This window comes from Scomber japonicus, chromosome 13, assembly GCF_027409825.1.
Source record: "Scomber japonicus isolate fScoJap1 chromosome 13, fScoJap1.pri, whole genome shotgun sequence".
NCBI lineage: Eukaryota > Metazoa > Chordata > Actinopteri > Scombriformes > Scombridae > Scomber > Scomber japonicus.
The window spans coordinates 11,661,505-11,805,683 of record NC_070590.1 but is presented as its reverse complement, the minus strand read 5'-3'; the positions used below and the strand labels follow the sequence as shown (position 1 = coordinate 11,805,683).

The window sequence follows — 144,179 nt, the reverse complement described above, 5'->3', positions numbered from 1 at the left end:
GTACAGTAGGCCGATGAAATATATAGCAGCCTTGTGCATTTTGTTGAATTTTATAAAGCATCGTTTTATGAATAATAATCATACTGCTAACAAAGAAAGTCAGAATTTGCAAAAAAAATAAATAAATTCAAAATGAGAGAAGAGAGGAAAGCAATGCATGACAATCATTAAACATCTGTCCCGATTACTGTGCACATTCTGCATTTCAGATAGCCTTGAGGGTGAAAAACATGTAAACAAGGAAGTGAAAAGCAGCTTGGTGTTGACATGCTCCGTCACCTCAGATACGGCATGCTGAGTGAGGGCACACAGGAATATAACAATGGCAATACCAGTGTGGATGAACTGTCTTTCCTTCTCTCCCTCTGCTCCCTCCACGGGGCTGTGCCTTTGAAGACAGACATGAAAACCGAGCCAGGCCACAATGGGGCCCCTGAAGGAGGTCCCCTAGCAGATGCAGCCACCCGCCCTCCCCCACCGTCTGCTCCCACTGGCCCCAGGCCCTGAAGACAGCCCCGAGGCTAATCGACCAGGAACAAAATAAAGAAGCAGCAGAGGCAGCCAGAGCTGAGTGTGTATGTCTGTGTGTGTACAGATCAAGGGGGAAGAGAGCATAACAAAACGATATTTATCAAGCCACTCTAAATATGTGTAATAATCTAGGCTCAGCTTGGCCATTTACACACCTGATGAGATGTGTGATAACATAATGCTATATATTGGGCAAAGATTTAAACTGTTGTTGAGAGACTTTTGACACAGTGAGTATTTTTTGGTTGAAAGCATGATACCTGCTGTATCCCATCAGATCAGGAAGAAGAACAAAGCTGGCATGATATGGTTTAATAACAGGTCAGGTTATATTGCCTTAGGGTGATTCAAGCTCATTTGCATACTCGTGAGCATTACCACATGGGATTTGGTAGCTGATGATGTTCTCTATAACTACAACTAAAATGAAATATGCTTAAAACTAATCTTATTCCATCCTTGATGCGCATGACAGCTTTATATTACTGTTGAATTTTTGGGGTTGAAACTGATAATCATATTTGTGTCAAAGGTTCCTGTGGACTACTACATTGAGGTTTTCTGAATCAGAAGAAGAAGAACTTATTGAGATTTTACAGAAAAAAATATCATCCTAACTCTACTAGGTTTACCAGTACTATCGCTATGTACACATGCATCTGGTACTGTGTGTAGGCAGCAGGTGTCAGAGAGGGCACCGAACAGCATCTGGGTAAAGTTGTAAATGTATTCATAGATTTGAACTATGTGGATCAATAACTCATAAGAAAAACATTGTTAAAAGACTAATGGCCCTCAACAAGATGACAAGCTACAGTCTAATTTTCACCCAAGAGAGCTTTCCCCTGAGCTAGACAAATAACATTTGTCTCCATGTACAGCTGACTGTGACAAAAGTGTTCAGGGACCGTCTAAAAAGTGCAACACTGAAAAGAGACACAACAAAAATATTCAGTAAGTTTAAACTCACACCATTTCCTAACAGCAAGCAAGCATCCGACTATCACGTTGCATTGCACATGCTCTCTGTCTTCACTGAATATGTTAAATATACACTTCTGTTACGTCATGTAAACAAATCATGTACCTATCAGTTGTGCATTCAAGATCAGACTGGAGACGTGACCAGTGGGTAAGTACTTCTTATTCCACGGTTGTACTTTAACATTATTTAGGTTTTTCAAGTGAAATGGGAAGGTATCTCAGAGATAACTTCTCATTTCAACTAAATCAATGTTTATGTATGTTTTTCTTTCAATGTGAGCAACAGGAGGTAAACAGAAACAGGAAGTCCGACAAAATTTCAGCTTAAAGTGGTGCAGCCGGTTAGGGTATTCCCATAGAAAGCACAATCAAGCTGATTTTGTTGCTAAGGCTCACTCATATTATATTCGGTTAGGACACTGTGTCATACAATGTAGTATATACACCTCACACCTCAATGGTCTCCTGTTGGTTATACTACAACAATTCATTTGGAAACATGCTTTTGCATCATTAAATATTGAATACCTTCACTCTTGCATACAGTGCAGTATTCACAAAATCACACTGATAATTAAAATGGATGTCTTTGCATGTATCACAAAGCAATTACAAGTAGGGTACCTAAATGGCCAGCAGCCGTGGGGTTCATCTTAACCTAGTTGATACAGCTATGACAACAAATGTATAGACCGTGTCATCATGGTGTGGGTTAGCAGCACAACAATAATTACACAAGACAAAAAGGTGAAATTATGATTGCTGGGGATTTCAATTAAGTTAAAACATATTCGGTTTGAAATTAAGTGGAATTTAATTCAGTTAATTTACTCAAGGACTGTACTTAGAAGTCCCTCTCCACTTAAACATGTGTCTTGCTTATTCTTACTGCACTTTGATGTTTGATTCTTCACTGTGCAGAATGATCCATGAATAATGTACACAAGTGTGACGTCAAAACTTAAAGCCTCCAGTGAGCTACGCATACACTAAGAATTGATTTTTTTTGTTTTGAGGTACTTGAACTTTTTAATCATAATATATGATCATTTAATAAAAAGATGATGCATGTCCACTTACAAAGTATATAGTTTAAATGAAGCTTCCCTTGACTTGCTACATAGAACTGCTGCTCATCTATACGTCAATTACGTTAAGTTTAAAGTTAATTTTGCTCGAACTTGAATAAGATTTGGGGTGCAGGAGTTTTACTTGTAACATGTACATAGTTTTGTTTTATTTGTACATTATCCACCACTGTTATCAGTCTATAAAAAAATACATTGCACTGTAGTGACCCACTGAGAATGCAGAGGGTTATCTTCTCATTAGACAATATTTAATTGATTTGAGAGTCTATTTGTCCTTGAAAGTCCTTCAAAAAAAGCATGGGATTGAAGGTTATACAAAGAAATGGGAATATTCCAACAGTTCTATAAAAAGCAGTGTTGAAAAGGAGAGTGATTCTCTTTATTTAGTAATGAGGGAGCCACGGTTCAGTAGCGCACATACACACAGCTGAACGACACACAGAGACCCAAGCACCACCAAGAGCAAGCCTCCCCATAGCTCTCACATTGCATCAAGTCACCGAGTGACGGGTACATTGTTCAAGGCAAGGGGGAAAAGAGTGGTGAAACATGTTTCTCTCAGAGAGCTCCTCAGTCAGTCGGGGAACCAGCTCACCATATCCAGGCAGAGAGCATCTACAGAAATGTATTTCTGAGGTGCCCCGATTGGTTGAGTGCACTCCACAAAAACAGGGTTCTTGAGAAGTTCTTTGTGGGCTGAATGATTTACAGAATCATTAATATTTGAGAAATCATTTGAACTTTTAAACGTTTCTTCATTGCTATCTCAAAGGCCATCAGTGCTTCTGTACACACAAAATAAAAGACATAAATAACAGCAATTTATTGTGTGGTTCCCCAAGGCCATATACAAAAGTAATTGACCAACTGATAACGTATAAAGCTGCGGCTAGCGCAATTAGTTACCTTCATTTTCATATCTATTTTTGTAATATTTGTCTACAAAACTCTTCTTCACCTGTTCAATCTAATGCATATTTAATTTAATTTGAGACAGATTCACAGATTTTGCAGTTCAGAATCCAGTTAAATTTTAGTTGCGTTCAAGATCTTCAGATGACTGAGCACACTTGAAGAGTTTTTCAAGTGGTCAGTCGCTCTAAGTGATTTAGCAGTTCAGATGTTGATCATGAACAACATCCTCTGTTCCATTCTGACTGCACTGACGTTTGCTGACGTTTGTTTCGAATCATATTATCAGTAATAAGGTCATAAAAATGCCGCAACAACCACACAGCAAAAAGCATTCAGATATGTGACTGTCAAGTTTCACAGCAAAAACAAACCAAATGATTTACATTTCTTTTATTCTAAGTGGAAAATGCAATATTTTAAGATGACTGAAGAAGATTAAATGCATTGTGGTAAGATTCTCGTGAGAAATTGACATTTTCAAAGACAGAAACTTAGTTATATGACAGCCAGCTGATAGCAGCCTATTTGCACCTGCTGGGCTCCACCAATATTGGCTCAATGAAAGGAATGGGTGATAACAGCCTACTGAACCTACAAGTATAAGCTTAGTAGGCCCCCATTAGCCCATGTATTTGGGGCAGATGTGTGACAATGATGTCTATTTAATAGGCTGATAGTCAAATCAAGTGGGATATCAAGTTTTGCCAGTGTGCCTCTCTTCTAAGTGTTTTTTCACTGTCACTATATTCATGCTTTATTTTCCTCTCCCATCTAAAGAAAGAGTGTGATACTCAAAAAACATAAACACACTTTTCCATTGATACTGCTTTCTAATAGCCTTGCATCAAAGCATCTCTGTTTAAGGATGTCATGCACTTTGCACGAAAACTCCTTTTAAATGGAGCATAAACAAATATTAGCTTTTAAACAGAAACCAGGCAACAGCTGTACAGCAAAAATACATGTTGCTAAAACATCCAAACATACATGTGTATTAATTACAATTAAGTGCATAGGTTTGTTACTCCCCTGCAACAGGTTTGAGCATATATGCAAAACTATGTAAAAGGGAAGATTCTCATTTGAATTGTTTGACCTATGCCCCCATTTGATTGCTTGTGAAATTTGGACACCAGATTTAAGTATCTCTAAAATCCAAGTATGTGCCAACAGCCCAGCATATGAATTACCCTAACCCTTACCTCATATTTGTCTTCAGGCAGAAGCAATGCATCTTCCACAAAGGATTTCTGCAGCACAAAACAGTGAGTTGATTTAGTACATCTTTTTTATGACAGAAAATGTTTTATAAAAAAATAACATAAATAAATTCTTACCCGATTATGCTTCTCTGAACTGGAGTTGTAAGTTTGGTTTTCATATTAGGAAATAAAACATTCACACAAACTGTCACTTACTGACAGCTTCCAGAGTGGCCAGAGGGGTGTTTTACAAGCTAGCAGCAAGGTACACAAGAAAAAAAAAGAAACAGGCCTTTTAAGGATACATTTAACTGCATTGTCCTATAGAGGAACATGTGTGGTTGCCTCCAAATGCACCTATTATATTTACTTAAGTACAGCAGTGCTATGTGGAAAGGGGCTAGGTGAAGTGTAACACAAACTAAAAGCCTAGGTAAAATGTCATTATCTGCTGACAATGTTACTCTTTACTTACAGATGCAGAATCATTACCAAACATCCCAACTCTCCTGCATATTGATAGTGTCTCCCTGACGCCCACAAATGAGACACAATCTCCCAAAATATGGAGCAAGCAAGCAAGAGCCAAAGATGCCAATGTCATTATGACGTAATGCAAGAAATTATTCAACTTTCTACACTTTATAGTGCCATCTGGCTTTTAAAAATAGTACTACTTACTATTTCAAAAACCTGGTTTGACTGTCTACACAAAACAATGCAGAAATTAAACACGATCCTCAATTTTAAGGCTGACACATTGAAGCTTAAAAGGGGGACTACGCTGATCCAATTTAGTAAAAGAGAAAACAGAAACAACAAAAAATGGGCACAAGTCTGTGAGGACAACAGTAATATTTGTTATACCATTTGCATTACATGCTGATGTCCAACCATATGTGGATCATGATCAGAAGTTAAATAAAGTGATTACATTCCAGTACAGTGTTGTAACCGAGGTCTCTACAGAGACAGAGAAATACTACAACACTACGACAAAATTAAATTAAATTACTTAAGCAGCAGAACTGAAGCCTCTTAGATGAAGGGGGAGACAACTTAAAATCTGCTAATTATTATTTTTGTAACAAAGGCAAAGGGCAAAAGTAGTTTTCTCTGTCAGTAGTTTCACAAACAGCCACATATAAATGACAAAATGTTTCATTGTGTTTCACCACAGGTCATACAGAAAATGAAATTATTGAATCAGCTGGTGTGGATGCGCTACAAATTATAATTATAGGAGACGTTTGGCAATTTATTTCCAGAGTTTTATTTTTGTGCTTTTTACAGTACATACTGATTACAAACATCTTGGTTTAATCCATTTTGAATTCAACAAATATTTCCATTAAATTTAAGTTATAAAAACATTGTATTGCCACTTAGCACACAATGAGGTCACTGCTACAAATATGCATTTCAAGATTAGAAGTGAAGAGAGATATAAAACATAGGTCATTTCTCAATACACAAAAGATGAAATAATTACAATCTTCAGTTGAGGTGTGATTCAGCATATGTTCTGCTGAATCAGAAGTACAAAATATAAAAAATAAATATGTTAAAAACTATCCTTCAAATGCTGATTAACTATTTCAATACTGTATGATAGGATTACAATAAATAAATCATTCAAATATATAAAACACACCCTTAACTTTAACTTTTAATTAACTTATGTTAAATACAATGAAAAAAATAAATACTGTGTGTAGTACAGTACAATATGTCACAACTACTATGTTTCAATTTACTAATTGGATAGTTGTTTAAGTCCAAACAGATGCTTTACCAAGTTACCACAGTGACTACTGTGATATACAGGAAAGGTAAGAGTACATATTTGCTAAATGACTATTTATTACATTCTGTTGTAATTAACTGTTGTGTTGTCTTGAGCTGTGCTGGCTATGCATCATGCCAAGGGACTGCATATAGAAATGAGCTTGAAGATAATTCAAAGCAAAGCAACCTTTGTAATTGTACTGCGTATCCTCCTAGCTCCTCCTAGCTCCTAGTCAGTTCAGTCAAGTCAATTTCGTATAGGCCAATACCACAAATCGAAGCATATAATAAGCTTCAAGATAAATCATTCAATATCTGATGAATATCGTATTTCCTAGTGAATAGCTCTTTGTCATAATTAATTAAACGTTTTAAAAAAGCAAAAAAAAAAATGTTTTCAATTAAGACTTTTTGGAAAGAAAGAAAAAACCTTGAGTGAATCAAGTGATCTACTGTCTGACATTTGGGTCACAGGTCTGGGAGGTTTTCATTCGATGCTCTTGTTTGGCCCCAAGAGGTTTCTGTGCCGGCTACACTGGACGAGATGGTCCAGAAGTGTTGGTAACGGAATGGTGGTGCCTGTAGAGTTCACCCCATGTCGCATCCCTTCACATTTAAACTGAAAGACAAGAGAGTAGATTGATTTAGTCACTTTTAATGATGTCCATCAACTGCCACACAACATTGCTGCTACATATGCTTTAGAATAAACTCTAAACCTCAAATGTGATACCAGAGGGAAATCTTACATTTTGCTCTTTGACAAAGGCATCCAAGTTCCTCTTCACCTCCTCCATCTTTTTGTGTGAATGCAGGATCTCACGCACTTTGTGCGAACGCAGGATCTCATGCACTTTGCAGAAGAACTTATCCTGTATGGGAAATAAACAAGACTGTATTAGTCTTTGAAGGCGCATATCTACATATAAAATGTTCATTGCTATTTTAAATGCAATTTGTCTTCTTCAGTTAGTGTTAGACAGACTATCTTGTATATAAATACTGGTGCTACTGTCTAAGTGACATTACATCTCCAAACATCACAACACATAAGCTACAAGCGACAATGTTTCAAAGGTAAAGAATCTCCTCACCCGACATTTGCCACTACCTTCAGCCAGATGAGACACATCGTCCACGAAGACATCCTGTAGCAAATATCAGAAACATTGTTACTTCAGGTGGCATTCTTTCTGACAAAAATGCATGAAGATGATAATGCAGTGTTTCAAAATAATTTAACATGCAACAAAACAGTTGTTCTTCTTGGAGGTGGTCTTACCTTAGGGAAAGACTCATTGTATTTTTCAACCAGGTCAATTATAGAGTTCAGGTTATTTGCAGGAATGTGTTTCGGTTCAATAGCAGCTGGACTGACCAGCAGAGCCACAGCAGATACCAGCAGAAGCATCATCATCTTCGATACAAGCTCGTTGGGAGTAAAAACTTTAAATAATTTAAATAATCTCTTGAATTGATGACTCAATTGTCAACTCAAAGCTCCTTGTTGAATGTCTTTCACGGGTGAATGTTCAGCATTTATACTTGTTTAGCCCACGCCTTAGCTATGTTTTTCCCCTAATGACAAAAAAAAAAATGCAGTGAGTCTGCAGTTGAGATAAGATTTCTTTGATTAAGCTGTGGTTGTTGAGCAACCAAAACTCTGCTATGTTTCTCTGAACCGGATCTATGCCGTTACATTACCATACAAGTAGAGAAAGAAAAATCAGGACAACAATAATAGCCTCTTTGCTTTAATGACAGAACATTATGAACTAACAGAGTCGCAATTTTAAACATGAAAATATAACTGCACCGACAAAGTGCATTATTATTAAACATACCTTTCTGTTGCAACTACTTGCCATCACATAGAAGTTTTGCGAACACTGCAGACACCAGTGCAATTCTCAAAATGAAGATTTTAAAAAAACATTGATGTTTTCTTAAACATGAGAACAAGTAAGGCAATGTTTTTATAACTGAATATCTATGAACAGAACTACACATGCTTGAGTTAACTAGACAACTCTGTTTCACTCAGGGTCTTATTTCTGTGTTATACTGTAGCCTGGAAGCTATTCATGCTACAGATAAGGAACCTAGACCTTTGGTGTCCGTGTGTATGTAAATGTTTTTGATTTGTGTTTTCATATCTCATCCTAACACCTAACCACTTCACTGCAAAGGTGTGAACACCCTAATAATCTTTAAACAGGAGTTAGATCAGAACATGCATTTGGGAAGTGTTACATTTATGGAATCATTGTAGGCAGAAGCAATACAGTGTAGAGCACAAATTAAGTTTAGGTTACATTATCATCATTAGGTAACATTATCAACACAGGATGCTTTCAAAGACTTTCCATACAGGCAAGACTCTGTACTTTCCAGGGTTGGGTAGGTTTAGTATTGGACATAACTTTCCAATGAGTCAATGGATACATTGACTTGTGAGAAGATTTTCTTCATGCTTCAAAAAACCCACAAATACTGTATTATTAATTATTATTGGTCATATAATCATGCAGATTCCTGTTTTTAAACAAAACGAGCTGAACATGAACTGCGATAAAAGCAATAAGATATATATGATTACTCCAATCCAAAAACAGTTTGTTAAAGGGTCAGTGGTTTGCTCAGCTCAGTGGAGATAGGAAGAGAGGGAGGTGATGCTGCACTTCGTGATCTCAGAGTTCTGGTCCTGGTTTTTACGGATGCGGTAGAAGTGTTCGATGTAGCTGGACCGACCCAGGAGTTCCACAAAGTCCTCGTCGTGGGTGATGATTAGCAGCTGGAAATTACGCTGGCGTGAGCGACTCTTAATAATCCTGCGAAGAGCAAAAAAGAGGAAAAATGGAAGTACATGCAACACAGGACAATATAAATTTCACATAGGAGGTAATGTCTCTATTTATGGTTATGTAAGATAAATTGTTGTATCATGGTGAAGCACGGTATACTATGTTTTAGTACCGTTCAGACACCTAAGTTACATGCAAGGCTTCATTCAAATCAAATCTGACAATGCAGCACCTTCCCACAGGGTTGTGCGGAGGTGTGAGGGTGTTTATTTGTACTTTAGAACAAATCTGCTGTGAAACAATGAAGACATAAGCTTTTATTTCTGAGATTCACCTCTTTTGATCTTGCTACACCGCCACTCACTCTCTTCATTCAGTCTCTAGCTCACTCAACAACCGCTACTCTCAGCTCATGCTCTGAACTCACTTTCTCCTTCCTTCGTATTTTTAAAATGTGCTGGCAACAAGTGTAACTTCACTTTTAATATTATCAAACGAAGAGAAATATATCTTCCTCTCATCCTTGTACAGTCCTTCTACTCCCTCATGCTAAAATGCTACATGTAATGTAAACATAGAATCTTCTGGCAAATCCTTTTATCTGATTCAGCTGAGAACCCAACCTGATGGCTGCCATTTAGAATAAGTAAATAAAATTGATGGTCTTTGTTGCTTATGTGGGTCATACAGAAGCCTAAGAGGCATTATGAGACTGTTTCATAGCCTGTTAAGTTATTTATATTAAACTAAACTTACTAAGGATCAAGTTGTCAATCTTATATCTTGTGGTTTTACTATAGATCTAACACCTGATATGCTTCTATTAGTCACCACCTTATAACATTTCCTGCTCTTGTAGTTGTAATGTTTAGATTGAAAATGGCACTCTGAAAAAGCTCAGGCTCTACACTGATTTGGATGAGACACTGGCTACAGCTGAAGGTGGCAAACATACAGGGCTGTATGGCAAAAAAGTTGTTTGCAACTCTACATTTGCCTCGCCACTGTCAAATGTTACTCTGCTACTCTAATGCTGTGTAAACAATGAAACAGAGTGGCAGATTTTTACAGACTTTCCAAAATTCTCAAACTCACTGCCTCATACAGTGCCATGCACTTCCTGGACACTCCCTTTCATTTAACAGTATCTATAGCAACATGTCCACATCCAAGCAGACCTTTGCTTTTTGTTGTTGCAGAGCTTTTATCAGCCTAATATGGAGTGTGACATAATGACAATCAAGTCACTGTCATTATGTCAGTCAGTATCCCTGCAAATGTTGTAGTAAATTGTGTGTATTTGTGTACTGACTCTACAAGGGCATGTGCCAGTGACTCAATGTTCTCGCGGTCCAGGTTGGTGGTAGGCTCATCCAAGGCCAGGATCCCACAGTTCAGACAGAAGGTCTCTGCCAGGGCCAGGCGGATGATCAGGGATGCCAGCACCTACGTATCAAATATCAAATTGAGGTATGGAATCCCCTTTTGCTCAACTTGCTTACATACTGATTCACTTGAAAACCATACTATAACTATAATATTTTTTATGAGACATATATGCTAATATTTGAGAAATACCAGCTGAATTAATTATTTCCTCATACCTTCTGACCAGCACTGCAGCGTCCTCTCATATCCAAAGCTGTGTCTCCTTTCACCATAACTACTCTGTAGTTGTAAATCCTCCGCCTCACTCCAGCTGATGAGTTCTCATCCATGTCGGACCTAATCTCCACGTACTCAATGTCTGAAAGAGGAGTAAGAAGAAGCGGTGAAGCATCAAGACAGGGAAGGTTGAGAGGTTAGAAGTATGTGCGACATACAAATAATAGATTTTCCTAAAAAGTGAGACCCACCTTGACCCCTGTAGGTGCTGCGCCACAGGTCTCTGATGATCTTGTTGATCTCGTCCATCTTCATGCTGTGGAATTTCATGATGGTTCTGAGGAAAATAAAGTAAACACAGGTGAAAACCAAAACCGAAAAACAGTAAATTAGATACGTTGTTTTGTTGGACCTCTAACTTTATCTGATTGTCATTTCCATTTTGATGATGAATACAGTGACACATTCATGTTTATAATATCACATTATACATCAAATACAAGATATAGTATGACTTTTCTAAAGCAAGCAAATTTTACAGTTTGTGGATAAAACCTTTAATTGTGAGATGTATACCTACAAATGATGTGGGAACAAGTGAAAAAGTGCAATCAAATAGAATATAACAGTTTAACTGTAACCTGGTGTATCTAATACTGGATATCCCAGATGAACGCAGTTACATTATCATACCCAAGATTATTCAACAGTGAACCCATGCAAAGTATAGCGTGCCTCAAAAGAATGCATGCATAAACTGCACAACTCATCAAACTGACACAAATACTGATACATGACAAAGATATATGTTGATGTAAAAGATACAAAGGGCGCCAACTGGTAGTTGCTTTCCTGCATACCAAGAAGCATTTTGTCTATAATCTAGCAAACTGACGAGAAACTTTAATGTGGTTTGAAGTCACTAGAGTGATAACCAAAAGTTCCTCTTCTGAACCCCATATATGGTGGATAATTATCCATCCATCTGGCCTACTGTAACCATTTTTACAGAACTGCTTATGAAACAGAAAGAAGTTGAGGTTTGGAGCTTCCTATTGCAAAGGTATTAGACTTGAAATAGAAAATGATCGAATACAAAATAATTGTTGAAAAGAGACTTTTTTTGCCAATCCGCTGGCAAAAACTACATCTTTTTAATAACAATTTTTTTTAACAAATCAAACTGCCAATCAAAGGAAGTTTATATAAACTGAATAGCACAACTCACTGTAGTCTGGCTTGAGTAGCAGATGCTCTTAAACTGAGCCCCTTCTAGAAGAGACCTAGTGAAGGAGGCCACTAGAAGGCCTTCTAAAAAGTCAAAAGGAGATTCATGGTCAAATGTCTGAGAGAGAGACAACATGCACACAACCACTGCATTTTTCATTACACCAGTGTTTGAAATAACCTAATTATATTCACCCTAATCAAGTGCTACACTAGAAAACATGAAAAAAGTTAAAAGTTTCATGGTGGTCTAAAGGTTGAAGAAGCAGGGGTATGAGGTTGCAGCATTAGTCTGGGTAGGGAGAACTTAACCCTAACCCTAACCCTTTTTTTCACCTAACCTCCCTGATTGCCACCACTGAGATGCCAGAATCTACGGTTGTGTTCAGACCGACATTAGTCCACACAGTCCACCTATCCATATGAATGAGGCTATGAATAGAGTATCCAGATAAAAGGGGGTGCCGATGGGTCATCCAGCAACACACAGCTACACTTCGCAATGCAGCGTCATCCTGCAGGGCGCTGCCGATCAAATACATGCAAACAGCACGTTTCTTTCGCAACAAAAGACAAAATCATTATGCTGATGATGTAAAATCCTGTCTTGTAATTTGGTAATGTATTGGTATGTGTTAAACCTTTAACTTCATTCGTCTACTATTCAACACTCACCAGTGTTTGAAACAACATGCCCACACCTTGTATTTTTACACAGGTTCACTGTTTTTGGCCTGAAAGCCTACTTAACTTCCAACTATGTTAGAAGGGGGGTCTGAAAGAGTACCCTGCTGTCAGCAAAACATCCCAGGTGACTAAAGATTATCAAATCAATTTATACCCCAAAATATTAGATGAAAACAAGTAGGTGAAGACATGTGACATCACAAATACACCAGAATCTATTTTTTTTTATAAGGAAGTATAATATACGGTCTTGACAAAATTGAAAAAATAATGGTCTTGAGACTCCTAGCTAAATGTTTTACTTTTGAGCATGTCCATTGGGTATAGACACAAAACAGTTCCACATCAGACCTCAGTATTGAGTTTAGGAGGACTGGGATTCACTCAAGGAGTTTAATGTGCAGTGAGCTATCTGATACTGCAACCATGTTTTCAGGTTTTCTGCTGTGTGCTGCAAAAACGATACAGACACTTCTGTCCTGCTATATTTTAATACTTGAATATTTCAAAAACTTGGTAATGAATTACTGAGTTACAAATCTTTTGTTATTCTATTTCAATAGTGCAGAACTTTTGGTTGTCACGTCAACACTAGAGGAAGTATTTGGTTCACACGCGTACAGTGACTGCTCACTATCTGTGACCCACTGACCTGAAATAACAAGGCATCTTTGTAACTTACTTTGAAGATGAACTCTGTTTCAGTGTCACGTGGAAAGCTGTACACCAGGTATATCAAACAAAACTGAAATGTCTGAAAGTGAAATATGTTTGTATGTATGTTTTTGGTTTTTTTTCGATTTAAAGGAACCCTAACCCAGAAAGAAAGCAACAAATCTCATGTACAAGCCAAACCAATGGTGAATTGTTACAACTTGCAAGTATTGTGTATGCATCCAAAGCCTGATATAGTTGATATTATTCTTCTGTGCCATGCTGTCCAAAAACTATTTTAAAAATATGCCAGTGAGCTACACCATTGAACTAGGAGACATGTTCCTTGGTCCAGAGAATAGGGTCACATTTGTCTATTTGGAAATGGCTTCAAAGACTAATAACAGTCACATTTTTATTCACCAAAGAGTAGTGACATGTAAGGCAGATGCCACAGTGCTGGAGCAGTTTTGTTTACAGACCTTTGAAAACTTTGGAATACTACACTGCTAATGGAAAATGTGCTTTAAAGCTGCAGTTGGTAACTTTGAGGAGAAAGAGGACTAATCAAATTTGAAGAAGGACAAGTTTCAGATCCCTCCCCCTCCCTCTCTGCTGCACTCCTGCCCTGCCTCCAAAGTCCCTCCCCAAGTCGAGGCTGATGTGCACGCGACGGAAGGCGGCCATGGATGTGCACGCGACCGAAGAGGCCAGGTAAACAACATGGCACAATGAATCTGTAATACATGAACTACCCTCCACACAGCTAGATATAAATCGCTTTACAGTGATTTTCACTGCGCCATTACTTTCTCTATGCTCCTGATGCCGCTCTCGGAGATATGAGCTTGCCCGAGCTGAGGAGGAAGGGGGAGGGGACTGTGCGCGTGAGCAGTGATTGACAGCTGTCAGACATTCCATCAGACACAATCCTGGCTCTGATTGGTTCTTTTTGTCGGGTCACGGTGGATTCTGACAATTTGCAGTAGGACCAGTAGGTGGGGGTAAATGAGCCTGTTTTTTTTTTTTTGTTTGTTTTTTTACAGATTACTAGTTTCATATAATGCTGTCTTTCAAAGTGACAGTCTTACAAATATGACAAAAAGTACCAACTGCAGCTTTAAGCTTTTGTTTGTCTGCAGATCACTGAATATATATATTTTTTTAAATCACTTTAATGATTTCACTTATTTGACTGCAAAAACGAGTTGCGTGGTTTTACAGTATCACTTGGACTGTACTGCTACTGTCACTTATGCATATATTTGAGCTAACATACATGTTATCATCCCTGATATCAAATTTCGATTAGTCTATTAAGATTAATGTTTACTGTTTCATACAAATAAGAAAGCAACAATTGACACATATTGACACATCAGTTTTGACTCAGTCATTTTACTTGACAGTCACCGCTTTGTCTTCAGGGGTTTGACCTATTATGCACACTCAACAATTTTCTGCAAAGTAAGCGAGAGCGCTATTCATATTGTTTTTTCCACTTCCAAATCATAACATCTCACCATGAAACCAATTTCTGTGAATTCAAACAGAAACTGTGACCTGGATAAATGGTCTGCTAGAAGGCTGCATCTTGATAACAGTGCAGACAAAGATGCCTTAACTAACCCACACATATGAGTTATGCTTCTGCTTTCACAGGGAGATAGTCATCTATGACAGTGAGCTCACACTTCCTTAATGAAGCTCATGTATTCCTTTCTTGTCGCCTTAACCAGTGAACTGCAAGCCTGGTAGCCCACCAGGCCTTAGTTGACCCCCCATTATACTATGCAATATGTAGTTATTTATAATGATTTCATTCCAGGTTTACCTTTGCAGTGTCTGATGTATGAGGGACCATTGCAAAAACACACACATACACACAGATAAAGAATATCTGTCAATATATCAAATTTCAAATCCCTACTATCATTATCAGCCCCAAAAATCCAGTATCAGTTGAGCTCTACTAAGTCTGCTACTTTTTTTGTGTTTTTGTTTTTTCTTTTTTTATTTGATGAACAATGATGAAAGTGAACTAAATAGGTTTTATTTCTATATATTAAAATAATAATAAATAATAATAATAAATTTAATTTAATAAAAGCAAAATGATACGTGGCGGAGTTTAGCTCAGTGGGAGGAGCACCCGCCACATGTGTTGAGGCTACGGTCCTTGCTGCAGGCGACCCCGGTTCAAATCCCGCACCGAGGGGTCCTATCCTGCGTGTCATTGCCCCCCTCTCTGCCTCCTGTTTCCTGTCTATCTCTACTGACCTGTACATTAAAGGCAAAAAAGCCCAAAAAATATACTGAAAAGCAAAATGATACTGAAACTTTAATATATGCATATATGGAAGGAAAGGGGTTTTTAGGGCTTTTTTATAGAGAGAGTCTATTGGTTTGAGTGCTGTCGTACATGCCAGTGACCAGCTCGTTAAGCAGTGGTCTATATGTGAGAAGATCATACAGTGTAAAAACATCAAAGCTGCACTGCTGGTTAATTAATTCCTGATCTGTCTGAAATTAGCCAGGTTGTATTTGACAGAGTTTGACACTTTTTTGATGTGATTCCTGAATGAGAGTGTCAAGTCCAGGATGACTCACAAGTATCTGAACTCGCTCATCAAAGTGAGCTCCTCCCCTCCCAGAAAGACATCAGAATGATCAATATTTGGCAGCCTTTTAGCAAAAATCATACAGACACTTTTTTTTAACATTTAAAGAAAGACATGAATCAGTGAGCCAGTCCTGAACATGAGCCATTGCTGTTGTGAGTATTTGAGCAGCCTCTGTCGTGTTTTTCGCAGGGGTGAAAATAACTGCATCATCAGCGTAGAACTGTGCATTAACACCCTTATACAGACCTTTTCAACCTTACCCAAACACCCATCCAAATTCTGATGCTAATTCTCCTTTGAAAACACACTTATTGTATACAGTATAATATATATTCATCACTAATTAATCTACATATTATTTTCACAATGAATCAATTGCTTAAAATATAGATGGTGAAAAAAAATCATTTTGTGCTTTCTCAGAGCCCAACATGACTTGTTAAAATGTCCTGAGTAACAGTGCCAAATCTAAAGCTATTCAGTTCACAATGAAATATATGAAATAATGAGTTATCAAAAGAATTGCAAATTCAGGAGACAAATACATGTTTAGGATCATGTCGGTTGCTAGTAAAAAAGCCATTACTAGGAAGTGGCTGAAGACAGAGGAAGCTAAGAGGGAGGATTGGGTTGATGTAATGCATAATATTTACATGATGGAAAGGTTGACTTTTTCGGTCAGATTAGAAACTGGTAAATTTAAGAATTTCTGGAAAAACTGGGTAGAATTTGTATCACAACTCAGATCAGACTTTAATGAGTAATATTGTATCCTATAAACCCCTTGGTTCTAGCTACAGACTTTATATTGTTCATTTAGTCATATGATTATAAGTTTTTCAATGTCATCCATTAAGAGGAAAGAGACTGTGTTAGAAAGAAAGAGAACTGGAAAAAAAGAGAAAACAAACCTGGACTTGGCTTGATGTTAATTTTGATGTATGGATGATTATAAATGAGATTATGTCTGGTTAATGGTTTGTATCTCCAGAAGGAGTGTGTGTACTGCATTGAGTGTCTAGAAGACATTGTACAGGATGTAATGTGTGGAAGAAATTGACTATTTTGATATCAATAAAAAGATAATTACAAAAAAAAAAGAAAATTAAGAGTTACAAACTCATAAGAAATGTTTAGCACTTTCAAGCCCCCATGTATTTATTACAACACTTTCTAGCATAGTATGACAAGGGAAAGTAAGGCTTCAAAGTCATGACTACTTACGTAATTTCCTGCTTATTTTGTACACCTACACAAAAGGAAACTGAACTGCTATGCAATTTCTTCACCACAAATCTTGTCACTGCAAGCAGTGACTAAAGGTGCTTTTTCACTTAATGAGTTAGGTCAATTGGCTTAAAGGGGTCTGCAGGAGCTCATTTTAGGTTAAGAATGTTTGAAAACAGCTGTTCTTATAGTATATATTTTACCAACCCAACCTGTCCTTCCCTACTTACCTCTTTATACCCTTTGTGTTCAAGCCCTAAACACAAACCACTGATTGTGTACAGAGTGGAAATACAAACATTAAAAAATAAAAAATAAAAACACTGACTCTCTTTCTCATCGTACATTGCACACAGTTTAGTGAACACACTTTCCCATTCTTTTTAATGAGAAAGTGTGTCCAAACTTTTAACTAGTACAGTACATATACATGTACATGATAAATAAAGCCTGATTTTGATATTGATTCAAAGGAACATGCAGTCAAATGACTATAATCAAACTCGGGAGGCTGCAAAGAGTGGGCTAAATCTACTTTTTTTGTGATGACATGTAGCAGGGCTGATTATGTTGTATTAGTAAAGCTTCAGGCATGTATATATGGTCAATACATGATTTGCAAAATAAACCTTTTTTAACAGTATGTTTATGGGCATTTTGCCTCCATTTGAAAGTAGGTGGCATAGAAGCCGACAGGAGACGGGGGGGGGGGGGGGGGTGACATTCAGCAAAGATCCCTTACCAGAATCAAACCAGGGATGCTGCGATTATGCGTCATGTGTGGTAACCACTTGGCTACCAAAGCGCTCTAAAGAATACAACTATTTTAACACACAAGTATTACACTGTAATTACAATAACTACAATAGTGGTATACAGAGCGGTTTGAGAGCACCCCCTTTTATGTGTCATAACTATTCAAAATACACTTTGAAATGAAAGAAATGAGAACTAGGAAATACGTCAGTGTCATGAGAACTACGTATACTGGCAGAAACTATCTGTGTAAAAAATCAATAAGGGAATACTTTGATTTTTCAGTTTGACTCAAGTCCCTTCTAGTGGGAAGGGGTTGACATTTATGACCTATATACTGCAACCAGCCACCATCGTGCAGTTGAGATGTTTTGGCTTCACTTTTTTGGGAGTTGTCATGACATCCACCACTCTTTTATGAAATGCAAAGAAGACACAGACCACTCCTTATTTTTTCAAACATCAAAAATACCACCTGCTGGTGAGGGGACCACTGGGATAAAAGTATTATTTTGTTTGACTGTGGAAAATCTGGCCAGATAATGTTCTAATGCCCCCAACGCACTCCATAGAATAAAACCATTTACAAGAGCATTTACGTCATCATGTTTCCCCACTACGAGGGAGATGAATTTCTAACTAACAAGCTGAAAATCTTTGTGGCTGATTTGATTATCTAACTTCAAAGGAACGGATAAGGAGGACAAGAGGCTGACTTCTCATAACATGAAAACAACTAGATAAAGACCAAGTCTAGTGCTTGTAAGCACTAAACCCTTTTTAAAAAAGGGCCTGGCAGAGCTAATTAGGAGCTGTCATTCATACAGTACTTACGACTGAAATAGTGGCACACAGTACTGTATACACGGTATATGTAGGTAACTGGTTTATTTTAACAAAGTAAATTCCTCAAATGTGTTATTGCTATATTTTTATAGCACTCATTTGTATGAATGTTTGCAATATAATGGGAAGAATGATTTTTTTGCTCTTGAATTAATATATGGCATGCTTTTTTTTGTCTTTGTTTCTTTTCTTCGTTCTGCATGTTTACAGTGTTGTTCTTGGTTTTTTAAACCACATTGCCACTATGGTAGGAGCACACAGTGTGATGTGGGGAGATGGCATAAATGTGTTCATATCTGGTGTTGTGATATTATGAAGCAACTCCACAGTGTGTATGTGTAGAGGATGAAGAAAAAGCAAAGAAAAAGTTGCAATAATATTATAGTTAACTGCCAGTTAGCAATGCACTAACTGACCTAATTTTGTTTGTATGTGTTTGAAATAACTTGCTTATCTTTGATTTATTTAAATGTTTTTCTTTCCTTTTTGTTTTGTGTTTTTCATACAGGGTTATTTTTTTTAAATATGCTGCCCTAATCCTAACCCTAAAAACACTGAGTCCTACTTTTCATCTGGTGTGTGTGATCCCTCTGACACACATATTCAGTCTAACAACTTTCAATTACTGGGGAAGTCTCACAACTTATCGTGAAACTCACAGACACGATTCCTGTAAGAGCTACATTAATCAAATACTATTATAGTAAAATAAAAACATGTGTGCAGGTGGTTTTGGTAGTTAGTACAAAATAATAATAATAATAATAATAATAATAATGATAAAATATTTTCTCTGGGTTTCAGATACTGCTCATACTTTGAGGCACAAGTCTGCAAAAATATTTATCTGTAGCATACACATATAGCATCTGTTGTTTTCCCACCTGTTTCAGTTCACGTCACAACACACGGACATATACAATAAAATAAAACTATATACAATAGTGTTAAGATATTACTGTAATATTAATTTATGGTTTATCAACTTGCACTTACTTTAATTTGAAATGGACTGACAAATATTTTATAGTTGATATAAAGTTAATGCCTACTATGAGTATCTGTGTGTGTAACGTAACACTTACTGATCAAGGGCCTTATAGTAGAGATCCAGGTCTTTAATGACCAGCTCTGTTGTCCTCATTGTGATCATCTTGTTTTTGTATCGCTCATCAGCTTTTTCATACTGATCTTCACGAAGCTCTTTTCTGAAGAAAATCAATTCAGAGAGCAAGTTCAATTCATGAAAAAAAAGAATCATTAAATATATGAAGCAGGAGTCATCAGTAATGGCAGCCAAAGGGCTGGGTACATGAAAGCAGAGGAACAATTACCTGTGTCTCTCTTGCCCAATCACTGCAGAGAAGTGCTTTTATACAGTACTCTGTACTATATAAAACTTAACAGATCTACATATCTCACCTGTAATGCAGTATCTCCTCCTCAAAGCCTTTTTGACGACCCACTGCAATGCTGCGGTTCTTCTTCAAGTCTTCCAACTTGCGTTCTGCTTCACGTCGTTCTCTGCACAACCACAAAAATAAATGAGGTAAGAACACTGACTTAACTTCTAATATTACTACCGGTGTGACCATGATTTCACTGGAGTGTCTACCAAAATGTAAGCCCAAGAGTAACGTTTCTTAGTCCAATTGTGACGCTGCTGAGGTAAAAAGAGATTGGGACTGTATTGATCGGTTAACCTTTGTGCAGCTTGGTTTCCTTTTATCACTCTATCATACTGACTGACCTTACAGACAATTAATAACGACAATTAGTGCTCTTACTGGCGAAGTTGCAAGACTTGCATGTTGCCCATATCTTTCATAAGAGTTTCTCGTTTCGCCACCACCTCTTTCAACTCCTCAACACGCTTCCTCAAGGTCAGATTGTCCTGCAACCAGCGCTCCTGGACCTAAGAAATAAAAAAAGTTTACTTTCTGCACAGGACAACATACCTGAATATAGTGATGTGACTAAATGGCTAAAGAAGATGTAGGCTACAAAATAATGACAGAAGAGGAGCTGGGTACCCCTAACCCTGTTGTTCAGGGTCATCCCTTATAAAGGCCACAAACTGAAATATATCAGTCTAACTTTTATGTTGTTTTTAAAATTGCTGTTGCTGGAGCTTTCACCCATTCAAATTATGCCAGAAATCCAGACTGTACTGGTTTTTTGATTGTAAAACTGGTTGAAATATGGAATAATAAAGTAATAAAGCAACTAAAGCCTTATTTTGCACCATCCAATACAATGTAACTTGAATGGTGGAGTCATGAATGCACTTTTATAATAGTAAGCTGTTGTCAAGACTATTAAACTTACAATTTACTATTAAAAAGTGGAAGAAAACAAGACAGAGAGATAAGAATGAAGTTTCACTTTTTGAGTGTCTATGTCCTGACGGATGTTTCCCATCTCCTTGGTGATCTTATCTTTATTCTTCTCAGCTTCATGGAGCTGGGTGTTGGTTTCTTGAAGTTCAGACTCCTTTTGCTGCAAACAATAAACAGTGTCATTATTGTTGAATACTTTCAAAAATGACTCAATTAACACAACTATAGATGAACTTCTCTGGTGTTTCAAACTGACACATTTTACTTACTCCAAAGCTGTACTTCAATAATGCCAAAATGACCAATTGAGGAGTCAAAAAAAAAAGATGTTTCAAGTATGATAGTGGCAAACATATTACCTCTTTGTATTCGTCTTTGCCCTCATCGACGTATTTGGTGATGTCTCTTTCCAAGGTGGTGATTGCCTTTACTCTCTCTTTAATGGCATTTATCTGTAAGTAACAACGTGTTGGAAAAGTGACTAGTTTAAGATACCCAGAGGTGTCCAAATAATGTAGCAGAGGGCCTTTAGGTAACCTTAAATACAGTCACATTTCCTAATAATTTGACATAACATTAATTTGGTTGTTAGTTTTTAACTATGGAGCCACAACAGTGGAAAGTTTTAGGCTAGGGTTTTTAAAATGATGTCTCAATGTTGAACATTATACTAGTATATCAAGTCGTTATGTGTTTAGAAAAAGAAAGAGAGAAGCAGAAGCCATCATCACCTGTTCAAGTTCATTCAAAAATAGAAGGGGTGAAGAGTTCACAGAAAAAGAGGGACATAAACTACCTTGTCCAGCCTCATGTGAGTGCAGTGACAAAGTGCTGCTAAATTTGAGTTTTCAGTACACACAGAGAGAGAGAGAGAGAGAGAGAGAGAGAGAGAGAGAGAGAGAGAGAGAGAGAGAGAGAGAGAGAGAGAGAGAGACAAAAGTATGAAAGTGTCCACCTTTTCCTGTCCTTCCTCCTGTCTCTGCCTCTTGCGATCCACCAGCTCCTGCTTCTCCTGCTGCAGCTTTTCCAGAGCAGCAGACAAAGGGGACAGCTGTTCCTTCGCATCCTAGATGGACATAAAGTGAGTAGTAGGGATGGAGAGAAAACATTAAACTATTTTGAAAGACATAAGTACAGCAAATAAAATGTCTATAGACACTATCAAGACCTGGATCTACAACACCTACTGGAGAAGTGTGAATTAATTCCACTAAAGACCTAACATGTCCCTTACACTCAAAAAATGTTAATAAAATTTCTGTGCCGTGTATATTTTTGTGTGAGCTACTGAAATTGCAGTGTCTTTATAGGTTTAAATCCACTTGAAGAAGAAATGCTACAAAAACAAAACAAGAAAATGTACCCTGATGTCCCTGGTTAAGGTCTGTATCTCAGTGGTGAACTCAACACACTGCTCCTCCAGCTGTTGCTGTTTCTGCATATCACTGCTCAGCTGGAGTTTCTCTGCTCTCGTCTCATTCACAGAACTTTTCAGCATCTGAATCTGATCCTGCTGGTCCTGGATCAGTTTACGTTTCAGTTCCATCTTGCTGGAAGCTGCAAAGGATACAAACGGTTACAAACAGGCAAAGAAAAAAATACAATCTTATAACTCCATTCCCAATAACATCTGGGGATCAACATGTGTTTATCAGTGTAGAGGTTTCCCAAAGCACAACAGGTTTTTAGATGAATGATGACTTTATAAAGTGGTTTTTAAAGCAGCCCCTGCTCTCAGGGACACACAGCTAGTAAGTAAGCCTTTGATCTTAGATCAATTTCTTACAAATGTAAAGCTTTTATATTATGCTGTTTTGTGGAATAAAAAATATCCACAAATCTTAACAGAAACCAACATTGCAACGAGAGTCCTACACTTAATGAGTCGTAGGTCATACTGAGATTTTACATTGTTTTTATTATTAATCATCTCTAAACTAATTATTGCAATGAATAGTGTGAGTATGTTCACTTTCATTCTCATTTCCAATTTAGCAGTCATGAAAATTAAATAAAGTCTCAGTAACCACAGCAAAACAGAGTAGTAACTCAGCAGAGATGGCAAAAATATAGAATATGATGCAAACTGTATAAAAATGACATTTCTCTGTAAGTAGGTTTGCAGCCTGTGTGACATCATCTTACTGGTGTCTAGCTTGTGTTGAGTCTCCTGTTTCTCCTGACTGACTTGCTGGACGGTTCTGGTCAGGTCTACTCCCTGGAGTTTAGCTGCCTGCTGAGCTATTTTCCTCTCCACCTCTTTAAGGTCCATCTGGAAAGAAAAAAATGTTTAGATTAAAGTTAAGAAAGAAAGTGTGGTACAACAATTTCCAGGATGCAGTGTCCTTTGATGTTTCTTAATGTCCAAAGATTTCAAGGTTATGACTCAGATGCTAACTTAATCACTTTTTTCACTGATGCTGCTGATATCTGAAACTTAGATGTCAAGAAAAACAGAGAAAATGAGAATCAGTGCAGACAAGGAAAAGAAAAGATGAGAGATTATATCTAGGGAAAGAGGGCATGGAGACAGAGAAAGTGGAAAGATTCATAGAGAAAGAGAAACTGGAAGAAAAAATTAAAAGAAGAACACAGGCCGGTACTTGCTGTGTCTTTATTGGTGATTAGAGACACTGAAAAAAAAAAAAAAAAAATATATATATATATATATATATGTCTATCTATCTATCTATCTACCTATCTACCTATCTATCTACCTATCTATCTATCTATCTATCTATCTATCTATAAAGACAGACAAATGGTACCAAATATCTGTCCATGAGGGATATGTCCTGCAGGCAAGCCTTGGCCGTCTCCTCCTCTGACATCAGGGTACCCAGCAGAGTCTCCTGCTCTTCCACATCATTCTTAAGCCTCTCAATTTCTCTGTTCACACTCTGCAGGCGGTTTCTCAACTCAGGCAACTCCTTTTCCTGATACTGTACAATGGACAGCCTGGGAGACAGGAAAGAGAAAAAAGAGGAATTTACTTTGATCAAAATGGCATATTATCCATTCATCTAAATACTGAACCTCCAATGTTCTTGTTTCTTTGACTCCGTGCAGTTATTCAGGTAACTGATATTTCTGAAGCTCACCTACAGATGGATGAATCAATCCCCACTTCATCTCAGAATTTTACAGTTAGCGCCCACACACTTTGAATACTTTTTCCTCACAGGTGCATCTAGTACCTACCAAAAAAACCTATAAATAAAGTTATTTCTGACAATGTATCATGCTGACCTAAGATGATGGACTTTCTCTACCATGATAATATCAGTTAGGTCTGTTTGGATTAGTCTCCCCTGAACGGGCACACGTAAAATCCAGAATCCAGATCCAGAGTACTGAAATCTTCCCTGTAGTTTTTCTGCTCGGTTTATCAGGCTTTGAGCTTTGCATTATGTCAAAGATAAAATACTTAATTTACTTCAGTTTACCATACCCCTGAAAAACAAGGTAATACAAAAGGTAATTGCTAATTTGCACATAACTATCTATCTAGCTCCAAAGTAGGATTAGGTTAAGGACATTTTTCAGAAGGACTGTCAATTAAATGAGTGTTAATTTACAGTAGTTGGGGTTTTTTTCAAGCTGCTGTTTTGTAAAGGTGTTCTTCACTCATATTCAATTAATGAAAATGCTGTTCTGAATACCACACATCTTGCTAAAAGGTTCAATAAAAAAAAGAATGGCTGTTAGTTCATTACACTCTTGATTGTAGGGTTCTCCTCAGGTCATGAATAGAAAACAAAAAGATCAGATCTCATTCAAATGAGAATCTAGCTCCATCTAGTGGAGTACACTTCATAAACAAATGAGAGGAGAGGAAGAACAAAAGGAAGTTAGTTATATATTCCTAATCTAGAAATACACACAAATTAATCAAACATAATCTCAAAATGGTTTTAGGTATTTCATATTAAATATTACATTTGTGAGTAGAAAAATGAACTGAATACTTTTTGTTCTTCATGTTGACATCAAATCACAAGGAACATAACATCATTGTTTCATATTTTCATGAAACAATGATTTGTACTCCACGAGGGTGAATGGTGTAAAAAAGCCAATTACCAAACACACTGATAATAATTTTTTCAGAAAGACTGTGAATGAAAGAGGCTATGAAAGTATGTCCAATGAATTTTCGATTGATATCCTTCATGTATTTTTTGTCAGATCCAGAAAGTTTGATGTTGAACTGATTAATGTTCATAGCTGCAGCCCTATTTGATGGAGCTTTTTAATTTTTTTTTAGTATTTTCTGTACACCAGTGCGCTTGTTAAATGATACCTGACAGGTCGAAGAGTCATCATCTCATCTTTCTTCCTCTCCTTCCTCTTCAGGTCCTGCTCAGTGTTTTTCAGCTTGTCTGGCACCAGGCGCAGTTTGGACTGCATGTCGCTAATTACTTCCTGCAGGTCAGAGTCTGACGGGAACGTCCGCTGGCACACAGGGCAGCAGGGCTCCCTTTCCTCTGTCAGCTGGCTGATGAACTGGGTGTAAACTGCTGTGGCTCCAGCTAGCATGGCTATAAAAAGGACAGGTAGAGGAAGAGAAAGCACATTTATTAAATCTGCATTTATACTACCTATATCTCGAGGATTAGGACCCCCACCTGACATAATTTTGCTTTTGTTATATTCACAGATCTATCAAATTGCAAGTATTGCATGGTGGGATGCTTAATAAAAAGTAGTGTACGTGCTATGAATACAACACTTTTCACTGTGGGAATTGTTGAGGGCATTACATAATGGATTAATCTCACCCTTAGAACAATCAAATAAAATAGCGGTGGGTTATTACAGTACATTGTAGCATATACAGTAGGGAGTCCAAGGTGATATAGTGAAGGTTTTAAACTGAGGCTCATGGACCTCTTTAAATCAGGGCCGCAGCAATGTGCAGATTCTGGATTACTTTAGGACACATCTCAACACCAAGTGAGTGCTTGGTCTTACTTTGCTGGTGTTTTCATTTTTTTGTTCCACTTACAATGTCATCTCCACTCTCTACATAAAGCTCTTCTCTAAGTCTACCAGCTATCAGTGTTTATTATGTTATCTTTTAATTTTGGAGTTTTCACCTCTTTGTTTGGATATTTTCTCCAGATCTTCCTGCAGTTTGTTCAGGTCCTGCTCCAGATCCTGACTGCCACAAACATTGAAGAACTTTTCTTCATCACTGGCTAACTGCTGCTCTTTCTTACGCAGCTCTGAAGCAATGTGGCTTTTATTCTGCTCACTTGATGCCAGGTCCTTACTGAGAAAAATAATAGCATAATACTGGTCAGTGCCACAAAAAGAGAGATTTTTTTAAAGAATGTAAATAAATGTAAATAAAATCACACATACTTGAGTTTGGCAAGTCTGTCCCTGGTATTGTTGACTTCCTTAGACTTGGCATAGATCCAGTCCTCCAGCTCTCTTTTATTGGGAAAGTGGCCCAGCAACGAAACTAGATCCTCGCTGTGGCGAGACTTGATCTTGCGTACCTGCTCCTCCTTCTCCATCTGAAAGAACGTAAGAGGAAAGGTGAGAGGAGAGGCAACAGAGAAAGGAAAGACAACAGGAGCAGGTAAGGAAGAGGAGAAGAACAAAAGAACAAAAGAACAAAAGCACAGAAAGGAGGTGAACATACAAGGTTAAATTACCACTATATATATATATTACCTTGTCCTTTTTCAACATGTCCATCTGTGTGCGGGCAGTTGTGTGTGTGTTAAGCATCTCCATCTCTTGGTCGAGCTGTCTCTGTGTGCGGTCAAGTTCAGCCTTTTCTTTCTGAAGCTCCACAACCTCGACTTTGAGCTCCTCCACACTGGAGCTCTGCATTGCACTCTGCAGCTCACGCTCCTGCAACAAAAACAAAAACAAAAAAAAAAACACACTACCGGTCAAAAGTTTTCTTTTGACCGGTAGTGTTCTTTCTACAATAGAAATCAAATATTCTTCAGAAAGTTCTTCCCAACTCTGTTGCAGAAGTTCCCATAAATGTGTGGCACTTGTAGGTTGCTTTACTTTCACTCCAGTTCATCCCGAACCAGCTCAATGGGGTTTAAGTCTGGAGACTGTGCTGGCCACTACATGTTTTCAAGCAAACCATCTTGGTCTTTTTTCCTAAGGTAGTTCTGGCATGCACCCACGTTGTCTTAATAGCAAATGCACCTACACCAGTCTGTGCACCTACGGGGTGCGTTGGTTTCAGAATGAGGTGTGGTCAGGCGCATTGGTGGCGCGTTGCTATTTTAAGGCAGAGGAAAGCTATTGCACTACTGACCAAAAAAAAACAGGTCTAAAGTCACTGGCGCATATTTACTGTTATATTTCACTGGGCGCATCATCAAGAGTCCAATATGCTCCTATATAGGCGGGTGTTTTTTTTAACCTCTGGCAGTTCATCACTTACCTTTGTACCATTTCAAGCTATTCACTGGACTTGAACTGCTCAAATTTCAATAAAAAAATTGAAAAATTGGAGTGTTCTAAAACTTTTGACCAGTAGTGTATACAAGTAATGTAATCAGAATACATAGCCCTTAAGAATAAAAGAAAGCTGTATGGTTTAACAGTACACTGTGAAAGAGATTCTTAAAGTTAAAAATGATTAAAAGAAAAACATACATACACAATTAATCCTTCTTTAATGCTCCTTGAAAGATATGCATGAACTGATGTACAAATACATTTTAAGTATTTTATCCAGCAGAAAGAAAGTGAGAGAGTGACTTAAAGATAACAACAGACAAGCAGACCCACTATTTATACACAGTTACCACTTTCACCACACTGTGTGTATACTCACCGCTTTTGACAATTCATTCTCCAGCTCCTGCAGTCGGCTAGAGGAACCCTCTAGTCTCTGCAGCTCTGCCCTGATATTCCTCAGTTCTTGCTGTTTCTTTCCTTGCAGGTCTCTCTTCAGCTCCACTGTTCTCTCCAGGCCAGTCTTTTTATCCCTCATTTCATCAATGGACTGCTGCTTCTGCTGCTCCTTTTCCTGCAGGTCCGCCTAAGTAGAAAGAATAATATGTAAGAACACGAACAGCACATTTATTAATAGTGTGGTCTAACTGAATCTTACTTACAATCCTCCTGCAGGTAGAGTTCAAATTCAAACAATGTGTACAATAACAAATACACGTTATACTATGACAACTGCATGATTAAGATCATTAAAATATTACTTTACAGCTGATAATAAGTTGAGAAATAATACATCACAGGCAGCGCAAAATGTTCAAGAATAATACTTCAATAAAATAATTTTAGTATGTTGGTGGATGCAGAGGAGAAGTGTGTGAACAGTCTGGCCTCAGAGTGTCATCTGTGTGCATTTCCTTTAAAACATAAATCCAATTAGGAACCATGTTATCGGATATTGATCACATCCCAGAAGATTACAATTAAAGGAAAATATGCAAATTTTATTCACATAGTGAGGCCACATCTCTATGCAGCAACTACCAGTCTTAACAGACTAATCCAGTTTCCAACACTCTTGCATATTTTAACTAAGTATATCTTTAATCTATGACTATCAAGATTTACTTTCTGCTTTCTATTGTGGTACTTAATTGATTCTGAACATCTCTGTCCAGTGTGAGGAGAAGTGTTGTGATTTTGTTATTTTTAAAAGAGAGCTTCTCTTACCATAACCTGACTGACTGTCTCTTTTTCCTGCTCCAGTCTCTGTGTGACGTGACGATTGAAGCTCTCAAGCTGAAGAGTTGTGAAGGGCGGTCGGTCGTAACCCTCCATTTCCAGGTAGGATGACAAAGAACGAACCTGCAAGAGAGAGGGGAAGTGAGTGAAAGAGATATGTGTGCATGTACATGTATTTTTTTATATATATATATTCTTACTATATATACAGAAATAAAAGGACCATTAGCAAAACTGACTGTTAGCTGTCTATGTTGGAGCTTACAGAAGTTGATTAAATTCATTTAGCAGATCCAACTAGACTAGCTAGTCACAAGCTAGGTCTCAACAAGAATGTAAGTGCGTCCCTACCAAACGAATAACTATGAGTATGTTTTTCTCTCACCTGAGTGTCACGGTTTTTGATGTTTTGAGTGTGGCGGTCAGCTTCCAGCTGTAGACGACCTAGGAAAAGAGAGTGAGATTTAAGCAACTAATTTAGTCTTCAGGAAATATCTCTCTTTATGTACCCGTCTGTCCATCGGTCATCTCAACCTGCTTTTTTTCTTGGAAGAACATTCTCCAAAGGTTAGGAGTACTAATCAGCTTCTAGGTTTGATTCTGCTATTCTGCATATGCATTAAAGAAGGTGTGCTATTTAAGGAAAAAAGTAAGAATATACTTGTATTTATTATTATTATTAAGTATAGCAAGTATTCAATTATATATATGATTAGTTGAACTGGTCCATACATATCAGTGTGCAAGTGTGAGTGTACCTTGTTCTACCAGCAGATCAGCCTTGACTCTATTGAGTCTCTGACACTCCCGACCAGCTCTCTCCTGCTCCTTCTGGCACTCTGTCAGTCTCCGCTCCTTCTCCCTTACCGTCTTCTGATGGTTCTGGTAATTCTCCTGCAGCTGCTCATCTGAGCCCTGGAACACCTGCCGCAAGCACAGTTCACTGGTTTAGTGTGGCTCTGAAGCTCACTGAGTACATCTTAAACTGTGAGGGTCAGAGGTTTGACTCCACTGGGGCTGTCCATGATAAAAAAAAATATATGCACGGATGGATCACTAAAAACTATCTGGCTAAAAACTTACAAACTCGAAACAATATGCCAACACATACCAAGTAGCACTCATTCAGTGAAACTTTCACTTTCTCATAACAAAAAGACTCGCAGCGCAGACAGACTGTCATAAGAGACATCTATATCAATACAGGCCAGTAATGAACTGGCTTGTTATTACAGAAATACAACAGACTCATTCACCATATTCCATCTTTCTATTAGTTCTCCATTTAGGATAATGACATTTCTTACAGAGTGGAGTGAGGAGTACTATTAAGCAGGTATTTAGCTAAATCAACCTGCAGATAGAGAAACAGAGATACTTGTTGCGTTTTCCTCTTTTAAACCTCATCATCATTTAAACCTCATTTAATTTTCCATCTCATTCTTTTTTAACGATCCTTAATGATCTTCCAAACTATTAAAATATTGACTGTCCTATTCTATTCAAGCTCTCCATCAAATGATTCATTTTCCATTTTCCTATCATAAAAGTTAAAAAATGTTGTTGATATTGTACTGTTACCTGTTCCATGGTTTCCTCCAGCTCCTCGTTGTCCTCTTCCATCTGTTTCTTCCTGCTGTCTAAAGCTTTGATGTCATTGTCCAGCTTCATCACCTTCCCCAGTTTCGAGTCAATATCCATCATTCGATTCTGAAAAAACAATTGATTAATATAAGACAGTTGTCCTATAGACATGCCAATTCCTATGGACCAGCACCTGACTTTTATATTTATTCTTATTCATGTGATTTCAGCTGCTGGGCTTCCCATCTTACCAAACACCTTCATCTTTTCTATTTAAGACTCACGGAGCCTCTAACATAAGTGATAAACTTATAACAATAGCTAGTGCTGAAACTAGATTAATCTTAATTTTCATTATCATTAACCATAATGGTCAAATATCCAAAATTTGTGTTTGGTCAAATGCAATGTGTTTATTGATTACAGCTGTATGATAAAAACAGAACAGACACTCAAACAAACACACAATCATTAACCTCAAGTGGATCAATCTGGTTCTCTATCTGCTGGACGTTGTCTTTAGAGGACATCAGCTGAGCCTCCTTTGTGGCCACGGTCTCTCTAATCTGCTGGGCTTTCTCCTTGTTCTGTTTCAAGTAGCGCAGTTCCACCTGACACTCTTTGACTGTCTGGGTCTGTTTTAGACGCAGCTGTCGCATCGTGTCCAGAGCTTTGATATACCTGGGAGAAAGAGATAATGATACAGAACCAACCTGCAAATGGAGATTACCGAAAAAACACAAACATGTCAGAGAGAGTTGGCTTTACTTGGTTGCAGCGAAGATGGAGTCAAACTTCTCTTTGAGTGCTTTGCCCTCGCTAAGTGGCCAGTTAGACTCTTCTTGGTGACAGAAGATGACGTTATTTAGCACAGGCTTTGACACGCCCAGTGCAGAAATCATCTCCCGGTCCAGTTCACCACACTTGGATGACAAGCTTCTTTCCTTCTCGCCATCTTTGCTGAATGACAATGGAGGTCACATGTAAAAAATTAGTTACATAACATTAATATTAGTTAAGAAAAATGTACAGAATGATTTAGTCTAGAAACTTGGGACTTACTTTAATCTGGTGATGACCTGCTCTAAGCTTTTGAAGGAGTAGTTCTTTGCCTTTTGAGTGCAGGACATGGAGCGATGGATGGTCACTTTCCCTCCGTTGAGGTCGGTGAATAAGAGTCGAATCTGTGCTCGCACGTCTGTCTCATGGGCATCCTGAAATAACACAACATCTTAACAAAAGGTAGCCTGGATACAGCTCAGATGACATCAGACAGGATTGTAGAAGATTAATTTCTTCACTTGCTAATGGTATTAGCAAGTGTCAACTAACTGACTTCTGATGCCAAATGCACCTATGACTGAATAAAATCACATATGCTGCTTACTATAGAAGAATATGAATTGTAAAGTAGTCAAGAAGAATGACTTCCTATAGAAATGCTCTAAAAATGTGTGAAACCAGCCACTGAATCTAATGTGTCAACAGCGATACAACAGAGTGAGCTCACCTTTGGATCATGAACAAATGCACCTCCTTTAGATCCAGGGGGAAGTTCACCTGATGTTGCATACTTAAGGCACTCAATTATAGTCTAAAAGCAAAAATTAAAAAGGTCACAATGCACAAGCATTCAAACGTGAGAGTTGCATTCATCATTATGTAATACGCCAAACTTTTGCAGTGGACACTTGCAACATACGAAAAAAAAGAGGGCAGATCATCACACCAGATAGCCATGTGATCTTAAACGTATACTATCAACAGTCTAGTTCATTCTCAAGAAGTCAGGCTTTGCAGTCAACCTTTGCTCTCATCCAAAAGTTCTCATACCGTTTTCCCTGCTCCATTGGGTCCAACCAGTACAGTCAGAGGAGTAAAAAAAGAGATGACTTGTTTGTCTTTATCTTCGACCCCAAAGCTCCTCACCCCTAAGATGCTCATCTTGTCTATCTTTGACATTTTTGCTTTCTGAAAGAGAGACAGAGAAGGATGACACAAAACTTAAATCAGACCATGCCAAGCAATTCACTAACTGAGATCAGCTGAAGAGCATCATGGCAGTGGAGCATTACTGGCTTCTAATTAGCAACACCACTTTAAAATTCTGCTGCTGCTACAGACAAACAGATCTGTTGCGGTAACTAGCATTATCAATTAATTTCACTTTGCAGATCCTAATTTACATTGGCATCTGCCTTTACAAAGGGACACCAATTGATTTGCAGACAATTCAGACATGTTTTTTACCCAGAAATTGACAGTATCATCTATTTTTATATTAGACCATCGCAGTGTGAACAACCTCATTCAACAGTTAAACTCACCCTAAATTATTCTGTGCATCTTTGTTAGTTATAATTATGAGACTAAATATCATTTGAATTTAATTTCTTTATTGAAAAAGCATTGGACACAGTAATGCATGATGCTTATATTTGCTGTTAAGAATTAAAGTTATGAAACTTTTATATGTATATTTCAAACTAAGATTCATTTGGCATTTTCCACTGACTTCAGTGCATACATACATATATGATGTCCTAGGATGGTTTTGTAGCTTAAGGGCTGCAACTAACAATTATTTTAATTATCAATTAATTTGTCAATTATTTTCTCTATAAATTAATTAGCTGTTTCGTCTATAACATGGTGGAAAATGTCAATGACAATTTTGAGCCCAAAGTGACAGTTACCCTACCCTACTTACCCTATAATCAGATGTCTTATTTAGCCCTGCCCATCAGGGGCTGGCCAATATTGATAAAATCATATATCACAATATAGCTGACCAAGTCCATAGATATCGATATTTTGATAATATTGTAGGAATAACTATTGGTCATTTCATAAAACATTTACACAATGACAGTTTTGATATTCATCAGTAATGTGGATACAATGACCAATTAGGTTAAGACAAATAACAGAACAGCTACAACAGACTGTGACATTACTTTTGCTTAATGCAGCCTCTTAAAACCAGGAAAAGACAACACTTGTGCCATATTATATCCAAATTTCATGATGATATCTAGTCTCATAGCACAACTGCTAACTGTGTGTCTGAAATATATGTTTGTTTTTTTATTTAAGATATGATAATTTTTAGTACCTTTTTATTATTATTATTATTATTATTATTATTATTATTATTATTATTATATTATTATATCTTTTTAATGCACTGACAGGAGCTGGCAAGAAACAGTATTTTGTTTCAGTGTATGCAAATAAACAAAATCTTGAATCAGTAAAAGTAGCAATTCTGCAGAAACTGCAAAAAGTGCAAAATTTGTACTTTTATTGTTTCGAGATTAACTTTATTGTCTTTTGGATATATACTAAGTGGGTAAAGGCAAGTAATAGAACAGCTAGAACAGTCTCATAAGTTCAGAAAATGGCATTATTATTATATATTATTAACATTCTAGTCCCTATCTATCTCTGTCTAGTCTCAGATCACAATTCTACTTAAAGTACATTAGCTACTAATTTTGCAGAGAATGTGCCTAACTTTCTGCAGAATTAGTAATTTACTAAATGTACTTAATTTAGCTGATAATACTTTACACAAGTAGGATTTTGAGTAAAGAAAATTTAACTTGTAATTGAGTATTTTTACACATGTAGTATGATAGTTATTCTTATGTATTGGATCTGAGTACTTCTTCCAACACTGCAGGTGTATTTGGTCATTAAATACAAGGAAACATCTGCATGCATTGTGCGGTTATCCCCAGTGATCGACTCTTTGCAGGCCTGGCTCATCTTATCGATTAAATCTGACATTGTGCTGATTTATTGACGAGGATAAACACAACTGCTAACCCAAAAGTTTTTGTAAAGTAAAGAATAAACACCACAATAGTCACGTGGGCATTTTCAGAGACGGTATTCAGAGGTAGCTGTGTTTTACAAGCTAACAGTTCTGCAATGTTAGTGAATTGAATGTAAAGGTAGCTCGATGTATAAGAAGCTAAAGTTACTCTCTCCTGTCAATTCAGCAGGCAAGCTAACAACGTGAGTTTGGCTACCCTGCTACGCAACAATTAGCATACGCACTGTACAAGAGAGTTAAACAATATTGACTTCGTTAGTAGCAGGCGCCTGTCGTCGTATTTCTTCTAAGAATTCAACTCACGGTACGGTGTTGGTGTTGTTGTTGTCAAACGTGAAGGTGGAAATACAAGTGCAGTTTTCGCGCTGTGGGGAATGTGACGTAAAAGCGACGACTCCTGACTTCCGGGATTAGGAACGTGGACATAGAACGTCAATGTATAGAACGGTGATCAATAACATTGTAACACAGCATAACAAGATAACATAAAAAAGAATAATAAAACAAACAATACAAGCAAAACAACGGAGCTAAAGCAACAATAAACAAAATAAAGCAAAAACAAAACAATTAAAGTAATTTTTGTTTGAATATAGACTACTGAGTGATCCTGATCATTCGGCTCCCAAACGGCTCTTCATTAATTACTACTTCTGGCTTTTATAATTCAGGTAGGCTACATTTAACAGTTTTTCCCCCACCTATGACAGACTGGTATGTGTGCAGGTATATAAATATATACATTTATATAGATAAATTATTCAGTGTAACTATGTTAGACTTAATTTCCAGATTACTATTTAAATTATGTTTAGTATAAAAATATTAATGTAAAACACCAGACACCATTACAAGTGTATCTGGCAGTTTATTTATATCAAAGGTTGTAAATATTTTTTTTTTAACTATCCAAAACAAATACCACTCCAACCAAACCACACTCAAAATGGAAATAAATTACAATTTTAAAAAACAGCAGCATCAAACTGTTCTTTTTTTTAAAAAACAAGACAAATACCATTCCAATCTGAGTCTATTGGCAGCAGATATCAGATTTGACCTTGTAGCCTGCTTTAAATTTTGCCTTTCTCCTTAAATGTTAAGAAAGGTGAATTGGTGAATTGTAGATAGATAGATAGATAGATAGATAGATAGATAGATAGATAGATAGATAGATATAGTGGTACAAGCCGACCAAAGTGGTCTAATCTTTAGTAGGAGGCAGACACAGAAGGCTGGATCAGTTGTCCAACAGTATTTTTATTAGTATAAAATGTGCCACTATGTTTCACATGTAACAAAAAGTTGTCCAAAACAAAACAAACAGTTAACTTAACTCATAAGCATAACTGAAATAAAATTAAAGTAACATGTACACAGCTACACTCTAACAGAGCAATCTCACACCTCCTGTTTATATAGAGCCCTCCATCAGTCTGCCCTCTGAATGAAAGTGGACTATACCACTCCTCAGGTAAGTCCTGAGCCCCTCCTGAAACAGGTAAGTAATAATGAGATTAGCAGTTGCTTAGCAGTTCCTGAGCACATGGTAATTATGGTGAGTAACAAAGAAAGATAATACTAAACTTATGTCCTCAAACTAAACCAATAAACTCTAACTAACCTTAATACAAGTGTGTGTTATTTCAACCAAAAGTCTGCTGAGATGTAACTTATAACCAAATATACTGCAAAACACAAACAAACCTGGGATAGTAAGTATCTGCAAAGTATGATTACTGACTAACTTATGGTCCAAACAACAAACATCAAGTATAATTAAATTAATAAGTTATGGTACATATAGACTGGTTTGCTGATTGACCAGAGGGACTATCAGTGACTGTTGCGCTGTGGTCTGAAGCCAGAGGAGAGGGCCTTTCCAGTATTGTGCCATTAGATGTATTTGAGTCCAAACATTGTTGAGGCAGACACTGGTCCCATGTTTCAGGTTTTTTTCTGGACAGCTTGCTCAGGGATCTAACATAACAATCTCCTACTCACGTACATGTGAGTAGGAGATTAACTACATATATAACTTATTGGGTTGTGGTATTGAGTATTTTGAGATCAGCTTACCGTTCAATGGTACTATTCTTCTGACATGTCCATTTGTTTGCTCACAGAGATAGGTGTTAACCTTTCACATTCCAAAAGAGAATAAGGCTACGTTCAAACCGCAGTTAAAAGTGACCTGAATCCGATTTGTTCACTCAAATGTGACCCATATCTGATTTGTTTCTGACAATGTGAACAGCACAAGTCGCATTGAATCTGACATTTCCAAATCCGATTCAGGCCTATCTTTAATTGTTGAGGCTACAACATTTTTTGTACTTGTATTTTGTATTTATCACACTTTAGATTTTAGAATATTAAAATGTTAAAATAAATGTTCCTTAACTTTGTGGTTAGAACAGTTCTCTGGTTGATATTTAACTACCAGTTAAATCTGTAAACCCCTACATAAGTATGAGGGCACACTGACTTAGTTAAGTTAATATTTAACTTGACCCCAAGTTAAATATTGTAATATTCCCTGCAGGTATCCTACAGTTGAACAACTCCTCTCCTCTCTTCCTCAGTCTTCTCTTCCGAAATGGCGTTGGATGGTAAAATTGCTGTGGTGACTGGAGCTGCAATGGGCATAGGAAAATCAATGACAGAGATACTGCTGCAAAATGGTGCTAAGGTAAATACTCACCTCAATATTCAGCATAGTTTATTCATTTAGCTAAGTATGTGTATATTTAACGATGAAAAATGTGATAGTTTATACATTTCTGTTTGGCATTATTTGCATTTGCATTTAAAATATGCTATACATTGTATGTTGGTTAGTGTTATGCTACATATAACAGTGATAAATGTTTAATAGTTTAGTTTCATCAGCTGGTCTCTGCAGTGTTTCTGTGTACATTTGAAACTCAAGCAACAATGAGAAAGAGCCAGTCAGCTTTAATGTGTCAATAAAAGTCAGTAAATGCTCACTATTCAGTAGGACTAAAACTACTGATTATTTTCCCAATTCACCAATTAGTAGTTTGTGCCACAAAATGTCAGAAAATGTTGATCACTGTTTGCCAGGGCTCAAGGTGTTGTCCTCCTCTTGTTCTGTCTTGACAAACAGTCCATAACCCAAAAATGTTCAAGTTTACTGTCACAGAAGACTAAAGAAACCAGCATTTTCTTCTTAAAAAATGGTTTAAAATGATCAAAACTACTATTTATACAGTACTGCATTTTAGCCTGTTTTTAGTGATTAAAATGCAGCAAGATATTCACCTGTTGAGCACTGTGCAGGTAACTCTCCTGGATGTGAATGCGAGTGCAGGGAAGAGTTTGAAGGAATCCCTCGACAAACAGTACGGACGAGAGAAGACCCTGTTCCTGAGCTGCAATGTCGAGTCAGATGAGCAGATCAAAGGTTAATTGCACACAAGCACATACTTGGAAGATAAAGATGGAATCTTATTTATTATGTTGCATTATGGTTAATGTATGTATTCTGGGTTAGTCAATCATAACACCTGGTCAAGGTAAGGGAAAGATTGTGGTTTAGGGTTAATGCATGTTAATTTCCTGGTCTTTAACAAAAACTTCACACTCACACATACAAATTAGTCACACTACACACTCCCATTCACTGCCCTGATTTTAATACCATTGTTTTTCCCACTCAATGAGGCACGAAGGCTTTGAATGTTAGCAGTGGACATTTTATTGTGCTGTATGGTTTATGAGAAGGGTTTTGATTAGTGTTTTTATTGTTCATCAAATCGCTCTGAAAGTGATCCAAATGATATCGTTCTTCACTATCATTGTTGTTACAGATACAGTTACTATATTTTTATAGTTATCGTTCTCAGTGTGGACAACCCTTTACTGTACATTAAAACAGAGGTGTTGATACTAAAATCCTGTGTAGGCCTACTTTTTTCTCCATCCCTGGATCAGGAATCAATAAGGGAATTAAAGAATTAGCAGAAATGATGATGGTGTTGATATCAATAAAATCATATTAATTCCTATCAGTGAACAATGTGACATTGCAAATTCTTGCAGTGGTCTAAGTTTGCTTTATAAAAGGTAAAATTCAACTTGGATGTGAGATTAAAGGGGATAACTCACTGTTAGTTTCTGTTCTCAAGCTGCCTTTCAGAAAATCATAGAAACCTTTGGTAGAATCGACATCATATGCAACAATGCCGGCATACTGAATGAGAACAAGTGGGAGAAAACCGTCTCCATAAACCTTGTAAGAATTCATAATCTGCACCATTTCTTGTTTAAAGGAGAACAAAAAATTACACTATTGCTGCTGTTATTGCTTCTTTATGCTATAATAATCAACACATTAATCACTCTATTTCACAGCTAGGTGTTATCAGGGTGACCTACTTGGCTCTGGAGCACATGGACAAGACCAATGGAGGTCAAGGAGGGGTCATTGTCAACACAGCATCCATGGCAGGTACACAGTGGTGTCACGTAGGAATGGGAAAAAAATACATCAAAATGTATTTCAAAATAAAATACCAAATACCCACCTTTAAAAATGTATCAAAATAAACTACAAAATACAGCAGCCAAAAAATGTATCAAAATAAAATACTGTATTTTTGTATTTTCAAAATACTTCTTTCCCCAAGGCAGTTTTTTAAACAACCTTTCTCTAATAGCCTTTTTCATCTATCCCTTCACTTGTACACTACCTGGAAAAACATCTGAAAGCAAGAGACTCAGTCAACAGATTAGATATGCTGACCCCTCATGTTAGAGACATCCCAACATAAACCTCTGCCCTGAGAAATGTTCGGTAACTCAAGGAACCCTTCCTTAAGTATACTTATTTACTCTCTTGGTGTAATAGATTGCCCACTATGAATCAGTGACAATAACTCAAAGACAAAAAATCCAAATTGATGATTTATTTAGAAATTTAAACTAGGTAGCATTTTAACCTTTTCAGTTACTTAACACCATCACTAGTTACTTATTTGAACTGTGCAAGAGGTTGGAAATGTCCTTGTTTGAGGTAGGCAATTATCTTGTCATGTCACCATAGCACTGAAATAGGCTATTTCATAGGTCAGAGAACATAAACAAATTTAAAGTCTAGAAACCGTAAAACAGAAAAATGAAAGAAAAATAGCAAACTCAAGTGTTGCTATCAAACTCCAGTCCTTGACCTGTCCTTGTGTGAGCAAATGAGTATGTGTAACCTTAGCCACCTTAGCTAGTGGTGTCTCCTCAGTTGATGCCTTTAAGCACAACTAACTTCTCAAACAGTGTTGCATTCAGACGACGCCTATGGGGCCTGTCAATCAGTCCAGCAAAGGGAAATAAACACCCGCCCGTAGCGTGTGCAATGTGCATGCACATAGCGAGTGTGAAACAGCGCCAAACATCCCCAGTGGCCGAGAGCGGTATCACAGGGGCTTGCGAGGACAGGGAGACAGAGATTTCGAGATAGATAGATAGATAGATAGATAGATAGATAGATAGATAGATAGATATTCATAATCTCAATAAAATACAGAATACAGTATGTTCAAAAATGTTTAAACATTAAGGCAAATACAGCAGAGAAATAATAAAAAAATAAGAAGGATAAAATAATTAAGAATAGTTGCACAAATCAGTTAACAAAAAGCCATAAGATATTTTTTTTAAATGTAGTTTTGAAAGTGAATACTGGATTTTCACTGAAAAATAGTTGCACAAAAATCTCCTGAGATAGTAGTTGTGTCCCTATGATTTACACAACGGGGGAGTCCTCAGTCACAGCACACAAATGGGAGATGTAATGCCATCAGGTCTGTCATCATATTCAACATGAAAATTACAGAGAAAAAATGTAAACAGGGATTTTGTTCATCTTTATTGGTCAGGATTTAGAAAACTCAAATCTTTTAACCTTGTTGTTGACGGACATAATTATCCTTATAGGTCTTGGCCCTCTACTGAGCTGTCCCGTCTATACAGCCACCAAGTACGGCGTGATCGGCTTCACTCGAGCCATGGCAGTGAGGAAGGTTTTCTTACGGTAAAGTTTCATGTATTAATGTATTATACATTGTGTCTCTGAGCTGTTATCGTGTGTATGTGTTTCCTTTTTTTTACTAGGCTGCCTCCACTGCATCAGGTTACGGTGTTCGGTTCTGTGCCCTTTGCCCAGGTTTCGTCCAAACTGACCTCTGCTCCACTATTTTAGACAACCTAGGACAATTCTCTCACCTGGCTGATGCAACACAGAAATATGTAGACCAAGGGGTGATGAAGTGAGTCTTTTCTTGTAGAGCTGCAATGATAAGTCGAATAATCAATTACTAAAACAATAGAAAAGTAACCAGAATTTGGACTTAGCTCCTCAAATGTGGTGTTTTAATGTGTTACTTTGTCATACATGACAGTAAACTGAATACTTTGGGGGTTTTAACTGTTCATAGTCATTGACTCTCGGACATTAGAGAGGACATTTTCTTACATTTAACAGACAAAATATTAGTAATATGAGTATTAAATAAACCAGAAAATATTCACATTTGAAGAATTGGAATCTGAGTATTTGGGAACTAATTTGGTCACTATTTTCTGACATTTAATAAACCAAATGACTAATCAACTGAATAATCCGCTGATTAACCAAAAATAAAAATAATCGTTAGTTGCATTGTTTTCACTGGAACCACTTAGACATGAAAAAGAAGCATTACATTATCATGACCTTGTATGACACTATATACATGCATTTTTGGTAAACCACTGTAACTTTTATATTTCAGAGTGTCTGAGGTAGCCAAATGCCTCCTTGAGCTGGTGACAGATGAGACAAAGAACGGAGAGGCCCTCATGGTAACAACTAACATAAAGAAATACATCACATTTCCCACTTTCGCTCAGTAGCGGTTTGCAATGATAAACTACAGCATCATCATGCAGAAGCCCTGTAACTAAAACCTGAAACCAATTTGTCATTGATTTCATGTACTAAATCAAAGTGCTTCATGTAAGCAACGCAAACAAGGAATTTCGTGTGCAAAAAAATAAATCAAATAACATACCTTTACCAGCCAGGTTGAGGCTGAGCAGTTGACCAAAACCTGTAGAAAAAGTAAAATATTGTCCTATTTTACAGGGCTGAAAATTCTCATTATATTGATTCTGAAATAAATCTCCAAGTACTTAACTTATCTGTCATCTATGTGGTCTTATAACTTGTTCAATCTGACATGCTAAAAGCTTTTAATAAATACATTGAAATTCCATCTCTCTTTTCATTCATTTATACAAAACGTCCCCAAAATGCAGGGGACTGTGGGTATAAGCGTGCACTGATGATCATTCCAGCTGTTTCCTGGTATGTTAACTGGTATTAACACTAGAGGAGAAGACATAGTGGATCATGCTGAGTTAAAGTTACAGGAGATGGAATCTGATTTGTTCACCAGTTTCTTTTTAATAGCACTGCAGAGCATAATCATATGAGGTCATGGATATATATGAGGTCACAAACATATGCCCCATTCTCCAGCAGTCTGTGGATGTACACACTGTTTCTGCCCTCTGGACAAAATCTATTGTATTTTTACTAGCTAAGAAACTGTGTCCAACTAAAAACAATCATTTTAGACTAGTGGCCCTGACTTCGATTGTTATGAAAAGTTTTGAAAAATACATGATGTCTGTGCTCAAGACAGAGGTCAATTTGGCACTTGACCCATTCCAATTTGTTTAAAGGCAGGGGAGGGGCACTGATGAGGCTATCACCAATCCCCCACCCACCTCACTGTCAAGCACTTACAAGACGCCAAAGCCTTTGCAAGGATTTTGTTTGTTTTGAGCTCAGCTTTTAATACACTCCAGCCTCATCTGCTCATTTCAAAACTGAAGCAGATGAGTGTCAATCCTTTTTAAATCAAGTGGTATTTTTCGATCAGTAGGAAACTCCTGTATTTTCCTCTTTAAACATTTGAAGTCAGCATATCAGTGTCAACAACACCCTTTCCAGCCGCGATTCTAAGATCAGACCTTTTAGGGGGGCTCAGCTGCTAATGAGAATTTGACACACATTGCAAGTGTTCAAATCCCCTGCTAAATTACTAATTTCACTGGATAATAATAATGTGTACAATAATAATAATAATGGTTCAGAATAAACTATCACAGATTTCTACAGAGAGGACCCTAGGAGAGTTAATGAACCTTGAGGAAAAGACAATATTAATGACAGAACTATCCAAAGTACATTAAAACTGTTCAAATAAAACCATTTGAACCTGTAGCATAATTGTGTGTCCCATCTCTAACAAACGGGCAAAATAATTAAAGTTGTACAAAATAATTCTTAGAAGGAAAAAAAAAGTTTATTTATTTTTAGGGGATGCTGAGATCAAATTTAGGTGTGCTTGAGCACTGACCCTTTCAGAAACCAGATAAATCAACACAAGTGCCATGCAGGAATGTGTGTTCAAACAGCCACCCTAGAACCTAATACACACATAAATCAGGTCGGCTTGTATAAGTTTCTCAGCGTTCACTTGGACAACACCTTCAGGTGGAAGGTTTATGTTCTTGTCTACAGATGTTTTTTTTACACAGACTCAGATTGTATGTATGGACCACAGGATTATGTTTTTATTTTATCAGGCTGTACTAGAGAGCTTAGTCAGATATGGGATGAGGAATGAATACTAGTCCCACCAGTCAATATATGAGAAGTCTGTTTTTAGCCAAACTCATAGGATAATGACCAACCCATCACAACACAGAATATGAACTCTTGCCCTCTGGCAAACGATACAGAGGCCCCTGCTGTAAACTCGACCGTTTTAAAAACTAATTTGTGCCTATCTCTATCAAACTTTTAAACAATGCTGCTTGACGCTTTAGGGGTTGTGCAATGGTCTCATGGTGTTTTATTATAGGGTGTGTGCAATATGAGCTATGTCCATTGTGTTTTACCATGAGGTGAGTGCAAAATGTTATGTGCAATTTATTGTTGATTGTCACAGCTGGTGCTGTTTTGTTCATATGTAGTTTGTTTTTGTAACTGCAGAGGCATTTATGTGTGCAGCATTTGAGTCCTAGACAAATTTCCCTGCGGGGAAAATAAAGTATATCATATGGTATTGTAATATCTGAACTGAATTGAATTGATCTGAACTGAATATGCTTTGTGAGGTCACAAAAAGGGCATAAATATTTAATGCAATTCAATGGGCTTTATTGACATGAAAGTTTTGAGAGCAATATTGCCAAAGCATTGAAATACAATTTGTCCAAATATTTGGGCAGTACAAAATAATAACATGATATATGATGATGATATAACATGATAATGAGTAAGAATAATGGTACTGCCACCATTTCACCATCCAGAGCACTGACAAATTACATTTTAAGAACAATGTTATTATGTTATCTGTTATCTACTTTCTACTGAAGAAAAAACACAAACTGTTGACACTATAGTCTGGATTATCAGAATAATCAGGACATCATTTCTGGAAAGACAAGTTTCTGTTTGAGTTTGTCAAATATAAACACCAAATAAAATGATATTCACCTCAATTGTATTTAGATTGCTGTCAATATTTGAGAGGTGCATATCTTAAAACATCAGCACAAAAACTAAAACATATCTGGATAAATACCCTTAGGGTTAAGTGCAAAAATGTGTTGGGTTTTTTAAATTAGCTTGAACTGCTCCAGTAAAAGTTGACACATTTTCCAGTTAATAGTGACACCTTGTGGTCAATACACATAATTACATTCTGAGAGGATTTTAGATCAGGTGAAAATTGATAATTGTTACTGCCTTACTCTAACCATAATCTTTTTTGACTAATACGTATCAATATTTCAGATGTTCCACTTCAGTTTACACATATATTATAACTATGATATGAGAATATGTCTTGATCTAATGAATTGTTAGATGTTTGACATTTATGTACATTTATTGTAGGCAGCAGAAGCAATCATTAACAATGAATTATGATTAGACCATAGAACAAAAGGAATAAACATAAGTGAAGAAGTGTATTACAGGTGCTTAAAATGTATTGACTACTACTTAGCTGATACTCCTTGTTCACTGTAACATTTCATTTTTAATAACATAATTCAGTCAGATGGTTTGGTTCTGTATGATGGTGTTGCGTTTTGTCATTTTGAAGAGCTACTGAATGAATGAGGGAAATGTCACGTACGACTTTCCTTTTGGGAACAGCATGAGGGCTTCTCCACTCTTCGTCTCATCTGTCACCAGCTCAAGGAGGCACTCGGCTACCTCAGATACACTGAAATGTGAACATACAGTGGCTTCAGTAAATACATACTAGGTATCATACATAATCATGTTTAATATGTCACCAGGAAGTCTGTATTTTAATTGGTGTTTTGTTTTGTTTTTGAGGCTTTAAATTGTGTTTTTCAAATCTAAATAAGTGGTTTAGACTGGGAACGTGTTTAAAACCAGTCAAATTTCTTGCCATGATGGGTTCAGGGGCTGGAGCCTGTCACTGGCTGTCACAGGACCTTCATATTCATATTGTGCAACCTCTACATATATATTGTAAATATATAAAAATAAAGAAGAATAATAATTAAATAATAATGTAAATATATAATAATTATAAATATAAAATAATGACAAATTTCCTCGTTTGATCACAATCTTTTCATTTAGGCTGCAGGAAAACACTGTCCACCGAGACACAAAGAGGGAATATATTTTACTGAAAGATTGACTTATTTTTTTCTCAAAACAAGGACTGTGGATTTTGGACCCTATCACACACTGAAAGCAAATTTGGAGGGGGATCTTCTAATGGTCAGTATGAACAGTAGGAGTGATTATAGTAAGAAAAACTGTTTCAATGTTCTTTTTGGCACTTGAATATTGTTTAAAGACAGACTTTAAAAATTGTGAACCTATCCTTTAACAGCCAATCCCTAAATGTCTCAGACTAGCATTGGGTTTTGGCAATCTGTCATTTTCACTGAATTTGTATGGACTAACAGTAAAAATATGAACAATCTTTGATGGGATATCTAAACACAAGCAACGACTCACGTTAGAATCCCAATTTTGTCTACTATTTGTTGGGTTACATCAGCCAAGGAGGAGAATAGTCCCAATTTGGATGAAATGTCAGAAAGGAGGTCAGTTTGGACGAATCCTGGGCAAAGGGCATTGAACCGTATACCATAGCCTGACACAGCAGAGGCAGCCTAGTAAAAGAGACACACAGGCTTTAATTGTTCAGAGTCACATTATGCAATACTAGTAAAAGAGACACACAGTTAGGTTGTAACTGTTCAGAGTCACGTTATACAATACAACAAAACAACAACAAAAATCACACTATTGTTATCTTTTGTCTGTTTGTTTGTGACATTCACACATTAATACACCGTTCTTTCCTGGCCACTTGGGGGCATGAGAACTCAACAATAATCCGACAAAACAGCCCTGGCATTACCTAATTAAATGGTCATGGCCTACTTGTTAGCATACAGTTGCCTATTCAAACATCCATGATACACAGAACAACATTATCATCCCATTGTAATCATATTTCAGTCCACCTGATGAATGTAAGTTTGTTTAGCTTGATCTCCACCAACACCTGAGACAAATATACCCTGCAAATTCTTGTAAACAGATTGTTTTCCTTCATCTTTCTGGATTTAACCATAACCCTAACCCTAGAAAATTGTCCTCACCGCCATGGCTCTAGTGAAGCCAACCACTCCATGCTTGGTGGCTGTATAGACAGGACAGCTTGGTAAAGGGCCAATACCTGTAAGACAGTTACATCAGTCAACTAGGCCTCAGACTGATGATCATTTTCATTGTAAATTAATTATTTTCTCAATTCAGTCCTTTGTCGCCTGGTCTATAAAACATAAAAAAACAATACAAAATAATAATTACATTATCCTAAAGCACAAAGTGACTTCATCATTTATTTTTGTCTTGTTTAAGTATACTTCATTTACAATAACGTAAGACCAAGATCAAAAACATAGAACCATCAAAAAAAAAATGTAAATAAATAAACGAAATGTGTCCCATTAATTCTTTGTATATATGAATTTGTCCCAGTCCTGACGAATAAGGATGAAAAAAAATGTCTGTCCCTGTCTATATTGTATCTTGTTTCATGCTCTGTAACACAAAATAATGTTGAAACCTGGCATTTGTCATATTTTCCATCTGCGTGCTGTGAATGTGTGGAAATCTTACTATTGCTTTGCAGAGATGGAGCAAAGATATTGTCAAATTAGGCATATTCGGCATGTTGCCAATTGCTAAATTAGGAAATCTACAGGAAACTTGTATTACTTGTGCCAGATATAGCTTCTCTATATACCTATTCTCCTCTGGTCTGCAGACTGTTGAATTAACTGCAAACCAAATAATACATTTCTGCACCTTTAAGTATCTTGTCTAATGGTATGTACGTTTTATAATCTTAACCTTTTAGATGTGTATCTATTCATGCCATCAGCTGTGTACAGATCTTTTTTCTTCTATTATTGTACTAATTGTGAGGATTCAGTTGATAATAGAGACACAGCATGAATAGATATTAAGTATTGAACATTTCATGTGTGTCTATGAGAAGAATTGCTGGTTTTACTGTTTTACTCTTGTTGAATAATATAACCTACATGCATTCCATCATGAGCTTTACCTGCCATGGACGCTGTGTTGACAATGACCCCTCCCCGACCTCCAGTCAACTTGTTCATGTGCTCCAGAGCCAGATAAGTCCCTCTGATAACACCCATCTGCAACACAAAGTGCTTTCTGTTTATTTTGGTGTTGGCAGTTGTCCTTTGTGTCCCAAATGAGGAAGTGTAATGCAATGTAAACCTGTTAAATGTGAGTGTTGCTAAATCCTTGATTACACACCAATGATGATAGAAATGTCTGCTTTCACCAATGTTAGCTTTCCTGTTTGCGGTTTTGTTAGCAGCAATTCATGAAATACACTGAACAGTTCATGTGTTGTAGGTGAAATGCTCTTGTGGGAGTGGTGCAGGCACATCACTATAGGTGATTATACCTCACCCATAGTGAGGTATAATCACAACCAGGTGCAGTCTTTTGCTTTTGCTGCTTCTTACAAGATTTATGGAAACTGTTTTCTCCCACTCGCTCTCATTCACAATGCCGGCATTGTTGCATATGATGTCTATTCCTCCGAAGGTTTCAGCAGTTTTCTGAAAGGCACCTTCAAAGCAGAAAATAACACAGATCATTTTTCATTTCACAAGTGCAGCATCAGTCAACGAAAAAATGGAATTATGATTACTAATAATTTCCTGTACTGAAAACACCTTTATCACCCATTATCAATCCCTCAGGCAATTTGCAACCAATTCATACAATTCCTATTGAAGTTATTGGAGGCCGACAGTTGATATAATTTATCAAAATTGATGTCAATGCAGTTCAGCTTTATTTAATGTGCATTATCAGTGTAGTCACCCAAACACTTGTGCTCTGGCAATGCTCTGATGACTAATAACATAAAGTATACTTATACAAACATCCACTTTGATACTTTTAAAAAAATGTCTATTGTGAATCTAGTGTTATTTAATACCTCTTAATCCCTTTTTAGGGTGTAGTTGTTATGGGATTAAATGTCATCTAATAGTCTTAACGCAGGACAAAATGTCCATGAGTTTGTGAGCTTCCTGGTATCAACCATCCACTGACTGGAACTTGTGTTTGCAAGGAAAACTCACAAAAAGATCACGGTGGGACTGATTAGCTTCATGTGTTTCTCAGCATGTTTATTGTAATAAATTAGTGTGCAGCTGTTTTCCTCTCTATAGTACTTCTGCCATTTTCCATGTTTTGTTTATCAGGTTTGAGTGTTTTTGTGTTACCTTTGATCTGCTCCTCTGACTCAACATTACAGCTCAGGAACAGAGTCCTCTCTTGCCCGTACTGTTTGTTGAGGTTTTCCGATAAATTCTTTCCTTCAGTTTCATTCACATCCAGGAGGGCCACCTGGACACGTGACAGATCATCAGATGAACTCAGTATCTTTGTAATAAATTCTACCCTCATGAAGATTATGATGTTTATCTTTTGCTGTAGCAGCAGCAAGCTTCATAAACCTTCTTATCAGGGAGAGCTGACTGATCACAGCATTTCCACATGGTAAGCTAATTGCCATGCAACCAAATAAACAGAAATAGTATTATTGGATTGGTCTTTCTGAGACGATGCTTTGCTGGTTTTACTTCTACATTACTGGTTTCTCTTTTACTTTACTGGATTCTGCATTAGTCATTACAACATATTTCAGAGAAGCATGACATCTCTGGTGTTGCGCAAGGCAGGCCCTGGTCCCTGTGCTCCCATTAGGTGATATCATTATATTATATCATTAATTATATTATATCATTAAATTTATCACTACCAGGTAAATCTTTCTGTATTTCACAGTCTATACCAGAGATTTTAAATGTTGGGTCTGTGGTGGCTTTCCTGTGCTGGTGCACCCGTAGTGATGCATTTTTAAAGTTAAAAGACACAGAAAAACCAATTCATGCTTTTATGTCTAGTTGATCTGACTATTTTAATGCTCTTTTCATGGGTCTCTTTAAAAATATGACCAAAAAGCTGCTGGTCTGTTAGAGGCTGGGATTCTGCTTGATATAATTTTCTATATCAGAGAGGCACACCCAGTAGCTCCATATTTTCTGGCTTTGTCTACCTTTTACTCTTTTTATATCACTACTTCTCTGATTAATCGATTTTTAAAATTTGACTGTCTAGCTGCTCTGACATCTGCTCTGTCATTTTGAGCTGCACTCTCTGTATGAAATGTGCTATACACATAAAACAAGCTAAGCGAATTATTTAAATAGGTACATCAAGGTATCCTGACTTTTAATCTGAATCAAGTCAGAACATGCACACAAAATACACTGACTCCTATAATTCCCATCACATTTCATAAAACCCTCAAGACCTCTATGTTGGCAATACACACCATTTGCTATACTAAATACAAGCATTCCTCTATGCAAAAGAACTTTACTGTGGCTTTAAGATAAAGAGTCTAAAGGTGATTTAAAAAGTACAGTGTTTCCTCTAACACGTATAGAACAGCAGACTTCCTCTTCCCCTTTTTTTCTACACAGAAATAGGTATTTGATTGTTCATTTGCCTGTAATCTTGTAAGTATACCCAATGAACTGTATGCTGGCACCAACAATATCTCACATATTGTAGGCACAAATTTACCTGGGCACCGTTTCGCACAAGTATCTCCGTCATTGCTTTTCCTATTCCCATTGCTCCTCCGGTCACAACCGCGATTTTCCCATCTAATGCCATTTCTGCTCTTCAGTAAGAGAGGAGGAGACGTTCTGTTGTCGTATGCAGACAGGGAAATATTTTAAAAGGTTGAGTCAGAGGAACTTTGGGTTTTCAAAATGCGACCGCCCATCAGGAGCGTGTCTGAACATGATGACAAGGAGGGCACAATGCGAATAAAAAGGGGTTCATTTTGAAGAAATTGAAAACTAATTGTGGCATAAAATAAATTACAGCAACTGTTTTAAATAATAGAAATAACACGTGTTTTGAATTAAGTAAGAATAAACAAGGAATCAGAGAAAAAATGCGTTGTGAAATAATTATGTAAGCATGTTATGGGTAGGCTATAATGAATATGACAAATATGATAATGCAATATAATCTTAAAGAAATACTCATACTTCCATTTATAAGTGTAAATCGCTGCACGCAGAAGTACCCCTGTTGGCGATGGAGCAGCTCTAACCAAACACGAAGGTTCAATGTTTAATCTGTAAGAGTTCATATTGATTGATAAGAGCTCTCATCTCAAGTCTCGCACTGACCGTGAGACACACGCATAATATCTGCCAATAACACTTACAACACACACACACTGAGCCCTGCTACTTAACTCTTACATACTGTTCACTGTCAAATTTGACCCATTTTTACATTTGAGAGCTGTAGCCTGTAGAAACACTTTGGAAATATTTCAGCTTTTTAAAAACATTTGTGTGCAGCTGATACACGTTTGACCCATATTTTTTCAAAAATTTCAAAAATAAAATAAAATAGCATACTATACATTCTTCACATTTAATACAAGTCATGTTTTTCCTCCATAAATACAAAGTGTAAAAGAAGAATACACTCTCTTTGCACTCTGAAAGTTGCATTTGAATGGTTTATTATGCTGGGATACTGTGAATGGTCTGAATATGAACAGTGTGTGAGGGTTAAGGCTCATTTAGGGCCAAATGGCTTTTTCGCATTGATCCATGTGTTTTGTTTTTGCATAGATAAAACTATTTATTTTATTTAGTTGAATTCGTCTTTTATTGGATTAACCCATTATTTTCATTTCTATTTGTGCTGGTCAATTATGAACAGTATGTAAAATTGAACTGTTTTTTTAAGTAGCAAAAATAATTGGGAGAACTGGTAAACTGCAGCCAAAACCCACAGAATTTCGATTCGCTGCGGTCGTACCAGATGTAATCTCACTCCAAACGTTTCATGAAGTTTGAGAGCCCTGTTGATTGATTATGTAGCATATGTCGACTTTAATTGTGTCCTTGCAATTTTGACGACTTCTTAATAAATAACAACTCAATGGGTTGTATCTGTGTTCATATAGAGAGCTAGTTAAACCGCTGGATTGTTTAATAGAGTTTGGCAATCTCAACCAGCAAAAAACGTTTCCTGTGCCAAACACCTTCATTTTGCATCCGTTGCATTAAACGGCCACTAGATGGAGGCACAGAGCTGTGTGACTTGAACGTTCACATTACTCAATCACATTTACTGTTCAATATGTTATTAATTTTCTCCAACCTGTAACTTATTTGTTACAATTTAAACAGAAAGTAATTGAAAATTAGATCAATTTATTTGGTGACTTTTTTTTAGGGGGGGGGGGGGGCATCAGGTGACAACTTGAAAGTACCTACATGCAAAATCTGACTCACTATGTGATTTCTGTGGGCATGTGTCATATGCTATTTTCAGGGAAAATTTTCAGACTAAAGACAGGTTAATTGGAGACAGCTTGTGGGGACAAAAGACATGTCCCCAGTTGGGAAAAGCTGATTTTTGGGTCAGTGGTTAAGGTTACGGCACAGGTTAGGCAAGTAGTGGTGATGGTTAGCGTTAAGGTATGTCTTCAGGAAATGAAAATGTAAGTCTATGTAGTGTGTGTGTATGTTTGAGTGTGTGTGTGTGTGTGTGTGTGTGTGTGTGTGTGTGTGTGTTTGTGTGTCACTGTCTGATCATTACATAGGGTTTTTTTTATTTTCTGTGGAGAGGAGTGATCAGTGGCACTATCAGCAGGTCTCAGCTATGGCACACCCTGTCCTGATAGCCAAACGAACCTGCTCATACTGGGACACACTGGCAATGATCTGGTGTTTATCACTGGTTTTACTCAGATAATGCTTGGAATTGAGCTTTGGGGACTTGAAATGAGTATCGGGAAGTTGAATCAAATACTATAGATGAGTTAAAGCTAATTTTATTTGAAGTAAGTAAGTAACACTTTATGTAGCACTCAAAACCAAAGTTGAAGTGCTTAACAATTAAAAAAATCTAATGAATACATGTCAAGAGAAAAGACAAGCAATAACTGTTTAATAAGTACAAACTGGGGCAATTATACATCAGTAAAATACTATTTATAATAAATTGGTTTTCATATGAGATTTAAAATTGTTTGTGGACCTCTAGAGGAGACTGGTTCATAACATAGGAGCCAAAAGCTTGGCTTTAACATTATTATTCGTCACATGACGTATCATCACTTTTTAAGCTGATTTGTTGCAATTGTTAACAAACAGTTGTTTATTTACACATCCAGCTGTTACAGAGAAACATTATTATTAATTTGGGATTTCTGTCCACCAGATTTTGGACTGCACTATATTGAAATGTGTTCCTAATATTTTGTATACTTAAATGTGATGGACAAAATATTCTGAACATCTTTTAAAATAATGCAGTCCTGTGCACCACCTCCCATTTTGACCTCAGTAATAAACATAAAGATACATGTATAAGATTTGCAAAAGTAGAATGTATGGCAGAGCTCTCATATTAGATTGCATTAGATTGTACATGTGGTCCTAATAAAGTGCTCAATGAGTGTATAAATAAACATGTACAGTATACACACAGTTTGAGGGGGAGGGTTTAACTGGTTGAATAGTATTTATACTTGTAGAAAAACAAGAGCAACTCCCCCTTTTTCCAGGTACTGTAGCAACCTGTGTAGTAGGACTTCCACCCATGAAGTGTGTGTTCAGGACGACTCTTGCTTAAAGCAGTTTTGATAAGCATACTTGGCAAGACTGTGCACGCTGCTGTAACCGTAGCTCACTGAAGGAAATACTGTGTGGGAGTCTGGCCAGAGAGCTGTGTCACAACCACATGAAATGTGCCTTGAACTGCTGCAACAAACATTACAACATAGCTGATTCATTATGTGGACAATACTGAATATTTGAAATATTGTCTATTTTTGTTCAGCCTATTCAGCAGGAAGGTCGAGAATTTACAAACACAAACTCAAACTGTATGTGGTGACGGGAGATTATATTTATTCTACTGGTGCATTCACCTTACCACACTGGATAAGAATAAGTGATTACAGCATTGAGTTTTGCTTTCTTGACCATGCTGAGGAGAGGTGCTCTGTGTCCTGGACTGCCACTAGGTGGAGCGTAGAGTTGCCACATGGTGGCATGTTGCCTCTTTCACTGAGTCCATTACATCATAGTTACAGCAAGTTTAAGCACATGGATACAGAAAGAGGAGAGTTCCTGTCCATCATGTGAGCCTTCTTCTTCTTCTTTGTCTTCTTCTTCTTCTTCTATCTTTTTAACAGAAGTGTTTGTGATGCGCTTGTGTACTTTTTATATTCTTCAAAGATTCAATCAGGTTTATAATTTGCTATATCCACTCCTTCATGTTCATGTTGCTGTTGTCTCCATGTTGCAGCCTATGGTGAAGCAGAGTGAAGTAAAAAGAGCAAAAAACAAAAACAGCAGCTGATGTAAACAAAACATAGTTTTTTATATTATTGATATATATGTTATTGAAATTACCACAATTTAAACTGTATTGAATAAATCACAGTACATGACAAGTTTATGTTATTTTATAGTGATTCATATGTACCAATCATTTTTTTCATTCCTTCGATCTTGTATTATTTTCAAAGCATTTTATAATACTTTTTGCCACTGGTAATGTTTTTAAACATGTTTTATAGCATATCATAATGTATGAACAATTGTAATTATTCACCATTGCTATTTTAATAATGATGACCAATGAACCACACTAAAAATGCTTCCAGTCAATACCAGTGTCCAGCCAATACCAGCATGAAAGAAGCAAGGAAAGGAAGGGACTTAAGGAAGTCTTATATTTTAGATCATTTAACTAAAAGATACTTTGAAAACTACTTTTCCTAATCAGAACTGAACTTTTCTCAGATTTTAGAGACCCTTTAAGCCAATTCTGGTAACAGTTTAAGGTGTGAGAACATGTCTGTCTCTGAGAGTTTTGTCAAGTGAAATATAATATATACCAATAAAAGTTCAGAAGCTTGTCCTCACAAGCTATGAATCTAACTGATATCAGTGCTAATGAAAAAAAGTCCTCTCCTTCAAACTCTGTGCACTCACAGACCGGGTCCACAAAGGCCCCCCAAGCTCGTCTTGCTTACGGGGCAAATCCACCATTTAGCGGCTTTCAACTGTGATTTGCTGACCAGCTGCTGACTTGTGTTTTCATCCCAGTGGCCCATTGCCATTTCACTGGTGATTACACTGCTAAAGAGCTCCAGAGAGCTGGACAATGCCAGAGAGCTTTACATGTCACCAGTGTCATCGGCCACAAAGAATAGGACGCCGCCATTGATCGAAATATCAGCCTGTTTACAGTGAGGGGCCACGATGGGAGGCAGGCAGAGGGAGGGTGTGCGTGTGTGGTGTATGCCTACAGGGCAATACCTACAAGAGACTATGTCTGTGAATGCAGCAGCTTTGGTGTGTGTGTGTGTGTGTGTGTGTGTGTGTGTGTGTTTGTGTGTGTGTGTGTGCATGTGTGTGTAGTGTAGTGAATGTGTGTATGTGTGTGTGTGAGTGTAGAGTATGTGTGCGTGTGAATGTGTGTGTGTGCGTGTAGAGATTATGTGGTCTGAGGGTAACTGTAACTGATGATACAACTTAGCAGAGAAGGGTGTTTGTTGGCAACAATGACGGTTATGCACTTCTCTGCTCATACACTCAGACATGGAGTTTCATTCACATACACAAAAACAAACTGTGGTGTGTTTAGAAACCCACAAGACTACTAGTCAAGCAACAGATGACATGTCATCAAGCCACTATTGTGCTATTTAAGTGCTTCACACAGTACATTCATGTTTGTATTGCATTAATTCTGTTAATAACAAAGGTGAAGTGTAATGCTTAAAGGTCCACCCCAGACATGTTTTCAGACACGTAAAAATCCTCAGCTTGGAATAATAGCTTGCAAAAAATGTGCAGGTAGTAGTTTTTTCCTATCAAACATTTAACTGATGGATATAATATGTCTCCTTCACAGAGAACTCAATTTCCAGTGTATGGGCTTTAAATTTCCACATCACAGTTGTGCAAATTGAATACTAGACTAGATTTGACTCCAAACTCCCAAATCATGCTTGTATGCCTAGGAAACTCAGATTAACTGTCCCTCTTCTGTACATGAATGTGCAAATAGCTTTAAAGTGAAATCTGTACATACATTATCCTGCACAGTAAGAGATTTTTAGATTTTTAGAAGAGATATTAGATTTTTTAAAGCAATAAACAACCAAATACACATCATATTTTTCACAGCTTCAAAATGTGTAACATAGCTTATCAGTGCAAAAAACCTCAGATCGCTGATGCACACAAGCATTTGAATGCACCAACAAAATGGTCCCTATAGTCATGATACAGAGTGTGTAAAACTATGAAAATGCACTAAAACCAGTGGCAGTCTGGAGTGTAGGAAAACACATCATCCACTCATAAACACAGAACCATGTTTGATGGTCCCTGTCACAAGACATTCACCTATGTATTTATTTATGCGTTTTTTAGGACATGTACTTGGCATGGACCGATGCCACATACCAAAGCTTGTTTGCAACACCTGTCCCTAAATAGGCCTTTATACAAAAACATACCACTCATGAGTAAAAATATGATACAAATGTAATGCACTGAAGAATGCTACTGTGTCAAGATATGATTTGACAAATATACACAAGAGTTATGATAAACTTCAAAAGATAACAGGAGAATAGAGAGGCCCTCATTAAAAAACAATTTAAGTACTTCGAGAAAAAAAGAGAAAACAAGTAAAGGCATACCAAGACAACTTCTGGCAAAAGCCAAAGGTGTAAAATACATCTATTCCTAGAGAGAATCCCATCATGTACTGCAGTATTTGTATCTATACTGTTCTTCATCCTTCTATCTTCAGCAACAGCCTGTGAACACAGTCAGAATTAGTCAACCTTATCTCTTAATAAATAAACTGATCCAGTGTGGGATCACCTCAAGATAAACCACATATTTGAGCCACAGGGTGTGGGTGTGTGTGTGTGTGTGTGTGTGTGTGTGTGTGTGTGTGTGTGTGTGTGTGTGTGTGTGTCTTGCCAGCCGTGTATTGTGTTGATGTTGTTATGGACAGGCCAAACAGTTGCCCAGCAGGTACAAAATAGAGAGACATGCACAGAAAGAAGGATGCAGAACAGAGGGATTAGAAGGTATTGTCACTGCTGGTCTGACACTGAGGTGTCATGACTTGTTTTTCATATGTGACCAAAAACACAAACACACTGGTGCCATGTCAAAGCACATTTTCAGCATCTCACTGTCCAAATATGACTTTTAAAATTAACATTTATGCTAGGAATATAACATTGGGTAAATATAAAGCAGGCACTTCTCTGTTATGTAATTGTTACAAAAAATGTGGGGAGATGTCCAGTGTGAAATCCATAATCATCTGAAAACTACAACCCCAGATCCTCCCATGCACCTAATCTAGAGTGCTTTGAATCTTACCTCACAAGGCAATCATTCAAAGTCACATAACAAGAAGAGTCCAAGTATGACTTCCTTTCGACTGGAATACCTCAAGGATCAATGCTTTGTCCGCTTCTCTTCTCATTATGCACCACGTCCAATGATCTAATTATCTGCTCACATATTCCCTCCTTCCATTGATATGCAGATGATAATCTGCTCCATCTTAAACCTCCAGTGGTGTAACCTCTCACTGTCTCACTGTACAGGTGCACTCCAGGATACGGCTGCATCTCTTTTAAGTGTGGTTACAGGTACAACAAAGCACATCTCTAACCACACCCAACCAGAACCACTCCCTCATTCAAGATCATGAGCCTTCTTGTTCTCTATGATAAACTAGCAGACAATGACTGGTTCTACTGTCACTGCAAAGCAGGAAAACTGTATGCACTCACCTGACATATCAAGTCAGTTCAAGTCAACTCTATTTTTATTTGTGTCCCAAATCATAATCTGTACAGCAATATAACATCCTGTATCCTTAAACCCTCGATTCAAATCAGGATCAAGGGTCTAAGGTATAATGTATACCACGCTCACCATCTTAGTTTAATGCATGCTAAAATGTGCTAATTAGCACTCAACACAAAGTACAGCTGAGGCTGATAAGGATGTCATGAGTTTTGCAAGTATTTGGTCATAAAACAAAGTATTAGACAAGTTTTGGCTATATGGAGCTAAAGGAAAAGTTAAATGATCACCAAGTTTATAACAATTCCAGGGACCATGAATGTCCACATCAATTTTAATGGCAATCCATCTACTAGTTGGAGACATTTCAGTTTGGACCGAAGTGGCAGACCAACCAACCACAAGTTTTCCCTTACTGCAACACACTGGTATCAAGTTTTTTAAAAAGTTCCTTCTCACATGTAGCTACTATTTGTCTTAATGCACCTGCAGACTTGTGGCACTTGATGATTTCTCCTTACTGTTGGTTAGATTTCCCTATATTTCACATCACTTTTGACTAATGTGTTTACTGCAGTATTTATCCTGGAGCCAGACTGATACACCATCATTAAACCATGTCAGGTTAAAGGAACACATTAAATAAATAGACATCAATTAACAAAGGAGCGACAACTGAAATGTAATGCAGGCACGTTGTTTACTCACAGGGTACAAAATTAAGTAAATAGATCAAGATTTGAGTAGTTTGTTAAATACAAACATACAAACACACACATCCATTATAATGACACGGGGACAATTATTAGTCACAAAAAGTCTCCCCACAGACATTTTACACAAGGTGTGGTTTTCCGTGTCCCTTGCCCAGACGTGGGTCACTGGTCACTAAACTTGCCTTGGAGGAATCCTTCAGGTTGGGACAAATAATAACATTTCTGCTCTGCAAATATAATCTAATTGGACAACAATATTACAACTTCAAATATTTGTCTTTTTTAATATAAAGCAGCATTTTGTACTTGTTATAGAAAATGTGGGAAGATGCTCGGTGTGAAATCCATAATCATCTGGAAATTACATCTCTAAATCCTCCAGTCCATCTGAAGCACCTAACAGGGCAATTGTTCAATCCTCTTGCATGTCTGGTGATGAATACATGTCATTTTGAATTTGACTCAGTGTCTCTTCTCCTTCAATGGGTTTTTCCCAGTCATCGCTGATCACAAGACAAAAAGTTAATTTTTGAACTTTCTGCAGAAGTGAAAACAACCATCTGTGGATCGCCAATACAGTTTGACAATTTGAGGTTTGCATAAAAACATATTTTAATGTGCCAGCTGCATGCAAAGACAGCTACATTTTACTGGATTATGTGGATATAAACATAATGCTATTGTAATCTGCAGCTTTTTCTGAGGAATGGGTTGATAAGACCCTCCTGCCATGTTACTGTTACCATTTTGAACCTTAAAGTATCATGCATAGATGCAACATTACAGTTAATAGTTTCATAAATGCTGTTGAATGCAAGTTTTAATTGTCATTTTTTATCATAATTTTAATATGAATGAGTAGTTGCCAACAAAAACTCTTGCATTTGTTTTGTCTTTTTAATCTTTTCAGTTAAATGAAGGCTTAAATATTTCAATACGAATATAAAAATAAGAAACTTCATATATACAGCACTTATAAAGTACTTGACATGTTTAAAACATCTAAGTGCTATGGTTAGAGGGTACAATGAGACAATGAAAAATAAATGGAATAAAATACATCTAGTATATGATTTAAAATAAACAAAGAAACAGTAAAAACAACATTGGTATTAAAACTGATGAGACATGCTGGAAATAAAACAGTGGTTTATGTTAAATGAAGACCTTATTAAAAGAAGAAAGTAAGTTTTCAGGTATACTATTACTTTCAATTCAACTGTGCAATATATTATTTTTTCTCTTTAAAATCTGTGCAAATCAGGTATATCAGGTAAATCAGGTAATACCTTTATTCCTCTTGTACACAATGTTACTATTTTATTTTGCTATTTTTTTACTACTATTGTTTTTTATTGCTTGTGTGTTTATTGCTTATTATTTATTGTTCTTTATCCTTTTATTGATGCTCTTTCTATGTTTGCTATACACTTGCTGCTGCAATACTGCACCGTGGGACTAATAAAGGAATATTTTATTTTATCTTATCTTAAAAAGACAGATGAAGTTAAATCTACCAGCTACTGCTATTTAGCACTAATTTCCACATCCCCACATTCCTCTTCATTACATTACGTTCAGGCAGGAATATGACATTTGACTGTTTGCTTTTAGCACCTGCGGGATGGATTTGTCTGATGGTCATGTGACTAAGCCAGAGGCTTTACAGCAGCTAGAGAAAGGAGGTGGGCCCAATCTTGTCTGCCACATCCATTTAGCTGGGGGGTTGTCGCTCTAATTTGTGAGGTTTCTCAGTTTTATATAGCACTACTGCTGGTTTTATATTGTACTGAAATGCATTTCTAAACATTTCATTTTGATGGTGATTCATGTGGTAAACCATTGCCTGGAAACAGCCACTGCCACTGAATTATGACTCACTTTATTAACACAAAGTATATCGGCATTTACATACAGTGAAATCAAGTGTACAGGCAGTTTCAGTATTAATGAGGAAATTTATTATTAATTGCTGGTCGGCCTCATGAGTGAGCGACAGCACAGGTATGTGTCAGTAAGTCATGGACATTCATTTATTTATGTATTTTCTTCCTTTCTATTTGCTTTCATGCTCCACTCAAGTTTCTCATGAACTCCCCATTGACACGCCTATCATTCAAACACAGTGTTGTGGCAGCGCCCTTCATAGTCATTTACGGTGCATAGTGAAAAGCGACACACAGGTCATCATCAGTATGACAGCATATTTCAAGCTTTAGTCATGAACACGAGGAATCCTGCAGGCTGTATGCAGCAGCAGGAGCTCCTGTGCTGTTTGTAAGTGACAAATAGACTGCATTCATATAGCACCTTTCTAGTCTTATGACCGCTCATAGCACTTTAAACTATGTCAAGATTCACACACACATTCACACACTGATGGCAGAGGATGCCATGCAAGATGCCAATCTGCTCATTGGGATCTAATCTAATGCACATTCACACATTCACACACTGCTGGCACAGCTATCGTGACACAAGGACATGCAGAGTGGAGGAGCCAGGAATCAAACCGCCTATCTCCCGAATTGTAAGACTTGGTATAATCCGAATTTATCTATTCTGTGTCAAACCTTGCAGTGGTTGAAAGAAAGTGAGTACATCTACTCGGGTATAGTTCTGAGGTACCAGTGTGTTACCAGTTTCCAACCTTTCTGTCTTTTGACGTATTACAAAAAAGCAGTGTGTAGTTGGGTCACATTTCTGAAGTCTATGAGTTGTTAACAGCTCTACCAAATAGTGATTTTTCCCTCTAAACTTCTCACATGCTTTCATTTTAATAAACGTTCAAATGATTTAATATTTCACCAAAAAAAATGTGTGTATAGTTTTTTCTTCTTTCCTCTCCCATTAATCATCTCACAACCCCTCAGATGTATCTGGTGAATCTTTGGAAGGGCCCGACCCCTAGGTTGGGAGGCATTGGCCTGAACTAGCTAACTGTATAAAGTAATTTAAATAATATCATATCTAGTAATATATCAGAATAATGGATGAAATGAGTAGTTTTACTTTAATAATTCTAGTATATCTGGCTGCTAATATTTATGTACTTTTACTTAAATAGGACTTTTCATGCAGAACTTTTACTTGTAATGGAGTATTACATTGCTGTATTGGTACTTTTACTTAAGAATAGGATCTAAGTAGAAAACTTCTTCCACCACTGAAGGCTATAAAAGCACAGCAAACTCAAGTGAAGCTTTCATTTTCAACAGAAGCCAAACTTTCTTTCTCAAACATAAATAGACATTTTCTCTCTCTCTCTCTCTCTCTCTCACACACACACACACACACACATACTCTCACAAAAACTCACACAGACAAAGTATCAAATGGCAAGTCCGACGTGAACTCCTATGGCGATTATATAATCAACCACACAGACTTAAAAAAGCCATTTAATGGACGTCAACACACACACACACACACACACATACACACACACACACACACACATATACACACATATACACACACACGACCAACACGGACTCTGTAATGACACAAACTTAAACTTCCACTCTGTTATGGTAAAAGTATGATGTTAAAAAACGAAAAAAAAAAAAACCTTTGCTAAATTTCACTGGAAAACTGGACTGAGGGCGTGAGCGCACACGTGCAGCTCCAGTATGGACACGTGTGTATAGAGTAGGAGTAGCGCAGAGGGACTTCAAGCGCATTTTCCCACCTTTATTTTACAGATAACGTAAAACAAAATAACTTAAAATGCGTGACTACATGACAGAAAAGTGACACGACATATTCACAACGTTGTGCGCCCTTATGGTTACAGTAAAACCTGATGTTTTCAACAGATGTTTAATGAGTTAAAGCTGATTTGTCGAGTTCAGAGGGCGACGACGACGTCACGCAGGGGTCCGCGCTGCGTTCGGGTGTTTTCGGGAAAAAAACATGTCGTAGGAATACATTAAGTAAGAAAATAAATAGAGAAATGCAGTGAAACGACTAAAAATTCATCTGTGAAATGAGCAAAAATATGGAACCCTGTACCTGAACACTTGAAATTTGCTGCACACTTCACCACTTTCAAGACAAACAAAATCCTGGTTAATTCAGCAACGAAAATGTACTCATGGCTAGTTTTATGTGTATCTTGTATTAGATAGATAGATAGATAGATACTTTATATGTGGCCATCCAGAAATAATAAATAATAAATAATTAAATACGTTGACCTTGCTTGTCTTCTTTTTTATTCAGTGCTGTATTGTATGCCTATTTATTGTTGATGCACTTGGTTTATGTGTTAATGTCTTACTTTCACAAAAGCCGTTAATGGGACAGGTGTTGCAAATTAGCATTAGCTGTAAACACTGTGATACTTGCATCAGACAGTTGCTCTAGTTGATCTGTCCCCATTAAATAAACCATAATAAATAAATAAAGAACAAAGTGACTGCCTGTGTGCTACTGTTTTATTATTTGTTTTATTGATGTATGTCATCTGTAAATGGTTTAAAATGGTCCTTCCTAGCACTTATGTTCAATATAGTTCATGTATTTTCCATCACAAATAAACTAAATAAAAATAAAATAAAATATAATTGTATAAAGTAAAATAACATTAGGTCACTCAAAAAAGTGCTGAGTAATAAATTACATTGTTTTAACTAGTTGCACATACTTGCAGTTGTTATGACTGGCAGTGGTAAAAAAAGAAGAAAAAAGTAATAAATATAGTATAATTTTAAGGTACTTGTACAATGAATGCCTATTTGTATTTCCATTATAAACTATGCTTTTCTATACTTCAACTCCATATCACCTATTTGACCACTATACTATAGTTTGCAGATTAAGATGTTTCCATTAGAACATGTGATGCATTGTTATAGATTAATCTACACAGCAATCAAATAGTTAAAATTAGCTCCAGCACAACCATATAGCTAATTTAATATGCTGCTTACATGTTAATGTATCACATAATTATAACTCAGTGATTTATGTAATAAAATGCTATCATGCCATGGCTGTAGGTTGTACAACTTGTACTTAAGTCAAGGATCTAAATACCTCGTCCACCACTGGTGACTGGTGTTGGTAAACAGGCAGCAAATACGATGAATGTGTGACTGCCTCTTTGAATTTGATAGCATGACTGATTGTGAATGATCTTCTTGTCATGTGTTACTTTGAAATGGTACTGGCCATGTTATGTAGGCCTATACTGTATGTGTATCTTCCTGGCTATAAAAAGCAATCAGTTTCCCTGGAACAAAGAAAGCTGCAATCTAATCAAATCACACATAAAAAAATATGGCAAGGTTGACTTACAACTAGTATATTTTTGATTATCTCTAATCCAAGCAGTGAGATGAGCTGCATGGACAACTTTATATGACAATATGATTGGTATGTTTTGGTTTATTGGAGTGCTATGTGATAACTATCATCATATAGTTCAATTCCATCTTTAGTTGATTGGGCAGTTAATGCGTAGTTTGCGTAGATTTAATGCTGCAGAATATTTAACAGAAACAGAAATAGTGAGCATTTTCTCACATACTGCAACACAAAACTGGGTTTCTTACTTCTCTTTTAAACACTTAACTAAACTTGATTAAATAACTAACTTAATACAAATATTTACCCTTGATGAATTTAGTTACTAAGAGCACTTAAATGCGCCCAACAAAGTGTCACTTTATTATAATATTAGTAATTGGTAATCACTTACATTGAAAGCACATTTAAAGGGGATCGTTTAATAGTCAGTATGATTACTGCGAGGACACTTGACTGTTGTTTTAAGGCGGACTTTTAAAAAAACGTTGAACCTTTCCTTTAAACGGGGTTTTCATGACGGGGGTGTACTTGAAAGCAGCACCAGCTTGCTTTGACTCAAAAGCGCGCTCCCGGCTGTACGTCGCTACACACTGTACGTGCGCGCACCCCTCTATCGCGTGGTGGGGATCATCCATATTGCTGCTAGTGGTGGAGATAAGGTTGTAATCCTGAGACGCCCTCGGACACGTTTCTTTATTTTAATATATGTTTTAATCCAGCGCGGACTGCTCTGCGTCTTAGACCGAAGCTCTTCTGGTCTGGGAGTGACAGAGGAGCTGCAAACAACCCGGAATAACTTCACGTTTCCTTGAAATTGAAGGCGAATTCGGGCCGGGGAGGGGGGGGACAGAGGACTGGTAATCCTGAGGGGGGAAGAAAGACGGTGGTGGGAAATGGCCACTCAGGTGGAGGCTCTCCTGCCCGGCAACCCGCTTGCCAAAGCGGAGGAGCACGGCAAAGTGATCCGTGGCGAGCCGGAGGTGGAGGAGAGGGGCCGGGGCGACGGGGCCAAGCCGGAGACGGGTGTCGCCGAGCAGGGGAGCAGCGGCGACGGCTGCTGCCCCGGGCAGGGAGGCACCCACGGCGACACTGCTGAGGCGCAGACCCCAAAACAGGGGACAGAGGGGGGCAAGGAGGGTTGTGACAGCGGCGACAGGCATAACGAGGAGGGTGTTAAAGGCAGCAGCAGAAAGGAGTTTACTGAAGCTCCCCCGCCCAAGGTGAACCCGTGGACGAGGAAAATGAATGCGGTGACCGTGGTCAGCGTGAATGGACAAGCACACCACGGTTTGTACCCTCCCTTCATGTTTATCCTCTGACTGTCAGTGTCTTGCTCTGTGTGTTGTTTGTCCAGTCCAGGTGTGGTCACACTGGATAACCGAGCAGCTGTCAGCTGGATCAGGTAGAATTTATTGAACCCCCCCCCCCCCCTCCAAAAAAATATAAGATTTTAAGTGAGTGGAGTGCATAAACAAGCCCCTCTTGTTGCTCCCCCTGCAAAGCTTAGATATATTTGGAGTGAAAGCCCCCTTCCTCCTTCTCCACTAGGTGAAGGCTATTCCTGGAGTTTAGGGTGGCAATGTTGAATGCATGGGGGTGGCTGGTTGCACAAGGGATCACACCCTTTTAAATTAGTTAAAATGCTCCTTCCTCGCACCTTTTTTTTAATTGTAGAAAATTAAAAGATCTGACTCATCTGGTTTTAAATGTTTATTAACTTCCCATCTGGTTAATTTAAGATGCAATTGTTATGTGTGTGCAGTTAGAGGTGTTATAAGAGCAGGGGGGAAATAGGCATTTGGCTTGGTTGATCTGCACGTTTATGGACACGTTGTGTTATCGTGCAATGCTGGTGCAAAGTTGCTATGCTTGATGTCATCACTCCAGACAAACTGTGTGCATTTTAATAAATGTTTTTAATGTTTGAGGGTGATTTTTAATGTGTTTTTTTTAAAGGGGGAGGGGAGGCTGAGCATCCTTTATTTTAAAAGTTAGGAGTGTGACTTAATCTTTGTGCCCCTCTTTTTTAAGCATGCTACACTCCCTGCACTTTGCCAAATATTTGAACCAGGATTTACTATAATTTACATTTATGTTTTTGAGACGCTTTTTTGGACGCACAGCCAGGCCCAGACATTGCATCAATTAGTAGAAACAACCACTAGCAGCTTGGCCGGCTCTGCCAGCTAACAATAGCTCACAGACAGACTCCTCTTGGCCTAGTGCGCCGTCAGAGACCTTCCCATTCAGATGGGGAGTTAGCTTAGCTTCTGGGACTGGGGATGTGCTATATGCTACCGTTCTCTCCCCTCCTTAGACAACCCTGTGAGAAACATGTCAGCTTTTTCGAGCCTCTCTAGGATCGATTCTGGACTCCTAAACGCGACCAAACATGAAACATTGGCCCATTTTTAGTGTGTAAAAAACGAGCAAGGTTTTGTTGTGAGACGTCACGTGTTCACTCCACGTGTTCCCCGAAAGAGAAAGGCATGGCCGCTGCTAGCAGGGGCTAACCACACCGGATCAAGCTCGCCAGGCCCTGCCGGATGATTTCTAGGTTATCCGGTGCAAGACAGTGTGGTTGTTCCGTGGTTTATAACCCCGGTTGTCACGTCGTGTATTTGTTGTCAGGTCAAACCCGACGTCTCCCTTGCTAGTCCACCCTAGCTAGTTAATGTTAGCATGGGAGCTAGCAGGACAGGCAGGCAGTGTGCAAGAGTCATCATGGCTCCTGTATGATCTCACACTGATCCACTAATTAATTATGTTCTGTCATCAAGAGAAAAATACTTTGCTGTCGACTGATCGCATGCAAAAGGCAGAAATATGTCGTTGGCTTGCCTGTTTTATTAAAAAAAAAGTACATTTAAACACAAACCACATTCAGACAGGAGTAATTAAAACACATTTACTTAAAAAATACATTAGAAATACATGTGTGTGTGTGTGTGTATATGATTTATCTCGAATGAAGGGGCTGATTGGCAAAAAAGCCACATTAATCTTGTATGTCAATACAACATGGTTTCTTGACTCTCTGCCCTGTGTGTTTTTTCTCTCCTGTCTGTTTTGCAGTCACGCAGCCAGGTCATCATGCTTCTGTCCTGACAGCAGCCTGTCTGTATTTTTGTGATGACTTTTGTTTGCCAGGCGGTTTGTTTGCCGTGCTGCAGCATGTGTAACTAACATCCACATTCAGGGTACAGGTTGTACCCTGAATGTGGACCAGCCTGGGTGGATTTGGATGGATGTGCTTCCAAAGCTGTCACATCAGCAAGTAACCCTGGCTGGCGGCCAATGGTTGAGATAACCAGGCAACGCTGCTCTGTTTTCAAGTTGCACTCAAAGACCCAAATTGGCATAATTGGCAACAATCTAGATTAATTGTTTTTCAAGCAAAAATAATGAAAATGTCCAACCAATCTCTGGTCTCAGCCTCTCAAATGAGTTTCCTACTTCCCCCTGTCATTAATCGTAAACAAAAATCATTTTTTGAAGTTTTATTTTCTTTTGGTTTATCAAAACAAGACATTTAAAGATGTCTCTTTGGACTGAAGGTTTGTTTTTTCACATTTCATAGACTGAATCATTAGTCAATTAACTGAAAAAAGAATTGACAGATTAGTAGATGATTAAAATAGTTGTTACTTCCAACCTTAGACTGTGTAGAAATGTTCAAATGTTTTACTGTTTCAAACTGCTCCAACATTATTTATTGAAGATTTTAGCATCATTAGCAAAGCTGAAAGTCCTGCATGGTTTCTTCTAATCAGTCGTGTGTGTACTCAGTGTGTCCTTGAGCAAGAACCTGGATAAGAGCAACAGCTGAAACACTGGAAATGTATTTCCACGGCTTAGACAGCTTAGGATCACCGGGTGGGAGTACGTTACTGTCATGTGTTAATTTGTGGCCAGAGAATGATTTGGGCTCAGAATAAGCAAAGCATTTCCTACTTTTGTTGGGGGATAAACGAGTTTAGCCAAAAGTGGCCGTCACGTCACCAGCTATAGTACAAACTAGAATAGAGGCTGAACCTGTCATTGTGGTTTCTCCCCAAAGAAAATGCACAAATTTGAACATGACACATGATAAAATAAATGACACTTTTCTGTATGTATAATAAACGTGAATCCTGGTGTACGTCCAGCAATCAACATCCAATCTGGCCTTCAATGGTTAAGCATCATCATCACTACCCACCTCTAGTTATATACATGAGTGATTATCAGATGACTCATCATGAGCCTTTTAACAGTCTGATGACATGAAGGATGAAAGAAAGTTTCATCCTGTTAGACCTGGATACTCAGAATCTCCATCCAGAGAAGAGTAGCTCAAACTCAACCCAAAGGTCAGAGGGGGCATTATTGGAAATTTATTTGAATCACTTAACTGTTGTGATGCAGCCTGTTCTTGTCAAGAGATTGCCACATGCCCGCTGGCTTCAGAGAAGAAGACTCACTGATGTTTGGCTGCTTGTATTATTAGAAGTAAACATGATTTGTGATTTGTCTCGTCTTCAAGGTGTGTGTGGCTGTGTTCTTCAAACTATCACCAAAAACCACTATTGAGACTCTGACGTGAAACAATAATTTCCTCCAGGCTGGTCTGTAGAAAGTACTGATGAGTGGCTACAGGCTTAAGACTGCATTCAGACCAGATCCAGGTCTAGCCATGTTAGTGGCTGATAGCAATACCAGTTGATAAAAATGCATTTCTCTGTATGTTGCGCATACAAACACCGTAGCATAGCGACATGTCCACAGATACAAATTGGACAGCACTGCATGTATGACTGATTCAGTGAGACACAAATAAGACAAAAGTGCTCATAAACAGGATTTCAGTAGAACTTTCTCACTTGGATTTTGAGGTCAGGGCTGTAGAGGTTCGTCAGATCATCAAAGATCAGACTTCAGGGGCATTCCAATTGGAATTTCCAACTGGAGTCGGATATTTTGACCTCCGAGTACAAATGAAACTTACCATATGATCCAGGAAGTGGAGCTGGTGTTAAAGATTATTGCATTTAAGGATTTTTCAGAAACCAAAACACTCTTTTTACAAGGATTTTACAATTCTGGAAAGTTTTCACAGCTGCAAATGTTTTATTTTTGGTCACAATGATTCTGAGTGGCCAAGGCATTGTGACGTGAGGTTGTATTGTGGCAAAAGTTGGTACCAGCTCAAGTTTTTTCTGCATGGCTTCCTACCTTTTTTTGGTTTCTTTATTTAAATTTTAGTTTTTTGCAGAACCCTTTGCGTTTCTGCAAACGCACTGTCCCCATTCAAATGAATTGGAGGTTGCTGTTTTTCATTGCTCCTGGTTGCGGATTGACCCCGCTTCCTATTTGTGCTGAATTCACTAAGTTATTGATAACTTTGACTAGTAAAATCTTGAGGCTCTCCGTTATCTTGTGAGCTAGAGAGATGAGACCGATGCCCCCGCCAGGAAGTACTGATTGTTTACAAAACTGCACAGTGATTTAATACAACCAACAGAGATGAATGCTGCTTGGCGTCAGAGAATGTCTTTGACAGAGGTTAATAACAGTGAAGAGTTTCATAAGATGTGTAATTTACAACTTTGTGGGCTGTTGTTGTTGCTAACTTGCTATCGTATCCTATCCTACTTGCTGCAGTTAATGCTTACCCACTGCACCCACGTTTTATGCCCCGCCTGTTTTTCACTGCACCACATGATACATTTTGCCGGTTGAAATCTGGTCTGACAGCAGTATTAATGGGGCAGCTCCGACTGTAAAGAAGTTTTTTTTTGTATGTTTTTTTTCTGAGGACATTTTCACCTCTGTTGGACAGGTAAGTATGAGGAGGAGGCAGACAGGAACGCAGCAGGGGAGAGAAAGTCTGACATGTAATTTAATTCCCTCACTGGAACTGAGCCATGGACGTTGCGGTTGTGTGGTATGCTCCATAACTATTCAGCTAGCAGGACGGCCCCTCTGACTGTAACGTTAAAGCTTGTCTGACATTTTACATTTCAGGCATTTAGCTGACTCACTACTCCTGTTTGTACAGCAGCGTGTTCAATGCATCTGCAGTCTGTTGTTTTGTATGTTTCCCTGAATTGTTACAGACATGCCAGCAAAGGTAAAGAGGGATGGGTCAGTGAGGGAGTGGAGGGACAGATGTGAAAGGATTAATTTCACTGATCTGATGCAGTCAAGATCTTTTAAAAAAAAAAGTTTTTTAATTCTTCTGACAGTCTTGATGTGTTTGAGTAAAACTAAGATGAGTTCGGAGCTTTACAGTTTAATTTCAAATCAGCTCAGATGCTGTGAACACTTCAATGTCCTGAGTCATCGTCAGTGGATCTCAGCCTCTGAAGGAAGTTTATGAATTAGCGCTAAATGTTAGCAGCGGTGTCACCGACCTCCCTCTGATGGGTCACCACAGAACAAGAGTGCTACTGTATCTTTATGAGCGTCGAGTTTCTGCTTTGAGTTTCATTCAAATTCTTAAACGTAGCAGTTTCAGGTGGCGGCAAAATCCAATTTGCTGCAAATGGGAACATACTGAGTAAACATCTTCCAATTAATCAGACAGTCCAGTGCACAAGATTAACAAGATTAACTCTTAACTGCCAGCAAAAAGCAGCCACTTTGACTGGTAAACCGGTTGGTTTCCTGCCCAGCTGTGGCACCTGTTGCTGCTAGGAGACAGTAAAGCTGTGTCCAGACAGAAAATAATGTATTTTGATGAAGAGCCCTGAAATGTTTCATTCCTCTTGTTTTCTTTTCTTTTTTTAAATTGTGATTTTTATGCATGATGGTAGCAGGTCTTTGACTGAAGATAATGTAATCACAGTTTTCAATGTGAGGTATTAGAAGTGATACTGTGTCCACGTACAGCTCTGATTTAAGTCATTTTTTTCTCAGGGCTGTTATGAAGAATCAAATCTAACATAAGTTGCTGTTTTTGTAGGTCAGGTGAGTCTTTTGGTCAAAGAATCAGGAGTGACCAGCTGGACTCCAATCATTAGCATTCCTTTAGCATATACAGGAACCTTAATTAACACATGCAAATGCAGCTCTGTTTGTTCCGAACTTTGGTTAGAGTGGGACTGTTGAATGAAAGCCCCCTCCTCTGTTCACTTGATATAACATGACTTTGCAGATTGATGCCCCGTGAAGGATCATCTTTAACTTCAATTTGATCGATAAAAATGAGAAACATCCAGCTGGGAGTTAGACATGTGACTCTTTTTTTGTTTTTGACTTTAAGTTGAGTGGTCAATTTGAAGGACTGTAATGTTTAGAAGCAGCAGCATGGCTTCAAAGAATCGGGGGTTGCATTTAAAATTAGCATGGTCACCTGACTATTCTTCACCATTTGTCCCTGCACTGTGAATCTTGTCCTCTTTGTTGTGGCCATGAAGAGGCAGACCCCCGTCTTCTGTCATCGGATACCCCGGGGCTGTTGGCAGTCAGGTTTTACAAGGTGTTTGGATCTGACAAAGGTCATGATCCTGGAAGGAGTGCTGATGCGTGAATGGTTAAAGTGGGTCTGCAGTTGCAGGACTGACTGCTGCTTCTTGAATGGGTGTTCACTTTGTTCATTCAGGGTCACCTGATGGCCAGCCTGTGGAAATGTAGGTTGTGTCTTCCTATTTGGAGGTTAGGTGAAAGTTGATAGCTTTTGTTTGACCCACACTGTCAGATTTCTTTCTCGCCACTTATCCAATAGATCTCGTTACTAAGTTTCTCTTCATTTTTGAGGCATCCACTGGTTGCTTGAACTCTTTTTTTTTTTTTTAAAAACCTCATTACTTAAGAATTATATTATAATGTTGCACAAAACACAGATGCAACAATTAGTCGATTGACTTATTTTGATAATTGAATTTTAATAAAAACTGTTTTGATAAGATTCATTTTTTGTCTTTATTTTAAAAGAGAAAATGTCCAAATTCCTACTTCTCAAATGCGAATATTCTCTGATTTAGTCTTCTGTGATACACTAAATATCTTTGAGTTTTGATCAGTTTTTTGTGACAAAAGAAGTAGTTTGGGGAACAGTGATAGAAATTTTTGGACATTTTATTGACCAATTGACCAGTACGGCAGCAGAAACAGTATGACTTTATATGCTGTCAAATGTAATCCAAATCCACAGGTCTTTTATTATAAACTCTTGTGGACATCCAAACTGAATTTTGCAGAAATGTGCTTAAAATGTAACACACAAGGCGTCTGTCCATTTGATTTAATTGCTCAGCTATAAAATGACACGCCATTTCGGGTTGTAATATTTCACACAGTGTAATTGTCAAAACCAAAACATGCTCATTAGTTTTACAGCGGTCGCAGAATGTGGACAAAGTCACAGTAACAAGTGCACATGTGTATATTACACCCACTCAACTTGAAGCTGGACACTGTCAGATATCAAAGTTTGGAACGTCACAGCAGAGTAACTGGGAGGGAGGAGGGTGTAGCAGTCTGGCGTCTATGGTACCCACTCTACTCCACCTATACCTCCTACATCTAACACACACACACACACAGTCGCCTCATTTTAAAGTCATCCAGCTCAAACTGCTTTATCTGTGTGAGTGTCTGTCTGGACTCAGTGATAGCGGTCCATCCCTCTGTGCAGGCTCAGCAGGGTGTGGACCATTTGCATCAACAGGGAGTTCAGGCGATGTTGTACAAATAATGCGACTGAGCTCTTGTAGCCATAAGTGGGAGTCCATTGGGATTTTAACTTTTAAAACATTTTTTTTTTTGAGGGAACATGTTTATGAAAATGAAAAAGTGATTGAACAGGATGGCTTTAGTTATGTTCTGTGTTTGTGAAGCCAGCAGAAAACTCCAAACAAAATTATTGTGGATGTTGGCTCGCTGTGACTCGCGGTTTGCTGCACTCTGAATGGAGTAAATAGGAAATTCATCGCCAACCAGAAATAAAAAGGCTCCACCTCGTTGAGCAGGTGCATTGTTGGGAATATAACAGCCCTGACTATAAGACAGAACGCTTCCCTGAGATACTATAAATCCAAGGATGAGGAAGTCTTCATTTTGGCAGCTTTTTCTCTTATAAAAATGAAAGTTCTGCAGGTTAAGTTGGGTGAACAAAACACTTTAAGGCTGACTGACGCTTTAAACCAACCTCTCTGCAAGTGCTGATGTCACACCAGTACACTCCCCAGTCAAAAACAGTATCTGATGTTGTGGCACAACAATGTCTCATCCCCAAATATAAGACAACTCATACAATGTAATTTTCTCTATAAATGATCCTATATTTGGGTCAATATGGTATTCCTATTCCATGAATACCACGGCTACAGAAAATACAGTATATATTGTCATTATACACCTAACAAGTGACACAATTTTATATCCTGAGTAAAAATTATTTCAATTTTGATCATGGTGGTAGTAAATATTTTGACTCATTAACATCAGACAGCTGTCATCAGAAGCAGCTGTGTAGTTAAAACTCACAGCAACACATAGTAGCTGAAATTAGCTCCATGCAACCTGCAGAAAAGCATCAGACTTTTGAACTCTGGATGCAGAGCCTAACAGTTTTGAGTTAAACATCGCACCGTGTGACGTCAGGTGAGATCTGTGAAGGCCTGTGTCATGCTTTTGGTTGTGTGACCTCTGCTTATTATGTGTTTGTGTGTCTGTAGCTCATTGAATACAGGGAGACGCCTCCTGGCCCTCTGCTGTCTGGGCTTTTTACCCTTCAAGAGATGATGTCACCACAGTAATCATGTGACGCCGGGGAGAGTCTTTGACGTGCGTTCGTGTGTGTGTGTGTGTGTGTGTGTGTGGCAGGCAGGCGGTGTGCAGTCATACGCTCTGGCTGTCGTTTCCTCCATATTTGGTTCTTGCAGACAGGCTTCCCTCCTGTGTCGTCACCCTGCTCTGCTGTGCATCAGACTGCATGTGCCTGTGAGATACAATGGCCTTTAAAGTTTCACACTGATTACTTGAGATTTCGATTCTGAGAAATTACATTTATAAAACTATTTTAAGGTGATATTCACACCTCCTCCAGTTCCTGTTCTCCTGTTATGAGCACTTAGAGACATCTTGGCAATCTTCAGTTCCTTTTTGGGAACTGTAGTGTGTCTTTAACAAGTGTTTTTTTTTCATTGAGGAAGAAATTGAAACCCATCTTGAGATTTAAATGTGGTGTTTATTATCAGGATTTTCTCTGGTAGATGCTGGTCGCTGTGTGTACTGGTGCTGCTTTTCTCCCTCCTTAACTTGCTACGCCAATTGGGAAATCCCAGAATCCTACACAATAAGTAAATCTTTCAACTACAATATGACCTTAGAATGATGATACAACGCATGTTGTTGAAATAAACCTACTTTTTGCAGCCAACAAAAAGTCCCAGCATCTGGCTGAAGTCTGGGCTGCTTTCCCAAAACTACCACTGTGTTTATCTAAGACTGCAGAGCTGACGTGGCATAAGGTTTATTTATAAGTTTAACCAGTGATACCCTGTGGGTCTGGGAGCAGGTATTGTCACTTGTGTGTGTTGCAGTACCCATGAGAATTTGTCATTGGACTCCACCTGAGGTGTGTGTGTGTTCGGTTGTGTGTTTCTTAGAAAAATGGGAGGACTCTGGCTGGTGCAATTGGAGATAATACTAACTAGAAAGAAAAGGAGGCTGTCTAAACAGTGAGACAACGTTATGTTTATGTAAAAGTTGCAGTAATAATTTACCTTTTTTAACATCCCTGCGGCTGCTGTTTTTGTTTTTAATCAGTGAAGGGTTTTGAATTCAAGACGATCAGATATGGAGCCTACAAAGCTGAATTTATTGAACTTACAATATGAAAAGACAGCAGGAGAGATGATATGAGCTGGCGGGGGGGAGGGGGTGCTAATGTTAATGGTCCCCTCTGGCAGTCTGGCGTGCACAGCAGGCTGCAACAACTGGCTCCTAAGTGCTCTGAAGAAAGACGTCAAGAATAAATGCAGCGGACAGACCGAGTGAAATGAGAGAGAGAGAGAGGGGGTGATGATGGACTCGAGAGGAAGAGGAGTCACTACATACTAATGTGTGTTGGATAAAGTGACGATTAGGGGAAAAGCGGATAATGGATGAATGCAGTGTTTTTGTAGTTATATGAGAGAGGCTTGTGAGCTCGTGAGTCACCTTTATGTTAAAGATAGACATATCATGCTTTTTGTGATTTTCTGTTAAATATATGGAGTTGATTATGGATTTCTTTGCTTAACATTGGTCCAAGACTTGGTTAACATATGTAAATGCTTCCTGCAAGTCAAAAGCCAGGGCATCAACATTCACAAACCAGCATGCCTTTGTTGCTAAGGTTTTTCCATGTGTTGCTCATGTGCTTTATTTTATTTAAGAAGTTGACATTTTGAGTAAAGAACAAGGAAAAAGCAGTGAAAACGTACAACTGTAATTTGTTTCACGGTTTGTTGATGTAACCTCCCACGTGGTCCGATGTTGGCTACGACGTAGCTTCTTGAAGTTGACCAATCAGAACAGAGTGGGCTCATTGGGAGGGGGGGTGGGTGCTTAAAGAGATAGGACCTAAAACATCTTGTTTCAGACAGAGGCTGAACTGAGGGGCTGCATAAAGGGCCGGTATAAAACAAATAACTGTTTTTTTTAAGCTTTAACAGTAACATTTCTGTAACACTTCCAGGACCTTAGTCTGTTTGCATTTGGTCCAGTTTGGTCCAAAACATGCTTAGCATAAAGACAGGAAGTGAGAGTAAACAGCTAGCTTAGCTGATAGACAATTTGGTCCAATATACTCTTCAAAAACAGATGTTACAATTATCTGTAAATACAAAGTGAGACCTTGTGCTTTAATAAGCAGCTTACACTGACTGTCAATAGTTGGACTCAGATGACCTGTCCTTTTGTAGCTTTAATTATTCTGAGCAAGTTTTGGTAATTCTGAGCTATATTTGGGGTAATCTTTTGCTCAGCTAGGCTACACACATATTACAGCCCTCTGCTGAATATGCAGATTAAATGAGTATCTGTCTTGTCATCTCACTACCGGTTCAATCTAAATTTATTTCTATACAGGCAAATCATAGCAAAGGTTATCTGAAAGCATTTGTCATGTAGTCTACACCGTACTCTTTAACTTAAACTAAAGAGAGCCAACATTCCCAATGAGCAAGAAGAAACCTAAAGCACACCCAGCCTCTAAGAGAGTGTGTGTGTGTGTGTGTGTGTGTGTGTGTGTGTGTGTGTGGCGGGGGGGGGGTTGCAAATACAAAATACTGTGTTAGGACCGTGTTTGTTATGTACACTGCTGTTGTGTTTTAGGTACAGCTGATCCACCTCAATCTGCTGTTTGTTTGGTTTTTGTTTATTCACAATCGCTCTGGAGTGATACAGTTACAGGTCTAACAGGGAGGTCACATTTGCTGGTGACTGGTAAACTGCAGTGTAGGGAAATGGTGACTATATTCTTCTCTCTTAAAAAAATGTTAAATTAGAGCTGAATTGCATCAATCTCAGAATTAAGATTATGTTTTTACTTGTGCGGTTTTTAGGGAAATCTGCTATGGTGATATTTGTGTTTCTCAGCAAATATGAGAAACGATTTTGACTCCATATGAGTGCTGTGTTATTTCAGGAGGATTAATGTATCTCTTCTCATTTGCTGATGCAATTTAGGGATGAATTGGGAGCACTTAGTTTGATTGAACAGATCTCCCTGCTATTGCATATACAGCAAAATCATCAGCTATCCCGTCTCTGCTTGGCTTGGCTTGGCTTATTTTTTTCTCTTCCATGTGTTTTGTTGTTCTGCCATGTGTCTCTCTTCACACTCGCGCACACGCACACACACACACCTGACCTTGAGTTTTAGAGAATATCACACTTTTATCAGTACTCTTGTACAGTTGAGCACATAATGCTTAGATAACTCCCACCTTCTCTTCTACCTGTTGAGCCCAAGGTGCTTTCACGCTTGCAGGACTGTTCTGAGCAAAGAACAATTCATGAAATAAATATTTTTTGGAGAGAAAATTTGAGGAATGAAAGTTGTATGTATTTTCTTGTGGTCTGGTGCATTGGAGGAGCCGTGAAGATCAGTCAGATTACACTGATGGCTGATTCAAAACCAGTCGTGTGGTTTGAGATGTAATTTACTTTCTGTCATTCATTGATGTGCAATATTTTGGGATATTAGAATAAAATAGTGCAAAGTAGTGCAAGATCGGCTGATTTTTCAATTCTATTATTATTATTATTATTATTATTATTATCTAATATCTATTCTGTACTTTAGTATTATCAGGATCAAATAAGGGGGGGGACAGAAATCATGTCACAATAACCACATCTGAAACTATGCTTTTGTGGTAAAGAAGCATTTGATCGACATTCGTTGATCCCGCCTCAAATACGAGGAAATGAACGGCTCCTCCCCAGACCCTACCTCAATCTCACATGAGATGGAGACGCCAGGCTAGTAGTTGGTGATATCAAGCTTTGGAAGAGCTTGATATCCAAGTAGACAGGTCAAGAGACTGTGACACCAAAAAGTCATTGCATTGCTTTAAAAAAATTTTCTGTAAGGCATTAAAACCCCTAAAGAAGCAGACTTCTAGAGAAGAGCATCTTGCCTCGATACACTGCTCACTGTGTGAGTGCCTGAGGTAGAGCAGCTTATAGTTTGGCAGGCGTCCTGGTCCTGAGAGACTCTCCTCTGACCTTAAACTATCAGCTGATATCATCTGATACGCAGCAAACACTGAACAGCCCTGTGAACATCTCTGTCTGACTGATGTCCACATGCCTGTAGTGGAGGGATCATAGCGCCAAGCTCAGCTGATCAGGAGGATGCGGCTGAACTCAACAAAGTTAATGCTAGTCAGATACAGTTTTTAGGAAAGAGGAAACAAGCTGGGTTCAATACACAAAGTTCTGAATCCCTGAAGTGGTTTAAAGGATCGCCAGGTTAGTGAGCAAACTTTCTTTGCTAATTAATTGCCTCAGAAATGTGCACGTTACAGTGTATGCTGCTAATTGTTTGGACTGACAAAACATTTCTGCAAATAATGTTCTACTAATGTCTAATGAAAAAAGCTTTTGTTTTTATATTTCTGGTCACAATTTTTTTTGTGCCAAATGTTTTTTGTAAGGATGACATCTCAAATGGTTATGTGTAAAAACATCTGGCGTTTCAGGGTACTAATCATTTATGAACACACAGAAGTTTCAAAAGCTGCAACCAGAAAATATTTGGCAATTCTGTGTTTGAAAAAACAAAACGTACGCAGAGCCTCTATTTTTGCTGGATCACGGCACAGCAATTCAGCACAGAGCAGATCGGGCGGGACAGGAAGTCGAGCACAAATACAAAATAAAAAATGTACACCGTGTTCACAGCGGATCATATTTCCCAGCACTATATCTTAAATGTCATAATGGGCAGAGCCAGACCTGAAGTCTCGATTTTCAGGCCCTGCTCCTCCTGCAAATGGATGTGTTGGTTTTGTGGTTGTCTATCCCGCTATATTGCGCCATTATCCGTGAATTCTGGAGACAGACAGAAGGTGTTGACGGATGGCGGAGGACAGACCCGGAACGCAGCGCAGCTGTTCCGGAGCGGGTCCAGTGGAATTTAGGGGTGAGACTTTGTGAAATGCTAGAAGTACAACTAAGTAAAGGGCATTAACAAAGAAAAGCTTCTCAAGTTATATAAAAATGATAAATGAACATTTTCCTCCCAAGAGTCACTGTGAAGCAGTTTGTCCTGAGTCATGATGACGATGACGGTATTGAGACCTCTTGAGGAAGCGTTTCATCAGTTATGCCACTTCCTGTGATAATAGGTGAGGGGAAAAATGCTTTAGAGGAAATCAGTATGGTGACATTGTTGGGAAAATTTTGGTCTGATGATCTGATGGTCTCAAGTTGACCTGCATCCATTGTGTTGTGTCTCTGCCTCTAAAACATGCTCTGTCATGCACAGTAAGCAGCTTGATTGTTTTTTTTTTTTTGTCTTTTTTTTTTTTTTTTTTAATCGGCCAACTTTAAGGCTACAATTGTTCACACATTGAGTTCATTCTACATTGAGTTCATTCTACATTGAGTTCATTCTAAGCAGATAAGAGTGGATAAATACTTGTGGAATTCACGCTGATTCCTTGACTCAGTTTAGCACGCAGTCATTGCCCCATTTCTGCTAAAAGGAGAGCTGGAGTTTGTGTTGCTATATGAATTATGACATTACACTGATGTTATTAACTTAAAAAAAGAGAAATAAGACACTGAACAAATGTCTTACCTTTTTAATGTTTAAGTTACTAGATGTATACCTCTGCCATGGAGGTTATGTCCTCTGTGGACTCTGTCTTTTTTTTGATTTTCTGTTATTTATATAGTTTTAATGCTAGATATAGATATTAAACATGGTCTTACCTCTACTTCCTCTTTGTGATGAAGTCAGGGACCGTTAGCAACAAACGCTACTAAAGGACAGCTGTTCTGTGAGCATGTGCAAAGGTTTTTCCATGGGCTGTTCACATTGACCACTTGTGTATTTCGTAACGGTTGTGACCTTGAATGTTTATGGATGTATTTAAGAAGTTAATATTTCCTGTAAAGAACAAAAAAGAAGTGGAATCTTCCTACTGCTGTTTGAGCTACAACGGACTGTTTTCAGACAGAGGCTGAACTGAGGGGTTGCATAAAGGACCAGTATAAGATAAATACGTTTTTTTTTGTTTTTTTTTTTAACTTAATCATTCAAAGATAATCTAGTATAGTCCTAGAATATAAACATAGACCTGGACGTGTGCTTGATACATCCCTTTTTAAACTGAAAGACAAATCATAAAAATAATCAAGGGACATTTGGTAGAAAGTTGGCCAAAGAACAAATGGCCAGTTCTTGCTGAAGATCCTATTTTTGTATTAAGGAACTTAAGTGGGTCAATGGGTCTATCAGGCCATTGTTCTCTATTGTATTGTGTAATTTGATCTATCTGTTGAAGTTGAGATTAGAAGATATTTAGATTATTGTACAGGTTATCTTTGTAGTGTGAAATGGTCAGATTGGATGTTGCTGTTTTGTTGTTAGTGAAACAAACTTTTTAATAACACTGATGTGCTGTGTAACAGTAAATACATTTGATATTCCCATTACAGGATTTTAACAGTAACTGAAACAGTCACCTATCAAGGTGAGTTTATACTTTAATCTCATTGGTGATGTTTGGAATTAAAGTGAATGAACTTTAAACGGGATCCTGATGCTGAGTTGAATCAGACTGACAACGTCTTTAATTTAGGTGAAACACTGCAGCTTTGCCTGCTTCAGTTTGAGAAATCCTCTTGTTCTCGTCCGTCATTAGTGATTTTTGGCGGCTTCACGTCATCAGCCACGATTAGGATAAGCAGCAGACCGTTGAAGCAACATTATGCCTGTTGAATGAGAGATGCTGAGTTACCATGAAACAACAGTAACCCCCTCCCTCTGTCCCCCTCTGTCCCCTCTGGTTTTAAGAAGCTTGTATTCAACAGCAAAATGTAGGCATGTTTAGAGGTTAAGCTGCCAGCTTCACAAACGTCTCTGTGTTGAATTAGCTCACAGTGGCCTGTTGATGAAAATACTGTGGTGACCAACGACTAACCCAAAACAACTGCTTCTGTAACAGATAGAGACAAGATACTTCTGTAAATCCGCCTTTCTAGACTGACTGAAAGACAAAATGTAATGCACCATTTCATTGATTCAAATCACTTTTATTTCTTGTTAATATGAACATCTCATGTCTGACCAAGTGAAGTAAATGTTAGGCTGACTTTGTTTTTGATTCATGTTCATTGCTGCAAGGAGCATAAATCTGCACCTCCCTGCTCTGCCGTCACACGAGAATCTATAAATAAGTTGTAAATGAAGAACAGTAGTGTGCATTGGTTTAAAGGAACAATATGTTACGAATATTTAACTGTCCTTGTCCGTCTGAGCTGCTGTTTTTTTTTTTTTTTTTTTTTACTGTGGCAACATCTGAGGAGGGAAAAAAAAGAGTTTACAGTGTTTTTAGTGCTTGTAGGAAGATGATCATTATACTGTATTATTCAATTTTATGTAGGACATGTGTTTGTGATGATAAAGGACACCACACCCTCATTATGGGCTCAGGGTTCACGATTATAGTTGGGTTTCATCCTCTGTTTGACTCTTCCTCACACTTTGTTCTGTGTACCATTAAACAGAGAATACATTTTCTAGAAATCATGTTTAGGGGAAAAATGTTTTTGCCTACAAAGAGTCGGTTGTCTCTTGAAAGAGGACACATGGCTGTGACACAGTTTAGCAAAGGAAATGAAACAAAGGTCAGAATTGTAGCACCAGAAGCTGAAGTCAGATCTCTGTTTCACCATCTCTGCAATTTGTGACTCCAAACTAAATAAACAGTCAAAGTTTAAAGTTCACAAATTGTATAAATGTGAGTAAATTTCACATTTCAGGGATACCAAAGGACACCAGAGACACACAAGACTGGATTATTTTCATATTCATTAGTCTGCTGTTGAGCTAATTAATCAGTTGACAGAAAATTAATTGACAAGGTTTTAAAGGAAAAATGCCAAATATTTGCTGGTTGCAGCTTCTGAAAGGGGATAAATACATACACACATATTAATACATTCAGCGCACTACTACTACAGTCTACAGTTAGCCAGTTAGCGAAGTTAGCTGCCGAGTTAGCCGCCAAGCTAGCAGCTGAGTTAAGCCTGATTTAGGCTTCTGCGTCGGAGCGACAGCGTCATTGTCCTTTTCAAAGTCCTGCGTCGAGGGAACGTGTTGCTAGGGTGTGTCTGTGTGTGGTTTCAGAGGAGTCTATCTGTATCCTTGTTTATCTTCCGGTCACAGTAGCATGTAGCATTGCGCTATGTGCTCTAATAACAGAAAACACATACCTTTTGTTCATTATTAATAAATAAAGGAACTGCTGGAGGAACTGACATTTTGACCGGACCAATCACAGCCCTTGCGGTCCGGGTTGCCGTGATGCGTAATTAGTATTTTTTGGAGGTGCATGTCAGGCTACGGCATAGGGGTCCACGTCGACAGAGAGGACTACACGTAGCTACACCGTCAGTCCGACGCAGAAGCATAAATCAGGCTTTCGCTGCCGAGCTAGCCGCTGAGTTAGCCGCCGAGCTAGCAGCAGAAAGCTCTCAGACCTAGCGTCCATGTTTCTGGTAGAGGTGGTGACTTTGACAGGTGACACTTGGTAGGGGGCAAACTTTGGATTGGTAGTAGTTGTTTAGTGTTGTTGACTTGTTTTTACTTATTTTCTAAACTAGTCTAATATTATGACAAAAAGTGAGATTTAAGAATAACCAGGATCAGATGAGCAGATGGCTTTCTTGCTGCTGTTCAGGTGACCGTTTGTCTCTTGCCAAGTTATTGGTCAATTTGTGCACATTTCCATGTTTTGACTGTACTGTGCATGTACACAAAGGAGATTTATGATTATGTACTCCTGCTTTAGAGCCTTATTTTCCATACTGTTGTACAATGCTTCTTTCTTCCTTCCTGACCTCTTTGAGGTCGTATAGTCATGCTCTCTGAAAACGTGACCTCCGGTTGGTCACAGTTTTTGCCTGAAGGATTGTGAGACTGTAAGTAAGAGTCACATACTGTACTGTAGCATAGATGCTGTATTTGCACTAATCCCCCCTGTGGTCCTTCACTAGACTAACTAACAGGGCCGAGATGTTCTAGAGGTAATAACTTCTATGTTGTTCATAATTTACGTTTGACCTACTCTTTATGTTGCAAACCAAATTTCATTACATCAGTTGCTGCGTTTCCTTCCTTCACAGATTATCAATTCAAACGTTACCAGAAACAACACTCAAAGCATCAGCAGCAGTGTTTGCCGTTCTAGTCAAGAAAGTTAGGTTCTGCATCAGCATCTTTATCCAGCCCGACCTTTGTTATATTAAGGATTTTTTACCCTCTTAGTGTCCAGTCTCAGGAATGTGAACAGTTGTTTGTACCCCAACATAAGCTGATGAAGAAACGTTCAACATGTGAAAAAACATTTCAGCTGAGCTCTACTGCAGACACACAGTTAAAGTTGTGTGTTTCTGCTCCCGGGAACTTTTTACTGAACTGATAAAGACATAATGCAGATATTAACTCAACATTTGCTGCTTTAGTAGGTTTGTGTAATCGTAAATTAAAACCAAATTGTCAGATATGTTCACTTTTTCTGGCTGGGGGTTGTAAACATAAGATTTATTTAATAGGGATCATGATGATTTAGGTTTGAAAGAGAATATATTGATTTATATACTTGCTCCTGTTTTCATGATTCATTTTATGTAAAGCTCATTAATATATATTTAAATGCATGTCTGTAATGAAACCCTGCTACTCTACTGCTGCTGGTGGTGGTGGTGGTGTTAGTGATTCTATTCCCCTCTTTCTGTCTCTGGCGTTGTCCCTGGACATGATTGTCCTTAAGGAGCTTACTAAGATTTGCTCTTTGGTGTTAACGGCTTGGCGAAGTCCCCATGAGCCTCTTTGACTCCCTCGTATCACAGTGCAGTGACAGTGCAGCCAAAGACAGCAAGAGGCAAGATCTCTGGATTCAGGACCCGAGCCAGCTCGGCACGATGAAGTGACCCTCGCTCGGCTGCTGGTGTGATTTTGTTGCGACGCGAATTGACCAGGAAAGAGTTAAATTACTACTTGATTAATATGTGTGACAATCTGCTTCTTTTTCTCAGTTTTATATCATTATAAATTGAATAGATTTAAGTGTGTTGGGTGGACAAAACAAGCAATTTGTTGATGTCAGTTTGGACTCTGGGACTTTTCTGACATTTTATAGGTGCGATAATTAATTGATTAATTGCTCTAAATTATTCTTTAAAGTTTTTTTCAGCCACTAAACTGATAACTTCCTTTTTTTCCTCTACACTGGTGTATTCATGAACTTCCCAGTTTGTCTCTTGTCTAGTGTGATGCTCACTCACCTGGTTTGGCCGTCATTCCACTTCCTGTTTCCCCCCCATGTTGAATCAATGAGCACTACCTCTGATCATATATTCCAGTGGTTTGCACTTCCTTTGTTTTGGTCTGTTGGACTGACCTGTTGTTGCTGCTGCTGCTGCTGTATCGAGTTACAACAATGACGAGGCAGAAAAATGATGGTATTGGTATCTTGTTTCAGCCGTTTCACTTTTTAGTTGATCTGAAAATGATGCCACAGCAGCACATTAAGCAAATGAGTCATTGGAAGACAGCCAAAAAGATGATTCAGTGAGAGCCTACCTGCCAAAGGTAGATAAGGCAAGTGATGGAAAATTTACCGAAAGCACAAAAACCAGGCTAATTAAACTGAGACCGGTGAGTCAGTACATGTGTGCCAACAAGAGATGATGACGAACCACAACTTGTGCTGTTTTTTTTTTGTCTGTTCAGCTCAGTTTTCCCACAAGCTTTTCATCTTTTCACAAAGGCAAAAATCTAATTAATTTCATACAGGGTGCAAAAAATGTGACTTTTTTTGTCCACCAGTCAAATGGCTAATGAAATTTTACCAGCATTCAATAGATTTTCTGAGTTTTTTGGCTGGTGAGCAAATCTACTAACCGCTTGCATATTTTAGCAGCATTTGGCTGGTGAATGGTGCTAATTCGGTGCCCTGACTTCAAATGAGGAATCTGTTGTTTTCTTGTCTTTCCACGCCACACGTTGCTGCTCTAGCCAGATGGTTTTTGGTCAATCTGTGTTCATGTGCGCAGAGCCGGTTGTAACTTCCACCATTTTTACATGTTTCCACAGAGTCTACTGGCCCCGCCAAGGTGGTGAGAGCAGGGAATCCACCCAAGGCCAGGCGTGGAGGAAAGGTAATAATGTTTGTGTGTGTGTGTGTGTGTGTCTGTGTTTGTCTGCCTGTATGAGAAAGTACTCTATATCATGGTGAGACAAATAGACCAAAGTATGAGCTCATTGTTTTCACAGACTAGTGGATATCAAGCAATTACCGTACAAGTGAAGAAAGTAATAAAGAATAAAGTAAAAAGAGGAAGTGATAAACCACGGAGCATTTTCTAATTTTAGTTACAACCCAATTAAGAGTTTAAATACTTTAAAAGTAGAATTTAAGTTAAAATAATGTCACTGCAACATTTAGTCGATGGACAGAATATTATTTGATAATGAATCATTTTGAGTTACTTTCAACTTCTTTTAAAAGTGAATATTTTCTGGTTGAATTAGTCCTCTATGATGATGAACTGTTTATCTTTGTAGGCCTGCAACTGACCAGTAATTTCCTTATTGATTAATCAGCTGATTCTTCTCAATTAATCACTTTGTGTATAACATGTCAGGAAATGGTGAAAAATTGCTGTTTTTATAACTTTGTACAACTCATGATGATGTCTGCAGGTGATGATAATAATAACTTCATTTATACAGCACATTAAAAACACATCATGCAAGTAAATAAGAGCCAAAACAAATGGTATGAAAGATGTTATGTCTGTGTTCCTAAATAACAACAACAACAAACTGAATACATTTTTCTATGTTTATACATATTAAGCTTGCAAATAATTTTCAATTTGACATCTTATTAGGAGAATATAAGTGACTTTTTTTTTTTTTTTTCCTAAACCTAAAAACACACTGAGGAGGTTTGAGTAGTTTCCTCCGCCCTGTTAGTATCTACAGGCCCAAACAAGCTCCGTCAATCACAGGGTTAAATCAGCCTGGCAGGTGAATCCCAGAAGAAGTAAACAACACACAATGATCTGTAGAAAGTGAAAACTACACAGATCAACTTCCCTCTTCCCTTCCATCTGGATTTCATCAGTTGGACTATTAGAGGGCAACTCTTTGAGAGGTTTGAGTGTGTAAATCAAACTGAAACTGACACATCTGTTAATGGGGAAGACTGTTTAAGACCTTTAGCTTCCTACACATAATATCCATTAAAACTCTGATTGAACATCTTTAACCTTGATGCTTTATTGGTATGATACATTAAAGTCCAAAGCGGGGTGACACAAGTAGGATTGTGTCCTCCAGTAGAAATGACGCTTTTGTTCAATATATTAGTGATATCAGTAGGTGAACCAGGATTTCCTGTATTTTTGTCACAGCTCTCAACTCTTCTCAGTAATGTGTTGATTTTCAGATGAGCAGATGATGATCATTTTTGATCTCAGAACAAACCGATTCAAATGTGTTCAGCTTTGCAGTTTCTGTGCTCGATTAGCTGTCCATGTGGACTTAAAAAAAAAAAAAAAAGAGTTAACAGCTTTAAAATTCTGAATAGATGAAACTGCTGATAATATACCAATTTGGAAAAATGAGGATTTATTTGATGTAATGACAGGCAGTAAATCCAGGCGCTAACAGAAGATCTCCATTAGAGAGCTCAGTGAAGGCATGTGCGGTCACAGCCCTGGTATTTATCTGTCATGCCTGAAGCTGTGTGTAGTAACCTCCCTTCACACTTCCTGGAATGCAAATGTGAGTTCCTGGTGAGCCAATGGCACAGCAGATAAAACACACCAACTCTCCTCAAAGCATTTTCATTCACAACTTCACACCTTTTTTTTTTTTTTTTTTTGTTACTGACAGACACTCCTTCGCTATCGTACGACGGGGCTGTTAATCACACCTCGGCCACAAACGTTTATGACATCCTTTGTGTAAAGTCTGGTCTTGCAGAAACAAAAGAAGCAGAAATGGACTAATTACAGGGAAGTTGCAAAAGCTATAAGGAAAAGAGATTGTCTTGTCTTTCTTCACAGGATTTTACAGCTGTGAGGGTTGAAATTTAAGTACCTATGTACTTGAGAGCAGTGTAAACGTGCTCAGTTGTCTGTTTACATATGTTAAATAAATGAATCATCCACACTTCTAGTTTCTAACAGTTAAGAGGTTTTTAAATACTAGCGGTGTAAGAGAGGGGGGAAAAAAGGTCAACACCAAGATGTCACATAAACGTCTGAATGTGATTCAATGGGATATTTGTGATAGATTTTAGTATGTGGTGTTCAAAAAAGAAGTGTATAAATCCAATGAAAATGTAAACTCATGCAGCTGTAAAAGCTCCAGTTTTTCAACTTTTAATATTCACTTAATTCACTTCAGAGCAGTGATGATTAGTTGATCCACCGTATTCTATTAATCTCAAACCTTTTTGCTAATTGACTGTGTTTGAGTTGTTTTTTTAAAAGGGGAAGAAAACTCTGGTTGCATGTATGGGATTTGGTGAAATGGTGATCAACATTTTTACACAATTTTTAGACATTTAATAAAACACTAATCGATGAATTGTTATGATGGTTACTTGCAGCCCTAGAGTTTCCTTCAGTTGTTCTTTTTTAATTTTTTTTTTATTTGTTGATCAGGTTGGAGATTTTGGTGACGCGAACAGCTGGCCAACTCCAGGGGAGATTGCGACTAAAGACATGCAGGTAGGTCTTTTCTTACTTTTTGAAAAATATGTCAAAAAAGTCAGCGGTTGGTTGGTTGGTGGATGTATGGCGGACACACTGAGGTCAGGGTGGTGTCTGTTGTCCAAAACTCTGTTAGGAACTTGGACCACTGAACTATCTGATGCACTGGAACCAGCCTCGTCTCCATATATGTCTGAGAGGCTGTAGGAGGAAATCTATCTATTTTATTACAAATGTACTCTGCTAACAACAAATTTGTTTTACAGCCATGTCAACTACAACGGTACATTTTGTTTTCAGAAAGATGGTACAGTGACGTCACTCTAACCACACATTTTTGATCATTTTAGGAATCAGTTGGAGATGTGACCATGTTGGCAACTTAATGATGTCTCTACCTGATAGAATCTAAAGCGAGTAAAATATGGCCTGAAATATGTGCCACCAGAAACTGAATAACCATAACACTTTATATTTGAATTGCTTAACTTGAATAATTGCCAATTATACTTCATGCATGGACCTCTTCCTCCGTTTCAGGGCGGGTGGCAACAAATGACCACTGTTACGTGCTCAAAAACGTAGGTGCTGATTGGCCGAAGAGGCATCCTGTGTGTCTACCCGGATGTTTGTCACAGAAAATTGAAATTGAATTTTGAGAACTGAATGTTCAGTTCCAAACTTTTTGTTTTTCAATGAAATTATTCAAGTTAAGCAATTCAAATGTAAATGATTCAAATTCAGTTTCTGGTGGCACATATTTCAGCCCATAAAAAAAAAAGGTTAAACCTGCAGCTAAGCGTATATACTTATTTATGTTAATTCTGTAAGTTGATGAATCACATGAGCACACACAGAAATCCTAGTAGTTTAATTATAAGCTCATTTTCTGAAGGTGTCTTTAGTATTTACACTTGTTTTTGTTTGGAAGAATACAGTAATGAGTACCACAAGTGGGCGGTGTCTTTTTGCTGTTGTTTTTGCTCTCAAACTATGCCAGCTCTGTCTTTGTCGAGTGTAAATGATAGTTGGCTTTATGTCCCAGTTGAATATTTACAGATTTAAACCGATCATATAACATATAACATTGTTAGACATTGTTGTTTATTAGGTACTTATTAATGAATACGAGCCAGAAATTGATCAATAAAAATAATAAACTTTAAGCAGGTAGAGGCAGACAAGAATTAGTTTCTGTTCCTGGTGGTTCTCTGATATGAGTGACCAGACAGGTTTTAAAAGGCTTATTTAAGTTTATACAAAGATCATCTCAGCTGCTTTGAGTTATGAATTATAATATACAGCAACCAATCAGAACAAGCAGCTCGGACTTGTTGAATGAAGATGTTTCAGTTCAGTGGTGAATTTGATTGGACGAGCAGACAGAGCCCCGCCCCTCTCTGCTACACTCTGCTGTAGTTGGTTGTGTGTAGTTTTCTACAATAGGTATTTATTTCAGTGGTTGTGGCTGTAATTACACAGCAGCTAATCAGCACGTCCAGACAGAGCAGTCTGCTTCTCTGCTGCAAGACTACAAGTTTCCTTTTTGTTTTAGATTTAGTCCAGGCTCACCACCATGACAGGACCTCTCAGACACTGTGGAGACAAAGAGAAAAGATGGCTGGCCTCTAAACCTTTTTACTCTGAAAGCAATCCTGTCTTTTTATTTAGAATTTGAGTTAAAGAGTCAGAAATGTGGAGGGAGAATTCAGAAATGTACTTTCTCTTTCTTAAAACATTTAAGTGAAACGATTTTAGGATTTTTTTGTTGGTACATTGAGATAAGTATTTTCCCCCTTTTCTGACTTTTTTAGAAGAACTCCATACTTGTGTAATGAGATGTAACATTAAAGAACTGTAACTCGAGGACGTGAGCTCAGTCTTGAACACCAAGCTCTGCTTTGGTGTAGACAAGCTCAGCTCAGGTGTCCGTAAAACATTTAACACACTGACCCCCTCCCCTCATCCCCAGCTGTCGCTCCCACAGGGGATGCATCAAATTTGTGCCCTCTTACAGTAGCAGCCAGGAGTCAAACGTCCCTCAGAGTCCATTTCTATTTCTGATCTCTGGACGATAGTGTGACCCCGGCAGAGCGACCCCTGAGACCTCCCCTAATTTAGGCTGCCAGGTATGCGTGAACATGACAGAGTGCGCGTGTCCCAGTGCAGGAAAATGTGGGTCACATCATCCGAGCCAGGAATAACCGGAGTGTCTGACGGCAGGAGGGGTCGAGTTTGGAGATGGTGGTTAAGCCCTGGGAAGGGATGTCCTTTTAGGGGATCCCCTTTAATAAACCACCACTGGATCTGTGCTGCTGCTATTCTTAGTGGGCTGCAGTTCACCGTCCATCACGTAACATTTAAAGCCGTAAATCAGTCGCCAAATGCCGCAAATGATGCATGCTGGGAACTGAATACTGAAATTTGATGAAGGAGGGGTTTTTGATTACAGGGTTGTGCTTTAGTACAGAGCTGTGGTAAAAGTTCAACCTGAGATTTCATGCAGCAAACTGTTCTGCTGCCACATTGAAATTAAGTGTTTGGTAGGACATTTTTTGAAAGTGATGATTTTGATCACGGATGTGCAAAGAAATGGAAATTTCTGTGTACTATCTAACTATCTTGGTCAAAATTTCTCAGAATACGATGTTATCATGCGTCTTTAAACACACTTCAGTGGCATGTTGGTGTGACAGGTGTGTCCTTTTTAAACAATCATAAATAGAAATTCAACTAGTGGAGATTTCAGCAGCATGAAACCAGAACATTTTGTTAATTAATCAACAGAGATTTGTTTTGATGATTGGTTGATTTTAAAAAAAGAGCTGGTTTCAGCTTCTGAAATGTGAGGATGTGTTGCTTTGAGTTTGGTCTGTTGTGTCGGGTAAAAAATGCAATTTTCAAAAATTGCTTGTATGACATCTTAAGTATATCCCCACTGCTCTAAATGGGCCCCACCCCCTGCCCATTAACAACTGTTATAAGAAAATATTTTTTTAAAATTCTGTAAATGGTCAACACTGTTTCACAAAGTCTCCAAAAACAGAAAATCTGTATTTTTGCAAGTGAGTAAATATGTGAGATCCTCACTTCACTCAAGGGGGTTTCACAGTTTTCTGACCAAAATCTTTCTCAGTTAGGGAGTATCGCTCCTTCATTTCCACAGAAACAAAAACAATTTGAGTTATGTGAAGTGTAAAGGCTATTGAATGCGGAGGAGCACTTCAAAGTGTCAGTAGTATAGCACAGGAGAGATGCAGTTCTGTGGCATATGAAAGGTGGCATGTAGTTTGGGGTTTTTACACCCACAAGAGCTTTTGTTAAAATCTGGTGATTTAAATCTATACATGAGCAAGTGCTGACTCATACAAATGTGACTTATCTGTGGATTTTCAGTGCTCTGATTTAGACACATGAGTGTCTACAATCAAGGAAATCAAGCTTGGCTCAGTTCAAGATTTGGTGCACGCTCTCTTCATAAAGCACCTCTCCTTATTATCTGCTGTAACCACGGCTGTTAAACTATTTCTCACTCTACCTGTGACTGTCAGAAGTTCTGAAAGATCATTCTCAAAACTAATTAATCAGATATGTTTTATTTAAAACCATTGAACATATCTGAGAATCACCACAGCACAGGAGAGACTGTCACAGCTGACCATCCTGATTATTGACAATAAGCACACATGTAGTCTGTAGCTACTAAAAGAGGGTAGTTAAGGGTTGATTTGTGCATGTTTACTCACATGCGACCCTGTAAAAAATCAGATACTGTAATCTTATTGTGAAGTGAGCTTGTATTCAGAAGTGATGTCATTTTTGTTTCTCTTTTTAGATACCGATTTTAAAATTAGAAAAAGCATTCAATACAATTAACTCCATATCCTGTGTCCAGTGTTCTGAGGTGGTCTGATAAATTTCATCGTGAGTTTGAAATGATGAGTATCGTCACTATGAAAGATGTTAAAATTCGCTGCTCTGAGCTGCAGGAAAGGGGCCCACTGGGGGTGAACGGCCGGGGCTTCACATGCTTGCGTTTCGGTGCCACATGTGTCTTCATTCAGTCCACCATGTTTGGTGTAGTAGAGGCTCTCATGAAGTCAGCAAAAACCAAAACCTAAACCCCAACGTCTGTCTTAACCATTATCACCCCATTTTATCATTTGTTTGTGTCCAGAGTAAAGTTTTCCCACCTTAAAGGACCAAGTCACTTTTTTTTTTCAAGTCTGTCTTAAAACAACAGTCAGCTGCCCAAATAAACTGAAACAGGTTTTGTAGATTTAGTTAGTAGACATTAGTAGATTTCCTCTTAATGCACGTATACAAAAATACAGTGCAGTGGAATTATAGTAAGAAAAAGAGGGGCTTTGGCACGAGAAATATTGTAACATAGAAAGATATCTACTTGATTTGACTTATTTGAACATCTGAAACTTCACATTAGCTTCAGATAAACATTTTAAAACACATTTTGCACAACAGAAAATATGTGAACTCTGTCCACTATCACTTACATTTGAAGGGATCTTCTAATGGTCAGTATGAACAGGAGTACCTTGGTTGGTCATCTCCTCTGGTTTCAGTACATCAAAGAACAACTCACACTTAAAGAATTCAGACTGGAATTTGGATTTTAAATATTTCTATAATTCACATTGCAGAGTTGTACAGACAGTGAAAAAAAAATGTGCAAATGTTTCGGTCCATGTTGGACTTCAGTGCTAAAGAAGGCATGCATGATGAGTCATGTGTGGGTTACTCTGCAGGTGCAACTAATCAATGATCTAGATCTTGATTGATTGAACACTATGAAGCCAGCTGCTTGCCGATCTGGACATTATAAACACATTAGTAAAGCATCATAAATAGAAACACATTCTCACACACATCCTGATATATATACACATACAAATATTTGCTGTTACACTGGGAATATGAAGAGGAGGAATAATTACAGCAAGAAAAAACATGTCAATGTTCATTTGCATACCTGCCTTGGAAAAAGTGTGAACCGTCCTTTAACCATCATCTCACTTACCCTGACAGATATTGTTCTTTAGTTTTCCTTGTATCAAACACAAAGTAGAAGATTTCTGAAATAACTACCACCATGAAGCCATTCAGTGTAGTTTTCATTTGGTTGGTGGTTTATAATTTAACTTTTTGCTTGTGAAAAGCAGCTTTAACTGAAGCTTCTTCTGTACCTTCACATGGTGGAAGAAGAAGAATGAATCAGCATCTTTCTGATCTCACCAATATTTTCAACTTTCCACACATTTCTGCACCACATGTCTTTATTGATTTTTAGAAAACACACTCCACCACTCACACCTGAGCACATTCGCCTATCTTAGTGGTTGATTTCCATTATTTCACACTAGTAAAGTAATCGACTCTTCTTCCATCTTTGCAGAATCCGGTGCCATAAAACATAAAAATGTATGCCTGTCTTTGATGTAATGACACGACATTAGCCATTGAAATGATATTGGATATACTTTTATAAAACCCAGAGGGAGCTCAGCCGACTGTAAAAGCAGCAGATGTTCCTTATTATCCACAGTTTGTGCAGCATTCATTTGGCATTTTCCATGTTTGATGGCAACAGGAAGAAGCGTAATACCCTCATGTTGTCTGAGAAGAGCAACACAACACAGAAGAGCTTTTAAAGTGGCAATAATTTAACATTTCTTTACACTGCCTCCTAACACAAAATAACCAAATTAGAACTGCATGGGCTTATTGATCAGTAAAGACTCACCGATGCCTTGGTCCTGACTTAATAAATTCACTTTACGGCCCTAAAACACCCCCCAAACATTCTCATGTTCATTTTTAACTGCTTAGCAATAGTGTCATCTTACAAGCAAGCTTAGTGTTTGTAAACCCATTTCTACATTTACTGCATACAGAATGGATGGATGTTTTGGCTTTTTTTTTTTAATGTATGTGTGTTTGTGTGTGTGTATACATCCTGGTCCACCTCATTGTCTTCTCTAAACTCCTCTTCCCTCCCTCTGTTCAGATTGAGACAGTGACACGGACCGTGTCCTGCCCGCCGACTGTCAGGCAGGTCAGAGACTCATGGAGATTCACTGTAAGTTCAACCTGAAGCCCATGAAACCTGCAAACCTGCTGACATTCAGCCACTGTAACTGATTATTACTAATATGTTAAACATCTTCTTTAAAAAATCAACACTACTATTAAAAATAAAAAGAGTTACTGATTTGCTTCTTTAAAGTCAAATAGAAACTTGAATTCACCTTTTTTTTTCTTTCTTTTTTTTTTTTTGTAAGAAAATGCATTTACATTTTGTCATTTCCTTTCCTTCTTTCCCTTCATTTCATCAAAGCTAGACTTGGGCTCAGTTCATGACCTGTGCACTATTTAAAGCTCCAGACATATTTTTAGCAGCTTGACTCAGTTTAACTTTTTTTGGCGAATGATGAAGCCTGTTATCAAAAGCCTGAAAGCCAGCTTGTTCTGGTTAATCCTCCTCCTGCACCTCCTTTTACATCGAATGTTTCAGAAAACACCTAATGAGAGCTCAGGGCATTTGAAAAATTCAGTATAAAATCAAAATTTAAAAAAGAAAAAAAAATGCATTACATGCTTAGACTGTCTACAGATGTTGTCTGTATTCATTTTTTTTTAAATTAAAGCCAACAAACAAGTTTTTTAAAATCCATCACAGATGAAAACACTTCAGTTGTGACACCACTCCCTCTCTCATGCCAAATATTGTGCAAGCATTGTGGCTCTTTCCGTTGCAGTCCTATCATATCTGAATAAAGCCACAATGAACATTTACATAACTGACACATAGAGTACCAGTCAAAGTTTGGACACACTTTTCTCATTCAAGTGAATGGGAAGGTTTCCAAACGTTTTATCGGTGCTGTATATCTGAATGAGGAAAAAGCCATAACTTAAACAGAGAGGGAGTCTGAAAGGAGTTTGTGTAAGTGAACTTTATCCCCAGTATTGGGAATAATATAAATAAATTGTAAAAGTCTCATAAAATGTAATTGTTGGTTCCCCAGACAGTTTGTTTGACCTGGATGGACCTTCTTTCACAGGTGGAAGTAGAATAACATCAAATTAAGACTTAAGATGTCATTAGATACTGATTTATGTCTTTATATGATGACAAACGATGAGGGCAAAGATCAGACACTCTGCAGCCTGTAAGTAGTAGTAGGAAAATACTTAAGATTTTAAAAATATGCTTTCTTTGACCATTTCAAACGGTTATATTTTATGAAGTGTGTAGCAGGTTATCAAGTGTAACAGAATTGCTTCCTTTCTTGTTTATGTGTTTGGTAAGGTTGGTGTTTTATGATGAGTACTACGATGCATGTTTCAAATGAGTTCAGTGTGATTACGGTATTTGACGATAGTGTCAGAGTGTTTGTGTCAACAAAATTGATTGGAGAAGTTTATTACCTATAACTACTTACTCAACTTAAGACAAAAGCTTTGCATGATTTTTGTACAAACCCTTCAGAAGTGTCAAACTCTGCTGATACTGTGTGTGTGTGTTTGTTGCTCAAAGCTGACGTGTTGTAGCACAGAGGAGCAGCTGTACTCTTTGATTTGAATTAGAGATGCAGATTTTAAGTACTTTAATTGATAGTTAGCTGTGTTAACAATTGATTACTGGCTAATTATTAGCAATCATGACCTGTGCTGGTATGTTTCTATTATTATAAAACCATGTTAATTACTGACATGACTTATGTTTGACAGAAACTTTATTAGTATTTACTGCCACCGCTAAAATGCATTCAAGAGAGTGTCACTTATACAGTTAATCACGTTTTTTTTTGTTTTTTTTTTTTTTTTGTTTTGGGATGTGTAATTAAGAGTCCTGCTATCTGACACTGCTCATTGTCAACAGTAACTGAGCAGATGGCTAAACTGGACATCTACCAAACAACAACTCTGTAAAATTTCACAACTTAATGCTTCAGATTTTTAAGATGACTGTCACAGTGAGCGGAGCAAGGCACACTGCATCTTTTTTCTCCTTTGTCAGCAAATCTACAGAACAGTTTCTGACAGTTAAACCGCACATCCCTCATCTTCTGCATTACTGGTCAATATATTTTTAATTGGTTAAATTTAAAACAACAATTAATCAATAAATAATTGACATCCCTAATTTGAATAAACTCAGATATGAGCTCTGTGGGCAAAGGCATTTAATATACGGTGAACTGCTGTCTGTCTTAGTGTGATAGTGAATGCTAATCCTCCTGTTGCTCTGCTGTGGTTATCATAATGACACTGAACAAAAGACAGGATAAAGAACATTTTAAACCACATGCAAAGTTTGATTCATCCCACTCACTTTTATTGTGGCCCTAAGGAGGTAGTATTTTCAGCTTTAACTAATGAAATGTGATCCTTTTAAATGGTTTGATTAATCTCCTCTGAAGGCAAAATTAATTTATATACTGATACCAATTTATTCCACAAACTAGATTCTTTTTTTATTTTTTATTTTTTCAATCTACTCATTTGATTTATTAAATTAAAACACTTTCAGGCCAGATTGTAAATATTACATTTACAGTGCAATGAGTGGGCGTATACTAGTGGAATATATAAATTAGTGCAGTAACTACCAGACAAGGTTACAGTGTTTTCCAGTGTTATATGCTTATAGTGATTATATTGCTGAGTAACAGTTGTTTCAATAAGCCCCGCCCTCCTTTGCTACTTCTGCTACGCCCGTTAAGCTTTACGATCTTTCTCACCCACGTATGGTTTATAATGTTAACGTTGGCAGATTTACCACTTAGAACTTAGTCAATTTTGAAACAGCTTGTCATTTCTAGCCAGTGAGCGTTAATTTGGCTGATTGATGCTATAATATTTATCTGCTGTTGCTAGCTAGCCAATCAAGTTGATGTCAACTTAAAGAGCTGGTGGAAAACTCAGTCTTTGGTTGACTTTTTTTTAAGATAAGAAGCCTGATAAAGGCTCTTGAATGTGAATTTCATAGCTACTGCATGATAGCATGCTTAAAGGCTAGAGCTATATCTCTCAGCTAAGAAGTCAGTAAAGTTTTAAGATTTTAAAAAGTCTAAAAGACACCACTCTTCAAAATCTTTGGATACCAAGTATCTCTCTTACCAGATGCCCGTTGCCACCACTCTGACATAAATGTCCAAAAATCCTAATCCTAATGATTCTAACGAGAAATCCTAAACTTGATATACCTAGCATAGCTCAACGGTCTGTTATGTGCTAGTTAAGGTTGCTAAGCTGTCATAGGACAACTGCTGTATGGTGGAGGGGTTTAGTGAGTGCTCAGTGCCTGAATCTTGTGCACGTTTCCCAAAAAAAATCAATGGAGTGTGTTTTAAGTGAAGATTTCACTTTGCTAAATCAGAAAATAATAATGTGTACATGTTAACATTGTATTTGTGCCACTAACCTCAGCCATTTTTTTGTCTTGTAAATATCTTCTCTTGTTTGAATGGGCTTTCTTTTGCTAAACATGCATGTTTTTTCAACTCTTTTCTAACTGTCCGTCTGTATGAACCTGTTTCCTCTCCAGGGCCCCAAGAGGACAACAGTCAAGAAGGAGTCAAAGGAGAAGAGAGAGAGCAACGAGGAGAGCAAGGAGAACCTGAAGGCCAAGTCAGATGACTCTGGAGAGGAAAAGAACGGTGATGATGACTCCCAGAAGAACGGACCGAAGAAAAAAGGTAAATATGGATTATGGCCACCAATTTAAATGTCCACTGGCTCCATCTCCTGAACAGTTTTTGCCCAAATAGTTGTAAGGATCTTTTAAGTAGCAAAGTTTCACATTTTGCATCCATGAAACAATTAGTTCTTTCTAGGGATGTCCGATATTATCGGCCAATATTTACTTAAAAATGAAATATCGGGAAGTATCGGGTTTTTATAACCATTTTTTTTTCTGTAGGCTTCAGCATTTCCAAGCCTGCATGAACGCAGCATGGGATGTTTACCGGCGCATGCGCTTGATAATGTATAAAGGCAACGCGCTAGACTCGTGGGTCTCTAACCGTGGCTAACAAGTTCATAGCATCCACCACCATGTACACGAACACACAAACCAGACACGAGGTTTACCTCCTCGTCATTTTCTCTGGTATGCTTTCGGCGAGTCGCCTCTGTGACATCACCGTCAGAGTTATGTATGCATCCAGTGGGGCATCACAATTAAATTAAGCATAATGTGTTAATTCAACAGTAGGAGATATGTTATGTTGTTACCTAATAGTTTTGGTGTAAAAAGCCTGCATATATCGGTATCGGGTGATATCGGAAATGAAGAGTTGGGGAATATCGGCAGAAAAGTCAGTATCGAGCATCCCTAGTTTTTTCTGATGACTAATACAACCACAAAACTGGTTCATTTAGTACTATTGTCGACATATTTTTAGCCTCTGGAAGTATTTTTTGTAATAACTGCTGATGAGATCATTGAAATTTCTGAAGTATTCAATCTTACTAATTCAAATAATCCACTTGTTAACTATTGGGGATTCCCTAGTATTAATCCCCCCCCCCCCCCCCCCCCCCCTCTTTCTGGTTATGTTAGTCACAAAAAAGTCCAGTTCTTGTGTGTGATACCTTGTTTTATATGACCTGATACCAACCACTAAAGCTAATAAGCCATGTTGACATGGTGTCAGTTTGACAAGGTTTTCCCTCTTTCCTGACGTCAAAAGTAGAAACTCAACATGGAGAGGGTGATGTGGGTCTGCCAAGATGACCTTTGCCCTCTGAATGACTCTTGCTTGATAAACACTGTCAAGCTGCTGCCAGTGATTTTTTTTGGCATAGTTTAACAATACTTCCCAGCCGATTTTTATTAGTGATGCTGAGGTTCCCATACCAGCAAATCACTGCAAAAGTTAAAATCGACTCAATAAAACGCGAATAAAACATTTTTAAAAGCGATCTGTCAACATTTTATGCCTCTGTGACAGTGGTGGACATCTATCCATTTCTCATAAATGCGATATCTCAGGAAAGCCTGGTGCGAAATGTCTACTTGAACTCAAAGATGAACTGATAAGAATTTGGTGGTCAAAGGTCAACATGACAGTGACTTAACAAAACGCATTTATGGCCACAACTGGGTAGTTTCACATAAATGTCTAATAGTATAAAATTATGAACTGAACTGATGGCATTTTCACTCTGGTGATTGTATCAATCATCTGTGTCTGAAATATCCACGTTTCAGAATTTGTAACTTCTTTGCATTTGGAACCAGTACAGGGGGCCTCCTGTTCCCCTAGTAGCCCACTACAAGCTCATTGCTTTTGCTGATTTTGAGCTTCTGGTGATGATTGTTGTACCATGTGACAAAGCTCTCTATCTGTCCTTCGTACTCTTTCTGTAAAAATAGTATCTAAGTGAAGACGGCAAGTTTCTCACTGAAAAAGATTGACTGGAATCACACTTGTCAATACATTGATAACTTCCATTTCCACTGCCATACACGTAATACAATTTAATAAAACTTGACTGGTTGGCAGAGGCATACCACCACGTGGCAGTATTTCTACTTTCTATTTAATTCTCACCCTCCCTCTCTTTCTCTTTCCCTTTACACACTCAGTCAGCAGATAAACACAGGGCCACGTCACTTTAAAGTAGCTGTCATTTCCTCTGTCCCATTGCATGTGGTATCTGTCACACACTCAGACACATTCACACAAACACCCTGACAGACAGACGATGTTGTAGACAGCAGGTCACTGATGCCACCTGGTGGCCAGAAGAGGTACTGCGGCAGACTTTATGCTGTTTCACCAACAAAGGACTCAGCAGTAATGATCACAATTTTTAAATCTACCAGATGCTTTTGACCTGCAGGCTAAAACTGACTTCTCTTCCTGGTGCAAGGGTAATGATGTATTTTCAGGATTAATTCATTTAACAATTAAAAACTGTAAGCATTTGATTATTTCTGATTTCATGACATGGTGCCATCAGCTGTTCAATAAATGTTTGAATGAGCATACCGGAAGTAGTTACAATGCATACAAAACATCTTTCTTTAAATTTTGGAGTACTGATTCAGCAGATTAGCAACAGATTATTTGCAAATAAAGATTTTCATTGGCAACTTTTGGTGAGTTTAACAATGTTGTGCTTTTTAGGCTGAAAATGAACTTTAACGGTCTGTAAATATTTTTTCAGTTCATTGCCCAGTGTGAGAAGATTAAAATGGAAATATAAAAGATTAAAGATTCCCTCCAGACTTGTACTGAAATAGATGTAAAGTCTCTTTATGACAAATAATTTGTAAATAATTAATTTTTTTTTCTACAAAAAAGTTCAGTTTCTAATTAAAAATTCATATCACATTTGTGTAAGTTGCGTATTGGACAACAATTGACTCCGAAGTAGTTGTGATGTCTTAAATCCTGCTTGTTGATACATCGCTTGTGTCCAAGGTTTAGGTTTAGGTTGCACTGCAGGTTTATAGTCAGATGGGAACTTCAGACATGCTGTAGAAGTGATGAGATCTTCATGTCTCTTCTCTGACTAAACATCAATGAAGAGAACTTTCACAACTCTGATCTCAGCATTGAAGCAAAAAGGAGACAACATAATACTATAACATATATATTGTATTGTTGTATGTATTATATGGTTTGGAGTTTGCTTTGGCAGACATACTGAGAGAAAAGACAGCAGACTTATTCACATACTCATTATCATTCGTCATCTTATCCAGGTTTTAAATTTTTGTTACACTTTCTAAACAAGCAAAGAAATCAAACCATAGGCCAGCATAATCAGTAGACTGACATAAATGATGTCTTATTTTGTTCTTATTGATTAGAAGGTAAAATGGAGGCAAATATTCCGTCAAGTACATTTTATTAAAAGATTTAGGTGATTTCTTCAGATTTCTAGACTAAATGAATTAATATTTTTTCCCCATGTGTTCACAAACAGGAAACAAGCAGAAGTGGGTTCCCCTGATGATCGAGGTGAAGTCCGAGGGTCCCAGGGAGCGCTCGGCCTCCAGGAACAACAGCAGACAAAACGAAAACCCCCGTCTGCCTCCCAACGCCAGGAATGACCTCAGAGGTCAGTCTGTTATATCATCATAAATAAAATGTGCTGCTAACTAAGAAGAAGCAAGTTATTCTTTTTAATTAAAAACAGTAATAAGAGTCCTTTTCCTTTTGTCACAACTTGGTTTGCATCAAACATGTGATTTAGATTTTGTCCATGATGGTGATTTATATTTGTGCTGATGGAAAGGCTGTCGCTGGTTTTTCTGCAGACTGGCACAGTGGAAAGTATGAGCGGGAGTGGCGCGATGACCACGATGAGGTGTCCAGCGTGAAGAGCGAGGGGGCGCCGTTCCGCGGAGGGTTCAGGGGTCGTGGACGCGGTAGAGGAAGAGGCCGGGGACGAGGCAGAGGCGGGAGAGGTATGTTTATTTTCACCTGTAAATAGACACAAAAACGGATGTACTATAAAACATATTCAGTTTTCTGTCCTCAAAAATGTATTTTCTTGACCTCTCTGATGTGGTCATCAACCTATTTCTGTTTCCTGAAACAATACTGGCGCACAGAGGCGGTGACAAGAATTTTACCACTGTGTGTTAAAATTCACCACAAGGAACTTTTTTTAGCACCAGTTCAGTTTCTTACCACTGCAACACATGTATAAGAATATGTCGCTGTAGCATTGATGCTCAGACATGAACAGTTCACAGAAACACATATGCACACTACAGCATATGATAATAAAAAGCACTGAGTTTATATATTGTGCATAAGAATATACCTTCTCTGCATTTGGAATATAAAGTTTATGGTTGCTTAGACTGGACATGTTGCATCAGTCAGATTTGATATGAAAGGGATGAGCTCCTCATTGAGACAATTTCCGTCATAGCAGCTTTCAGAAGATCAGTTCCAGATGGCTGCGAGCTCATTTGTGATATAAATGAAACTGAACTTGGAAAACAAAAGAGCCTATTGTGATCAGCAGATCTACAGATCTATATTCTAGTTTTAAAAAAATGTATTTCTGTTCAAATTATCGCTGTATGTGCACTGAAGGCTTCAAGTTTCTACATCACATTCATGTAAGTTGCATATCAGACCACGATTGGCTCAGAAGTAGTTGTGCTATCACAATTCCTGCTTGCAGGTACATCAATCATCAATTGAAGACAGATTTTTGGTGGGTACAAACTTTCCACTCTCAACAGATGAATGTGAAACCAGCCTTTCAGTGTCTGAACATAAATCATTCTGCACAGTGAAGCTCAAACAACTGAAGGAACAAGAAGAAAAACACATTTTTGAGTGGAGAACGACTTTAAATATTCTCTGTCCTCTTCTTGTTTCAAAGTAGAGATGCTGCAGTTTGTTTGAAAAGAAAAATCAAACATGTTTTGATAAAATAATGTCAGTTCTGTCAGACAGAACTGGATCGCTTTGTGTCCTGTGTGGTTTCATGTTCGGGCTGTCTCTGCTCTCAAACTGGGTGGTTGTGACCCTGCTCGGGCCCCACAGGGGCTACAGTAAAAACAAAAATGTGCAATAACAACGAAAGAGTGGTGGAATGAGGAAAGGCCTTCGGATCCAGCAGGAGAAGCAGGTTTCCCTGAAGGCCTGTTGGTTTTGGCAGGATTCTCCTTCTCTCCTCTCTGTTGTACACTTCTCTTTTCACACACACAGTCTTCCCTTATGCCCCCTCCCCCCTCCTCTTTCACAAACTCTGACTTTATTTTCTTCTTCCTACCCTCACCATACCGAGGTAGATAAAATATTGGTAGCCTTTACATTTTCTAAGAGTGAGGAAAGAAAAGTGTGAAAGAAAACTAAGATTACACACAACTTGGGAGCAAGAAATAAGAAGTCTATACTGTCTCCTTCATCAAGAGGCAGATGTAAGTTTAATGAAAAAGATTTAATACCAACAACTATTAGAGTCTGAGTTTAGGTTACATAATGCAGGTTTATAGTCAGATGTGACCTGCAGACGTGCTGTAGAAGTGATGAGATTTTCATGTCTCTTCTCTGACTAAACATCAATGAAGAGAACTTTCACAACTCTGATCTCAGCATTGAAGCAAAAAAAAAAAGAGACAAAATAATACATGCAGTTTACTGTACTGTTGTATTTTTATACCGTTTGCTTTGCTTTGTTGACTTTCAGCAGCACTAAAGAAACGGTCAGATTTAATACTACTGAGCAGAAGAACTGTGTGTATTTACTCAGCTTGTGTGTATGTGATTCTACACACTACACTCGGGTACGCTCACACACACTTGTCTTACCCTCCATTCGTCAGGACATTTCAGTGACCGCATCCACTCCTTAAGCTCTTTTTGTGTCATTGTTATGATTATTATGTTTTGATTTGCTTTTGAGTGGGACCACATTTAACCAACATCCAGTGAAGCTTGACACTTTAACAACTCAGAAAACTAAATAAAGCTGACTGTTTCTGTCCTCTCCAGGCCACTACGACTATCACTACGGCTACAAATCCTACGACATGAAAGACGGACCCTACGGCCAGAAGTTCAGCAACTCAGTGACCTACTACTACGACAACATGAGCAGCAGCGACCTTTACTCCGTCGATCAGGACCTGCTCAAGGACTACATCAAGAGGCAGATGTAAGTTCACAGGAAGGAGACAAAAGACAGTGACTATGAGAATCTGAGTTTAGGTTGTAGACGTGATGATCCCCTCCAGACTTCTTCTAAAATAGATGTAATGTCTCTTTATGACATATAATTTGTGTCTGATGCTTTTTTTTTCTACAAAAAAATTCAGTTTCCTAATTAAAAATTCATATCACATTTGTGTAAGTTGCGTATTGGACAACAATTGGCTCCGAACTAGTTGTGATGTCTTAAATCCTGCTTGTTGATACATCGCTTGAGTTGCAGTGCAGGTTTATAGTCAGATGTGACCTGCAGACGTGCTGTAGAAGTGATGAGATCTTCATGTCTCTTCTCTGACTAAACATCAATGAAGAGAACTTTCACAACTCTGATCTCAGCATTGAAGCAAAATAATACACACTGTTTACTGTACTGTTGTATTTTTACACATTCGCTCGATGGTTTTGGAGTTTGCTTTGGCACACATCCTGAGAGGAAAGACTTATTCACATATTCTGGTTCTTATCATGGTTTCAATTTTTGTTACACTTTCTAAGGAACAAACCAAAATCTAGGCCAGCATAAACAGTCAACTGACATAAATTATGAGCTATTTTGTTCTTATTGATTCAGCTTACAAATAAAAGTTTAATATAAAGTGTTACACTAGTCAGTTTTTGTTCTTGGGTTTGTTTGTACAACAAAAAATTGTGATAGTTTTGACAGCAGTGCCCTTTCCTTTTTGTGTTTATTGTTTAACACACTTTTTATTAAAAAAGAAAAAAAGATATGCAAGCACATTTATGAGGAGTTACACAAGTCTGATTACAATATTTTGCGTCATGTCCAATCACTACAAGTCTGCAGTTCAAGTTTAGCAGAACAAGTCTGTGTGTGTGTGTGTGTGTGTGTGTGTGTGTGTTGAGACGGTAGTTTTTTTGGCACCTAACTGGAGGATCATAACAGCTTCCTTGTGTGCACTCAGTGTTCCCTTCTGTATTAAGTTACTCATACTCTTTGAAATCCTGTCAAATATTCTGTTTTAAATTAGTGGTTCCTTGGGAAGGTATTTGGTTACACGTGACGCAGCAGAGTTTTTACTGAACGTCTCATGAAAACAGTCATGTCGGGGGTTGTTTTTATTGAGGGGAAACAACCTCAACCAAACAACAAAAGCTGATTTGTCAGTATATACTGGACAATGTCGATAATGTGTTTTTCCTGCTGCTCTGCCCCCCTGTAGTGAGTACTACTTCAGCCTGGACAACCTGGAACGTGACTTCTTCCTGCGGAGGAAGATGGATCAGGAGGGCTTCCTGCCCGTCGGACTCATCGCCAGCTTCCACAGAGTGCAGGCCCTCACCACCGACGTCAACATCATCCTGGAAGTAAGCACTTTTCTTTCACTGCTTACTGGTCCTGGCCAAGAACTAGTTGGTGGATTTTTTCACATTCTCAAGGGGGAGACATAGTGCCGTATTTCTGTTACCACACAGACTAACTGACCCTGTGTTTCTTCTGTCAGTCTTTGAAGGACAGTAAGGAAGTGGAAGTGATCGACATGAAGATCCGTCGGAAGGTGGAGCCAGAGAAGTGGCCTCTCCCGGGCCTGACCATGCCCAACCAAACCCACACCGACTTCTCTCAACTCATAAACTGCCCAGAGTTTGTTCCGAGACAGATAACGGAGGAGCCCAGAGGTGAAAACCGTCATCTGCTGTCAATGAAGCTGAACTTTGAAAACAAAGTGTCATTTTCCTTTAATTCTCCTGTGCTGATTGTCCTTATTGTGTCTTCTTTAAAGATTACTGACACATATTTCTTGAAAGTACTTGAAATTAGGTGCTTCATACTGAAAACAAATCCAAATAATTTTAATATGAAAAACAAGACTTTTAAAGCTTGGTAACAGACAAATAATACTTGGCAAGATTTATTTTATTTTGATTGCTGACCTGCTCATCCTGCATCATAAATTAGTGGTTTCAAATCTCTAATAGGAATGTAACTCTTATCAGTGAGGTAAATATGGGCCAGTAGGCGGGGGAAGCAGCAAAATGTATTGTAGATTAGTGTATGCTAGGGTGGATTAGGGTAATATGGGACACTTTTTGTAACTCTGACATGTTCACCATATTTACATATGAATCCAATACATTATATCAACACTTAATATCATTATGAAATCCCTGAGATGTTTCCTTGTTAAATCAGAAGACAATTTTTAGATATTGTACTCAAAAGGAAAATGGCACATATACTAATGTTCCTTGTCTCAAATCATTCAGAATTTTTAGATTTTGTAATCTGGGACACTATTTACAAAGCAGCCTTATCTGCCAAACATTTCTGAAATGTGCATACCCATATTTGGTCTTTTGATTTTTGTCGACCTAATTTTTTTTTGCTTTCTGCATCAGGTAAGTTAAAAAACTAGTAGCCTGTATTTTCACGTGTAAAGTTAAACAATATAACTTGCACATGTAGTTAGATTTAAAATAACTGAATAGAAAAAGAGATACATACATGCACTGGAGCCTAGTTGCTTCACATTACCTTAATCCATACCTTAATGTCCAGCTTTAGGTCTCTTCTGTCTCCTTCATCAAGAGGCAGATGTAAGTTTAATAAAAAAGATTTAATACCAACAACTATTAGAGTCTGAGTTTAGGTTACATAATGCAGGTTTATAGTCAGATGTTGACCTGCAGACGTGCTGTAGAAGTGATGAGATCTTCATGTCTCTTCTCTGACTAAACATCAATGGAGAGAACTTTCACAACTCTGATCTCAGCATTGAAGCAAAAAAAGGAGACAAAATAATACACGCAGTTTACTGTACTGTTGTATTTTTACACAGTTTGCTTTGCTTTGTTGACTTTCAGCAGCACTAAAGAAACGGTCAGATTTAATACTACTGAGCAGAAGAACTGTGTGTATTTACTCAGCTTGTGTGTATGTGCTTCTACACACTTCACTTCAGAGCCTAGTTGCTTCACATGACCTTAATCCACGCTATATGTAAAATATTTTCTCTGCTTTACATGCCGCCAGACAGCCTTTTCTTTTGGCACTATATTTTTTTCAACCGTTGAAACCTCGGTATTCCTACGCGGAAGTGCACCTGTGTCTCGCATCGTATACATATTTCTTTTATACAGTCTATGATCGTATCACGCCGCATATCAACTAGGATTATAAAGTGCTGTTGTTAAGATTAAACTGAAACCAGACTTAGTTTTTTTCTGCTGTTCCCGTCCACAGCAGAAAGTTTGAATGCTTAGTTTTTACTTGCGGGTACTCCTGGTAATCCTGTCTACTTCTCCAGACTGGAGGCGTGCCGACCGCCATCTAATTATTGTAGGTAAAAACAGACCTCAAGTACCTCATACAACCACACTAAAAAAACCATCGCTAAACCTTTGACAATAACGGGTAGCATTCACAATGTGTAGCACTTTAAATGGTGTAAGTTAGCCTAGCGGCTAGCGGAGTTTTCCGCTCTTAAGTTTTCGACACATCACGTTTATCAGCAGCTAACAGACTTCTTACTCGAGACACGACAGACCGGGGCAGTTATATTCCAGTCTTTCTTTGTACGCTTTCATCCAACAAACAGTTTGAAGTAATAGTTACACATGCCCCTAGGGTAGCTAAATGTGCTATGATGCCAGCCAGGTAGCTAACACATGGTAACCATGACGACGGAAGTCTTATTGATTGGCTACTTGAACACTTGATGTCCAAACTAGGTAGGTTATGCCCTTTCTTATATACAGTCTATGGTTATGCCCCAAGTGCAACCAGTTTTAGTAAAATATTTAGTACAAACTAATTAATTAGCTACTGAGCCTCTAGTGTCGACATTACACCCTAACTTAGGAGAGGACACTGCTTGGAGACTCCAGTGTTTGGCTACTCTGCGCTAGAGTCGACTACCAGATTGGCTCACTTTTGTGTCAGTCATGCGAACTCTATATGCAAGTCCCCAGGTAGAGCTGCAGGCTTTAAAGTCAATTTGACATATTGGCCAAACTGTGTAAAAAGACTCCATAGACTTACATTGTGCAAGAGACATCTGTAAATCAGCAGATACATTTTTTGTGCATCATAACCCCCACAAAATGTTTTTACTGTCAGAATTTTTTCACATTTGGAAAATCTAGAAGAGCTGCACAATTGAATTGTTTTATCTCCATTCAGAGTTAGCTGTAGGGCTAAACTCTAAATAGCTGGTTTAGCCGGCGGAAGTTGCTAGTGCGCCTGCTCTGTGGGCACAATGATCTGGAAGATCCGGGCAATTTTACACCTGGAATTCAATTTTTTTTGGTTTCATGCGCCACTGAGCAACTTTTATAGGAATGAAAGGGGCCCCTGCCCCCAATGCTGTATCCAGTTGTCTTTATACATCCATGTGTATATGCCACTTACAATATTGCCACTCTTGATAACTTTTCTAGCATTGGATGCAGGAAACTTCTTGCCAAACAAAGTTTTGTTGTCAGTAAACATATAAAACGTGATTCTCTGTGTCTGTTGCAGGTTCTCCCAGGTCCTCCACACCCGTGAAATACCAGACCAAGACTGAGTCAGACATCTCCAACCTTAAGACGATGCCTAAGGGCCTCTCTGCCAGCCTCCCCGACCTGGACTCGGAGTCCTGGATTGAGGTCAAGAAGAGACCCAGACCTTCCCCAGCTAGACCCAAGGTCAGCACAGAGAAGGTGAAATTCAGTGTAAACTTTTAGGAAGGAAGTGAAGAGGCACTGTGAGCTGTAGCAGCAGTTCTGATTTGTAGCTATGAATTTGTATAAGTGATCCTTAATGTCACTCAGCCCCTTGATTGATTATGATCATCTTATGTTTTCCATCCAGTGGACCATGATGCCTTGTGGCCGCCTGTCAGCTGCACTGCTTAATATTTCTTAATAACGAAATAAGCAACAAGTTATATGAAGATGTCACTATGGGTTCTGGATAAATACGATTCCTATTTTTCGCTATTTTCTGTAATGACTGAACACATAATTGACAGATAAATCAATACTGAAATTTAGTTGCAGCATTACAAGTAAAACACATGTAAGCTGGCAAATAGCCCTCAGGCATGGTGTGTATATATAACCCATTTATTTCATCGTTTTTAGACATGCACAAGTTCTTTTTCTTTTTTTTTTTTAAATTTTCAGTATTAAAACATTTTACACATCTGTCCTTCTGATTAGATGCTGTAAAATGCTGTAAAAACTGTAAAAATCAGTTTGCCTTCTCCTCATTTTATTTTGAACGCTCCACCACAGTATCCGTTCTTCCATCCATTCATCTTTTTTCTTCCACACCCTCCACCTCCTCCCTCTTTCCTCTTCCTCTGTGGTCGTTGTTCGTTGACTGATGTAGGCCCCCTCGTTGCAGCAGCAGCAGCAGCAGAAAGAAAAGGAAGATTTGATTCGCTCTCTGGTGGCCCAGTCTGGCTCCTCATCCTCGCCCGCTGCCCCAGGAAATAAGGTGAGACATGAAATGTGTTTGAACGATCTTATTTGTCAAAGACTGTCTTAAGTCTGCAAGTATTTCTATGTTCTTTTTAAAGCTTCAACTAGTGATTTCTATCTTAATTATTGTATTTAATAGTCATTGAGACTATTAAATGTTAAGAGAATGTCTTTCACTTTAGACGATAATACGTCTCATATGACTGGTCATGAAATGAGTTTTAATCATTTCCCCAAAACAAATGATTAGTGATCAGAGATAAAATACTATCAGTTGTCACTCTAATCATTTCTGTCTTTCTTTTTTTATCTTTTACCTCTGATCAGGAGGGAGCTGAACAGGAGGAACCGGAGGAGCTCGACTTCATGTTCGACGAGGAGATGGAGCAGATGGACGGACGTCGCAACACCTTCACTGACTGGTCGGACGAGGAGACGGACGGTGAGATAGACGACCACGACGTCAACAAGATCCTGATCGTGACGCAGACTCCGCCTTACCTGAGAAAGCACCCGGGGGGCGACCGCACCGGACACCACACATCGCGTGCCAAGCTGACCAACGAGCTGGTCAAGGTGATCAACGACGGGCTCTTCTACTATGAGCAGGACCTGTGGGACGACACATACGAGCCTGAGTACGCCACCATTAAGGTGAGGTCATTTTTCCTGCTGCTTCATATGGGAGTGATTTAAATCGATGTGAAGCTGTTTGTGTTCGTGTTTTGAGTTTATGAACCAGATGTGTGGTGATTCCGCCATTACTGCTGAGCATGGTAGGCTGACAGACTTGTCAATCAAGCAAAGCACAACCCCAAAATCTTCATGAAGTTTCCAATTTTAAAACTGTAGAAAAAGTAAAAAATGTCTCATTTTAACTGTGGCTTTTTCTCTTTTACTTCAGTACAATCTGACGGACTTTGGTTATAGTATTAAGTGAATTTGGACATTGTTTTAGGCTTAGTTATTGCAGTAAGATCTAAGATAAGGTATTAGGCAATATCGGTGCACCATGAAGAAAAGATGTAATGTATTGTATGACCATAAGGGTGATACATGTGGTTTGTATTTGAACCCTTAAATAATAATTTGGCTTTTTTCTTTTCTAAGCCTAAAGTAATTGTCCATATTTGGTCACCGCTGGCAGAAAGACAAAAAGCAACCAATCAAAACTTAAATAAAGATAGAGCTCATTGTTTTTTGTTTTTTTATTGATTTTTTTTTTTTTTTTTTTTTTTTTACAAGAGATCAGTTAAGATTTCCTGCTTTAAGACGAGACTGATCAGTACGTCGCTCAAGAAATGCTTCTGGCAACAGAAAGTAAAGAATAAATGAGCTGTGGACCAGTGCGTAGGATCTAGTGGCATGTAGCAGTGAGATTATACACTAATTAAAACATAATTATGTGTCCATTCCACTAGATACTGTAAAGTCTACACACTGCACCTTTTAAGTAAAATAAAAGATTTAACTACAGCGTGTTTGGGCTGAAATTATCAACATGAACACAAATTATTCAGGGATGTTTTTTCTAATAAATAATGAAAATCACGAGGACTCTACCAGAATGTCTGTCTCTGTCAGTGGACATTTTAAGGATCATGTGATCTGCACGTTGCTTTCTAACCTGCCTGGAAACATTTGAGGGCATCATCCGCAGTCAAATAACACAACCCGCAGCTGATACATAACTCGAGGTTGACTCTTCTGACTGCTTCCACGTTGTGTCACCGTCATATTGGAGGTGTTTCTGCCCAAGGCCAGAGGACGAGTAGATTTATTCTTCTTCAGTTAGAGCTGTTTCTGGATTTGGAAACGCAACACAGAACAGAAAGTTTTGTTTTGTTTTTTGTTGTCACTGCTGCCCATTGTAGCATTGTTGAACTCTTTGTGGGACCTTCACGTGCTCGCAGGCACACGTCCAGCTGCGTGTGGAACAGAGGACGCTTGTTTATAAATAAACCCCGCACACAAGGCTTCGGCCTGAAGGGTCGAGCTGCCGGGCTGCAGGGGGGAGGTGAAGATGGACACCCAAAAATCTGAGGATACTTGGTGGAATGAAGGAGCAAGTGTGAGTCGCCCATGGTGAAATAATGAGAAGGATCGTTGCACTGGAGACTTGTTGTGTGTTTTATTGTATGATTTTTTAAATTGAGCTGTTGTTGGAGGAGGAGGAGCACGTGTGGAAAATTCAGGGGGTTTTTGTGTGTTGATGTAACCCAGCTGGCGAGTATAGAGTCAGAACAGTATGAGACGTCACCATGAGGGTGAAAAGACTGTTTTTGGCAGCCATGTTTTGCTGCTGTATCTTGATCTCCAGACTGCTGCAGATAAGGTCTGTTGATGATCAGTGTGTTAACGTTTCACTTGATGCTCCAGGTTATTTTTTTTATTGATTTACCCCCCACCACCCCCTGCTTTTGGTAAAGATCTCGAGTTTCGATTGAGAAATGTGTATGAGACATTACAAATTAAGTAAAATGAATCCATGTGTGTCAGCCAAAATAAACAATCATCTATAGAGTTGTAGGAAGAGGACGTATTCTCCCATGTCCTCACATTAATATTGGATCTTTTTCATTCTTTTTTTTACAGCAAGAGGTGGAGAACTTCAAGAAGGTCCACCTGATAAGCCGTGAACAGTTTGACTGCCTGACTCCCGAACCCCCTGTCGACCCCAACCAGGAAGTCCCCCCAGGACCCCCAAAACCTCATCAGAGTAAGGACATTAAAAAAAGACAAACAAACACAACACACACATGATACGATACCAAGTTCTAACTTCTAACTCTATGTCACTATATTCTCTCATTTGCTTAGTCTGTTCATTGATGAAAGTGATCCTACTTTTCATTCTGATTGGATAAGTCTTAAAGGTTCAATGTGTAAGAATTAACCAGAATTTTAGTTTGAAACATCCCAAAATTAACTAAAATGATCAAGAGACTGTGAAGAAAAGAAAATGTTTTGATAAGTCAACAAAGTCTTTATATGCTGTGTTGCAGAGACATCTACTGAAGTTAGCATGCTAAACAGTTAACTCCAGCTCTGTCCAGCCCAGCCCGTCTTGTCTCGTAATATCACTTTGTATCTCTGGGGCGAAAATGAATCACTGTAGCGCCAATTCTGCTCTGAGTCCAACATGAAAAGAAGAACAAATTACGCTGCCCTGAGCCACTGGCAGTAATGACGGAGGCAGGCTGAATCCTGTTGAAGTTTTACTATTTTCTCAGGCAAGAAAGTACCCAATTTGTGATCAGTTTATCCAAATAACGCCTTATTGGAAAGTTTCACCAGCGTCGGAGCAGCTGCTGCTGGGGAGACACCAGCTGGTCATCTCAGCTGATCTGACAGCCTTGTGAAAACTGGCCATTTGGCATTGCAGCACATTGCAGCACATTGTAGTAAATATATGTAGTAGATTATCCCTGTGGTGCAGCTGCTTTCTGGTCTGTGCAGCTCTTCTTTAAATTACTGTATCTAATGTCTGAGGCTTTTTGATATGTTGACAATGTAATATTCAGTGAGTGATAATGGTGATGCATTTGGGAAGAAGGGTGGCGTGGTGAGGTCAGGCTTAGATCAGCAGGCCAATTCTTACACATTGAACCTTTTTTTTAAGAAGTCATAAATTGATGTGTACACAGCGTGCTGCTTCATCTTTGTCATTCTGTTCAAGTGATAACAGCTGAGACTCATCAATCATGAGCCCTGTGTTGCACATTAAAATAGATGAAGCAATTAGATCCCAGATGTTATGACACCAAATTGTTTCGTTTAATGACTTGTTTTAATTTCAAGATTAAATATATTTTAATGTATCACACATCTGAAGGCAGTTAGGTAGATACATGTTCCAGTCTGAGGTTGTGTTCTTGCTGTTCTGTAACTAATCTCCTCCCTCACGTCCTCAGTCCCCACAGACGCTCTGGCAAACAAACTCTTCGGTGTCCCAGAGCCCTCAATAGCACGCTCGCTCCCAACTACCGTGCCTGACTCGCCCAACTACCGCAGTGCCCGTACACCCCGCACGCCTCGCACCCCTCATAGGAAGGACCCCACCATGACACCGCGCTTCTACCCAGTGGTGAAGGAAGGTCGGCCTGTTGATGCCAAGGTAAGATGGACTACACGTGAAGGTGAAATCAAACTGTGGTGCAAAACCTGTAACAAAAAAAACAAACTGGTATGTGTAGACAATCGGTGACTGTTCAAGTGCTGTAAATGCACCCATTTAAACATTTCTATTTGTTGTGTAATCTTTCAGACGCCCAGGAAGAGGAAGACCCGACACAGCTCCAACCCACCCATGGAGTATCACGTCGGCTGGGTGATGGACTCCAGAGAGCATCGCTCCCGTACCGCCTCTGTCAGGTGAGACTTGCTGCTTCAGACACTGATACCAAAACTATTTTCTGTTGTAAAACATTACAAGATTTCACTGGTTGGTCTAAAAAACATAAATACTTTGTGACCATAAATACTGTACATTGTGTACTCTTCACCTAAACTACTTAAGGATTAGGATTTTTGGGTGATGTTATTTCCATCCTCTCCAAATGTTAGGGTTAGGCTTTTTAAACTTTAAAGTGAAGAGTTTATTTTCCTGAATGTGAAGTGAAACAGCCATAAATGGTGCCGGTCTTTTCAGGACTGACTTCATCATTGAATCAGTTATAATATTTAATGTGGTTTCACTGACTCTCTGTCCTCGACCTTTCTCCCTCTCAGCTCTAACGCTAGCCCATCAGAGGGCACTCCCGCTCTGGGTAATATTGGCTGCACGCCCCAGTCCCTCCCCAAGTTCCAGCATCCATCACACGAGCTGCTCAAGGAGAATGGCTTCACGCAACACGTTTACCACAAGTACCGCCGGCGCTGCCTAAATGGTAAACAGGTTTTCTCATTTCTTACCTTATTTATTATTCATTCTTCAAATGGCATTTAACTCATGTTCAGAGATTATTCAGCAGCATTCATTAACAGTAAAGTGATTCTGAATGTTAAAGGGAAAAAAATCTGTTTATTTGTTTTGTTTAAAAAAACAAACAAAAAAAAACCTCGACCACGGTCTCTTTCCTTTTGACCAATCACAGAGCGAAAGCGGCTGGGAATCGGCCAATCGCAGGAGATGAACACACTGTTCCGCTTCTGGTCATTTTTCCTGCGAGATCACTTCAACAGGAAGATGTATGAGGAGTTCAGACAGCTGGTGGTAGAGGATGGGAAAGAAGGATACAGGTAAGAGCTGTAGCCAGTGATGGATGGATAAATGCAGTATTTTGATCCAGTGAACGTAGCAGCACCACCAACATCTGATTTTTAGGTATGTCAGTGACAGGGATGGAAATGATTGAAGGGGAAGTTGTTTCTTCAGCTTCATTGTTTCTTCAGCTTCAACAAGCTGTCATTGTTAGAGTTTCATTGCAGATCATTTGACCTAAACGTATCCAAAATCTTAATACATTACTACTCATTTTAAAAGCGCTAATAAAATGTCTCAGATGCCTGTGTTATGCAAATTGAGCAGCAGTGTGTGTTTGACATGTTTGCTTCACCTATTTTTCATAATCATCAAACTTTAAAAAAAACAACCCAGTTGAGTCATCTGTAATGAATATCGGCTGATATAAATTTGCATCCGCTGGATCGGAGCAAGCATCATTTTTCAAATTGAACTTTGTCTCATTATAGTAATTGATAGTATGTGTGTTGCTTCGTATCTAAGCTGTGTCCAAATCCTTTTGCTGAACACTTTGTTGTCCTGTTGAATTCTCAGGTACGGTTTGGAGTGCCTGTTCAGGTACTACAGCTACGGTCTAGAGAAGAAGTTCAGGCCAGACATCTTTAAGGACTTCCAGGAGGAGACCATGAAAGACTACGAAGCTGGTGAGGAAACCTGACAAAAAACAGCAGAGTGTGTTTGGATCGGGGGAAACTGAATGTCCACTCCGTTTTCTGCTGTTATGGATAAAAGGACGCTTGCTGCATTTCCGTTGCCCATGGAACAGTCCATTGTAATCAAGTCAAGCAGTTTCACTGTGTTGTCACAGCAGGAGATAGCTGCGTTGAGCCAGTGATGTTCCCAAATGTTTTTTCTATTTGGTCTAACATGTATTCATTTGCCTCCTGTTCACAGGCCAGCTGTATGGACTGGAGAAGTTCTGGGCCTTCCTTAAATATTCCAAAATCAAGACCTTGGAGATCGACCCCAAGCTGCAAGACTTTCTGAGGAAGTTTAAACGCCTGGAAGATTTCAGAATTGACGTAAGTTGAATATTTCTGACACTCAGCTGGACGAGTCAGTTTGTCTCTACACCGGTCGCTTTGTAGAAGCAGGGACACAGCTCTGTCAGTGTCAGAACAGGATGCATTCAGGCACAGGACTGAGTGTAGGTCATCTGTGTTTTGACAGAGATCCACATATAATGTTTACATGTATAAAATGGAAGAAAGATAAACTTAGAGTGTAAAAAGGAGCTTCAGGTCACAGTTAACATGTAAAGTTCAAGTGAAAAGTGGGCCAATACACAGCTCAGATAGATGCCTGAAAAATACAGATGAAACATTTATAGTTATAGTAGTTAATAGCAGATAATTGAAATTTTTAAAGGTAGATTGTTACTGAGTTCCATTTGATTGATTGAAATTGATTTTATATTTGATAGGTTGAGGCTGTTTGCTCTAGACAGCACAAGGTATAAAAGTGTACAATGCTACATATATTTCTGAGTCATGAGAGTTTGGAGTCCTAAAAAAAACTATTTTGATAAACCCGGGTATCACAAGATGTACATGGTGTTTTTGTTTTACTTTGTTTCTAAAAGTGTTTGTGCTTGAAAACGAGCTGCTATCTAATCTGTACTGTTTCCAGCCGCCTATGGAGGACGGAGGCCGCAGAAGACACTCATCCAGCGGGGACGGTCGTCGCCGGCACCCCTCTCTGCCCTCCAGCCGACCCCACAGCCAGGCCAGCTCAGGACCCAGCCCTGCCTTCACCACCCAGGGCCCCTCAGCCAAGGATGATGCCAAACCCGCCTGCCAGAGAGCCCTCGCCGCTGACCTCGCACCAGATGCCAAGACACTGAAGTAACTCCACAAACACGCCGCCACACACGGATCAACTCAAACACGTCTGCAAGTCGCCGGTTCTCTCTGTGCCACAGGAGGGGGGAGGGGGGCATCCTGCTCTTCAATCAAGCATGAAATTTTTTTTTTTTTTTTCAGTTTTTTTGAGAAATGCGAGAGAAAAATAACTAAAATGGCACAGTTTATTAATATGTTTTAAGGTTTTGAGAAAAATATTTTTTGTCTTAATGAGGCAAGGAATGGAAGAGGTGTCAAACGTTTATTTTATTTTTTACAAACCAGTCCACACGGTGGATGGTTTACTGGTCATTTACTATCCTGGATTTTTTGTTTTTTTTCATGTTCTCCCCCCTCTCTGTCACTGGGACCCCTCTTTGATCGTCACTGTCCGGCTGGCTGAAAGATATCTGATTCCTTGCCCAGATCTCAGATTTATGATTATTATTTCTTCGGCGTGTGGCGGTTTTGGAGACTTGGAAATAATTTGAACAAGGCTGAGCATCTGTGAAAGCCCTGCTAGCAGCCCGCTAGAGGCCGCGCTGCTCACGACATCCAACCGGACCAAAGTGGTTTGAACCGAGCGACTGACATTTCCATCCGCAGAGCCCCCGAGTGCTCTTAGCTCTCAGGCTAAAAATTACAACTATTTGATTTACTTTATGGCTGGACTTTGAGGGGGAAAATATTAAAGAACCAAATGATAAAGAGGAAAAAAGAGACTTGTAACAATCCCTCAGTATGGACACGATCATTGAAAGTTGCCTTATTTTAATGGTTTTACTGCTTCTAACTTGTGCCCGCCACCTTATTGTCGATTGTACAGCATTGAATTCAACCATATATCCAGTCACCGTTTCCAGCAGAGGCCACTAGGTGGTGTCGTGTCTGCCAAAACCCCCCTCACTCTCCTCCGTCACTTTTTCTGAACTGTCTTCCAGGTGTCACTCGGTCTGTTACAAGTTCTGTAATTCTTCCCTGTGTTTGCAAGTTGTGGCTTTTTGTGCTGAAACATCTCGACCTCTCGGAACTTTTCCGCCTTCCCCCCCCCCCCCCCCCCCCCCGAAAAAAACAAAACAAAAAACACTTTAGTGGGGTGGAGAGTTGGACCGGAGGGTCCTTAAGCTCTCCTACATGATCTCCCTTTGGGTGCTTCCTGACTTTTTTTTGTTCCGCTCTGCCTCCCTGTCACACGAGCTGCATCCATCCGTTCATCCATCCGTTTGACATCCATCCATCAGTCGACCATCAGTGATGCTACAGGACTGGAATCATCTATCTGGATTACTTGAAGAACCGATGGTTACGAGGAGGGCCGTCATTCTCTGACGCAGGTGCTCTGGGTGGAGACGCTGGCCGGGCTGTAGTGAGGCTCAGACATTTGGTCTCCGGCTTCGCTGTTAAAAAAAAGAAGTTTGCTCGGCCGACCCGCTGCTCAAAGAGGCTGATTCAGCCTCCGGCGCTCCCCACGTCTTCTGTTTGACTCACACACACACTCACACATACACACATCAGCTTACAGGCATGAACACTGACAGGTGTAATCGCACATAGGTACTCATGTAGCAGCGTGAGCAAGCTGGATATGATACACACACACACACACACACACAGCTCGATGTCTTGCCTCGCTGTGGACAAATAAATTCAAGACTGGATTGTTTGTTCACTCTGTTCAGTCGTCACTCTTCCTACAGTCAACTGAACTCTAATAGTCTGGTTTGGATAATTAAATCTTTATCCAACTCGATGATATCAAGTAGAAGAGAAATCTTTTCTTTTTCCCTCCACTAATGTAAATGTGAATTTGACAGATGAAGAGAAGTGATCACAGCTCCCTGCTACTTGTTTTATTGTTTATAGGACAGATTATATATTTGCCTTACATGTGTACGTACTCTTTAACGTTTCTTCTTTTTCTTTTTTTTTTAATGGTCTCATAATTATCTTATGCTTTTTAATTTCAATTTGCAGTGTTTCTAGCATTGTTGTTATGATGGATGTGAGGTTTGTGTCAGGCTGCCAAAACATCTGTAGATTTCAGAAATGGGAACATAGTTCACAACACAAAAGGGAAAGTTGACATCAGGGGGTCAACAGGTATTCAGTGCGAAGACAAAAATCTGTAATGTTATAGTATTTCATGTTGAAATCAGTTAATTTTGCTCTTTTTTTCTTTTAGTAAAGATGTTTGCCAACATAGAGGAGAGCAGTGTTTCCAACAAACTAATTAATGAATCTGCAGCCTCCAGGTTTTCTGCAAAGTCTAAAAATATGAAAGTAATTAGATTTTTTGAGGTTTGAATTGCACACAAAGAAATGTAGAGTCTTAATACATAAATGGATACGCAGGTGCTCGGTGAAATGACCCGTTTATCGTTGACATGCTGCAATTTTTGTTACAAACTTTTAGCTTAGTCAAACAGCAGTCATATGTGTGAAAATGAATTTGGAAAGAGTTGAGTTTGGAAAAAGCCTGAAATGTTCTAATCGGAATGAACACCTGTGCCTGTTTTTTCTTTTTTTTTTCTTTCAGTCCTTTTCCATTCTAATAATTTTGGTCTGTTGGTTGATGTTCCAGCAGAGTGGAGAAGATTGATGTCACTTTGTCTTGTCAGTGTTTCTATTTTTTCAGTTTCTTCCTCAAAATCCAGATTTGTTGGAAACATAAAAATGCAAGCAAAGCTGTACTGTTTTTTTTTTTTTTTTCTTTTCTGCCCCCTTTTAATGTCTTGTTGATTTATCTTCAGGGAGATTTGGATCAATTTTTACAGGCTTACAGTTGATGCATCAAAGTGTTAACTGGAAGTTGAAAGACAAAAAAAAAATTAGAACTATGAAATATTGAGAAAAGGAAACACATTTCCCAAAAACTTTGATGTGTGAGCTGGTGTGTGGCTGCAGACATTGGCGGACTGCCATTAGAGAGAGAGAGGGGGGGGGTGTTCTTCCCCAGGACAGTCACATGATCCCTCCCTCTAATGTGACCACCTGCCATCACCTGTCACCGGACATTTGGGAGGGGGGGGGGGGATTTCAGGTGGTGTGGGAGTTTTCAGCCTTCTCTATCAGCATAGAACTGCTGCTAGCTGTCCAAACAAACTCTAGAGGGCACTGGCCTCTGCCTGACAGTTTTACATGGACTTGGCCAGACGGCCGGACACTGAAGAGATGAACGATGGATGTGGGACGGGAGGGGAGGAGCAGAAAAAGAGAAAACAAAGAGAAAGAAGCCCTACTGGTTTGTGATGTTGCTGAGAGGAATATGGCTGGTTATGATGTCTGGAGACTGAAAAAAGGACAAAATTCCATAAAGCCATATGAATATGAAATAACTGTATATGAACCATTAAAATAGTTCATTACATTACAATATCTTAGGCTTGTCATGAGGAAAAAAAGATGAAAACAAGGAAAAAAGGAACAAAAAAATATATAAAATGGAAAAATGTAAAATACTTGAATGAGATCTTGTATTATAACATTTAATATTCATAATATCTGCTTTGTAGGCTGATGTGATTCGCTTAGTGTTATTTGTAATTTGTAGTAATTATGCTTTTCCTTTAATAAAGAAAAAAAACACAAAACGGACAAAAAAACCTCAAACCCTGACTGCTGAGTGATTATTTCTGTGTGTGTGTGTGTGTGAGAGAGAAATGTTTTGTGTCCTGACCCCACAGCAAGAAAGAAATGAAGTGCATATCTTTTTCAAAAAATATTTTAATATTAAACAGTCCAGCTAAAACTTGAACACAGAATCAAAGTAGAAGCTGTTTGTTTTTAATTCAACAATAATTTCTTATACAAACACCACTGAGGCCTTCTGTAATACATACACACATTCAACGGTATGTTCCTGTTCTCCCATTGCCACAAGGAAAAGTGCAAGTGTTCTGTCTTTTTGGTGTAGAAGACGGATTCTCTTCTGTCCGAGCCACAAGTGAACGCAGCAGAAGAGTCTGGACTGGTGAACTGTGCTGTTATTAAACTCTACATAGAATACAAAAATGTGTAATACATTACATCATTCATGTGTTTTAAAATACAGTGTTTACTCTAGTATTCATGTAAAGAAAGAAAAGTGTTAAGTGGTCGTTGTTGTCCTAACATTTTAAACAAGTTAGTGAAATCTCAGTCTTTCCTCCCACATTTTGGTTTAATCAGATGGAGACAGGATAAGAATAGATGTGTTTAAATATGAGTGGAAATGTAATGTGATGAATCAGTCCAACAAGCCCTAAAAAAGGCAGCTGCTTGTGTGTCAAAAGGTGAGAAAAATATTAACTGGAGGTAACTGGGCTGAACATTGGAGGTTATGACAGTGTTCAGTCTTCAACATTTTCACTATCAGATTAAACTGCTTAAATGTTTTCAACATTTTATAGTTTGGTTTATGAAATGTTCTGTCTGATCCGAACAGTCCAAAATGCAAAGAGATTCAGTTTAATATATATATGTATATATGACAGAAAAGCTTAACATTCAATAACCTGCACCAACAAATCTTAAGTATTTTTGTTTAAAAAAAAATAAAATGAGTTGATTATCAACATAGTGATTAGTTTTCTGTTGAGTGACTAGTCAATTTGACTAATCATTGCATTACAGTCAAGCTTAATTGACTAATCATTGCATTGCAGTCAAGCTTATCATAGTTCAAGTTATTAAATCTACTACAGCAGGAAACTGTCCAGTAAATGAAATACTTCTGAGTACTAGTGACTTGTAAAATGACTATTAGCCTCTAATTTTGAATAAAGTCATCAAATTATGATATATGCACCAATGACAAACTTCTCCATGATGGTTTGGAACAAAGATAATAAACCGCATGTATAATTCATGCTTAAATATATGTTACCCTTTCCAACAAATAAAATAAAAATAACAGTTTGACAAGGTCACATGAGATGAAATCAGGTTAAAAATAACCAAAGTGGCAGTCGACTGCACGTCAAGTGAACTTGGACGCCAAACTTGTAAAACTGCACGTGTGATAAAGTGCACCAAAAAAAGTGACCAGAGTCTAAAACTGAGCAACAGGTTTTCTGGATTAAAACAATCAGAATCGAACAGTCACTAAAGACTGATTGGGCTGAACATAAATGTCAGAGGTCACAAAGTCATCACTGGCCCTTCTTGGGTGTGTCGGGGATGCTCTCGTTCAGCGGAGTCAAGTTGGTGAGCAGGGTGTGGCGTTCATACTGTTTGGTCTGCCTGAATTTGGTGTCGGTACTGTGGAGCCTGTCCAGCACGCCCAACACGCCAAAACACTGGTTGAACCTGAAACCAGGAGGAACATGTGAGTACATCTTTAAAAAGGGAACAATGATCTACAAACAAGAATGAAATGAAGAAACCGTCACATTGGATCCATATTTGATTTTTGTCCATTTTCACATATCGGACTCATCAAAAAATACTTAAAAGATACAGTGGTCATTTTCTTTATTGTCAACAAATCCCATAAAAAGACCAAAATCAATAAGGCATAAATACTGTCTGTGTATCCTGATATAGTTTATTCCTCACCTGTTGCTCAAAAACTATTAAAAAGGAAGTGCAAGTTGCAGATCCTTGCAAAAAAGGAATTTGGATACTACCACAGTGTCATCTAGCCCCTGATTAAAATGTGCTGTATACCCGAAAAGACTGACTCGGGACAGTCTCTAAAAATAAAATCCATCCCCTTGTCCAAAACATTTTTCTCTTTTGTGAGGCTGTGCAGTGTACTGCACAGCCTCACAAAAATATGCTAGTTATGCAATTTATTAGCTTGGTTATCCGGTTTCGACATAAATACAGCATCAAATTATAACTGGCTTGTAAAACTGGGAGGACATGTTGTGGAGAGCTGGAGGAATAGCGACTGCACTTTGTCAGCTTTTATTTTACAACAACAACAAAAAACACAATCAAAACTGATTTTCAAAATATGGGACCTTTAAATGAGCAACACACATGACATCTTCCTTCATGACGATCAGGAAATCCTACAAGCATCATCCTGCTGCTGTTAATACTCAAAGAGCACCAAATGTGTATTCATCTGCGGTTATAATAATTCCCAACAAATACACTGTTTAGTCCTGTCAAGCAACATAGCTAAAAATTACCACATCCGGCTTTCATTAGGATTTTTACAAGAGTTGCTATATTTCTTGTTGTTGATCACCACAGTTTAAACATGTACTTGTCTCAAATGGGCCTTTAAACAATGTCATTTTGAGACAAGCACAACTCAGGACATTGTCCAGTAATTGAGTTCAAAAGATCAATACAAAAAACTCTCTATTATTAGCTATTAGTACTTTTGGGACACAGAGTGGACAGGCAGACTCACTTGAGGTGGTGGTAGTCATGGAACTCGGGTGAGGGCAGGAACGGGAGGTGGTATCCGCAGTGGGAGATGGTGGTGCTGATTAGAGCCAGACAGTACCACATGGAGGCAGTGCTCACGTGGGAGCCCAGGAGCACAGGCCCAATTACTACTGGCAGCGTGTTGGAGAGCTAACAGCAAAGAAGAAGAACACTCAGGTTTTTATATTCTCCGAGGAAGATTTTAAAATCCAACGAATTTAGAGAAGCGCAAATAGAAACATACAAGAAGACTTAAAAAAAATCCAAACCACTAATGAACAACTACTGATTTAAGCGTTTAAGAATGAATCTACCCGTACGAGTGGTTCTTGCATCTGGCCCATTGAGTGTGGTGGCATTAGAGGTGCCAACCTTCACAACCTGTGGTCTATGACTAGCCTCCACTATCCAATCCAGGGATCTAATTCCTCTTTAAATCATTTAGTGTATCCTCACCTTACAGCACTTATTAGTTAAAGGCTAGTGTTTTTATGGCACAGCAAAACTACTGACTAAAGTCTGACAACTAAAATGAAATGAAAAGAAGGACGGGTCATTCACCACATGCTCCAGAGGATGGGCGTAGATGGCGACGACTCCAATGGGAGCAGTCCACTCATGGTGCTGTTTGTGGAAATGCTTGTAGAGGCTGGGATGGTGAAACAGCCTGAGAGAGAAGAGGGTGAAGATCAAAATACACACAGTCAACATTCAGTTATCCACTGATGCATGGTTAAGCTCTGATGTCCATTAATCAACTGCACATTATCTAACGCCACAATGAGAAGGATGTTCACTGTTCACAATGAGAGGATGTTTAGGGGCAGTATTGTTTAAGGTTTGTGACTCAAACTTCATGGCAATCCATCCAATAGTTGTCAAGACATGTACAAAATCAATAATGTCAACCTCAGGATTCAATTCAATAGGATTCATCTTCTGGGAAACACAAACCTCTGAACCAAATTTCATGCTAATCCATCTAATAGTTGAGATGCTCCCATCTGGGACTAAGTGGTGGACTGATGGACCAACATTGCCTTGAAGCTGCATTGCTACTGTGGCTACAAATTGCTATTGAAAATTTGACACACTATCTCTGGTACACAAAATACTCAATGAGTGTCTAAGATACACTTCTTGTTAGTCAATTAACATCTGGAGCTGTCTGAATGCTTGAGTTGACTGACCCCCATCACTTAAGATATACTGACATGTTAAAGTAGGAAAATCAGGGGTGTAAGGTTCAGTTTCAGAATCCTGATAACATGCATAAACCTCATTCCTCCCTCTCGATCCTGTCCCTACCTATGAGAATAGTAAAACATAAGTTCCTCCACGATGGAAAAGACAGCCAGCTCCGTCAGGGCCCAGTGGAAGGTGGGCAGCTCAGGGCCACAGGGCTTTCCTTTCCAGCTCATCAGGTGGTAAGCTATCACCACCATGGGCCCGGAGATGCATATCCAGTTGAAGCCGACACACTTCAGTGCATGGCGCAGCTTAGCAGGATCCACCTAGATGGAGGGAGGTTTTGAACAACAAAGGAAATGTCAAATGTGGATATAATAACAGAAATATGCAAACAGCATTTCTGTGGCAATACTTATTTTACATGACAATTGAAAACTTGAGAGACACAAGAACCATCTGGCTGCTTAATGAGACAACAGGGAGTTGGTGTGGTGGGTTAAGTAGAGGAATGGAAAGCTATGCTGTTATGAATAGTCATGGCATGTGACAAATCTGAATCTACCCATAACTAGAGTAGTTAAGTTTATCTTGTGTTTACATCAATACTGGAACTGAAGAAGTTTCTAAATGATAATCTTCACTCAAATGCAAACAAGCAGACAGACACTTCTTTGTATCAGCTTAAAAACAGCTCAAGTTTGTCTGTAAATATAAGTTGACTTTTTATCCACTAAACTTTGGACCCTGGCCATGAACACATGGACTTGTCATGACCGTTGTATGTTTGTGTAAGCACATGTGTCTGAAGTGTACACAGATGAACTTTTACACAGTTACAGTACAGTACAGTTCTGTTTTGTATTTGTACATGTCTACTGTAAGAGATTTTTAATTATGCAGCCCATATGTCAATTCTGAAGTTTATGTCCTCCAGGGATAGACTTTAAACCACACAGATAATGCCATAGGTTGAGCCATGCCCAAATATGGGCAGATCCAACACATCTACAACATACAGAACTTAGTCTACTGGTCGACAGACAAAACAGTGCTTAGACACCTCTCAGGACCTTTGTCCTCCATCCAACACTATATCAAACCTCTGACTACAGTTACTTCTACCCCGTTCAGGGAAAACAGTCAAACACATATCTGACCTCGGCCGCTATAGCGACACTATCAGAATGCCTCCTGTTTTCCCTAAATAGGAGCAGACTCACTGCTTACCACTATCTCAAGGGGAGACAGTCTCTAAACCAAGATTTGGTGTGGCCTTGTGATGACCGAAGAGCCGTTTGACCCAGTGCATGCCAATGATTGATGGAAATGATTGAAAACTCCCTCAGAAAAAAAGGCCTTTTTCAAAGCTGACAATTTGACTTGTCATAGACTTGTAGTAAAAGCACAGGTGTTGTTAAATATAAAATGAACAATAGCTCGTTCTATTTAAATGTCCCAGTAAACTATGACAGTGTGACAGTGAGCCAACATGCACAACACCAGGAACCTGAAACTGAAGCAGCTGAATGAATTTCAGCTCTCTGATTTATTATTTACACCTGAGCTTCTCCCATTGTGATGTCAAAATGTCTTGAAGGTGTAGTCAGTTGTTGTATTTCTAATCTGATAAACGCCTGTAATTACAAAAGTATACTATGTTGCAACAGTGCAAAAGTTCACATATATACACATACATGTGTTCACACAACATGTGACATAAGAATATGTCTTGAACACATACAGTATGAGAGTGTGTCGCATATACAGTATGTATGATGAGTGTACTGCTCTGCTCTCATCTGCATCACCATACAATAACTTTAACATGACAAATAAATGTCATACTGCCTTTTATGAGATGTTACCAGCAAGTTTCATGTCTCTGATTGCTTCTTTCTTTTTTACTTTGCTCATATTGAAATAATCAGTAACCAGCAGGTGCCTGTAAAATACTTTAAATGACATTAATCAAAGTGAAAACCCTTAGTTTAATTAGGAAAAGATGAACATGAGTGTGTTCAAATATTATTCATTTAGGTGTTCGTTCTTCTTTTCAGACATAACTAGACTTGAAAAAGCCATCAGGGCATGGGATACACTTTCCTGCTGTTGGTTTTATACCAATTGTGTTATCAGCCCGCCTTGGCTTTGTTTCTAACTGATAAGACTCAGGATTAGACGGTTATTCTCAGTCAGCTACGTTATCTCTTCTCAGAGGGACAGACTATAGAAATCACTTGATGATCCAGCAGATTGTCACAGATAAAATGAGATTATTTTAGATAATGTAAATTTTATTCCTGACATCAGATCAAACAGAAATGATATGTCACTCTATAAAAGGTGATGATCTCATTTAAAACAGACAAAGCTGGACGAAGAGACTTTTGACATGCTACATCACATACTGTAGTAAATTCACTGAAAAGTTATTTTGTTTGACCATTGACTGGTTCGAGCATAACCTCCTGCCGTGGTTATCAGTAATGTCTCTCTTTATCTATGCACCTTCCAACAACATCCGTTAATCAAACACAGTGAGGAGACTTTGGTCAGATTGAAGTGGACACGTCAGATCAGCAACACTGAGGGCGATGCACTCATTAAACTTTATTGTCGGTCAACTCATAATCACGAGATGTCTGTGACTAATTAAATAGCTGCTTTAATATAAAAAAATCTGTCACACTATTATTGTTCAGCTGGTGAAAACAGCTATGCGGGAAGTGACTATTACTGTATTTTAAAATAATGTCTGACAGCTTGTTTTCTATTAAAAGACCATTAAAAAAGATTTATTAACAAAAAGTGTCTTCGTCAACCAAAAGTCTATCAAACTTTAAGCCTATTCCAATATTTTTAAGTCACAGGAGTGATTAATTAATTAAATTATTAATTTGTTCCATTCATTTACTCATCCATTCGTTCAGGCTCATTAAGAAAGCAGATGAACTCTATCAAGTAGGGCGGGGGCGAGTATGGCAAACATCTAAATCACGATTAATTGAACTTTTAACCTCGATTACGATTAATGAACGATTATCTCCACACTTGATGAACAATTATGTATTTTTACAGTTCCTTTTGTTTTGTATTTTACACTGCTGCCCTCACATGATATTTTGTGATATTTTCGCACACTTTAGGGAGTGACAATAATGATGTTTTAAGGTGTGACGCTGTGGTTAATGTCTAGTTTACTTGAACTATGAAAAGATCATGGTTTGGGTATATTAGCCTTCACTGCATGAAATGTCATAAAATAAGTTTTATTCCGATTACTCAGAACCAGCTGCACATTACAGCCGCAGTCTGAGGTTAAACTGGGTCATAAAGAAACGTATAATAATATCAATGGTGGTATAAGTAATAGAATGGCTGCAGGTTGCAAAAGTCATTTGCATATCAATACTAGTAGATATGTAAAAATAAATAAATAAATAACTGAAGCCTGAAATCCTTGTGAGGTGAAACTGGAGCAAACACTCACAGATTCAATCAAAACAGGATACAGACAAAACAGCTGATAACGACATTAACAGTGTAAGATTGGAGCCTACCGGGTTATTCTTGTCCACTTGGATGCGGTAGCGAGTGATGAAGGAGGGTTTACCACTGGTGTCCACCAATAGCAGCAGAGCATTCGTCCCCCAGAACGCAATAGTTGGGAGTAACATGGTCCCTGTTGAGAAAAAAAAAGCCCACTGTCAGAGCGGGACAACATGACAGCTGCTGACCTGACCCTAAGGATTTCAGCAAAGGCGGAAAAGATAAATACTGCAGCTTTTTGAGAGGCCTAAGCCAAAAACAGACAATATGCTGTAAAATATGGTTTCAAACTTATTTTAAATCTGTTCTTAATCTGCACACCAGGCATATCATATCAAAGCCTGTATATTTTATATTTGTACAGTATGTAATGTTATAAAGGGTAATTCATATTATTACGGAGGCAGAATTGACTGAACTCGATGAGGCGTTTTTATTGCACTTGCTCTGTGCTTTATTGGTTTATCATACATCATTTGAAAAACGCCTTACCTGTTTACACTTCCACACATCATATTAGACTTGAACATAATGTCCTACACAGATAATATCTGATTGTAGAATACATGACACGATAACAGCAGGATGTCTGAATTATAAAAGTGAATAAGTCGACACCAGAGATCATGACTATGCAGAGTTGAACATGTGCTACATTTGTGGCTGGTACCAAATCAGGGTAAATACCCATTTGTGCACACCCATGATTCTCTAGGGAGATGAAATCATGCATATAATCTAATTTCAAACTACATTATTAAAATTGAATAAATCTAGTATGAACCTCTCCCCTGACTGTGATAACTCAGATTCTAATAAACGATTGATATTCACGATGATGTATTGATGCAAAGCAAGTTTTTGTAATGTAAGTAACAGATGTGTTGTGTTTGATCTTTGCCCGACAAAGACTGACTCTGTTAGGAAGCTGCAATAACTAAATATTTGGTTGCAAAATGTTCGTCAACAGATTGATTTTTTATCCTTTTTTTCTTACCACAGTAGAACAAAAATGCTTCATGACCCTCGAACCTCAAGTAGAGCTTGGTCCACAAATTCTGCCAGAAATCTCCTGAAGCTCCCCAGAACTTCTGAAAATGCCTGAAAGAAAAATTGGTGTCAAGCTCACAAGATTGTTTTCTTATATGGTTAAAAAACCCAAAAACATACAGTACACCAGGCACAAGACACATTTGAAATTTGGAAATTTGTTATACTCTTCTTATTGTCAACAAATCTCATGCAGAGACAAACCAACACTGAACTCATCCCACTTTGTGTGTACCCAAAGCCTGATATAATGTGTTCTTCTGTGCCGTAGACCTCCATTGTTCTCTAAAAATGAAATTAAATGAACCACACCTCTGCAGGTTAGTCTCAAAGATGTACCCTTTATATCTAGCTGCATGGCACTTTCTCTGACCTGGTTTTAGTGCCCGTTCTCACAGACTCTTGGTCTTTGACACCTGATTCCTGATAAATTTGCAAGAGCTCAGAGCTGTCCTACTAACCACCTAGCAACCACCTAATAATGCCTGGGCAACTGTCCTGTAAGACTTCAGGAATCACCTAGCCTTACCAAATACCCTGCCAAACAAAACACCCAGAACACCCTAGAAACCACCTAGTGAAAACCTTCATAACACACTATTGTGTACTTTCAAATACACAACCTACTATCTTCTCTTCTTAGACCCTCTGTTTTCTTGTTATCTTGTCCTGCCCAGTCCTACTTGGCCCAGTGCCACTCAGTCCTGCCTGACCCCTCCCATCCAGTTCTCTTCTTTTCTGCTCCATTCTTAGTTCTGCATGTCTTGCCCTTTGTAATCTAACCATCTGTGCCACTACCACTCCTCAGGGTTCATCTGAGGACAAGTTTTGTTGGTTTGTTTTATGGTAATAATTTGTAAGGGGATCCTACCATGTCAGCGAGTTGCCAAACGCAGCCAGGAATAAGATTCCCGATCCGATGACAAACACAGCTTTCTTCACGGAGTCCCACAGTCCTTCTGGGCCCTACAAGACAGAGAAAAGGCAACAATTGTATATGAATGTCTCTTTGTTATGATACTGTGCAATCACATGAGGTAGAGTTACATCAGCTTTTTACCACAAAAACATCTTATGGTGTTAGAAAGGTCTCTAAAACAACACTGAGACTGTTGCTAAACCAGACAAATTGTCTTTCAAGCATTTCTAAAGCACTGTATTACAATACTTTGGATGGCTTATGTTTTAATAAGGGTGAGGCATCTAGCACTATGGGATTACAAAGATAATGCATTGTGATGGAGAGGGTGTGACTGAAAGAAAGAAAGAAAGAAATGACGCAGCAGGAGAGCAACAAAAACAAGCCTCTAAATCCGTCATCAAGAAATGGTAAAGAAGACTATGCAGGTTATAGTGTACTTGTACATTTAAGTGTAATCATGTGTAAATGTCCCCATCGTGGGACTAATAAGAGGAATATCTTATCTTATATTCCTAGATGGGCTTATTGGATATATAACAGGATTGTGTTTTTGGTTTTGCCTTGTGTTTTCCCTCCTGCATAACCAGCCTGCTACTCCCTTCACACCTGTCCTGCATCAGGCTCGTCAGCCCTGCCCTTTCCCCTGGCCTATCAGCTCCTTTCCTGTTCTCATGTTCCACCTGCACCTCATCCCGTCATCAATGTAATTTGTATTTAAGCCGTGAGTGCTATTACACAAAAGCAGAATTAAGAAATCCAGGATAATTGGAAAATCTCACCTTAATCCACTATCTAGGTTTTGTGCAATAGGCTTCAGGTTTTAAGTTTAGTGTTGATGGATCCTTTGTTCAGTTTTGCTTTGCCTGCACTCCTGAGTTCTGTTCCCAAGTTGAGTAAATAAATACTGATTCTTCAGTTCCTATGGACTGCTGTCTCCTTCATTTGAGTCCACCTGCTCTGCTACTCCTAACAGTGGATCAGTTCACTCAGTGGGAATTAAGCCTGGGGATTGATGTCACATTCACCAGACCTTCTAAAAGGCCAGCTTTTACCCAGGCTTTTACCCCAGCTGACCTCAGCTCAGCCATGGCAACCGTGGGAACAATGTTGTGCTGGATTCAGTGCTCAGCTATCTGTTCTCTTTTTTTAGAGCCACAAACACATCTTACAGATGTAGATATTTATACATGGAGGAGGACATTTTATTTACTACATGTATTACCTATGTCATCCCTAAGAAGTGGTGTCTGCAAAAATGTCCAAAAGAACACAAATTAATTGTAAATACTTCCCAGTGTCCGGTATTCACTTATTTCCCCATGTCTGAACATAACAGTCACCTCACTGTCAATGATCAAAACACATTTTTCACATTCTTTTTTCCATTCACTTTATGTTCCATTCAGGGTACTGTATTTTGACCCAGGGCAAAAGCAACTTTTCAAGTCAAGCCTGTGTTTAGGACCATTATGTCATAGAGGGCAGGTCTCCACAAGCTATAGCAACAACAACGCAATCAGGAGAAAACTATTTTGGTGTTAAGACAAGTCAAGTCAACTTTATCTAGAAACTGTTTTAAACAGAAATTATATGTGCTACTAAGTAGTGCTTTACAGAAAGTCAATATAGATAAAATCTCAGATGTAGAAACTGATAAATCACTACAGGACTGATGCAAGATTGAGATTTTTAAAGGATAATTTAAAGGAAACACTTGACAGATGACACAGCAGGTTATGATTACCCACTGTAAGACACATACAAGACTTTCAGGTTTCTTTAAGAGCTTCTGACACAGCAATTCAAAAGGATTTTCTCGTCAACACTAGTTGATGGATTCTGAAGGATTTGCTCCTTGAGCATTGGGAGGCTGTTTTTATTGCAGGTTTTACATACCTGAAGGTTTCTTCAATATTAATAAATATGCTACAATAAAAAAGTGCTGGTAGTGGTGAGGAAGAAATTTGAATCATATTGTCAGTGGGCAACATAGAAAGGTTAAAGTCTGTTTTCTAATAAAATAAACACTTGGGTACAAAGTTAATGGACTATAAAAATATTCTTTTCCATTTTTCTAGGTAATAGTCCACCAATAGCAGGAGGATAGCCAAGAAAACAAAAAAACAAGTTACATATCAGATCATCTAAATGTTGAGCCTGTGTTTACTGTGACTTACTGTATACTGTTGCATTGCAGCTGCTGAGCTGCTTGTGTTTGATCACCCACCTGCACTATTGTATTATGGTAATAGCATAGCATGTTGTTGTAAAGGTGCCGTGTTCTTACCTGTCTGCTGCCGCTTCCTGCTGCAGCAGCTCCCATCGCGTCTGTAAACACAATAACAAAATACACTGTAAACAATGTGCTTTTATTTTTCAGGTAGAACTAGAGCAGCTACATAACTATATTATGTATTTGATGGGGTTAGGCAACAGTCATTAAAGGGCTGAGAGAATAGAAAACACAAACAGGCTTTAAGAGAATAAGACAGATAAAATGAGTCACTCCATAATTATCAAGGGTACAACACAGTTCTTTAGTCCCTCAGTGGGATTGTCAACATGGACGTTAAAATCACTGACAGCTGCTCATTAAAGTCATCAAAAAGGTTGCACAGTATATAGGTGGCCTGTCTATATTAAGGAACATAGCTCAAGAGGAGGAATTCAGCTGAAGAGCCACATATTCAAAAGAAATGTCCATAAGACAGCTGCTTTAATGATGCTTTCATTGGAGGAAGTCATTACACAGATGGGAGGGGTTGACTCGATAAGAACAGCTGCAGCGTTATGTTGGTCTCACCATGTTTCAATTAAATACATCAAATCAAGATTGTGCTTGATAATAAAATCAGTGATTAGTTGTTTTTCCTGTCAAAGACCTGACGTTTAATAAAGCTAGAGTTAGTGTGTTTTTGTTTGCAGAACAGGTTGGACGCTTCCTGTTTTTTAGCAGATTCACCATTTTTATTTATTCAGATATCAGCTGGAGCTCGCTGCATTTTGAACACAGCCAGCTGGACATGCTGTGCTTTAATTAGGCTGTGGAGACAGAGGGTGAGTCTGATTCTGTTGTGAAGGATGAAGAGGCAGTGGGTATTGTAACTGCGATGATTGTGTCAAAACAGGTGGCGGTGGATGCTGAGGGGGGTTCAGGTGAGAGAAAATTAGAGGTAACTTTGGTATCAGCAGTGAACAGCTCTTTTATCTGGTCATTGAACTCCAAGAGGGGGGAGGAGAGGGGAAGTGTGACTGGAGAGGATAACCACATCAGTTAATTATTAAAAACATAATTTCAGTGCAATAAAATCCTCAAAATGTATCCTTAAATTGATCATTTGGAGAGCAAATGTGACATGTCCTGTCCCAAAATGATTAAAGATTCTGCTATTGATTTTAAAATGAAGCTGTCTTGCAAAACTGAAGTTTAAATTTAAGGAAATCAATCTTTAATTTCATAATTTAGAGTGAGTTTATGTCAATCACACAAACAAGTTGTAAAACACTTTCAATGTTTTTGAAATATATGCCAATTTATTCATCAGTAATACATTTACATGTAATTCAGTACATCATGTATAAGACTTGCTGAGGCTACTTTACCACAAAAATGTGAATTAATAAAACTATGTCAAATGTAGTACAATGAATTTATTCTGTTTAACTGCTTTTTATCTTTCTGTGGTACATTAATCATCTAAGTGCCGTGTAGCCAGGGGCAAAATTTACAGCTGAGGGATTATTAATAATCCTATTATAATACATCCTTATAGTGTGCACTTTTTCAGTTAAATTCTTGGGGATAATAACCTGCCCTACATCCACTCTCTGTTTGTAATTCAGCAAAAAATAGAAAGTTTAAGGGAAAGAAGTAACAAAAATGTACTCAGACTGAAGCTGGCAAAACAAGAAATACAGACAGCAGAGATGTTTGAATGGCAGTGCTGGAAAAAGTATTTCAGTATAAAGATAAAGTATAATATCTCTTACTTAAGCATCAATACCATGCTGTAAAAATAAATACTACAAAATATTTCTGTACATAAGTATTTACATTTAAAGCATGAAATGTTAAAGTACTCTGACAAGTATCAGTGTGAATGTTACCATTATATATTACACAATTGCATTATTATTAATGATGCATTAATGTGTACTGTATATAGCATGTTACTGACGATGATTTTGAATTGACAGAATTGCAGATAAACCGTTTTTGTCCATCAAATAATGAATTAAGCAACACATTTTTGCAGCTTCAGTGCAACATCTTTATAGGAATATCACAGTTCATGCTTAAACAATATTGGCCAGATGCCTAATTGACAGAAATTATGTTTTTTAGACAAACTACCACTACTTCAAATGTGTGTGAATCATAAACACTCCTTCACTTTTTATTTTATTTAGGCTGCTGATTAGAGTAAACAAGACTTTGACACTGTGATTTCAGTTTTACATTTTATTATTATTAAATATTATAATTAATAATAACTAATATATTATCATATTTTAGTATTTCATGTATACTACTACTACAGTTCAAGTATGCACATTTCACTTTAAATCTGTGCCAATATCAAATTCAGGTATATTATCAATCAACACCAATATTACTCTTGTACTATTATTATTTCTCTATATTTTTTACTAGCCTACTATTGCTTTTGTGTTAACTCATTATTTATTGTTCTTCAATAGTAGCATTGCGAAACACACATTAGACTGTGTGCTGCCTTCATACAGTCAGCTGGACACCACTACAGTTATCGATATGTTAACAAGTGAAATAAACAATGAACTTACCGCTGTGCTTCGTCTTCGCCGTCATGTCTCAGCTCTGTCTCTCTGTCGTTGCTGCAGCTTTTTCACATGCGTTTATTTACAACGGTGTGCGACTTCTGATTGGCTCGTCCTAGGTCAGCTGACGGCAACCCTATATTTGCGAAACTATCGCGAGATTTGTTGGCATTGTACATAATTATCTTGTAAGATGTGGTAACGCTGGGGTTAAAGTCTGGTTAGGATTGGGGAAAGATCATGTTTTCGGTTTAAAAAAAAAAAAAGATAACTCTCGCGAGATCTTTCGCAAATCTAGAGTTACCATCAAAACATGAACCTATGTTATTTTTCCTGCAGTCGGCCACATACATTCAGGTGAAGGTTGAAACACAGCATGGAGGATGTTGACTGCGGTGGGATTCAACCGCATGTTTACCGGGGAGGGGGAATATAAAACTTACTAACAAGAGGGAAGAGAAAACAATAGCCTGCTGTTCACTTTGTATCAACTACAATCTGATGTACACCATTTATTTTCAGAAGAACAATAGAGCAGTGTGAGACAAATAGTTTTGACTTTTTTTAGTTTTTTATAGTTTTCCTCAAACAGATGACAATATAAATACAAGGCTGGTGTAAATCCCAAATGAATATGAATTTGTTTGATCTAATCCGGCCTCTACACCACGATTGTAATGTGCTGTTTGAAAAGTGCATGCTGCTGAAATTAAGTTCATAAACCGGAAGGGACTTTTTTTAATGTTTGAATTCCTCAACTTTTGCCTGTTTGGCCAGAACAGATTTGCTTCTCATAATTTTCGAGATCATCCAAGTGCAACACAGACCAGATATGAGTCATGTTCAGCTAAATGAGGATTTAAATAAACTGGAACTGGAAAATCCGGACATGTGACATAAATTAAAATCTGAAAAGTGTTTAATTATTAAATGCATTAAAATAAATCAACAAACCATTTGGGGCAGTGTTCCTGTTGCAACAGTCCATTGAAAAACACGAGTCAGCACAAATTAGACAAACAACCTCTCTTAAATCTATATTAAAACTTTTGTAAATTAGCTTTTTTTAGTTTCATATTGGTATTAAATTGATCTAGTTTTAATTTAATTTAATTTTGCTTTATTTAATATGTATTTTATGTTTATGTTTTACTCTTTTTTTCCCCCTTCTATTTGTCTGTTCTCGTGTCTGTAAAACAAAAGCTGAAAAGCTGTAAAGTTGAAAAGTGCTACATAAATAAAGGATTTTATAGCAGACTGTAGAAAGCATACACAAACTTTACTGTCCCTTTATTTCTTACACTGTTATTTTTGTATTTATGCTCATTGTTTAATGTTCATATTTATTGTTCTTCCTTGACATCCGGACCACATTGAATTCCTTCTACTTACTACTACGTCAAATAAATCTGATCTTATACAACATGTTTACCTCCCTCTTAATTTATTGTATTTTAAATTTAGAGACCTCAAAAAACCATATAATATGTCAGGCTGACTTTTGGGGGAATGTGTATAGTTTCTTTTGCAGTAACACCCAGATCATTAGATGGTGCCAATTTCTTAATATGATGGAATAATGTAGCCATAAAAAAGGTGCACATATGATACAATCAGACAGTGTGGAAGAAGAAGAATTTTACCACCTTAAAAATACATAAAGGGAAATGAACGGTGAAAACTGGGATTTGAGGAGTTAACTAACTGCTTATAATACACTAGTGTGGCTGGTTTGAACTTGACAGTCAGCTAGAAAGATCATCTTTTATCTGGTTTCATCTGTGAAATGTCTGATATTTGTTGGCCTCTGAGGTCTAACTCAGTCTCAGCAGCAGTTTTTAACGTGAGAAATGTTTAAACATCAACTTACTGGAAAATTACTGAACAGCATGTTCAGTAATATTTATGACCACTGCTGTTTTACACAATCAGAATATTGATGACTGTGAGACTATACAAGCTGCACATACACACACACACACACACACATGCCCTGTTGTCTGCCATCTCCTTGTCGATGATGTCTCCTTGACCTCTCAGCCTGTCCAAGATAACCTGCAGACCTGTCTACTGCTGCAACGTGCAGCTCCACTATCAGTCATTATTACTGTACAGGGTCAGTCCACCATAGCCATTATGTAAAATTAATATGACTTTTAACACCCACCGAGGGCTAAACTGAAGTGTGGGTCAGACCTTCTTTAATAAATGTAGAGAAATTATTAAAGTACTCATCACTTCACTCTGGACCTTCTCTTATCCACATGGAGATTTATTGGCGAATATGTACTAACGTCTTTATTGTCCATTTATGGCACATTTTTATGACACATGCTGCAAGGCACCTTTGGATGGTCATTTTATATTATGAAAGACAGACTGTGTTACATCACACTCACTGTGTGCAACTTGCTGGTGAACAAAAGAGGTGAAAGGTCATTCTTTGTGCTGTAAGATGGTTATCCTCTATTTCACACTTGACACACAAGTTAAAGTAGTTCAAATGAAAGTTGTTTAATGAAAGTTAAACCCCATTGTTTCTGTTACCACTACAGTCTCTCTGGGACAATGTATTTCTGAACAGATAGTGTTTTATTTACACATGATTTTCTATGTCATCAGGGGTCTTGACCCTCGAGTCCCATCTCATCTCTTCCAATAGGGGGTGCCAGAGGGGAGATATAAAACCCTGACAGCTCAGTGTGAGTGAGCAGAAGTTATTCAATTAATCACACACATGCCAACTGTGACTGAATATGATTTGCCAAAAGATTTACAAATGACTGGTCTATATGTTTGTGGTCTATCATGTAATGAGCTACTTGTTTAGGGTCTTCTTAAGTTTACTGTATATGTATAGTGATTTTTAAATGAATTTTAATCAATGTATATGCTGCTAACTACCACAGCTCTATATTTTATTTTTGAATTTTATGTTTTTATAGACAACAGCAAGAGGTCAGCATTGTTGTACAATGTAACTCTTTTATCGCTGCAAAAATTTTGATATTGACTTAATAGCGACAATTATTTCAACATACTGGAGGGAAAAAACATACTCATAAAATGTCACTATACATCATAAATGGGGCCAAATTGTGCCATTTAAATGATTTTACATAGTCAGTAAATTTGAGGAAATGGCAGGTTAAACTTGTTATGATTACAAACATTTCTATTTGAAAAAGTTACATATAATTTGTTATATTTCCTATGTAAACTTTAACTCCAGAATATCTGCCTTTGGTTAGATTTCTCAGATCTCATTAGATATAAATGGCTGCATATTTGTCTGTAAGGCAATTAGAGGCTGGCTATAAAGAGAGGGGATAGTTCATTCACAGCAGGTCACTTCCTCCTGCAGAAAACACAGTTTTACTGCTCAGCTCAGGTCTGACCTCTGGTGTGAAGCTTCAACCACTGCATCAGTCAGTGTGCTCTTGGGTTTTGGCACACATCTGTCACATACACTACACTACTGTTCACGTCACAGGCAAACTGAGGGGTATAAAGCCTGACAGTCTTTAGATTTAAATAAATCATGGTCCATGACTCATTTAATAATTTGGATGTTTGTTTCAAGAGTTGTACAATAACACAATAAATTGAATTTTACACCTTTTCTTCTTCTTTTTAAAATTTTTTTTAGTGATTTAATCAGAGATATGTACTTCACCTTTACTTGACCTCTATTTCTATTGTTAATTGATTTACTGAATGTGTGGAACCTCAAGAGAATTAAAGAGAAAAGCTGGCATCACTGTAGATTTCAACTGTGAGTGACTGAGTTGTGGGAGGAAGGTAAAACTAATCTGCAGTAAATTACATTTTGTTGAGGTTGGTGCACACATCAGTGTGTGTGTGAGGTTTTTTTTTCAGTTTTCAGCTTTTGATTTGTTTCCTCCTTTCACCCCTCCAGCTTAAGTTAGTTTTATTGGATTTCCTACATTTCATTTTTGCCTCCATTTCATTCATTTTTGTTAATAAACGCCGTCTGTTTTGCAGACTTCTGCCTACAGATCTACTTCGTCAACATCCGTTTGCAGTGCCACACATCTTCTGCTCCTCATTTGGGGTGGTGGCACTTATTCTTTTTGGAAAATGCCAGAGGAAGATCTCTGTTATATTGAAAATATTGTTCCATTAAATTACATTTTCTGGGAGCTATCAGTGGAGTGTGAGTCTTTTCTCTGAATTTTGCTTTCATGGTGGACTGTGTCCCCCTGAATGCAACAGCATGGATCTTTTATGTGTTTTCAACAAAAGAGCTTGATGGCACAGATACAGGCTGCAATTAAACAACAGCTGTTAGTAAGATTCCCTTTTGGTCTGTTGTTTTCATTGGATTTATTGATAATCGGCTATTTTCACTGAAGACATTTGAACATGTCACAGTAGGGAAATCACAGGTGTAAGTAACAAAATGACTGATGGCTGCTTCTGTTCAGCTGCTTCAGTCACACTGCCATGGATTATATTGGGACACTTGAATAGCAAAGAGGGCCATCTTTAATGTTATTAGTAACATCTCTGCTACCCCACCCAGATGCATCTTGTGACCATCATCAAACAGAGGAGTCAATTCAATGTGTGATATGTCAGCGCCAAATATAGTTAGATGCAGAAAGAGACACACTAAAGAGTCAACTCAGAAATAATTGATTTGAAGGAATGACTAATCGGTGTATTTGATTACTGAGGAGAAATTGGGCTGATTACAGAATCTGTTTCTTTAAAAAAAGAAAAGAAAAAAAGATTAATTCATTTTATTAATTAAACAGTAAGTAACTGGTCCACAGACAAATAGGTGACAGTAATGCATCTTGTAATTGCTACCTGTAACTTCTAAGAAGAGGAAGAAGAAGCCTGACTCTATTAGAGAGACCTCACTCAAAGACAGTCTGACAGCTCAAACTGCAAATGTTCATAGAAATGAGATAGAACTCAGTCACAGTAATCTGATTAAAAGCTATCCATTGCTGCCCTCTGATTTAGGATCTAAGCTGCCGTGGTGTCGTCAAGGATGAAAGACCTCAAAGATGAACAGAAATCAACATCTATTATCTAGGAAAGCGCATGCTGTAGCAGATATGTCTCAACCATACAGCCAATACTGTGGAGGGCCACTCACTGAAACATCCAAACCTGCAGAAATTGACAACATTTCCGAGAACAAAAGGGAGCAACAACTAATGTCTTCATCTTTGTTCTCTGTGTATTGATGCTCTTCTGCAACACTGTGCTGAGCACTGCTCTACAGGTGTGTTTGTGTATCATGAGTGTGAGTGTTTGTCAGGTTAAACAGCACCATTTGGTGACACAAGTGACACTTTTGACAAAAGTTTATAATACAAACAGACAAATATACTTTACACTTGAAGGTGATCAGACCTCTGACCACATTAGCTATATCTTATTTACCTCCTTAAATACATTTCATATAACAAATACATAACATACAAATGTATTTGTTATATTCAAGTTAACGTCCACAATAGTGTCATGTGTATGGTGGAGTGTGAAGAAAGAAAGCAGCTTGCATATTTAATGGACTACAGTTGAAAATGAGCCAGATTTCTGACACTGGCACGTTTACAGACATGTTCATTTATGTGTGTTGTTGTTGTATCATCTTTGCTGTGGCATTAAAATGTAAAACTTACTAAGGTGTTTTGTTGTTGTTGATGCCTAAAAATGATCCATTTAGACTTTTTTTTCAACTTCACCACTCTCCCTTGGTCCTTACAGAATTGGATTACTTTAACCAAGAAAGACAGTGGACACACATAAATACACACGCACATACATTTTTGCCAAAAACATGAAACTTAGTACAAAAGTTGGATGACCTCTCGTGTGGAATTGTAATCAATTGTTGATCCCATGACCTTAGCACCATCATCATCAGGTCAAAAGTTCAACTTGTGCAATCATTTTTTAAATACTTGCAAAAATAATGATGCTCCAAATCAGTTTCAGCTGGGTTGTAGTTTGTGTTTAGTGCTAATTAACAAATGATAATGTGCTAAACTAAGATAGTGGTAAACAATATATTACCATATTTATTATCCTTGACAATAAATGAATGAATGCATAACATGAATGCAATAAGGAGAAACTGCTCATCACAATGACAAAAACTAAAGATGAGAAGATGCTATTGCCAACACTTTCACTTTTTTTGTTTGTTTTTAACAGATAATTGATTTCAATGGATTTTTATAATAAGATAATTCAAACCAAAAAACTTCAGATAAGGAGAATTTTAATGTATGTGTGTGACGTGTTAATCGTTTAGCATCACTGTGTTAGCCTCCCTGTCATGTTCATTGATTAAAGTCAAAGCTCCAACAACACTTGTAATATAGAAGCTGAAACACGTTGGTCTATAATAAAGTTCTTTACTACAAGTGTTGCTGGGGCTTTGACTTTCTTCATACTTTTTTCCCTTCTCATGCACCTTGGAAGTATAGGGAAATTGTGCCAGAAACCTCCACTGTGTTGCTTGATTAACAATTTTTCTACTATACAAAATAAACAATAGAGGGATAGGGTTAATCAAATGTTTGAATGTGTTGGGGGGCCAGAGAAAATAAATATTTTTACAAGGTGTCTGAAATTTGTTGTGACACCCCTGCTCAAAGAGTCAGATTTAATATGGTAGCCTAAATATTCATGGCTAACAGCTCAGGTCAAATCACGTGTTTTCTCTGACAAGTAAAGGTGTAAAGAGCATAGGTAAAGAGTTTAAATGCCTCCCACTCCAACTAAAAAAATCCTTACTATGCTAATCCCAGGAACATTGCATACATGTATATAATCTCAGCAATTTCTGCATATTGCACATTTATATATTGTAGATGTATTTATGCAAAGATTGTTTACTCTATTTAGTATTTATATATTTTTATTTATTGTATCACTTTCAACCTTACACTGCTACTTTTCCCCCACTATGTAGCTTGTGTCAATTTGAATTTCTCCCAAGGGGGATCAAATAAAGATACATCTTATCTTGTTTTAGCATTTCAAGTTAAATCACGTGTTTTTTCGGGCAAAGTAAAGGTGTAAAGAGCATTGATTAAAGAGTTACAGAGCATCTTGGCAGCTGGTCGTGTCTACAAGATAACCCTAGAGTTGCGAAAGCTCTCGCGAGAGTTATCATTTTAACCCAAAATATGACCTTTCTATAACCTTAACCAAGTGTGTTTTTGTGCCTAAACCTAACTAGACATAACCCTAACCAAATCATAATTATTTCAGCAGAATGCCTGAACATTAATAATCAATGAAATACAAATCTCGCGAGGGCTTCGCAAATGTAGGGTAACCAACTGTAGAAACGACCCAGCTTTAAGATTCAGCAGGTTTGCTCTCTGCTCTCCAGTAGTCGCTTTGCTCCGCGGGCAACGCTGGCGCTCGCCGATATTTCCAGCTCGCTGTGGATTGTGGGAGAGACGAGGACACTGCCCGAGCTTGTTACCGGAGACATTTTTTTTTCGCCGTGCCCTGCATTTGTAAGTACTCCACCTGGGTTCGCACACCGCCGTTCCGGGTCGAGTATGGTCGCTTCTTGTCGGCCGAGCCTCTCTCCTTTCACCGGGCTGAGGTGTTAACGTTGCCATTTCGTGGTTTTTCTGGCATTAGAGGCCGACAGCGGAGACCGAGCCGCTGGAGCTGACAGGCAGGCAGGGGAGGGGAGGAGGAGCGGGCAGCTGCTGCCTCTCTACCGGGATTATTTCCACCCGAAAGCTCGCTGACCTGAAACGTAAAACGTCCTCATATCGTTTGTTGGTTCGTTGGCACAGTATGTAGATAGAAATAAAATGAGATAAAGACATCCGGTGGGCTCTTGACATGCAGAAATATGTCTTGTCAGTGGCCAGCAGGAATAAATGCCCAGTGTGGCGCTTAAACCCACCTGCACCTGGCCGGAGTGCAGAAATGCCGCAGATGTTATAGACAAAAAACATCTGTTTCTGCTTTCTGTTGGTCTGTAATGTTTTGTTTGACATGGTTTAGCTTGTGAAATTGAATTTAAGAAAATACTCTGGCCTATGGTGGGGGCTAATTGATTATCAGTACAAACAGCTAATTGGTGTCTGCATCTGGCACACTAACGACATAAATGTATCATTTATTATTTTGACGTGACGACATAATCTACTAGATTGATTTGGGATATTAAAAATAGTTTTAATAATATATGAATTTAACCCCCAAAATCATATATATGCATATTAAATATAGCTAATAATAATTTAACAGTGTTAGGATGCTAATGGGTTAATAATTAAATATTTGTTTGCAGCATTATCCTTGTCTTCCTTCAGTTTATGTGACATCCAGGCTGCTCTGTAACATGAGGGTAATTTAAAGAAAACACAGAAAGCCTGATTTGAATCTTTGGTAATTACTGCACCAACATGCTTAATGAATGGGAGTCATGAAGCTGAGCAGCATATTGTGTCCTAAATCACCTTGGGTTAGTCATCAACATAAACATTTAGTGTTATGCTTGACAAGGAGAGTTTATTTTTTTCTTTTTGGCAATAAATAGATGTAATCAGAGGCTTCTGTATGTGTTTATAGAGAAATCACAGACTGTAAAATCAGGAGACAAAGCCCATTCACACTTTGATGCTCCTGTAAGAAAGTTTCATTCAGTGTGCTGTTGCATTATCTTAGCACAGACCAAATGTAAATTCACAGTGAACCAACATGAGTCATTCTTTTGGATGCATTCAGGGGAGTAATAGTCACTAAGTTGACTTAAGCGGAGCATAACTTACTCGTGATGACAACAATAATATTTTTATGAATTGTAAGGGGTTAGATGTGGATGTTGGAGTCCCATTCCTGCTACACAAGCTCAGTTGTAAGGTGTCACAATGTGTCGGATCTTCCACACACTTATAAATATGTACAAGAATTGCATTTACTTTGTTGTGACACTGTTGAGGAAACAGGCTAAATGCATTACTGTCATACTGAGAAGAATGTTCCATGTTTTCATCCTGCAAAGAAAAACATCACCAAAGTATAATTTTAGTAGGTTTTAAGCGCCAGAATTTATGTTTTTAAATTATTCAGTGATTTCCACCCAGTCCCAGGAACAGGAGCGATCAGATCCCCTAAGGTCCAAATGCACGGAAAGTATCTGACGCAATTGTTTTGAAATACACCTGTACTTTTAAATGGCCGAATGCACAACAAAAGTGTTACAAGGCATGTCAAACTGCCTTGATGCCCCTATATTGACCTTGTTTTATATTTGTGGTGTCAAATGATGAATTTGCAGTATTCAAATTTAGTAAAGTTTGGGGTGGTTTTTGTCAGTTTTTTACAGATTTTGTCTAATGCATTTGTTTCACCATAAAATGACAAGAAAGAAAAGTAGTAATTTCCTGAGTTGATGGATTATTGTTAATGTGTCCCTGCAGAGCCTGACACTGGTAGCTGTCTCAGAATCATGTCCAGCCGAGGAGGAAAGAAGAAGTCGACTAAGACGTCCCGGTCCACCAAGGCCGGGGTCATCTTCCCTGTGGGGCGCATGCTGCGCTACATCAAGAGGGGCCTGCCTAAATACCGCATAGGAGTGGGAGCGCCTGTCTACCTGGCTGCTGTCCTTGAGTATCTTACTGGTGAGTCAACACTGTATGTACTTAATACTGGTAGTTTTATGTGTTCGTTGTTTCAGAGAAGACTCAGTATTAATACAGTAACTACAACTGAGAGCTGCGTGTCTGCATCCGAGTGCAGTTGTCACTTTACTGTACTTTATGACACTACTCTGAAGTGAAAGTTTTTTAAAAATGTTCAATTTTTTTGACATCAATGACTGAAATTTTTTATATTTAGTGATATAAAAAATAAAGTAATGCAGCCAAAAACGCAACTGCTGCATGTACAAATTAGAAACCTTTCCCACACAAACTTGCCAACACCAGCTTCAGCTTTGAGATACGACAGGCTGTGATTACTGATGAGGACGCACTTTAAAGCTGTATATTCAGAGATTTCACAGTTCAGAAATCACCTAATCTCTTGGTATTTGCAAAAAAAAAAAGTTGATGGGCTACATTTGGAGGCTTGCATGCACTGAGTGTAGTTCTCACATATAATGATTCATTTTTACACTATACTATTATTTATAAATCATAAGGACCATGTGAACGTTAATTCAGTTCATCTAAGCATTCAGAGGCATGAGTTTTTGCTCTAAAATATTTATTGATGAGCTCTCCTGATATTTTCCCTTTTACGATCGTAGCGGAAATCCTGGAATTGGCGGGGAATGCTGCCAGAGACAACAAGAAGGGTCGCGTCACACCACGACACATCCTGCTGGCCATTGCCAACGATGAGGAGTTAAACCAGGTCAGTCGCTGCTTGAAACTTGATATTATGTCACATTTATTTTACCATTTGATCTGCTACTTGAAGGACACCAGTGTTGTTTTCTTACCTTACTTTCAGCATGGGGCTATGTGCATTAACTTAATTCTTTGACTTTGTCTTGCTGTCTCAGTTGCTGAAAGGTGTGACCATCGCAGCAGGCGGAGTCCTGCCCAACATCCATCCAGAGCTGCTGGCTAAGAAGAGAGGCGCAAAGGGCAAACTGGAAACACCCGTCTCACCGGCCCCTGAGAAGAAACCCAAGCCGGTTAAGAAAACAGTGGCTAACAAAATGAGTGGGAAAAAGGCAGGAGGGAAGGCGAAGGTATGGCATGATGTTAACAGGCCACATGATTAGTGCTGAATGTGGGTAAAGTTTCATTACTTGTACTTACTTTGTAATGTTTTTGGATCGTTTTAAGCATGTTAAAATTAAAATTAAAACTAAACTAATAGCTTATGAAGAAATATGATTTTAAAAAAGAAAAGCTTGTGTTTACAAAGCATACCCAATAACCTGAGCTGGATCTCCAAATTAAAGGAGTGATTTATTTGAAATAGACTTTTAGGTTAAAGTAGGAAAGTATTGAGCTCTGTCTTGCAGTCGAGCGCAAATTCATAGACATGTCAGACATGTTGACTCCAGTTATGTAGACCTGAGGTCAATGCCATTCAAACACTTGATTTTATATAAATAAGGACATGAAACTGAGGAGAATAAAATGAGAAATAAACAGATAAATGTTGACATCTCATTGCCAGCATTTTCTCAAACTTGGAAATCATTACTAAACAAAATGAGATCTGGACTGATGCTTATATTTAGCTATTTCCTGATGTTCTTAGCTGATTTAAAATCTTAGTAAGAAAAGAGTGGGGACAAGTCCAGAAGATTTAGGTCAAGTTTTAGGGATCAAATGTCTTGTTTTGTCCGACCAAATGTACAAAACCCAAAGATGCTCAGTTTACTTTCATGTGTGGCAAACAATAGCATTTAATTTTTACATTGAAGAGTTTGAAAAGAGCAAACATGGTGTATTTGCTTAAGAAATTACTAAAAGATGCAAAGCTCTGTAGCTGACTCTGACCTCCCAATAGAGGGAGACAAGAGGAAATAATATTGCTGTATTTAGCATCACATAGGGTCAACTATTGTGTACTTTGTCCTCAACAGAAACAGGGTGAGGTGAGCAAGGCGGCATCGGCAGACAGCACTACAGAG

The 144,179-nt window shown here is 38.3% G+C and overlaps 6 protein-coding genes and 1 long non-coding RNA gene across 11 annotated transcripts in view; 3 read left to right on the top strand and 4 right to left on the bottom strand.

Annotated features, from left to right (window-relative positions):
• Nucleotides 1-7,361: 7,361 nt before the first annotated feature.
• Nucleotides 7,362-7,816, bottom strand: LOC128370992 (uncharacterized). The gene is made up of 3 exons (XR_008322786.1): nucleotides 7,794-7,816; nucleotides 7,606-7,659; nucleotides 7,362-7,383 (listed from the first exon to the last, which is right to left on the bottom strand). It is a non-coding gene; the product is annotated as an uncharacterized LOC128370992 (long non-coding RNA).
• A 1,070-nt stretch (nucleotides 7,817-8,886) lies between these two features.
• rad50 (RAD50 homolog, double strand break repair protein) lies at nucleotides 8,887-34,746 on the bottom strand. Its single transcript, XM_053332367.1, has 28 exons — nucleotides 34,686-34,746; nucleotides 32,375-32,512; nucleotides 32,052-32,135; nucleotides 31,604-31,755; nucleotides 31,310-31,501; nucleotides 31,018-31,222; nucleotides 30,539-30,667; nucleotides 29,716-29,881; nucleotides 29,343-29,401; nucleotides 28,946-29,080; nucleotides 28,098-28,304; nucleotides 26,966-27,148; nucleotides 26,648-26,805; nucleotides 26,380-26,555; nucleotides 25,584-25,821; nucleotides 24,049-24,238; nucleotides 23,426-23,552; nucleotides 22,644-22,837; nucleotides 22,236-22,346; nucleotides 21,640-21,732; nucleotides 21,327-21,440; nucleotides 20,729-20,856; nucleotides 20,364-20,465; nucleotides 20,027-20,149; nucleotides 11,172-11,257; nucleotides 10,920-11,062; nucleotides 10,628-10,761; nucleotides 8,887-9,342 (listed from the first exon to the last, which is right to left on the bottom strand). The coding sequence occupies exons 2-28, from the start codon at nucleotides 32,501-32,503 to the stop codon at nucleotides 9,156-9,158; spliced, it is 3,945 nt and encodes a 1,314-aa protein (XP_053188342.1). The 5' UTR covers nucleotides 32,504-32,512; nucleotides 34,686-34,746; the 3' UTR covers nucleotides 8,887-9,155.
• A 2,235-nt stretch (nucleotides 34,747-36,981) lies between these two features.
• LOC128371962 (15-hydroxyprostaglandin dehydrogenase [NAD(+)]-like) lies at nucleotides 36,982-40,683 on the top strand. The gene is made up of 6 exons (XM_053332399.1): nucleotides 36,982-37,074; nucleotides 37,686-37,809; nucleotides 38,534-38,640; nucleotides 38,760-38,856; nucleotides 40,335-40,411; nucleotides 40,512-40,683. Exons 1-6 carry the CDS (start codon nucleotides 36,982-36,984, stop codon nucleotides 40,668-40,670), a joined length of 657 nt encoding a protein of 218 aa, XP_053188374.1. The 3' UTR covers nucleotides 40,671-40,683.
• Nucleotides 40,684-43,797: 3,114 nt separating this feature from the next.
• On the bottom strand, nucleotides 43,798-49,824 carry zgc:56585 (uncharacterized protein LOC393297 homolog). Its single transcript, XM_053332396.1, has 7 exons — nucleotides 49,669-49,824; nucleotides 48,300-48,423; nucleotides 47,529-47,635; nucleotides 47,093-47,189; nucleotides 46,119-46,195; nucleotides 45,466-45,623; nucleotides 43,798-44,689 (listed from the first exon to the last, which is right to left on the bottom strand). The coding sequence occupies exons 1-7, from the start codon at nucleotides 49,759-49,761 to the stop codon at nucleotides 44,569-44,571; spliced, it is 777 nt and encodes a 258-aa protein (XP_053188371.1). The 5' UTR covers nucleotides 49,762-49,824; the 3' UTR covers nucleotides 43,798-44,568.
• A 13,834-nt stretch (nucleotides 49,825-63,658) lies between these two features.
• Nucleotides 63,659-118,293, top strand: larp1 (La ribonucleoprotein 1, translational regulator). Of its 3 annotated transcripts, none has more exons than XM_053332372.1 (21): nucleotides 63,659-64,300; nucleotides 83,823-83,887; nucleotides 86,408-86,473; nucleotides 92,481-92,552; nucleotides 96,027-96,177; nucleotides 99,422-99,556; nucleotides 99,756-99,905; nucleotides 101,956-102,118; nucleotides 103,353-103,497; nucleotides 103,635-103,809; nucleotides 106,652-106,818; nucleotides 107,507-107,614; nucleotides 107,926-108,252; nucleotides 110,194-110,317; nucleotides 111,513-111,715; nucleotides 111,866-111,972; nucleotides 112,330-112,487; nucleotides 112,695-112,839; nucleotides 113,378-113,487; nucleotides 113,738-113,865; nucleotides 114,473-118,293. In XM_053332372.1, the coding sequence occupies exons 1-21, from the start codon at nucleotides 63,907-63,909 to the stop codon at nucleotides 114,689-114,691; spliced, it is 3,312 nt and encodes a 1,103-aa protein (XP_053188347.1). In that variant the 5' UTR covers nucleotides 63,659-63,906; the 3' UTR covers nucleotides 114,692-118,293. The 3 variants fall into 3 exon arrangements, with proteins under 3 accessions (XP_053188347.1, XP_053188348.1, XP_053188346.1); XM_053332373.1 differs by having other exon boundaries at nucleotides 106,652-106,833; nucleotides 107,531-107,614; XM_053332371.1 differs by having other exon boundaries at nucleotides 106,652-106,833.
• Nucleotides 116,458-132,648, bottom strand: faxdc2 (fatty acid hydroxylase domain containing 2). The gene is made up of 9 exons (XM_053332389.1): nucleotides 132,566-132,648; nucleotides 130,047-130,087; nucleotides 127,709-127,803; nucleotides 126,785-126,888; nucleotides 125,799-125,920; nucleotides 122,356-122,561; nucleotides 121,609-121,714; nucleotides 121,031-121,197; nucleotides 116,458-119,970 (listed from the first exon to the last, which is right to left on the bottom strand). Exons 1-9 carry the CDS (start codon nucleotides 132,588-132,590, stop codon nucleotides 119,814-119,816), a joined length of 1,023 nt encoding a protein of 340 aa, XP_053188364.1. The 5' UTR covers nucleotides 132,591-132,648; the 3' UTR covers nucleotides 116,458-119,813.
• Nucleotides 132,649-139,952: 7,304 nt separating this feature from the next.
• LOC128371952 (core histone macro-H2A.1) overlaps nucleotides 139,953-144,179 on the top strand; it is a 21,688-nt gene continuing 17,461 nt past the window's right edge. For all 3 annotated transcript variants that reach the window (XM_053332385.1, XM_053332387.1, XM_053332386.1), the window contains exons 1-5: nucleotides 139,953-140,076; nucleotides 142,003-142,203; nucleotides 142,833-142,939; nucleotides 143,091-143,282; nucleotides 144,132-144,179. The exon at nucleotides 144,132-144,179 is cut by the window's right edge and continues 60 nt beyond it. In XM_053332385.1, the coding sequence (XP_053188360.1) occupies nucleotides 142,032-142,203; nucleotides 142,833-142,939; nucleotides 143,091-143,282; nucleotides 144,132-144,179 (519 nt within the window). In that variant the 5' untranslated portion in view covers nucleotides 139,953-140,076; nucleotides 142,003-142,031. The remainder of the gene's footprint in view (nucleotides 140,077-142,002; nucleotides 142,204-142,832; nucleotides 142,940-143,090; nucleotides 143,283-144,131) is intronic.

What these genes read in the sequence shown, in the direction of transcription:
- rad50 (XM_053332367.1), bottom strand. Translation starts at nt 32,503, where the DNA reads ATGTCAAAGATAGACAAGATGAGCATCTTAGGGGTGAGGAGCTTTGGG. An exon ending in ATGACTCTTCGACCTGTCAG is followed by an intron (nt 24,239 to 25,583) that starts GTATCATTTAAC and finishes CCTGTCTCCCAG; the next exon opens with GCTGTCCATTGTACAGTATC. An exon ending in CCTTAACCAGGGACATCAGG is followed by an intron (nt 22,347 to 22,643) that starts GTACATTTTCTT and finishes ATGTCCATCTAG; the next exon opens with GATGCGAAGGAACAGCTGTC.
- LOC128371962 (XM_053332399.1), top strand. Translation starts at nt 36,982, where the DNA reads ATGGCGTTGGATGGTAAAATTGCTGTGGTGACTGGAGCTGCAATGGGC. An exon ending in TGCTGCAAAATGGTGCTAAG is followed by an intron (nt 37,075 to 37,685) that starts GTAAATACTCAC and finishes AGCACTGTGCAG; the next exon opens with GTAACTCTCCTGGATGTGAA. An exon ending in GTCAGATGAGCAGATCAAAG is followed by an intron (nt 37,810 to 38,533) that starts GTTAATTGCACA and finishes TCTGTTCTCAAG; the next exon opens with CTGCCTTTCAGAAAATCATA.
- zgc:56585 (XM_053332396.1), bottom strand. Translation starts at nt 49,761, where the DNA reads ATGGCATTAGATGGGAAAATCGCGGTTGTGACCGGAGGAGCAATGGGA. An exon ending in TTGTGCGAAACGGTGCCCAG is followed by an intron (nt 48,424 to 49,668) that starts GTAAATTTGTGC and finishes TCACGTGTCCAG; the next exon opens with GTGGCCCTCCTGGATGTGAA. An exon ending in CAACACAGCGTCCATGGCAG is followed by an intron (nt 46,196 to 47,092) that starts GTAAAGCTCATG and finishes ACTGTCTTACAG; the next exon opens with GTATTGGCCCTTTACCAAGC.
- larp1 (XM_053332371.1), top strand. Translation starts at nt 63,907, where the DNA reads ATGGCCACTCAGGTGGAGGCTCTCCTGCCCGGCAACCCGCTTGCCAAA. An exon ending in GAATGGACAAGCACACCACG is followed by an intron (nt 64,301 to 83,822) that starts GTTTGTACCCTC and finishes ATGTTTCCACAG; the next exon opens with AGTCTACTGGCCCCGCCAAG. An exon ending in ACCCCCAAAACCTCATCAGA is followed by an intron (nt 110,318 to 111,512) that starts GTAAGGACATTA and finishes TCACGTCCTCAG; the next exon opens with TCCCCACAGACGCTCTGGCA.
- faxdc2 (XM_053332389.1), bottom strand. Translation starts at nt 132,590, where the DNA reads ATGACGGCGAAGACGAAGCACAGCG. An exon ending in GGCGAAGACGAAGCACAGCG is followed by an intron (nt 130,088 to 132,565) that starts GTAAGTTCATTG and finishes TTGTGTTTACAG; the next exon opens with ACGCGATGGGAGCTGCTGCA. An exon ending in CATGACTACCACCACCTCAA is followed by an intron (nt 119,971 to 121,030) that starts GTGAGTCTGCCT and finishes TCCTGGTTTCAG; the next exon opens with GTTCAACCAGTGTTTTGGCG.